The following is a 133,705-nucleotide window of genomic DNA, read 5'->3' as shown; positions in this document are numbered from 1 at the left end:
CCTGATTTTTTTTTTTCTTTCTTGAAAAAGAATTGGTTGTATGTGGGTTGGTTGGGGGTTTTTTTGCAATCAGTCTCCTGAATCTTTTCTTCAGATTCCCAGTGCTCATAAAATGGATCAATCTAAACTGATTTTTAGTCATTCAGTACACAGGCAGTATTTTTTTTGTTCCAGGATTCCGCTAGTAGGCCCATAAAAATACAGCAGATCGGTTCATCATTTGTCCGTTTCCTGCTTCAGTAATGTTTAAGAAGAGTAAAGCAAATTACTCCGTTATACTTAGGAACAAATGTGACGGGAAGGTGTACTGTCTATGCACTCTTCATTTTAAATCAGGTAACCAGACCATTTTAAGAAAAAATGGTGTAAAATCTTGCTCTGTTGACGTGAACACGGAGTTCTCTGTCTTAGATCCTTAGCTGCTGTCTGGCAGATCTGCACAGCTCTTCCCCTTAAGGGATTATGTGAGATGCCCAGGCTTGAAAGATTAAACATTTTAACAACATGGGTGTTGTGGAGTGTTTTGTAAGATACAAAATTCCACCCGGCCTTAATATCATAAAGCATGTTGAGTAAGTAAACGCTAAAATCACATTTACATGCCACTTTGTGCAGAAACGGGGTTTTGCAGACGTCGGTCATGATGGTCTTTTTCTAAGGATTTCAACCCAGCTTTTACTGTCAGGGTTGTGCTAATCTCTGGGGATTTGAGGCCAGCTCGACGCTGAGTTTCAGCTATATTGAATCCGAATCCTTGTATTTCCTATTGTGTTTGTTCACACGCAAAAATCACCAGCCAATCAAAAAATCCTCTTCAAAAAACTAAGAAATAAATTATTTGGGGTTAAGGTTTAATGTTTTGGCATTTCAGATGTCACCTATAAACTGAATTGTATCCCAGTCGAGAGGCATTTTCTGCTCACTCCCAATGCTTTTCTTTTAAGGGCTTATGAAATTTGCAACTCAGCCCATGTTTGTGAATGGGAATTCATGCAGTTTGGTTATCCAAGATTTAATTTTTAAAAAACCTAAAGAGATTGGCTCCTGATTTATACATCTGTGTTTAGTGCTCTAGACATAGAGCATAGCCACTGTATTCCATTCATTAACTATTAGCACATGTACTAGTTTAAGCGAAAGTTTACCTCTGTCGCCGGGCTAATAATCTTCCTTCATTGTCTCAGCTGAAACGAAAAGGCAGAAAAGAAAATGATTGAGTTGCCCAAAGAGTTTGCAACAGACTCATAGATGGGACTGCACGCCTGCAATAAAGGCCAGAATTTTTCTTACTGTTCCAAAAGATGCCGGCATCTTCCACTCTGCAGTGGCCACGGTTCTCCTCTGTGCTTGAGCACTTCTGCATCGGCACCCAACAGAGGGCAGTGGTAGACCACATACTTTTTAAACTCTTAGTTTGTCTGTTGCCAGAGCTGTTGCCAGAAGCTGTTGTTCCAGATTTGCACTCCCTGTCATGGGTTTGTGGTGGATAATCAACAGTAAGAAGGGGAAAGAAAAAAAAAAAAAAAAAAAATTGGTCGTGATGTCAGTACCTATGGGCAAAAGTCAAATTTGAAACCACCCTTAAATTTCACTTTTTTTCTACAAACGGTGGATTGCAAAATATTGTGTGTCCATAGAATATTTCACTCGAGCATGTCTGTTTTTAGTGGGAGTGTGTAGTTTTCATTATGTCCTAAGCACTGCGGCAGGGTTGTTGATGCAGAGGCTGCTGTATTAGACCTCAGGGAGAGCTCCAGTTGTACAGCAAACTGAAATGATGTCTGGACTTAAGAACTGAGAGATGTAACAATTTTTTTTACTTAAGCTTCAAATATGAACAAGTCGTATTTTTTCTAGAAGTAGGAAAATTATAAGAGATTTTAGAAAAAAAAATGCCAGTCTGAAATCATGGAGAAACTACCAAACAAAAATATTTTCAGTTTGCTGAGGGGTGTTAAAATTTTAATTTCATGGTAGTTTCATTTCAGATGTCCAATATTTTCCATGATTACCTCAGGCTTCAATCACAATAATGGGATCTTTCATAGAAAAAGTGTTCGCATGTCCCACCTGTGACCACATCAGAACTTTCTGAGTTAGTGAAGTTTATCAAGCCGTGTCCTTTTCTTTGAATTATTTTGATTTTGGTGCCATGAAATGCTTCAAGGAAAAACGGCTTGCTTCCAAAAAAAAAAAAGAAGCAATAATTGATCTGTTTTGTTTTAATCTCTTATACTCACTCATGCTTTTATCTAATCTGAGCTCACATCTTACAAATGCTTGAAGGTTTTGCAGAACAGAAGGAACTCTTTATTATAAATTATTATTATACTTCAAGATTTAAAGCACTGCATAAGTACAAGGTGTTATTAGAATGCTGAATTAGCCTACATGTATTTCACCTAATAAATTCCCCATGGCAACTCATGCAGCATAATACATACCTAGTTTTATACCCTTTGACCTGAAAACAATTACCTTTTTTTCCTCCGCTACACCCTTTAGTCTTCCTTTACATTTACACTGGAATTCCTGCTACGTTTAGAAATGTAAGGCACATGTGAACCTGGAGACTGTAATAAAGGCCCCAGAATGCTGAAGAGATTCCAGAGCTTGTATTTACACCTCTGTCATTCTCTCTAATGTTCCCCAACCCCAAAGTATTTCATGCATAAGTGTGTTGTCATTAACATTCCATTCATCTCTCTGGTATGTTATTCTCAACACTAATGATAGCGTAGAATGAGACTTCTCTCTCAGAGTAGTTTCTTTCTTTCCACTTGTTTTCCAACATGCAAATGAATCATACTATAGAATTTCCTCTTTCTGTAAAGTATTTTGGTGTACTGCTGTCATGTCTTGAAGGAGTATTTTAAACCTGAGCTTGGGAAGTCACTAGAAGTTCCAAATTTACGGTCTTAAATCATTAAGTGCATGATGCAGTAATTAAATACATACTGCTAAATTAACTTGGAAGGTGATTAACTCCAGGACAGAGACAAGTGAGGGAGTTCACTATCTCATAAAGGTTCGAGTTGTTTTTTAATTTGATATGGGCCCCTCAGCAGGATCACGTGGCTGGTTACAGGACATGAAAACATCTATACGTCCTCGTGAACACAGAACTTTTGCATTATTCTTTAAAAATATGTAGCTGTCTGACTTCTGCGCTGCAGAAAACTTTAATTCTAAAAAAAGCATTGCACGTTTTTAGGGCAGGTACAAATAACAGGAATCAGAACTTGTTTTATTTGTTCTATTTGTGTGTGCCTTTGAGTAAGTCCTTGGCTTCAGTTTCTCCACTTCATGCACTACTGCACGCATGCAGTCATATGAGTATTTTGAGGCTGACCTTGGTGGATGAAGAAATAATTTGAGAAAGAAAATGCACCCTGAGGAATGTAGTGAGGGTTAATTAGTGTTCACATGTACTCAAATGTAATCTTGTCCAGTAAATGTGGCAATGCTGTGGCTGCTGAGCATCTCTGTTTAGATTGTCCAGAAAGACAGAGAACGCTTGGAAGGACAGCCATGCCTCAAGGCTGCTCAGAACTGAGGATGCTGATGAAATGCAAAGTTCTTGTATCCCAGAAAGACATCTGATATATCCTTGGGGAAGCGATTTCCGCGAGTCCCGTTACTAACAGCCACTTTGGAGTGGGATCAAGAGAGCACCTAACTGCATAACTCATACGTACTCAATGGGCAGGTTTTTTCTTTGGTTATCTCATGGGTTGACCATGGAACCTTTACTTCTGCCCTGAATACAGAGAACTACCCCCTAGGCCCTTTACTACTTTTTCAGTCTCTATAGCCCGTGGAATTGGAAAATCAGTCAGTTATAATGTGCTCTCTTACTTTACACATCCATTTAATAGTGAGAATACTGATCTATTCATTTTGTTTGCTGTCTAAAGCCGCTGCTAAACTGGCACCATGTAAATATTTGGGATGTCCAAAGGCAGAATTTGCTAACGGTGAAGAGTTTACCGCCTACAAGCCCAAGATGCATTGAAGAAGTCATTGCACAGTGAATAAAATGCAGGAGTGTTTTGTGATGTCTCATGCCTGACTCCCTCTTAGAACAGGGGGATTAAGGGAACTGTAAGTGCCGGACAAATCCTGCCTAACAGCTTGCTCCGTTACCAAAGATACAACCAAGATTCAGAGCAAGCAAAAGCCACAGGGATCAGTAAAGAAGGAGGCTTGGGTGTGTTACACCCAAGTAAGAGAGATCTGGGTGGAGATTACCAAGCACAGTAAAAGTGAGGGTGGAGTTGGACAGAGGGACAAGAAGCTTGGATGGAACGCAGAAGGAGAGAAACAAATGGGGAGAAAATACTCAAAGGCCTCAGAACAATTGGGACTGTGGCAATCTTGATCTGAATGGGCTGGAAGAAGGAAAGAATGAATCTAGGATGTTGTTAAGGAAGAAGTAGCAGCTGAACAGTCACCTTGAAGAATTCATCCCGTGAGTAACAGGTGATTGAGCTCAGAAAGCCACAGAGACATCTTCTCTCGTTGAGCAAAGGAGCACCATTTGTTAGTGTGCCTGTTGGCAGTGTCTGCCAAACATGAGGCACAGTTACGAGGAGATCAGGGATGCTGGTGGAGTCATTTTTTTATGCTAGGTAAAATCTGTGTTCCAGACACTTATCTGAAAAGTTTTAGGCTTTTGGTTTTGTGCTGTGTTTAAGCATTAAGAATTTTTGCTGAACCGTCTTTACTCTTAAACTCTTTTTACTTTTTAAAGTGTGTTTCTTCATTTTGGAGGAATGCAAAACTTTTAGGAGGTTTTTTGTTTGGGTTTTTTTTTTCTTTTTTGAGAGGGGCTTTCAACAAAAACCATTTGGAATTCTGAACCTTATTAAAAGCAGAAGGATATTTGCTGTTCAACCTATAGTAAATCTCCATCACTGATATCAGAATGTTCTGCAGCTGTAACTACCTGTGTGCAGATGACATCAGTGACACTGAGAAACTAAGTCACTGTCCCAGGGTCATGTAACAAAGCACTTACTGATCACATGTTTACCACTGTGTGAGCTTGCATTCAAATCAAGAGGTGTCCTTGACCAATAATCCTTCAGAGATCTTTTTATAAGAGTACAGGACATTAATGCTAATGTCTTGACCAGATTTAGTTCAAGTAATTATATCCTGCCTACCTGAATTCCCTTCCAACTTCAAGTGCATATGAGATGCATCACTTCCAGGTCAAAACTATGAGCAATGTTATTTGCATTAAAACATCTTGCTGCTTTCCCATCTAAAAGTAATTCCATTTCATCGATGGATGAAACAATGTAGGGGGTTTTGTTTTGGCTTTCCCATAAAGTGCTGCCAAGCTGGCTCTCTTTGAAATCTTTGGCCACAAATTTAGAGGTAATTGTGTATTTATTTGTTTTTCTTAATTTTAGTTCTTTGTCCTTCGGCGGGGTTTTATTGCTTTAACTACCATACTGGCTTTTACTGAGTAGCTTTCCTTCGGTGAATGTTTTGCCACTCTAGTGCATGTTTGGTTCATAGTATTACAGAAGTATAGTATATTATCACCTAGTGGAACTATAATATTTTGTAGAATTCCCCAAACCCTTTTGATTTCATAGGAAACTGATCGTCATCATTTCTTCAAAATGGAAACTGATAACTTGTTGATAAATAGTTTCAACATGGATGATTACCTTGAGTTTCAAAGAAGGGCTATGGTGTTTCCTGAGTCTCACTGATTCATTGTTCATTGATCACGAGGAAATCATTCAATCCTTTTGAAGCTCCATTTTTCTTCTTGTATAAAGAAAGGCTAATATTATATATCTAGCTTTACTGGAAGCGTGCACGCTTAATCATTTGGTGAGTGGCACATATTTTGAGCTCTCTGGACTAAAGGTTCCACATTGGCGAGTGCCAAACATGAATCATAATCTTTGTTTTCCGTAATCACTGCTGTTGTGATAATGATAAATGTTGTTCATTTATAGACCAGATTAATATTTCCAGGCGTCATGATTTTTGTGATTTACTTCACTTTCTACTGTCTGAATTGGAGGAGCAGCAGGCAATCAGATAGCCTTAGGTGACCCAAATAAAACAACAGGCAATTTAACCTAAGCATGGATAAAACCCTGATAAACTTGCTGAAACTGGAGCTTTTTCCCTTTGAGTTCCTCTCCTGCCTGCCTCAAGTCAGGTGTGACCTCCTTTGTGAGGACTGACAAGGAGACAGTATTACTTAGAAAATAATTCTGGCATGTTTCCGAGTCAGAAAGAGGAAAGGTCAGTCCTCCTCGATACTTATTCCACGGGAACTAGGTAAGGAGCTCCATCACCAGGATCCCGTTCCCATTTACCTCTCCATGCTATGTTTCCCAAACAATAATTGGTACACAGCCATCAGTGGCCATAAGTGGCCTTCAAATGACATCACCATAAGATGCAAAGACAAATAGTATGACATACCAGTTTCTCCTTACTGTTCATCACTTTCACTCGCAGCCTTTCACTACTTCCACATGCTCTTCTTTGGTATTTGACATTTCTGTGATTACATTGCTCTTTATATCCAAAGTACAGCATGCCTAGTGTCAGAACGTTATTAAGCTATTACCTTGCAAGATGGATGCACGCCTTCAAAAGCCATTATAATGGCTGTGGTTTCGTTACTGCTGTACTTCCTTTAAAGCCAGGTAATCTCTACACAGATATAATCACTCTTCACAGAGGTCATTTGCAATTTCATAGCAAGTGTCTATGACAAAATATTTTTTCTTACTTGTTTAAAACATTAATTTAGTCCTAGAGGAAGATCCTGGCTGAGCTGACCAGCAACTTGTTTTCCTCTGGTTAGTCATAAAACAAGCCTCATTCGATGGGCTGCTTTGCTAAATTTCTGTGACAAATAAGCCTCTGCCTTGACCTAGAGGAATTGTCTCCAGTGCTGACAGGAGGAACTGAGACTTTCAGTGATAACACATTTCCTTTATAGATTTTACTAAGCAACAGAGTATCTGCTAAACTTAGCCTGAGCTGTAAATCCTTGCTCTCCCACTCCACCTTCTGATCTCTTTTTTCCTTTTCGTCTATGAGGAGGAGTGGGCACACACTGAATGCCACCAGAAGGGTTGGAGCAGAGTGTAGGAGCACATGAAGTCATGTACAGCCAGATTGTGACTGGTTCAGGTGTAGATAAACAGTTCACTGGTTGCTGCAAGCTTTTGGATTTGCTGCAGCCTTGCAGGAAGACACATCTTTGAAGAACAGGAGGAGAACATTTTGGAACTATTGGTACACATAATGTTTAGAATTTATGTTTGCCAGCATAGTCTCTAGGCAACTTAATAATAAATATATGCCAGACAGAATATCAGAAATAAGAGCAAGGCAGCGTGATTTCCTATGGCACCCAGAATAGCAGAATGATTTTCCATCTCACAATTTACATTGAATATTCATGACGATGTGTCCTAGAGAGTCTTCTCCAGAGGGGTGCTCAGGGCATATTCTGAAGTCTGTGACAGATCAAAGGTAATCTGCTTTTGTTCATCCCAACAGCAAAACACTCCCTGATTTTACCCTCTTTGTAGCGTCACTGTTGTGTTTAATGTTTAGTACACAGGTATGTGTAGTTTACAGTATTCTCTGACAAACAACTAACCTACCTACAGTGGCAAAGCAGGGCATGGGTGAGTAGGGAATGTCTTAAATAGAGTTTCACAGATAATTGCTGCTGATCTATCGAGTCAAAGTCAATGTTGAGGTTTTTAATGGAATAGGATATGAAGCTGATGTTTGTTGCCAAAACCTGCTGGAAGATTTCAGTCAAATGTGCCAGGGATAATGAGGAAAAAACAGGGTGTTTTATGCTAAGACACTTTTGAAAATTAAGTAATACAAAATGCATTTACTTGTCTTGTAGGCCTAACTGTCAGTCCTTGTGTGACGAGTGAATGCATTCCCTCAAAGAGCAGAGAGAATTTCAGAAGTATCAGGTAAAAGATATAAGCCCTCATGATGCACATTGACTTCTGGAGGCATATTAAATGGCCTACGTGGCAAATACAAGTTACAAGTGTTCTTTATCTATAGACCTCTCGGTGACAAATAGGTCTAGAAGTGAAAATAATCTCAAGATCTTATCCTCTCATGCTGATGAAGCGAGAAGAAAGTATTATGTTAAGCAACGGATATTGCAAGGAGCTCATTTGATGAGGCTGAAGGCTAAAGGCCAAAATATATGGGATCTGATGGAGGCAGCACGCCTTGCACATTGTTGCAAAGTATCTGCAGGATCGCTGAATGCACAAAGAATTGTCACCTATATGTCTAATACAGGAGTAAGTACTGATCATCTTAAAATATCAGATGAGATCTAGGAATATCTCTTAAAAACATATTTTTAAATACTGTAGCATGACTACAACCCATCCTGTTGCAATTACAAGCAGTATCAAAGCAATAGTCATCATCATGCTTACATGGCAGCTTACATCACCAAAGCTTTATACAAACACCAATTAACCCTCTCAACAATGCTGCAGAGTGTCATTATGTCTGTTTCAGAGATGAAGCAACAGAGAGGCAGAAAGATTTGCCCAAGATTGCACAGCAAGAGAAGAGAAAAGTTCAAGAGTTTAAGGCTTTCAAGTTGGTGTTTCTTTGTCCATGTTGTGGCAGACTCTACCCTTGCCTGGGTGGAGTTCTGTATTTACTGCCATTGCTTTTGTGGTTCTGGTGGATAGGGAAGATTGAATATCTTCTTGTTGCATTTGTTTTTCGTTTTGGTTGGGGTTTTTGTTTGGTTGTTTCTTTCAAATGTGCTAGAGACTGGACAAAATCTCCTCGGCAAGCACGGACCCTCCAACAAACAGGACTCAGACTTTGAACAAACGGTTGTGAAGAGTTTGTAACCTCTGCCTTTATTTTGGGTTTTATATAGTGCTGATAGGGTAAATTCAGTGAGAAAACACCACTAGGCCAGTTTAGCTCCTTTCGGTTACAAACCATTCCTGATCTAACTTCTGGGGGGTTGCTCAGGGACTTCTGTGGAGGGTTTCTGTTAGTGCCAAACAGACAAGTCAGACCAGGAATATTTGTGCTGTCCAGGTGGACTATTCACTCCACGTTACTCATGGTGAGGTACAGGTCATAAGAATCACGTGGCAGAATGTCTACTCTTTGATTGGCTAGTAAAGCTTTCCCGGGCATGAAAAAAATGAAAAACAAGTGATTAATAGCAAATCTTAGGGCTTACTGGCTACGTACGGTGCTTTCCCTGTGAATAAGCACACCCCAAACATCAGAGCAAACAGACCCAGAGCACAGGGACGTTCACGGATCTTCCAGATAATCTTCTGCAAGTTTGAATGAATCAAAAATAAGTCATCTATGCCATCCTTACCTCAGCCTAGCATTTTGGATCACCTTTGGCATCACTTAAAGGTTACAAAATGATCTCCTTTTTTAAAGCCAGGTCTTCTCTTCAGCCACAATGCTTCCCTGAGGGTTTACCTGCATTTAGAGGATTATTACCGTGCTTTTTAAAGTTTTCGGCACTGGTAGCCTGTATAGAGCTGTTTGTGTGTTTGCCATTGGGGCTATGACTTTGCAATTACCGATTTGGGCACGGGTAGAGTTGTTCTATGAGAAAGTGAAGGAATCCTTCAGAGACTGCTGATGGAAAATATAGTATTGCACCGGAATTTAACCCAAAAAGCATCCATCTAAAGAGGTATGACAGCTGACACAGCCACTTATGTAATAGCTAGTTTCAGTTACTGATTTGCTAATGACTGTTTTGCCCTTGCGCAGTTTGTTCCCGGTTTCTTCATTCCCCTCCTTCCTAGTTGCCATACTGTAGTACCTCTTCCTCTTGTTGACATCTGTTCTAGTTCCCAATAGGAAAGCCCGAAGTTACTGGATTGATTAACCCCAGTGAATCGCTACCAAACATTGCATTGCAATATCTGTCCTGGTTACCAGGAGGAGTAGGGATCGCCAGGGGAGATCTGCTTGCCTACTGCCAGAAGACAGGAGCCACAAGTGCTATCTACCACTTTCTCCAGGAGCTTGGACAACTGCTTGGGGAGATTTAAGCTTCATCTGTGCTGGAGTTATGGTATCTGTGATTCCAGGATGGTTGCATCTTGCATGTCCACAGAACAAGAAGCTTTTACTGATCTTCTCCAACCTCTGCCAGTCCTAATTGCATCAGAACTCCTACAGATCCTGCGTCTGAGCTGGAGTAGGATAAAAAAAAAAAAATCCCCTAGCAAGCAGGATTCCACCAGCCTGCGAATCTTCAAAATTGGCTGAGGGCTTGACAGGTCTGAACTGGTGGAACAACATCTATGAAGGCCCGTGACTAAAGAACCAAGAACAGAGAACAGGAAGAGAAACAAAAAAGCAGGTGTTATCCCAAAGGGATGACAGGAGCAGCTACAGACGTCTTACTCAGAAAGGTGAGTGAGTGGCAATGAATGCTTGGTCATACTGAAAGCAAGCAGGATTTTGCTACTGAGGCTGCATTTTTAACCCTCTGCGCCTCTGGTGGAGGCTTAATGAAAAGCAGGGGTTACGTGGGGCCTCTTCGTAACAAGGGGTGTAATTAGGGAATATTTAAATGGCTGGTGACTAGCAGAATATGCATGTGCTCATTGCTGTGATTTCTGGGGTTTGAAAGGATGTGCCAGCTAGCTTTAGCCTTGCTAACTCAGGCACTGCTGTGATAAAACCAGAGCACTAGGGAGCTCAGCAGAAGTTAAGGAGTGTTTACCTAATTCCTTGAGCAGGTTTGGCAACCTTTGCAGCATTTGAAGCTGCCTTGGCTAGATGCACACCAGTGCAAAAGGGACACCAAGGTACGCCAGTGCTACCTTATTTCTGCAGGCATAACTCGCTGTGGTTTCATGATATAGATCCCCTCACTCAAAGCATCGCACAAGCAAAGCAGTGAATGTTGGGATTCCCAGAAGAAATTTTGGTGAGCAGAGCTTCAACACAGAGATTGCAGGAGATGAGGAAAACACCTGAAAAAAATCAGTCAGTTTAGGAACATTTTGGGGCAGGATCCAAAGGAGACATTAAGCAATGTTTGGAAGCTCTCCAGGGACTGCCTTTGTTCTGCTTCTTGCATAGGACTGAACAAGCTGCCAGCACTTCCATAATACCTTGGAGTACTGCTCCTTTCTCCAGTAGGACAGCAGAGAAACAATTTTGTGTTCTGCTTTGAAAAGACGACAAAGTGGTTCTTCTGGCTAGTAAAAACTAGGCAAAAATACAGGAGGCAGAGCCTGATGCGTGCCAGTTCAAGACCATACACAGCACAACCAACCAACAAATGCAAAAAGGAAACACTGGGAGTTTCCTTTTTCTATGGTTGCCCACAGGAGTTTGTCTGCCTTGGAGTGGGAGGAGGAATAGACTGGCTCATCCAGTGGCCATGAAGAAAGCACTGTGAGGGAGTTTCCACAAAACCAGAGGAGACAAGTCACACTGATTTCAGTGAGAGGAGAACTGGGTTGGCATGCTGTGTTCTGTGTAATGAGAGAAAATGTGGGAAGATGGTTTGACAGAGTAACCTGGAGCATTCCAGGAGAATAAACGCCATTCATGCAGGAACAAGTGACGTGAGTAAAGCAAGATTTGCTAAAAATCAAGATTAAACTGTAGATCTGCGAAGCCTGCTGAAGGCAGGAGGGTACAGGGTCTGCTCCATACCCCTTCCGCTGCTAGAGGCGGTGCATGCCAAAGGCTGCTTTTCTCTTTGCTCACAGACTGAAGAACAATATAGAGAAAAAAGTGGGGACTCTCCAAAAGACACAGGCGAGTTGAGGAATAACAGAATGTAATGAAACAAGTGTGAGAGAGAGTGATAATATGAAACAAATGCGACAAGGGAGAAAGTTAATAACAGAAAGACAGTTTGTGTGGTTAGTGGACAGCAAATTACAGTGAAGTTTCCAGTGTGGTATGGCAGCAGGGAAAGCTGCTACAAGTGGGGGGATTTTGATGTGTCATTTCAGGTTGCTGGTTTGTTTTAGGCCTCTCGGTGCAAGCAATTTGCAACCAGCTGGGAAAGTCTTCATGAATGTGTAGCTAAAGTCTCCTCTCTTGTTCCTGTGTAAGCCAAAAAGTGGTATTTGTGTGATTAGGAAAAGCATTTTTATCTGTCTGGTCAGACCACCTCACTGCAATTCAATGTTCTCATGAGAAGTCCAGACACTCTGGCACCTTTTGTTTTGGACATTTAAAATTATGTTGGACAAAATATTAATATCTGAGCTCTAGAGGACTAGCCAGCCACAGCAAGGACTAGCTAGAAATGATCACTAAGCTTCTCCAGTTTAATCTCTGACTCTTTCACTCAAGCCTGTAACAGCAGCAAATGCAATGAGGGGCAGGCACACTGAATGTGCTACACGCTGGTCATCTGCTTAGTGTCTAACAATAGCCAAAGTCAGTGTTATGGGAGAGATTTGCTTTATAGAGAGCAAAACTTTTTTCACGTGCACCAACTGTAAGGAAATATTCAAGGATAAACCCCACGATTGTGTGGCAGTAGATTTCCCCAAGTGCCTGAGTCCGTTCCACAAGGAACATTAATTCATCGAGTAACTCTTTTGCCCATGTTAAGTGGCTAAAGTCTCCTCTCTCTGCCTGCAAGATCCTCTTGGTACCTCTCTTCTGTTACTCTGAGCTGGTGCTGATACAAAGACAGGCACACATTCAAAGGCATGTTTGTACAGTCCGATTTTCATTTCTCTTTCAGCAATCTAACAAATAGGTGAGAATTGTATTATCGTCCACGCTGAGCGTGCACAATCGTCAAGGCTGATGTGGAGCCAAGGGTCAAGAGTGAAGGTTGGACAGTTCCCTTAATATGTGACAGCAGTGTGATAGCTTAAAAGCAAAACGACAAAATTCCTTTATTTTGTTTACCTGTATTGTCTTCGTCAGCTAAATGGGGCATGATTCCATTCCTCTCCTCTCAGCTGGGGAAGGAACTGCAATTCGGGGAAAGGGCTTTGAAAACTTACAGTGTGGGAGGCATCCTTCTGTGTAAAGCATATCAGGTCCAGAGGGTGTATTCAACCACCAACATCTGCTGCTGCTATACGGGGCGTGCAGGACACTTACTCCTTCCCTCCATTACACTACTATGAGAACTAATAATAATTTTCTGCCAAACTGAAAATAATTCCACCACAGCCTTTTTACAACCCTAAAAGACATTCTCATGAAAGTTATCTCCATAATCTGTTTCTGTATTTTGAAAGAAACATCAACTTCTTAACCAGCAAAAGAGTTCTCTTCCCCTCTCCTCCCAGTTCAGGATACAGGATGACAAATGAGCAAGTGCAGACAGAAATGGTATCTTGCTTGAGGGACAGCGTTGTCTGCATATCCAGTTCGTCTCCATTTCCTGCAGGAAAAATTCATGGCAGGCTCACAAGGTATTGTTCTGATGTGTTGCCAGAGAATCTCTACACTGAGGCCTGCAGCCATAATGAAGCAACAGAATTTGTCTTGTGTATGTTCATTGTGCAATAATTTCATTGTCAAGGATTTATTGTTGCCATTTTCTATTGCACAATATAAAATGAAGAGAGAAAGAAGGGTGGGGGACAAATAAATGTACATGACAGAATTAGGTTTTCAGTGTTCTGAGTTTTCTAATGAGAATTTAACTACTTACATCTTTGTCAGTCAGTGACAAGTGGCTCTGCTCCAGCTGTTCATTCAAGAGCCAACTGGATTATTTTTTTTTAATCAAAAGTTTAATTTTTACACCCCAAAATACAGGATTTTTTTTTTTAATTTAAAACATTTTCCAAATATTTTTTTGTGGCATTTCCTTTTAATACCAAAGAGGGGCAAAACACCTTGATAGCAACTGGTTAATAGGATTCACATCTTTTAGAAAAATTGTTTTAAAATTTGAGATGAACGTTCTACGAGGTGTGGGGTTTTTTTTCTAAAACTAAATCCAGCACAAAGCAGTTGTTAAAGTTGTAAACAGGATTGAAATCAGTCGAACTCAGAAGGCTGTGTTTCCCCTCATCTCTGTCCTTCCTTTCTTCTTTTTGAAATCAATTTCGTAAGAAATTTCAATTGTTTTCACAAATGACAGTTTTTCAGAGCTTCCAGTGTAATAGAAAATGTGGTTCCAGCCAATTTTAAAAGGCAGGCAGGAGCTCTGCTGCTCTGATTTGGAACTCTAAACATTATCCATATCCAGAGTATTAATATTTTCATATAGCAAGCATCTTGCAAAATCATTGCAGAGCTGTTTTCCAACTGGGCACATGTCAGTACTAATTATGCAAGCAATCTGAGGTGCTTTGTTTTAGCAGTCCCAGGATTCCAAATCTCCTTCTGCATTACTTATGCAGACTTTTGCAAGTCTTAACTAAGCAGTCTTACAAAACCAGGGTGTTCTGATTGAAACTGAGCATCGTGGTTGATTTAGTCTATTCAAGTCTCAACATCTGAAGATTTAAATTGTTAATTGGGTATGGGATAGCCCACTACAGATGAGCAATATTCTTGGAGAAGCAGGAAGAAATCCACTGCCACGTGTGCCTTAGACTGAGTAGCTGATCATTTCAGATTACACTGAGGTATGTAATTCCTCAAGCACACCTGTGGAAACCTTAATGGCTTCAATTACTAGTGATCATGCAAGTCTCCGGAAGCCATGGGAAGAAGGCAGAAAGGTAGTTCCTTGATGGGAAAGTTCAGAGCGGAAAGAACCTCACAGGATCCATGGTTACTTCCCTAGGTGTTTGTAGAAATTATGGCTAAAACGCTATTCGAGCCATCTTAAAAAAAAAAAAAAATAATTAACACACCACCATTCAAACCGACTTTAACTCAAGCGTAACCTTAATGTTAACTTGTTTGTCCAGTTCATTCACTTCCTATTATTCCCTGGATCATGCTTTGAATAATTTCCATGATCTGTTTCTTAAGTCCTGCCCCTTTTGATGTCATCGATTCGATCCATATAGGCTGGACAGCTCCCAATGTATCTCCAGTTAGAAAAGGAAATCTGAAACCTTTGGACCAAGACTTGTCTTCTGCTCAGGATAAAGCCGAAGGCTGAGTTTAGTGGCTACTCTAAACACTCAAAGATAGAGTTTCTGCCAAGGTACTGTGGGATGTTTTGCAATTTGGTCTTAGTTGTTTTACTGTGTGTTTCTGTATATATGTGTGATTGATGTATAACCTGTACGCACGGTTAAATATCTGACTACATGACATTCATCTGTCAGTGTTTAGTGTGTGTTGAACATTGAGTTGCTGTGATAATACCTGAACATATACTTGTTTGCCATGCTGTGTAACTTCCACTGACTTTCTTATAACCTGCAACCTCTCTCCAGGCACTTACCACAGACAAAACAGGCACCTGGTCAATGTTTTGTTAAGTCCCTGACTGCAATTGCTACGTTAAATAACTTAGTGGTAAGTTGATCTGGGAAACCAGTGGCGAGAGGATGTTCTGTTGCCTGTACACACGTGTGTTTTGAAAGATTCCCTCTGGGGTTTTTTGCATTATCATATGCTTTTTCATTTGTTATTTTAAGAATGCAGATTCAACTGGTATGAACTAATTAGCCACAGCGTTAAAAGCCCAGTCGGAAAACTCTATAGATTGTCTCTGAAAGCCGTGGCTGGAATGTTTACAGGTGGTTTTTTTTAGATTCGAAACTATACATAGAAAAAGTGTGTGTTGATAGATTTGATTTAGCATTCACTTTTGGTAACTATTGCCTTTTATTCTGCTCTGTCTCATTAGAGCAAGCCTGACTAGTGAGACTAATACAACAGTAATAAATTAAATTTTCCTCTTTTAGTCTCACGCAATTTTCATTTCTATCTTAAACCACCATAAATATTTAAGGACTTATTCAATATATTTCTTAAGGTACACTGCAGGCTTATTTTCATTTTTTCTTATCTAAATAAAATGAGAAAGAAAGAATAAGACAGAGGTTGAACATGCAATTTAGCGTAAGAGTTTAATCTGTACAGTGTGTAACAGTTGGGGGTAGAAGACTACTATGGATTTGTTTCTGGAATTTGCCAGAGACAGTCCTTTTTGACTGAAGAAGCATTCAGATGTAAGCCTTCAGCTGTAAGCTTGGCTGATGAGATTTGTCACCAGGGGTTCACAGTACTGTGGCTCTGCGTAGTCTGTGCGGGAATAACGGTTTACCTATGTGTGCACTGCAGAAAAACAGCATTTCCTTGTAGCAAAAGTAGAATTGCTCATTTCCCACCTCAATCCTTTATCACACATGTTTTCTTTTTAATTGTTCGTGCCTTTTTAAAATATTTTACTTTGCTTGGGCTTCCTGTACTTGTTCAATGGCAAGTATATGTAAGAAATTTGAAAAAAATAATTATAAAAGTATAAAGGACGTGCACAGGCCTTTGAGTTATTTTTGTATTATTGTTCAACAATATCTTAGAAAATACATAGTATGGGGTGACGGTCTTTGGGGAAAAGGACTTGTGATAAACTGGGTTTCCTTGTCAGGGAATACACTTTTGTGGGCTATTTTAAAACTAATCTGGCTTTTGGCAGGCTCTTCACTCCTAAAGGATTATTCCTAATCTTTCTGACGTGAATAGGTACACTGAAGAGACTGCTTTAGCGGCTTGTAATTCTAAGATATCATTTCATATGATGAAGTGGCCTATTCCAAGGACCTTTGAAATAAAGCCATGTTTTAAAATGGAGAGGTCTGGTTGAGGATGAAGGCATTGCAGGTCAGGGGACTAGCGTGTATCAGCTGAGGTGTGGTAACCCTCCCTGGCACCTCAGGCTCAGCCGCCACCACACACTTCCACTCAGCAAAGGGCCTGAGCTTTCATTTCATTATCACGTAGCTCGCTTGCAACAATTCTTTCATTATTTGTGCGCTTCTTGTCTTCAAACTCTGTGACTGTATTTCTAAGATTTTTACTTGGAGTTGAGGTTGAACCAAAGTCTTGTACTCAGTAAACTTCTCTTAATAGCATAATAGGCAGGGTGATTCACAGAGTGCTGTAATGTTGGGAACTCACATATTACAGGACTTGATGTCATGTTCAGTACGTGGAAGTATGTCAACATTAGCCCAATGTCCCAAACTGGTACTAAAACCTAGGAGGATGTCCTCAGTCCGTGCTGGCTAAAACATGAGCATAAATAATGTTCACACTTCCATCAGCATAAAGTCTGAAATTATCTAGAGTAGCAGAGTGGATGTTTTACTTACTGTGACAAAGGAGATAGGGATTTTGATTTCTGGTTATGCCACTCTTTCGGGGTGATTTCCAGTCTCTGTGCTGCCTTTTCACTTCTGTAAAATAGAAGGAGAAGATTTTTAGATTCCTGGAAGAAACTATTTACGTAAGAGATAGGTGGCAAAATTTCTGTTAATAGCAGAAATTAATATTTGTGGTCTTCAGAAGGAACCCAAGAGCATTTTATTATAAGTAACATCTGCAGTGCTTTATCCACATCCTAATTTGGTTCATCCCCTCTGTGGTTTCAACTGAGGTGATGTTTTTCTTCACTTCCTTTCCTAAATACCCAATTCTGCTTATCTGAACTATGAAATACCTCCTGTATTTCATCTTGAAAGTGGCTCTATTTCAGGGATGGCAGAAATTAATCCTGTTTACCTCCATTCTGCAGAATGAGAGATCATAACAGCAAAAATTAGAAGCAGACTTGTCCCTTTCATTCACTTGGAAGTTGGATTTATCCCGATTCCTTGGCATAAGGATGAAGCCATATAGCTAGTTCTGAGACAGCCTTGTTCCAGACCTATAGGCCAACATGTTTCCCTAGCAATATACTCACAATAATAAATTAGTTACAGATCTGCATTAATGCCCAGTGAGACCGTGTTTCAGAATTCAATGCTGGTCCTTAGCGTTCTTCGAAAGAAGAAAACTACACACCCCTTTGGCTGCAGAGTTCTCTGCAGCTTGTGTATTAGTCACTTTAACTTTGCATATCCGTACAAACAGAGAAGTCGTAGTGTAAGTGGGGTAGAACGCCCCGAGTTCATTCTGCAGTGTGCAGAAAATTTGACCTCTCTGCTACTTCCTGGTGTCCAAACTCTGGAAAGAGTCTCAGCTCACAGTTATTTCCAGCTTTTGCTAATAACAAACTCATTGGCACCCTGTTGGAAAGAATCCATAGACTGGCCATGGTCTTTCTCACAAGCTAATAAGATATTTTTTTTTTTCGTTTTTCTTGAGCAGAAACATACTTAGAGAATGGTGCAGGAAGTGGCAAGAGAAGAAGAAGAGAGGAAAGAAGGTTTGATTGAGTTTTATGATTCCTTCAAGGATATGTTTGAGTTCTTCTGTAAGAACACGACAATCCATGGCACCATCCGCCTTGTATGCTCAGACAGCAATCGGATGAAAACAGCTTTTTGGACTCTGCTTTTACTTGCCAGCTTTGGCATGTTATACTGGCAATTTGCACTTATGTTCAGCCAGTACTGGGCCTACCCTGTTGTCCTGACCATGTCAATGCATTCAGAGCCCAAGATGTTTCCAGCAATTACCATCTGCAATCTGGACCCCTACAGGTAACCTGTGCTTTCCCCTTGGCTCTAGTCACGTCTTCAGAGTCACAAGGGTTCAGGAAGGGTCAGCAGCCTTAGGACTGCAGCCTGGAGGAGGCTGAAGGTAGGGGAAGGCCAGCAGAGAGACGTATCTCTGCCTCACAGAAGTGGAAAGGGACTGTTGTTATTTCCAAACTGCTTTTAAGATAAGATCTTGTTGAAATTGTGCAACAGCATGTAGCAGTTCATTTCATGCACTGAGTCAGGATAGAGGGAACTCTACCTTGTGACTGGGTTCAAGCTGCTAACTGATTTTGTGCTCTGATAAAAAGAGTCTTTCCCTGAAAAACGTGGCTACTGTGTGTATTCATTCCTAACCACGCCACTGATCTCTAGAATGAGGCATGCTACAGCTGATTCTCCTTGGTTTTTCATACCACAGAATGGTTTTAAGGAAACAGTATAACTTCTGTGGCAGTCTGCGTGGCTCTGCTTGTCCAACAAGGCTCACACAGTAGGGGCGAGTTACTGAGAAGTTTCAAATTGCATAGTAAATGAATTATGTCACTTCCGCAAAATAATTATTTAATTGGCTGAGTAGAAGGCCAGTTTGTACAGCTGATGCTGCACAGCTACAAGTTCTGAGGTTTTCAGTGAAGGATCCAACAACTGGAAATTCAGCTACTTGAGCTCCTAATAAATTAATTTACTGAAGTTAGGTTTGCTAAACATAGGCACGATAACTGCTGGCTTTTCTCACACAGGCATCAAGGTCTGCAGAGACCGGGAGAGTAACCTTCCATAGATACTGTAAGAGTGCATAAAATAAAGTGCTTTAGAAATAGAAATGTGGATGTTCACAAATAGCTAATATTTCTGCTCCTTGCAGGTTTGAACTGGTTAGTGAACATTTGGTTCAGTTGGATCACATGGCAGAGGAATCGATCGCTTTTTTATATGGCATCAACACATCAGCCAGCTTATTCCACCTGAATGAGAAAAACATCCACATAAAAGACTTGACCAGCGTAGGCAATCTCAGCAGATCTAGCTTCAAGCTTAGCCAAAACTTCTCACTCTTGAGAATGTCTGACCACAATAACAGGTCGGGGAAGAAGCATTCCAGCGTGGGCTTCAGGCTGGTAAGTGTGTGTCCTCTTGGAGATTTTAACCTGGCTACAGACATGAGCAGCGAGGACTGGCTGCTCCCTGAAGGGCTGGGGGCAGAGGGGTAGTCCATCAGCAGGGGAGGGCGAGGACCCATCCCACAGTACCTGAGCAAACGAGCAGGGAAAGCTCACAGAAAGTGGCGAGGTCCAGCCAAGAGTCCAAAGATCTCCCAAAGTGCATTCAGAAAAGTAAGTGAAAAAATAGAATTTTGGTGCTGTGCAATGATAGCTTGGAGGATCTTTCAGGACAGTCCATCCCTGCCTCTAACAGTTTATGCTGATTGCTAGGAATCTTGTGAAGTGAAGCAATAACAACGTCAATGATCTTACACAGCCCACCCACTTGTAACATCCTTCTGACAGTGACAAATCAGTAAAGAATGGTAGCAGCAGGCTATGGGAATCGTTGTACCCCTTTCTAAAAATATACAAAACATCTAGACTTGGCAGGTGAGCCTAGAAATAACAGAGGAACAACATGCAAGGATTCCCTCAGTGTCTAAATGCTGTGGTACAGGGGTCACTAGAAATGTGGCAGATAAAGCAAAAGATGACGAGAACAAATCAGGAGGGTGAATACAATAAATGTGTGTCTGTGACTTTGGAGAAGAATGCAAATGCTTCAGATTCTTCATATCAAAACCAGGGTTAACGGAGATCTAAGAGCAGAGAGAGAGGTTGCTGTGGTTTGAAAGACCAGCAATTTTTTCCTGATTGTTATCATCCTGCCCTATCCTCGAGTCCTTTACCAGGCACACTTTCACCAGAATCTGTGGGTGTTCACCTGTCTAAGGCCTGAGTAAGAACAAAGAAAGTGTCTCAGGACTTGGTTCATGATTCATGGGTTGTAGAGAATTCCCACCAGCCCTGTCCTTCCTTCTCCCAAGGTTTGCTTGTCTGCTCTCTTCTCCTGCCTCTCTTCCCCTGCACTCATTCCCCTGAGGTGAGGTAAAACACCTCATTCAGCTTCAAGGAGAAAAGTGCTTAGAACATAACAAGATGAACTCCAGAGGTCCCTTCCAACCTCAGCCATTCTGCAATTCTGTGATAACTAAAGTGATCAGAGGCTTCACTTTCTGAAAAAAAACAGAGTTTCCTCTTGTCCCTGTATCCCTTATTGCCTTTACCCCCTGATCTCTGTTACCCTTAGGCTGTCATGTCCTGGCTGTGCTGAATGGGTCCCTCTCTTCTTCCAGTGCAATGCCACAGGTGGGAATTGCTTCTACAAGACCTATTCATCTGGGATGGATGCAATTCTTGAATGGTACAGGTTTCACTACATGAATATCATGTCCCAGCTACCAGTTATAATCAACATTTCTGATCATGAGGAGCAAATAGAAGATATGGTCTACTCCTGTCAGTATGATGGGGAGCCCTGCAGACCCAGGTGTGTTACTTCTGATGACACCGAGCTGCGTGGGGTGGGGACACGCTGAGGGAAGGGATGGCATCCAGAGGGACCTGGGCAGGCTGGAGAGTGGGGACGTGCAAACCTCATGGAGTTCAACAAGGCCAAGGGCAAGGTCCTGCCCGTGGGTCGGGGGGATCCCCAGCACAAACCCCGGCTGGGCGAGGAGTGGCTGGAGAGCAGCCCTGAGGAGAAGGGCTTGGGGGTGTCAGGGGGTGGAAAACTGACTGTGAGCCAGCAACCTGCCCTCGCAGCCCAGAAAGGCCCCGTGTGCGGGGCTGCACCCAGAGCAGGGTGGGCAGCAGGGCGAGGGGGGGATTCTCTCCCTTTGGGGCCCCTAACATCAGGACAAGGACCTGCTCAACTGGGGCCAGAGGAGGCCACAAAGGTGCTCGGGGGGCTGGAGCACCCCCTGTGAGGACGGGCTGAGAGTTGGGGGGTTCAGCTGGAGAAGAGAAGGCTCCGGGGAGACCTTAGAGTGGCCCCCCAGGGCTGAAAGGGGCTGCAGGAAAGGGGGGAGGGACTCTTGATCAGGGGGGTAGGGAGAGGATGAGGCATAACAGTTTTAAACTGAAAGAGGGAGATTTAGATTAGCTATGAGGAAGAAATTCTTCCCTGTGAGGGGGGTGAGGCCCTGGCACAGGCTGCCCAGAGAAGCTGTGGCTGCCCCCTCCCTGGAAGGGTCAAGGCCAGGTTGGACGGGGCTTTGGGCAACCTGGGCTGGTGGAAGGTGGCCCTGCCCGGGGCAGGGGGTTGGGACTAGATGGTCGTTAAGGTGCCTTCCAACCCAAGCCAGTCTATTATTCTATAATATGATTTTCGAGGCATTAATTGTGATTTCAGCAGAACTCAGGGACTTGGGAAATTGAAACTGAGCCTACACTTGCAGGCAGTGCAGGCACTGCACCTCATGGCTTACTGCCAGGCTTAGCCCTTGTTGACTGAAAGTAAGAACAGTCTTTCATGATCAGAGTATGAGGCTAGGAAACCAGAAACCAACATTCTGCCATGACTGGCCTCTATGACTGCGAGTTGGTGTCTTAGGGTGTTCAAGGAAGCCTAAATTAAACCTTTATTGGTACAAAGATGCATTGACTGAATTGAATGGCAAATGATGAATGTCCACCTGCATGGGAGGAAAGGAGCAGCAATCCCCAGATATCCAATGGATAAAAGTGGGATCTCTTTTTGCTGTAACAATGAAAAGGAGGGAGAGAAGTGGAAGAAAGCTCTCATGACGCTACCGTAGCACTGGCCCCTGAGCACTGTTCTCAACTATTACACCATGAGAACTCAGTTAATACCAAAAGGGTCAGATGGTCTTTTTACATCCTTTTGTCCCTAGAGGCTGCACATACCAAATCAAAGGTGTACCTTCTTTTTCCTGCGTGCCTGCGGTCTTCCCTGTTGGAATCTCTTCCAAATACAACTGACATACACCACCCAAAGCAATGCTGTGCCTCAGGCACACATGAGCCATTCGCTGGCCTACTTGTTTCAGCTGATGACTTGAACAAATTTAACAGCAATGCACCCATCTATGACACGGAACAAGCAGAAGGCAAATTTAGATATTTTTCTGAGCACTTCCAGCAAAGAGGAGAGGGGTCCACAAAGCCTGTTGTAGATCATTTTGCAAGACAAGGTCCTGGTTTATCTTTCCTGGACACAACTGACTCTTACACTCTTCTGTACTTAGTGTTTCTGATGCTTTCATGCAATATATGTCCCTCTGTGCACTTGATGGTGAGCACTGTCACTTCGGTACGTGTGTTCACCCAACTCTCCTTAACTCCCGGAATAGCTGGTGGAATGTGGAGGCTGACTTTGGCCAGGGAAATTCAGCGTGAGCAGAAGTGGTACAATTTTTAAGAAAGCGAGGAAAGAGAATCTATTTGTCCTGTTGATTAGAGCACAGAACTTCAACCTGCCTGGTTCTTACAAAAGGAGGGAAAAATTTAGTCTACTTGGTGGGAGGAAAAGCAAGTCAGAACTCTGGGTTTGACTCCTGTGGTTGCTGCTCTGACTGTAACCTTGGGTGAGCAATGAATCCCTGTGCACCTGACTTTTTTCCTTGTCTCCAGTGAGTTAATAACTCTCCCACAGGCACTCCTGTGCATACACAGACACACACACAAAACACATCCTACATAGAGGCAAAGGTGTTGCTACGCTCATAATTAAATCCCATCAAAATCTCTCTTGATTTCAGTGACTATGTTCACTTTCACCACCCAGTCTTTGGAAGCTGCTATACTTTTAACAGCAAGGGAACAGACTCTTTCTGGACAGCTACAAAACCAGGAATTCCTTACGGTATGTTACAGTATTTGGCAAAGGGTGGGAAGAAGAGCTAAAGTTAATATAATTTGGCTATGGATTAAAGATGTCTTCTATACGTGACTTACTGACATATATCCCTCTCTTCTAGCGTGGTGGCACAAATTATTTTCTTGCTTCGCTAGCCACATGTATATGATAGCCATATCAGCCATATCTTAGAGCAAGTAGAATATATTTTAGTTGTCAAGCAGAATATTATTCCAGCTTTGGAATAGGCTGGTGCAGTTGCTACCTGAGCACTCACCAAGTCTCTAAGGAAAAAGAATGGCTCTTCTGTGAGCTAACACAGCAATTTGGTCAGTGCTGAGAATCCAAGAGGTAGTGGTGTTCCTATTTGGGCCCAAATAGGTTGTTATGTGCTTCCCTTTTCCTTGATTTACAGGACTTTCCCTTATCCTGAGAGCAGAGCAGAAGGATCACATCCCACTCTTGTCTACAGTAGCAGGTGTGAAAGTGATGATACACAACCACAACCAGACACCATTCCTTGAGCACGAAGGCTTTGACATCAGACCAGGCATTGCAACTACCATAGGCATTCAGCAGGTCAGCCCCTGGCTCGAAGGGTGTTTCTTTTCCTTCTGATTGCAGGAGGTTGTGAGGAGCTGAACGCTCTGACTGACTCCTCCAACGGACCTGTGGGACCTTCGTGCTCGTTCCTTGACTGTGCGTGTATATTTACGCAGCCCCTTTTCTCTCTTCACTGTGCTCAGCTTCCCATGGGTTAAACAAAATCCTTCCAAATGTACAAGTGGCCTTTTGGTCCTCAATACACTGATTTGTTTTACGCTGAGGCTCTTACACTTCCTTCGTATCATTCCAGCCCTACACAGGGGGATGCATGTGTATATTAGGATGAGAACAATTCAGAATTGATTTAGTTATTTTGAATGATGAGTTACTGCTCGTCAGCTGAACCATGGTGACTGACCACGTGCACTCTCCTACCTTTGCCCTGTTACTCTATATGTTTTATTTAGCAAGGTATAGCTGGGCTGCTAACATTACTACACTTCCTGTCCTTTATATGATGCTCCATCCAGTTAAGTTCAGAGGGTGATGGCTAGGTCCAATTAAAACTCCTAATCACTCAGGCCTCTTTTCTGTGTCCACAGGATGAGGTGAATCGCCTGGGTGGCAATTATGGGAAATGCACAACTAATGGCGATGATGTGAATGTTAAACTCCTGTACAACAACTCCTACACCCTGCAGGTACTGTCAGAGTGGCTGGCTGAGGCCCCAGCTCATTCAGAGTGGATGAACAGCAAACAAGTCATACCTTACTCTCCAGAGAGCTTTTATGGATCAGCAGGTTCATTGCTGGAGATAACAGATTCATGCCCCTCTGAAAAGAAGCTCACAAACAGGGTGTTATACTGAGTGAGAGTTACTCAGTCCCAGACCCTGGGGCTCTTCCCACCTTCCAACACAAGAGAGATCAGACAGGGAACCAGTCGAGGCAGCTGGACTGTTCTAGTAGGATATTCTCGAGCCATCAGATCTTTATTTGTGTAAATAGTTGCTCCTGGCTCTAGACATTTGGGCTGTTTAACTGAGATGTTACTGGGCATAATGAAAAAGGGAGCTGGGGGAAATTCTATCTCACTGACTTCAATACTGTTTTCAAATGTAAAGACAAGGAATGAAAAGCAAAAAACCTTTTTGCACCATCATGCTCTAGTAATGGCTGGTGTCTCTTTGCAGCCACAAAAATCTGCACGTTGTCTCCTAGCAGCTGCATGATACAGACTGAAAATTTGAGCGCTTGAGAATTTCTGTTTCACCCAGCCTTTTATGTCTTCTTTACTCGCCAGGCTTGTTTGCATTCCTGCTTTCAGCACATAATGGTTCGAAAATGTGGCTGTGGATATTACTATTACCCGCTGCCTCCCGGTGCTGAATACTGTGACTACAACAAGCAGCCTGCATGGGGTAAGAGGAAAAAACTGCTCTGTCCTTGTTGGAAGGGAACACCTGCCTACAATAGTCACTGCCTACTGACTCCTTAGGCTGCTTCCCTTGTCCTTTGTGCCTATTTCCTGCTTAAACTATTTCCTCACCTCATGTCTGAATCCAAGCAGGTGGCAGACACCTTTCTGTGTATTTGCGTGGATGTCAAGTTAATGCATAAAAAAAAAAATCTTGATGCTATCAAGCATCCCTTTATAAGGATGTTAATATAGGGTCAAGCTCTTTCTTGTTACCAATATTGGGGGCTGTACCGGTGTGAGACAAAGCTTTGAAGAACTTCTCTTGGTTTTCTGGTTGACCTGTCCTCAGCAGAGCCTTACAGAGAAGGCACCTGCACTGCACACAGGGATTAGCTCAGCCATCTGGAACCATTCCAAAGTGAGCGTGAGGCAGGACCGGGGCGCTCTGAGAGAGTGCTGGATGCTTGGGAAGCGAGGGCAGAGGTTTTGGTAGCCTTCCATTTCCTGAGGAAGCACCTGAGTGTGTTCCTCTCATTTCTTTCACCAGGTCACTGCTTTTACCAGCTGTACAACAGGCTCAGAAATCATCACCTGAATTGTTTTGACCAGTGCCCTAAGCCTTGCCGGTAGGTCACCAAAGCAGAGCACAATAAATGCCAAATTACACCAGTGGAACTGCAGGCAACCTAGTGGGAAATTTATGGACCAGTTGGCCATCTGAATTTTGGCATTCTCTGAACAAGAGGTTTCAGTTTGATGTTTGAACCGCAGCGCTGAGGAAGGAAAAAGATAACAGCGCCGGGCAAATTAAATGAAATTAAATAAAAAAAGAACTCTGTGTGTGCATGAGAGCAGAGAAGGGAAATTCTTTTAATCCCGCTGAAATGCTTTATTAAGGTCATCAAAATTGTTTGTGTCATTTTTTCAGTCTGTGTTACTTTTCTTAGTTCTGCTTTTTTATAATAGGTCGATTTCAAAATGGAAAGACATCATTTTAAAGCAAAATATCAAATATTTTGGTTGGCGATGCATCAGAGAAAACCTGTCAGGATCTTTAAGCCACTCTAGTTTTTCCTCCTGACCTGAACAGTTTTCAGGCAACCTCTGCTTTTATTTTCTAAGCTGAATTACAAACCTTTTTCCAAGGTTTTCAAGAGCTGCCCCCAGACTGTCTGCTTTGGGCATTGTTAAACTCCTTTGTGTATTCACTTTTAAACACCAAGAGTCATCGTGATCATAATCTCTGTTTTTATTTTACCAGGGAATCCCTGTACAAGGTGTCTGCTGGGACAGCTAAATGGCCATCAGCAAAGTCTCAGGTAGTCCATGCAGAAACTGCTCTGTTTAGAGAGGATACTCTATTTACTGTAGCTGTTGGAGCATTAAAGTTAAGGGTGAAAACACTGACTCAGGCAGCAGCAATGGAAATGGCAAATAAAGCAAACTAGTCCAAAACCAGAGCCCAAGGGAATGACCCTGTAGTTAAGGTGCCAGACTAAGATGGGAGAGAGGTACATCCAATTCCAGTTGTAACCCAGACTTCCTTGTGACCTTAAGCCATTCACCTCACTGCCTTAGTTCCCACCTACAAAATGGTGTTAATGACTTTCTGCTTCCAGTGGGTGTTGTGGTGTAACGACTCACTTATTACTGTTTGTGAGGTGCTGCAGGGCTGCGATGGAAACTCTGTGAGTCAGTAGGTGACCTCTTGCCATTTCTCATCTTCTCAGGTCAAATGGGCATTCAGGCTGTATGCCCAGTGAGTTAATTCATGTGAAATAAGTGATGATGTAGATGTAAATGCAACCAATACATTTTAAAAGAGGAAATTATTTGGTGGGATTGCCATTAAAGGCAGAATTTAAGAACCAGAATACTATACACACCTAAAATACCAGTGTGCATTTCCTTTCTATTCTGGCAAATACAGCTACTACTCGATAGCTTTCACTATATGTTATAAACCAATCAATTACATCCTTTTTTATTACTCGCAATAGCCGTTTTATTGCTCATGAAATCTACATTTGCAAAATATTAAACATACAAAAACTCAGCAGACAGGATTGCCGATAACATACTTATACTCTGCTGCAGGACTGGATCCGCCAGGCTCTAAGGCATCAGAATGGGTACAACTCTACCAGCAACAGGTCAGTCACTGCGAGGAGGTACCCCTCTTAAAACTATGGCTTAACTCTTCATCCTTGCAGAGTTTGTAAATGTTAGGCTGGAAAGGGAGGACAAGAGAAAAACGTAGCGTCACCCAATAAATTTCCCCTCTTTCTTCACAACACTGTAAAACATTCACTTGTGAACCCTTTTCCCAAGCTCGTGTTAAACCCCCTCAGGAAGAAAGCTTGAGTGAGTGGTGAAACCTCTTGCCTAGCAATCAGCATGTAAAACCAAGACCAGAATGCCAGCAGTACCTTCCACCAGGTGAATGACATGTGGGCATCCCACCGTTGCTAACGGCTCCCTTTCTCCACTGCAGGAAGGATATTGCCAAGGTGACTATCTTCTACCAGCAACTCAACTACCAGTCTGTGAACGAGTCGCCTTTACTCTCAGTAGGTTGCACTACATCAGCTCAAAACATTGCTGCAGGTCATTAGTTAAGGGGTGCTGCGTAGGGGTGGAGGGAGGGTTATTTACAGCCCCCAAGATGGGGCGGGATTATTCTTCTTAAAGGAGACACCTGAAAAATTTCACATTTTACACAGTCACGCGAAATTAATCCCCAAGTGGCAAACAGCTCACTGACCTGCTGGCCATAGGCAATAACTTCATGTTCCCAGAGCTCTGCTGTGTTTGATAAACACAACCCTCTGATTCTTTCCGCAGGAGAATCTGCTTCTGTCCAGCATGGGAAGCCAGTGGAGTCTCTGGTTTGGATCCTCAGTGCTGTCTGTAGTTGAAATGTTTGAGCTGCTTGTAGATACACTGGTCCTGTCTCTCCTCTTCTGCTACCAAAGGTTCAGGTCAAAGAAGACATTGAAAGTAGCTCACACTCCTACCATCCCCAGCGTGAGCTTGACCCTGGAAAACTACCGAGTTGTGCAAGAAGAAGCTGGAAAAGGTGATGATTCTGCTCATACTCACCCTTCTGGAGTGACTGTTGCCGTGGACAACAACAGTGACCTGCATCTTCACCCGCTCTCCAGCAAGGTGGAAATGCCAGAGCTTTGCCCAGATGTGGTGCTCAATGGGTTTCGGTACACGCAGGACAGCTCTGTGGAAGGGGAACGGAAAGGGTAGGACGTGTCTGAGTGCACAGAGAAACGGGGCTCTTGAAACTCCCTGAATGCCCAGAAAGGTTGCAGGCAGAAGCGTTCTGGATCCACCGTCTGTGAGCACCACACTGCTGAGCTCAGCAATCCTCCTCCAGCTATTACAAGTTCATTATTAAACCATCCACGTGTCCTGGATTCGGGCATCATGCAATGTTCTTTTTGTTCCTAACGAGTATCTGGGGAGGCGAGAACTCTACTCCTGCTCTCTGGGACAGTGGTCAAGTCCTCATAAAAGCCTGTTCGTAGCTTTTAACTTTTAAACCCCTGTGAGGAAATCAGCCTGTGGCTTCAGACGGGCCCGTCTACATTTCACAGACGTACTGGAGAGAAAAGTCAGCCTGGTGGTGGTGGGAGGATCTGCAGCGGGGGCTGAGCGTGTGGCCCTGCCGGGCAGTGCTGCCTTGAGGGTGACAGAGCTGGGGGTGACAGGCGGTGGCTCTGGTCACAGCTTTGCTTCCCAGGCCCCTCTGTCCTTCACCCGGGACTGGTGCGTTGTGAGGACAACGCACAGAATGCTGCTGCTGAGATGCTGAGACTTAACCCAGATGATTTCAAATGAGATTTACCATCTTAGAGGAAAGAGAAGATAATACGGTGGATAATTTTTTTTTATGTCACAGACGAAGCATCTGAGTTATTTAGAAGATTAAAACAATGCTGCGTTTTTGTTGCAGTCCGTTTATAAATAGAAAGGTTTTAATGTTAATATTTGACAGTAACTTATGTGTACATAAAAATAACACTTTTATTTTTGATGATGACGTTTGCACAGGAGCATTTTACTCTGTTATAATCTTGTTTATGACTCTGTAGAAAACAAGAGTTAACAAGAAACCAGTGAGCTTTGTTTTGTAACTTTTTTAAATAATAAAATGCTCTGAAGACAGACTGTGACCGGGGGTTTAGTTTTTGCCTTCAACTGATACTTGGGTTTGTTACTGCCTAATTGTTACTGCTAAGTGTTGGCTCTGGAAAGGTCTTTTTCAGTTCCAGACCTCACTTGCAGAAGCCCAAATGCATAGGGACAAACCATGAAAAGAGTTTTGGTTCCAGACGTGGAGGTGGGATCCCCATAGCCTTCAGTTCGCTGCTGACACCATTGGAAGCCAAGCACCGAGGTGCATTCGAAAAACCTCACTTTTTTGCTTGATGTACTTGATTTTTAAATTTTTTTTTTTTTTTTAATTCACAAGAAAAATCTACAGAGATGTAGACTAAACCCAAATGAATTGTTCTGTAATACACCAGCCAAGTCACGGTGAATAGGACCACGGGGGCTCCATTGCAGTGGGCGATTCGGCCTTTTCTCTGCATCTTCTGCCCTGGGAAATACAGCTTCTTTGCTCTGACAAGAGAGATTTTACACAATGCCGTAATCCAAGTGACTGTTGAGAAAGGATACCATGAAGAAAAAAAAACTCTAGGGACGAGAAAGAGAGAAAAGGAATCCAACTCCGAAGCAGAACACCTGGGCATGCCCTGGGAATGCAAAACTCAAGTGGATGCTACACTAAGTCATTCCTGAAAGATTACAATGCCTTAGGTACACACACAGCTCTGTGTGTGCATACCCACACACTTCCCTTCAAAAGAAAGCCCCTCTCAGAACGCCCAGACTGGTTACCACTGGGACTAACTGGGAAGGTTAAATGTTGGCTACCAGGGAATTGTTGAAAGAAACTTTACGCTGGTCCCATTGCACCAAAAAAAAAAAAAAAAAAAAAAAAAAAAAAAAAAAAAATCGCTGCAGAACTCTACATCATATAATATAACTTCAGGAGGAGGCAGTTTTGGGACCGAGGAGTGCAGGACCAAGCATCGAGTGGGAATGTCTTGTCTCGTGGTCACATTTGGAACAGGAGGGATGTGGCAATACAGGACAGGGATATGTTAGCAGGGGTGTGTGCTTCAGTTTACACACGTGCAGACCCAGAAGAGCAAGGGGTGTTGCAAGGCAGGAGGGAGATGCCTTGGCAGCACAGCCTGCGAGTGGGCAGGGAGTGTCTGTTGGGAGTACGGAGACGTAAGACTGGAAGAGGAAAAGGGGGTGGGATTCACTGTGGGAGAGGGACATGGGGAAAATTTGCTTCACACCTGCTTGTGCCACCTTTAGCAGAAAAAAAAAAATAATGGTTTCTAAGCTAGTGGAAGCGTAAGTGATAGCTATCCAGCTTGAAGGTAGCTCAGAGCAGTCTTCTCTGGGGGTGTGGACTAATTTTTAGCTTCGTAGTTATCTCTGTATTACAGAACATTCCCATAGCCTGCTCTAGTTGAGAAATCAGCCATTAAAATTCTTCATTGGGGTTATACCTTAGCGCTTGTGATAGCATCACGGAAATACCTGTCCTAGTTGGAGGTCCTAAGCTGTGCATTTCCAGTGTGGGGCAAAAAAACTGAGGTGAAAATGGGAGATACTCAGAATCACACAGCAATGCCATAGAGGAGTATAAACCCAGTGTGCCAGCTCCCTGCTCTGGCTGCCAGGCTATTGTTCTTCCCCGATGGAAAGCTTCTGTGATAGCTGTCTCTCTCTCACAGAAATTAAAGCTAAGCAGTAGGAAATCATAAAAAAATCACAGGCTGGTTTGGGTTGGAAGGGACCTTAAAGATCATCTAGTCCCAACCCCCTGCCCTGGGCAGGAGCAGGTTGTTTCAGGTGCCTTTCCTGCTGGAGGCCGCATGGCAAGCTCTTCTGCAAACGTGGCCAGTGGCTTCCAGTGGTCCAAGAGGCAGCTGCTTTCCTGCAAGCCCATCATCTGACCCACTGCCCCGCCAGGGCAGGGGAGCCCAGCTCCTGCACCGAGTGCGCGGCCCACCGAGCAGCTCCACGACCACCTACTGGCATCTCTCCCCGCGTCCCTGCTCAGGGGGGTGTTTGGAGGCTTTGTCTCACAGGAGAAGCATCTTGTCAGAAGGGCTGAGATGTCTATTAAGCTGCCACGTTGCTAGCGTGATTAATTAATAGCATAAATGAAATTAGAGCGCGTCTTAATCAGATAAACCAGAAGGGCTACCAAGAGAGTTAGAATCTTGTGTCTCTTTGGAGAAAAATTCATTTAGCTTCCTCTTTTCAAGCCATAAACCTGTGCCAGATAAATTTCATATTTTAAACCTTCTCATAGTGAAGTGCTTCACTGACTTGTAAAGATCTAGAATCAAAAAGAATGAGTAAATGTGTGTGAATTTAAAAAAAAAAAAAAAAAAATTCCTGTCTTTATTCTCAGTTCATAGATAATGTTTGCACGTGAGATTTTTTTTTTCCACTCCCACCTTTAAAAAAAAACCAAACCAAAACATTTCTTCTGCCATCAGATATATTACATTTCAGCATGTCATATATAGATCATTCTGACAATGCACTTTATTATGTCATGGTGCCTATACCTGTATAGTCCACACATAACCCTTTATTATTTTTTGTTAACTATGACAATACAATCATAAAAACTTACAAAAATAATACTGAAAGCTGTGCCTTACAGAAGAGTACAACTCTCCTAACAGTGAGATGCACAACTAGTAGGAGATGGAGAGCCCCTGAGGGAAAGAGCGAGGTTCTGGGTTTGGTGCTGCTTGTAAAGTCTCCGTGGAATTGGTATTATATCTCCTGCTCCGTGTTAAACCCAACAGCCCAAAGCACTCAGTGGCAGAGGTATCCGAAGAGGTGAGTTACACCACAAAATGAAGTATTTTGCCCAGGGCTTTGTGGTGGACTGGTTGGGACTGGGAGCCCCGTGTCTTTAGTCAGGTGCTGTGTCCTGGGCAGCCTTTCTGCTCCGGGAGGAGGGGAGGGCTGCGTGCGCAGGGCCTCCTGCCACTGGGAATTGCATCCCGGTGCCCTTGTGGGAAGCTGGGAATTCCTCGGGGCACGGCTGGTGGCCAGTGCTGGCTCTTATCCAGCTGAGCAGTCTGGTTCCAGTGACACTGCCACGAAGCAGCGTAACTCAATTCTGCAACATTTCCCTTTTCCTCAGTTTTTGGAGCCCTTCAGACTTGGTCTCCTCCTGGCACAATGGTTGCCACCACTCACCTGTATTTCATTTTAGGGGCAGGCACTGCTGCAGTATCACAAATGCTGGTGTCTGCATACACCCAGAAAGGGGAGATTTCCCCAGAAACAGCGATGTAGAAATGGCTTTGAGAGCTAAAAGATTGGCTTAACTCATTTTAAACTGCATGCAGCTACCTGAGCCTACAGTCTGAGTGCGTACCAATTCCAGAATTACCCCTGGGAGGTCTGTCACTGTCCTGGTCCGGGCTCAAAAGCAGACACCAGGGGAAAAAAAACCCCACAGGTTTCTAGTAGAAGCAATGTGAACAGAGAACGTCTTTCCTCGGTAGCTGAGCTCAGCTTGCCTCTTACACCTGCTCAGACGTTTCTGCCCTCCTGGGGAGCTCAGGCAGCTCCGGGCTCGACCTTCCAGCAGAAGGTCTTGGCAGAGGGAGGGAGGGAGGGGGCTATCTGCAGGAGTGGCTGAAATGCAGGCTCCTCCTTTTGAGTTTCTCAGGGTTGTTCGAAGCCATGTGAGAGAACTCCCGGAAGATGTCCAGGTAGGTGGCATCTCCTGCAAAAATACACAGGAAGAGGCATTAGTCCCCATATTTTTCCTTTGCTTTGCTTTGATACTTCCCCCCCATGGAGATGATGGTCCATCAGGCCATTTTCACTTGGAACTCATGACTTTCCATCTGGATGTAAGAAACAGCTCTAGATACAGAGACAGAGCCCAGATCATTTGCCTTTGCACTGTCTCAGAGGGTTCTGGTTTGGCTTTCCATCCTTTTTGTTAATAAGAACAGGATTATTCACGAGCTTGCATACGCAAACATGCTCTCAGAACTCTTGCTTCACAATCAGATTTAGGATAATTCCTCCCTTTCAATATTATCGGTACTTTTTTTTTTTTCCAAAGCCCAAGAGACAGTAGAGAGACATTTTAAGACTTCAAGGAGAGCACTATTCTGGAAGCTGAGTGCTCTGAAGTGCAAAGGTCTTTCGTTGTGCCACTTGTGCAAGAGCAGAGCTTCATGCAGGCGGGAACACAGGGCTTGAGATTAGTTTGCTGGCGACAGCGTTCAGCCAGGAACAGAGATAAAGTCATTTACTAGTTGTCTGGCTTCTCTTCTGGCCGCCAGACTTTTCAGAGCTTGTTGTGGCAGGTAGAACATGACTGGAACAAACCAACAACGTGTTGAAGGGCGCTATCAGATCACAACAATTCTCCATGACAACTGACTCAAGGTCCCGTTCAAACCACAGGTGAAGGCAAAGAGTTCAGCTGCCCCAGCAGTGGCTCTATGATAGACGCAGGAATGGTTTCAGTTTTATGCTGCAATTCCAGAGATAATTAGGCACCCGCATCCCATTAATGATATCTCTGCTTGTATGTTTGCTGCTTGATGTTCTAGGGCAATTTTTTTTTTTTGCCACGGACTGGGCTACTGAGCTCATTTTTACCTGATGATGAACCCATGTAGCCACAGGGTAAAAAGATAAGTGAAAGAGCCCAGGTATTCACCTACACAAGTACAGTTCTTTCATACAGAGCTCCTGTGCCCTTTGTTTGACAGGAGACGTGTCCTGGGGAGTCACTGAGAGGGTAGAGCCACAGCTACTGTGAGCTGCGTGGCTCCAAGGCACATCACCGTCAATACTGGTGCAGTGCTGAGAGAAGAGAAAGGGTAATAAAAAAAATTAGTTCCACAAAGCCAAGTCGATAGCAGGCTCCATTGTAACTTCCCATTGCTTCACAAACTGGGCTGGAGAGAAGGTCTGAGAGTGTCTGTCGGGCTGCGAGTGGACAGAGAGGGCTTGCAGCTTGTCCTCACCCTCCCGGCAGTGCTCCCTACCCTGCAGGCATCCTCCAAGACACATTCCTCCAGCTGCTCCTCTTGAGGCAAGCTGGCAGGACAGGTCCCTCTGTGAACGTGGTGTCCCCTTCCAGCCCAGCTCCTGGGTGAGTACGCTGGGATGTCAGAATACTCTCTTTTCAGTAGACCAAGAGCATCCAGCCCAAAAGGTCTTGAGGATAATAGTCTTCAGCATTATCCACATGCAGGTGGCAAAGGGTTATAACGTGAGCCTTATCGTCAGGCAGGCTTTGCTCAGGATCTGTTGATTTTCAGGCACAGCAATGCTCAGGAGATGGACGGTTCTGTGCCTGGTACAAAACCAACTCGACCCACCCGCTAGTTTCTGATTACAGACACTTGAGCCCTTCCTTAACGGGTGGGACTCAGCCTATTTCCACTGCCCCCACCAGTGCTGCTCTGTGCATACAAACATATCCCAGTGCTACAGTGACTTCTGCCTTGCAGCCTGTTAGACCACGGTCCCCTCCCACCCTCCTAGCATTCCCACCTGCTCCCCCACCACGTATTCCTCTCCACCTTCCCTAAATGCAATATAGTCCCTTTCCGGGAGAAGGAAAAAAAAAAAAAAATCATCCTCACACACTAGCTAGAAAACAGGCAGCTTTTCTATGAGCACAATAAAGACTCATCTCGGGGTGTTTCTAGAATGAGTCTGCTGTTGAATTGTTAACCTTACCTGGCAGCAACAGGTAAGTGCGTGCTGACCTAGCTGAGTCCTGGTGCAGAGACCAGGTAACAGCCACAGCTTCTCCTCTTTGATCCTGACTTGGCTTTTTGACACCAGTGGGATGGTGTCAAAGTGGCACTTTTAGACAGTGGGACAGAGAATTCCTCTTACCCCCTGCCAGTAGCCTGACCATGTTGGTAAAATCAGGAATTTTGTTCAGCAAGATGATTAATCCTCCTGCATACTGGTGAAATATCTTCTGGCAACACTCAGATATAACTACAATTACAAGAATCCTATTGTACTAAAGCATTAGTCCCACATTTTTGCAGATATTTAAGCCTTTAATCCTCATCAACTGAAGAAAAAGTCTTTTGGAAATCTGGTTTTCTGTAATTGCATTTCAGTCTTCAGTGCATTTATCCTTGTGAGGTTGGGTGAGACCACGGTCTCCATTTTAGACTGCAAATAGAAACGTAGTTAAATAAAGAGGTGGCAGCAGGAGTCAGGGTTGGGAGCAAGCCACGTGTCTCCCAAGCTCTGTGCTTCTAAATTTACTGTAAGCCCATGCAGCTCTCCTTTTGTAAATGCCTTCAATGCCTGTAACACTCCTGATTTCAACACAACCTTCCTATTGAGCTCCTTCACTGAATTCACAAGCCTACCCAGATTGATTAATTTGGATCTGTTTGTCCCACCAGGGCAAACCAGAGGTGATTCCACAATTTTGTTTTTCTGCATTTGCTTTCGATGCTAAGTATGATAGAAATCATGAGGCCAGGCCAGTCTTTCTTTTCTTCTTTTATTTTTCTGCCACAGACACACAGTATGAGAGAAACCAAGGGGGGGGGGAAGGATTGCACTGTGATATGTGGGAAAGGGTAGTCCATGTGCAGAAGACTGATATTTTAATCTAGTGCAAGGTCTCCTTTTACAGGACAGCCATCAGCAGAGCTCGTAACATACCAAGCATTAATTGATTCAGGTACTCTGAAGAAACATGAATGGGTGTGATCTGAGCCTGTCACCTTTACCCCAGCCTTCTTCCAAAGCACCCTGAAATCACATTATCACAAGACAGTGTCACAGAAACCCAAACGAAAACGCAGAGTATTTACGTGGCATTCCAGTCTATTCACTGCCATAAAATTCAAGCCGTGGGTTGCAGAGAAGGAAAACAGGTTAAAAGGGGATGGTTTTCCAGATCCAGTTAATACAGGCAACAAGGCAAGAAACCGTACATAAATAAATCAAGCCAAAGAAGGAGGAGGGAAGGAGTTTATCTAGATTTTTATTAACAGTGTTTCAAGAGACAATAGAAGAGAAGGGAGGGGGGAAAAAAAGGCAGACACCACAGCAACAGTTTTAAAATTGTACAAAGATAATAACATACAGAATATCTGGTTCCATAGTTACAGTCAGTACAGGCCGTGTAGGGAAAAGGGGGAATTAAAAAACGTGTTACAAAGTTGTACTGAAAGCAGGCAAGTGAGGGAGGTTAATAGGTTATAGCGTATTTACAGCAAGTGTCAGCCCCTGGTACAGCAGCCCAGCCCTTCCGTGTGGAGCGGAGCCGTGGCCATCAACCACGCTTAGCAGCTTGGATTTGGCTAAAGAACCTCTTTCTCTCTGTGCTGTTTGGATAGGAAGGTGCCGGAGCCTGAGCCACGGAGAGGCTGGCTGGGCTGTCTCACCCCAAAGGTTTTCACTCCAGGCTGCCAGCCCGGGTAACCCTACAGCACGAGAGGATTTGCTTTAATTCTGGGGTTCAGCAGTTGCAGGCCTGACGTAGGGGGCTCCCAGGATGGGGGATCCACGCTCCCATCGGCGTGTTGTCAGAGGGACGGGGATGGAAGCCACCTGAGACAGGGCTACAAAGCCACGGGCAACCTGACAGCGAGCACCCGGCCGCGGCACCCGTGGGAGCACCAGGACGTACGACGCGCTCCTTCAGGGCCCTCGCTGCCGGGAAGGGGCGAGGTGCTGAGATGCCTTCGTGGAGCAAATGCTCCTGCTTCAGCGAGCCTCTCTAACCATCCCAACTGCTGCACCAGAAACACACACCGTCCTCGTCGTGCCTTGGGAACTCTCTCTGCTCCTACCCCCACCTCTGTCCCCGATTCCCCCCGTAACTATTCAGCTGCCCTGTCGTCCCACTAACACAGCTCAGAAGGGATGGACACCCCAAATCCCCTACAAGGCTGAGGAACCAGCAGGCAGACTGATATGAGTCACATTCCTATGGAAACAGCACTCTATATTTCAGAATCTCAAAAAAAAAAAAAAAATCTTGTTTCTTCAGAACTCCCACTCTCCCTTCTCCTGCTGGGTTACTTCTTCCCCACGCCCCCTTCTCCATAAAACAGCAGCACCCACTCTCACACACACGCACGCTCACGCAGGCGTTTGTCATCAGTGGTTTAATATCACATTTAATCTGTTCATCCTGTTTTGTCTTTGGTTGAAAGCAATAATGCTCGGGCAGTGAGGAGAGAGAAGCGGGCTCAGGGGCAGCGGAGCAGCCCGGGAACACCGCAGTAGTTCAGCACTAGACAGCTGTGTTGCAGCCACTGGACAGTGAGTTAATCAGTGCATTTCTTTAGGAGGTCCTGGTTTTTTTCTTGCATAAATAATGGCCATTTTTCTGGTCTGAGATGTTACTGATCTATTTTATGCTGGTCACACTCTCAGCTTGTCAAATCCTTTTCTTTAGACACATAAAATTCTTCCGATCCCGTGTCTTTCCTCTAGACTGCTCAAAGAAATTTCAGGTTGCAGAGACCATCTCAGAGACAATATTAAAATAACCTGAGGCTTCCCTGGATGACACGTGTAGAGGGAACACTGAGGATATCATTTCAACTTGCCAGCAACCTGAACTCATCCCATTTGGAATCAGAAACATGTGGCAGACCCCAAAGATTCAAACCTAGACTACCCGTCCAGGCACTTGGTTACAGGGTTTGGGTTGAATCAAACAAAAAGCTAGGACAGGTATATAAATATTTACCCAGATCTCAACAACTCAAAAGATGGTAGAATCTGCGTGGCTGAGGCAATGGTTCGTGTCCATTTGTGTTTTGACAATGCCTGGCATGTTGCTTTCTAGACAAAGGCAAATCTCCTCATGTTAACTGTGGTTGCAACCAAGTTACTGTCACATAGATAACATACGCACTCTTTTAAAAGAAAGGAAGAATGAAAAGAGAGTAGTTTTGGCATTAGATATTTCAAACAAGATTGTACAACACAAATACAGCTGTATTTGAAGAAGGAAAAAAAAAAGAAATTGTTCAATATTGAGTCTTCCCTGTAGCCTGGCTGGCCATTTACTTTGCTGAAAACAAATTTTCTGTACAACTTCCCCACTCTCCCCTCCAAACTTCTAAGCACACACACACACACATACACCCCAATCAAAAAAAAAAAAGAAAAAAAAAAAATCAAATAAACACAGAAAACATTGAGAAGTGCCTCCTTAGCATTTTTTTTTTTTTTTCCTGGAGAACCTTTTTGTTTTAGAAACTGCAGGATGTACTAAACAGTTTGATTACATTTCAAACTAGAGGCATTTAATGCCTCATGATCTGTATAATGAGAATAGAAAAGGTGGGGTAGGGGGGTGGGGAGAGGCAGGGGAATAAAGGAAAACTGTAGGGGGGAAAAAAAGGCAGGTTTTGAAAAATATTCCCTAACAATGCTACAAAAAAAATCCTGACGTTAAATACAGACAAACTGTATTGAATAAAAATTGCACTAGTCCTCTGGGCACATCAATAATAAATTAAATACTTAACAATTTCACTGATTAAAAAAGACAGCACAAAAATCCATAACGAAAGAACATAAACCCCCCCAATACTGTATGTAGGAAAAGTGCACAAAGTTGCTTTTATACATTGAATCTAAATAAAGTACCAATACATGTTAAATAGATAAATTGTCTTGCAAGACACTGCTTTTTGCATCAGTATTTACATATGTTTTAACTTCATGTACTTCAGCAGTGAGTCTGAGCTTCAATGGACCTAAACTGTACAGGATTTTTGTGGTGTTCTCATGAGCCACTAATGCTGACTGTGAAATAAGGTGACCCAAAGTGGAAGCCACGTCTCCAGTTCTCACTGGCTTACAGAAAGGATCAGTCATATTTCTACGTTCTCATTTAAAAAAAAAAAAACAAAAAACAAACAACCCTGGGAAACCAATTGGGGTGTTTTAAGTTGCTGTACATGTCACAAAACATCGCTAGACAATGACCATGCTGAAATTCATTAAACAGAGTAGGACCATGGCAGGGGTGGAACATCTCTTTCACCTTCAAGATCTCTGAAGTACCCTGAAAGATGCCGGATTTGTTTCAGTGTGGCCTTTTTCTAGGCAAGGGCACAACTTGAGGGGACATCAGCACTGACAAATGTCTCAGCTGATGCCGATCAGTATAAAGTGGGATGGGATTATCAACGAGAATCCATTACAGAGAATCTCTTGGTTCCTAACCCAGGAAGAAGAGCGAGTTCTTGGCTGGATATTGGTTCCTGTACTGAGCACTTTAAGTGCTGATGCATTAAAACTAGATTTACTCCTGACCCTACTCAGACTGATAGTAACTCTACCACCAGTTGCAGAGTAAGTGAGCTCGGCTGACAAGAAAGGGGTGTCAGGTGGGCCAGTGACACACGAGTGAAGGCACCACCCTGCTCAGTGGGGGAGCCCATTTAATTTTAGGGTGACTTGGACCAGAAATAAGACAAAGCCCAATGCAAAGGACCGAAAGATGAAGCTCCATGAGACTGTGAAGTGGTACCCTTCCGTAATCCCGCACAAGAAATGCTGAGCGGTCAGCCTTGCTGGCTATACCCTCACATGGTATCAGGAAGAAAGATAATTTAATCCAGGGCGTATTAAATGCAACCTGGAGGAGACTGCGTAGCAGCACAACAGCGATGCACAGGGCACGTCTGCCTGCATTTGGCATCACTTACACGGGTGTAAAGCCTGGAGTCGGCCCTCATCACTCCAGAGTCACGTGTGGGAGCTGCAGCCAGAACACGGTCCCTACTCACAAAGAAACTGTCCTCTGAACTAAGGATTTATTTATACATCCTAGCGTTCCTCAGAAAGCGAATTCCAGCAACGATGCTGCTTTATGCCACTCTGCTCCATCCCACATGCAAGTCCTGAACCACTGAGGGTGCCGGAGCTGAGCAGGATACAAATACAGACCGAGCGATCTGCCCTCTGCCAACCGTTCAGGGCACATCCCACAGCTCCTACTCAGAGAAGGGTTCAGAGGGAGTTTTGCCTGATCAAAGACCACAGGATAGTTCCAGACCAGGCCCTGGAGAAGGCAGAATGCAAGTCTGCACGGTGCACTCCCCCTCCAAGGCACCGGCCTGCTGTGAATCGCCAGGTTCACTAAGTCAGGAGTTAGGCAGCAGCGTGCAGAGCACTGGCCCCCGGGCACAGAAAGAGCAGCGTGATGGAGAAAATGCCATGAAAGGCATTGCCAAGGATAGAAAGGCCGACAGGGCCAAGCTCACTGATTTAGGCCTGATTTTGCACCGCCGTTGCTCCGCAGCAGTTTCAGCGCCGTCACCAGGATCCCTTCAGATTAACAACAAACAACTGGGACTGAGATCAGAACTCAGCACCCCAAAGCTCCAAAGGGAACAAGAATGAGAAAAGATGGACTTCAAGACCCAGAAAACTGGTCTGGCTGCAGCAAAACTTGGGACAGCACTTTCCTAAGGAAGCAGGGACTCTCCCTTGAACCGAGAGGACACCCTACTAGAGACTAAGTGGAGTTTCTTTATTGTTCCACTTTTAGATGTGTGGGTGGACACCAAGTGCTGTTGGTTTAGTCTCTGAGGGCAGTATCTCGAGTGAAGAGCTGCATCACTGTTGCTTCAGGATCGGAGGACACAATTGTCGCTAGAAACAAACCTGCAAAGGTTTCATCCACTAAGGGCTGCAGCATGACAGCAGCCGGTATACAAAAAAAATAGTCTAACATGTATTGGGTGAAAAAGAGTATGATTGTGGATCACTGCTGATGTAATGCAGGAGGATGGGGAACTCTGCCTGGTATTCTTGCATTCCTTGTGAGATCCTGATCCCCTCAAGATCCCAGCACTATCCGTAAGGCACTATGGCCCAACCCCAGAGCCAGCAGCCTAGGTGCCCAGGCAGGCTATAAATACCACCCACGAGTCCTGAAAAATCCAGATGTCACTTGCAGTTAAGGGCATTTTGAAGAGGCTCTTACAGAAGCACAGCTCAGCTTGGCATCCAAACTGCCAGCAGCACGTGCAGTCTGTAAGCCCTCCCCAGGCAGGATTACACTGCTGCAGCATCTCAGCAGAGTACTGCAGCACGATCCCTAACACAGACCATAAATACAGCAACAAAGTGCTCTAAGTAAAAACAACATTCCCCCAGTCTAGCAAAGAATAATACCAAGGAAAGAAACAAAAAGAAGATTCTGCCAGTCATTGGAACTGGGGAACTCAAAAGGCCCTGGGCCAGCTGCTGAGGTGCCCTACTCACATGCTTTAGCATGTGTAGGAGAGCACATAGGGGTACACATGCGAGTAGAAGTCTCCTTCACACAGATGCCAAGTCAGAAATCTGAAGTGACCAGGAAACAAACTGAACCCAAGTCAAATTGCATCGTGCGGGCAGCCGTTTGGGCAGTGGGAGTTGGACGTGGCTTTTCTTCCCTGACACAAAGCCCATCGCCAGCGACAAGCTTCTCCCAGCCTCCAAAAAAAATTAGCACTGCTGCTTCTGTAACACCCTGCAGACTGATTGCATCTTGGCCCAGGAAGCAGGCGAGCTATGGCTTTGACCAGCTAACCACCACAGGCAAGAAAAGGGGAGCGTGGCTGGTACAGTCCTGAGAGCAATTAAGGTGAGTAGCCATCGCTCTCAATCCTACCCCTTCTCTTGTGCCTTCTGGAGCAGAAATCTCTCTGCGCCACAAAACAGCCTGCTCCTGACTCAGAGGTCATCTTTTAGGTTTCTAAACTGGCCCTGGCAGCTGCCAGATGCTGCAGCAGCCCCGTGAGAGAGCAGGCTGCTGGTCCTGCTGCCAGGACAGAGGCTCCACGTCAGAATCCCTTCCAAACAAACTGTTCAGACGAGAACTCAGTGCATGGTAACTACACTGAAGCACAGACAGGTTCATCTGATCATATCGTTGGTGGGTTTCTCCTGGTGATAGAGGGTTTCCTTTTCTTCTTTTTTCTTTTTTAAAATTTTTTTCTTTTTTTTTTTTTTTTAATGCTAAACTCTTCTCCCATACTTTTCACACACTCAAGTCCACGCGCCATGGTCTGTGGTTATGCCCTAGGAGTCTCCTACACAAAATCAACCATCCAGTAGTCAAGCATGAGAACTTAACACTAACAGGAAAGACCCCTTTTCCTTCCTGTGCACATCTCAACCTATATGTGCAGGCATCAAAAACAGACCAATCTGCAAGAAACACCAGTATACCAAGGATGGGGCTCTCAGGGCTTTTAGAAATTCAGCCCAACTTCAAGACAGCAAAGGGGAGGTGGGGGAGTTGTCACTAACACTCATCTATATTAAGGCTGATGAACTCCTGTATACACTTCCTGTACTGCAGCTCAGTAGGGCTGTTGCTGGGATATTGACCTGGTTGTCCAAAGGGACCCTCTGCTTCTCGCATCTCCTCGTTCATTCGAGCCAGACGCAGCCTAGAGTGAAACAGAGAAAGCACAAGGGAGAGAGGTTTGGTTATTCTTTCCCTGATGGCTATTTACAGGCAGTGTTCCTGTACACACACACATTGCAAAGTCCCGGCTGCACTTACAAGGTAACTATGTCTGCATTGGCTGCCTGGACAGCAATACTGAGCGGGTCCTGCCCATCGCCATCCACCGCGTGCTGATTTGCCCCTCGCTTGAGGAACAAGCAGACCTGACTGCAGGAGAGAAAGAAAAACCCATCAGAGCAGAAATTCCAGCTCCCCCAGCCCGCACTGAAGGGGGCAGAGGGCACTGTCCTTTCACAGGCAGGCACAGCTGGAGAACGGAATGGGGGTACAAGGGCCCAGTTACGCCCCATCTATCATCATGGGGGCAAATACCCTTAAGACAAATTGTTGATGTGATATAAAAAAGGCATGTTTTGCAAAATTCACCAAAACCCAGCTCCCTGGCCCACCTCACTCTGTGAATCTCAGTGTTCACGCTGATCCTCAACCCAAGGGTGAGGGAGCATCTCCCTGCAACGTGTCAAGAACTCACCCAGTATGCCCGAGGTACGTGGCGTGATGCAAGGGAGCGCGGCCTCGGCTATCTCTTTGGTTAACATCTGCCCCATTCTGCAGCAGGAATTCACAGGCTATCAAGGAGCCCTGGCAAGGTAAAGGGGAATTTCTAAATAAATTCAGCCAGCAGTACCAAGAGGAGGCATGAGCACGTGCCAGGCTGTAAGCTGCCCGCTGGCAGCGTGCTCTGAACCAGAGTCAGGGGCTCACAGCGGCCCCCCCGCCACCAGCACGACGTACCCCCATCACAGCTTGAATCAGAGGAGTTTTGTTTTCATCTTCATCATTCACCCAGTTGATCTCAGCACCATGTGCAAGTGCTTCTGCCATGAGAGGCAGGTTTCGGGCTTGTGCTGCCTTGTAGATCAACAAGCCAGGATGCAGCTCCCTCAGGTCCTCCAGATCTGATGCCTCCTGTTCAATCTCCGCTTCGCCGCTTGACTCCTCCGACACCTCACACTCTAAGAGGCAGAAAAGGATGGAGAGAGGTGACCCAAAAAGCTTTGCATTTCCAATTTCTGATGGTCCCTGTTGTTCTTGGCACCAGGCAGTCCTGCTCATCCATCCTGCCTCCACCAACAGCCTGTGACACCCACCTTCCTCCGTCACGCTGTCCACCACAGAGCCAAACACCAGGATGTCAGTGCTGCCATCTGTGCTTCCTCCAAGCCCGCTGTCGCTGCTCAGACCTGCAGGGCCAACAGAAGACAAACCAAGCCCATTTTAATACACAGGCATTCCAGAACCAGGCACAGCTGAGACCACGGGGGGGAAAAAGGGCTGAGCAGAATGTCACACACACATTGCACCGGGCACTGCTGACAAGGGAGAGGGGGACTGCTAGCCCATTTAGCCCCACTCAATAAAACTGCCCAAGGAAAAATTGCAAAGCCTTATGGTGTCCGTGTCCCCACGCTGCCCTTCATGCAGGGATGTTCCAACATTGCCATGGCACTTTGGGCTGCTGAGGACAGCCCTTGCTGCAATCCATGAGGGACGCCGTGACGGAGACTGGAGCAGAGCAGCAGCAGAGACAGCTTTGCAGCAGGTTATGCAGTGTCACAAGCAAATGAAGACACTGCTCTGCTTTTACCACTAATAATCTCAGTTTCCACTCTATCCGTGCTCTCCCCAGAGCTTTTCAGTTTTCACTGGGGCACTTGCCAATGCATTGCTCGTGAGAGATTATTGACCGTGACTAGGCCAAATTATATCAAAGTGCGTATCTCAAGCCAAATTCTTAAAAACCATTGTCTGTTGGCTCCTCCACCTTCACAGACATCCCTTCCCTTCTCCCACAGTGCTTCCCACCTTCCCTGCTTAGCTGGTGAATGTCACAAGACAGCTGACTACATACAAGAAACGGAGTCATGAAGAGATGAAGCAACTTATCCAAGAACACACAATGTGTCAGGGGCAGAGAAACTCTGTACCTTTTCCAGTTTGCACCCAAAAGCAGTCAAGAAAATGACAGAAGGAAGGAAGAAGCACATGCAGAAACTGCCCCTGCAGGAACAGGGATGGCACATCACCTTTGCCCTGAGGGATGCCCGGCCCCTTTGGGAACTCTGGCTGGATTCAGCTTCTTGCTGCTTTTAACTTCCCAATAACTGTAAGGGCTGGGGGTGTCTGTGCTCCCAGAACTCAGAAGGTTAAGTCCCCACGATCTACCCCAAGACCTACCCTCAAACAACTGTGATTAGGAAGAAAAACAATCCAGGTTGTAGCTAACAAAATGTTTCTAAAATATGAGCTGAGTAGTCTTTGCAAAGAGTAATAGCAGAAAAGCCTGCAAGAACTAAAGATCTGAGTCTTGAAAACCAGAGCAGAACAAAACACCTTGACCCTAAAGGCTTCCCGTTGAAATCTCCAGGGCAGATACAGCCAGGTCCTGGACAAAGAACAGCCTCTCAATCAGTGGTCCTGAGATCACAGCTCACAAGCAATCCTTCAGCACTGTTCAACAGCCAAAGGAGATAACGAAGCTACAACAACAGGAAAGGTTTAAAGTGGCACACATCGTGCAAATCTTTTTTTTTGGATTTGCTGTCAAAAAAAAAAAAAAGTAGTCTTTGCTGTTTTTTGTAGAAAGCAAACATACTGCTTGGTGAGGCTATGCTTTCTATTTTGTCAGTACAATGAAGAGTGAGTCCAGTAAGGCCACATGGCACTACTTCAGACTTGCATCAAAGCAAGAAAGGAGGAGTTGGCTCATAGCTCATGAATATTAATATGTCAAATTCCCAGTTCTGTTCCCGCTGAATCCATGACAAAATTCCTGTCTTCTTCTACAGGAGCCAGATAAGGCTGTTGAGCAACTCGGACGTTCTACATCTCCCAAGTATTGTTTCTGTTGACCAATAACGCTAAAGCCCTTGAAACTGGAATAGCCCTGGAGGCACCGATTCAGACAACCACTAAAGCACCTTCCTCACCGATTTCAAGCAGGAACACGTACTTTTAGAAAAGCCTGTGATTTTCTGCTGTGTTGAAGACTTTATTTCTCATAAGTTCACACAATTACAAGAACTGAGCTAATAAGTTTTAAAAAGTTACCACTCCTCAGCCAAGTATGGTAACGGACCACACGGCTAGTCTGTGACAGATGGGGGAGCATTTGAAGTAAATGCTTCTTATTTCCTATTTGCCATGAGATCCCACCTGTAGAGGATTGGATCCTTTCTCTCATCTGAGGGGCAGTTGTTCCTTTAAGATGTAGTAACCTGACTGTTGGGAACCTTTTAGCCTTTCGCCAAGTCTGCCAAGCCTGTCTTTCCCACAAGGGACTGGTAACGTATGGGTTCCAATCATTTGGCTGAAAGAAAATACAAAACTGCCTCTGAAGCTTGGTTTGGAACACGTAAAATTTGGATGTCTCTTTTGCTGCTAGCTGCCAGAGCGTCACCTTACCTCCGTCCAGGAGGAACGGCGTACCGCTCCCACCGGGACCAATGCCACTGCCACTCCATGGGCCACCTGTTAGCGGATGCTGCATAGAGATGTGGCTGGCACCTAGAGGAAGGTGGACGGAATATGAGGGGAGTTCATCGTCACAAACACAAAAAAGAAAAATTGTCCGCAGTAAGACTTGCTAAAAAAGGATAAAAAAAAAAATATTAAAAGCCAAAACTAAAACCAGAAAAAAAAAAAAAAAAGCCAATGGAATGCATAGCCTGGGAGTAAAAGATGTTGGGGAAAAAACCCCAGCCACCAGAATGCAAACACCAGCGACTGACTGGGTAGGATATTAAAATAGTAAGTGCAATAAAAGAGCAATGAGTTGGAGTTTGTGCAACTAACTCCTCATCACTCTTCTGAAACATTTACCCTCTCTCCAGTGAGGCCAATACCTTGCCTTAGGTCTGGTGCAACGCACATGCCCTAGAAGAGCTGGGAGGTAAAAACGTGCCAGGAGCAGAGACTCTTTCTTTGTACTTACTGCGTGGGCCAGAGCCAGCACCAGTGTCAAAGTAGGAGAAGAGAGAGTCCAGCTCATCAGGGCAGAAGAGAGAATCTCGACGGAACTTCCTCTCCAGCGTAGCTGCTATTTTATACAGAGATTTTGAAATACATAGTTAATAACATGCAAATGAGGGACAGTTCTACAGCTGTATTTACACAGGCTGAGCTTGCATGTCCAACGTGCCCCAGATGTGTCCAGGGCCATACTCAGGCCCACGTACACCATCAAAATATAAAAAAGCCCTGACCACAGGAGGTGATACGCTGCAGACTGAATCTTCCCAGAGCGTTCTGAGCAGCCAGAACCCTTCATAAGCATGGCCTCTCTTACACATCAGGTAAAAATAAAAGGATTTGAAACTTATTAAAAAGTAGGAAGCTGGAATACAAAAGAAAACGCACAAAGCTGCTGGATCGCCCTAGTGTAATGGTCTCCTTTAGCCACAAGAACCTCCTTAAACAGATGGAAAAGGTTAGAAAATGGCTCTGAAGACCTGCGTCACCACAGTCTGTGCAACAGCATTTTTTTGCCTCTACCTCTGGCAGGTCCTAGAGACAGACAGGGCCACGCGTGTTCCTAGGGCAGTCGTGTACACACCTAGGAAGAGCAGTGGGCAGGCCAAGACAGCTCTGTGAGGGGAGCGGGGCCCCTGAGGTGCCCACCTGATGACAGCATGGCTGGCGAGGCGCTGCCTGCTTCGTGGCGGTACTTTCTACGAGCCGTGGGTGCTTTCGTGGTGCTGTTGTGTCTCTGGCACTTCTTCACACACCAGCGTCGAGGTTTCCGCTCGTTCTCTGTTAGAGTCTCCCCATTTGGCAGCTTCTTCAGGAATTTCTTCTCTACGTATTTCACCTTGATCCAGGCTTCCTTGTCCTGCCTAAGAGAAGAGCAGCATAAAGCTGTGCACAGGGTCACAGAATCATTCTGGTTGGAAAAGCCCCTCGGGATCATCGAGTCCAACCATCAGCCCGACTTTACAAGTTCTCCCCTACCCCACATCCCCCAACAGCTCATCTAAACGACCCTTAAACGCCCCCAGGGATGGAGACTCCCCCCCTCCCTGGGCAGCCTATTCCACTCTCTGACCCATTTGCCTAAAACAAACAGCCAGGAGGAGATGGAGCTGCTCTGGGTCATTGTGTCAGCCTGGCTTTTGAGTCCTAAAAATCATTGAGGCCTATATTAAGAAGGTGGAGTTTCTCAAACCTAAAAAGATCTCCCAATTTCAAAGCAAAACTAAGGAGTGCAGGGTGTAGCTGAGAGTGGAATGAGATGTTCAGCCCTAGGCAACACTATGTGCTCCAGTTACACGTATCTGAAAAGCATCAGAGCAGGTGTAAATGCAGCAAGCCCTGGTTCCCAAGCATCTTTCACCAGGTTTCTGGCTGGTAATGCCCCACTGACCTTTCTGAGAGTCCAGCTCAGGCTAGCTACGGAGGGAGTGGGTCGAGATAGGTGTAACCTGAGGTAGTTTTGGCTCTCAGTAAAGGGCCAGTCACACTTTTTAATCTGACTTTCCGGAGAGCTTAGGTACTGGTTTGCTGTGTGGATGGATAACTTTCCACAGGACTGAGAGGAGCAGTGTGTGCACTCAGACTCACCTGGAGCTCCCGGCTGTTGGTTTCTTAAGTCCCAACTCCTCACATTGTGCCTCATAAATCTGATTCATGGTACTGTTCCCCAGCTCGCACATCAGCTGCAATACAACAGGGAATGAGTGAAATCCTCAGGTGAGGAGCTACCTTCTCTCTAGTCTAGCCTGCCACCAAGTAAGACTTCCCTCACGTCCACCACTTGCCTAGTTCTTGCCGTTAAAAGCCAACACTCACTTTCAGTAACTCTGGCTCCCAGGAGTCCAGTGTGAGAGATCGGACCTTGGAGCAGTGAACACCCAGACTCCTATTTATCCAAAAAGAAGAAAACTGAAATGGTTACGTGTCTCAAAACAGAACTTCTCAAGCATCATAAGATGAACAAGATCAACCCAGCTCTTACGTATTTATCTGTAGCTGTAGCTAGAGCAGAGATTTTCATGTATATGCATACGCAGCTGTACCTGCACACACAGGTACCACAGCAGGCAATTATTTTTGAATCTATCTATATAAACGCTACAGTCAGTTGTAATTCAGGCTCCACTGTTTTTTCTAGGAGCTTGCAACCCATCGCTGGCTGGCAACACAGTACCTGTGGATACCGGAGCACTCGATGCACAGCAGAATGCCCAGGTTGATACTGGCCCAGCGAGGATCGGGCTGACCACAGTCACAGCACTGGTCATTCCCAGGGATGCTCTGCACTCTCTGCAGGATGGTTTCACCTTTCACACTACGCTCCCGGGAGTCGGTAGCAGAATCAATGCTGCTAGTTGATGGGGAAGCAGTCCGGTCCAGTCTCTGCGAGGAAAAAAAGGGTTCTGGGATTCTGTAAAGCACTGTGGAACGATCCAGAGCTTGGCATAGCAGAGGCACTGACAGGAAGCACTACCTTGAAGGATAACCTAGGGCCAGTCCAAGAAGGGAACAGGTAAAGCCTCGTTAATCTCTATTATTGCCACAAGACAGTGCTGCACCCTGGCCCTGCTCTGGGAGAGCAGGCAGCACGCAGACTCGCTGTCGCGGTGCCTTGCTTGCACTTGTCCCAGCTAGGGAGCAAGCTCTCCCCAGGGAACATAATTCCTAGGGGAATATCAATCCAGCGTGATGGCAAGAAAATGAAGATGTTAGGACAACACTGATCAAAGCCTTGCCTTTCCCCCAGTGCTGCTTTATAAGTGTGACTTTGGTTGGTGAACAGTTGTTGCCTTTGAGTTAGCACTGACATCAGCTCCCTTCCTTGAGGGCGGAAGAGTATTTCCAAATGGCCCACGCACCCACCCTGGACCTGCCACAGCCCAAAAGCCCACTGTCAGGGCTCCGAGACACAAATATGGATCTTTCACGACCCCTTCACTCACTTCAATGTAATAGCTGTCAGGACTCTCCCGGTAGGCAGAAGCAATGCTAGCTTGGACAGCCTGAATCCAGGCCTGGCGCAGCTTCTCCGAGTCAGCCTGCAGCATACAGCTCCTGTGAAGGAAGGAAATGAGTTGGAAAGAGCAAAAGGACGGAGTGCACGTTTTGGTGAAAAATGTTCCATTTCATCCTCAGCACGGACATTCCAATGGGGGCAGCATCTTGATTTGACAGGCAACGGGGCAAAAATTAATCCTACAGGCTTGCACCGTCAGAGGTGGTTCCCCCTTCAAAAACTCCAGGCAGGTCTGCTAACTGTTTTGAAAAGCTGACCGCTGCCATTTTCACTGTCAATATGTATATTAGGTATGTGTAGCCTAGCTCTGACTTATGCTGATGTCTGATGAACCTCACAGGCACTCTGGAGCACAGGTAATGGTATCTCCCAGTCAACATTTAATAGCCCAGGGCAGCATCTGCTCAAATCTAATCTCTTGCAGTTCCACGCACAGTCCAGCTACCATGAGGATGGCCTAGGGAAGCCACCAAACTTACTTGGTAGGTGAGACGACCTCAAAGCAAAACCTCCTCTCTATGTCTTCACACGGCTTGACAGTACAGAGCCGCAGGTCTTCCACCACTACCGTGAGGACATCCTGCAAGGGTGAGAAGAGGTGGCTTTGTTGGCTCCCCCAATCTGTGTCATAATCAGGCCTCTCTCAGAAAATTTCTTCCCCAACCCTGCTGGTCAGCACATGCTGAGTCCAGAAGGAGCAGAGCCAGCCCACCACCAGGTAACTCTAGGGCAATAGGAAGGGGTCGTACGGAATCAAAAGCGTGGGGCAACACGCACGTGAAGTGGCAGGTATACTGGGGACTTCGCCGGCTTCCTCTGCTCAACAGGAATATTTCGATCACCACAGACACCATCTGCTGCTACTTAGTTCTTAGTACAGTCTAACTCTGGAGCACAATAATGCCTGAATAGGCTTGCTGTCCCTCTGATCCAATTCCCCTCCTGACTCGTTCCACCCCGCTCCCCCGCCATGGTGCAGAAGTCCCCAGCAAAGCAGGATACCAGACAAACTGGCTAATCTACCAGTGTCATCTGGAGTAGCCTCACTGACCTTTAGCTTTTTCTGGTACACCAGCTGACTGTTCTGTATGGAGAACCACCTCCTGAGGGAAGACAGACAGACAGACATCAGAACAAGTGAACAGCAGAGCTACAGAGAGGCAGTCTGTTCTGTGGCAGAGCAGGATCTCTCTCCATTTAAAAAGAGTGTCATTTATTCCAAGAAGTTGGAAAGTAATGTCACAAGAAAAGCTCAGTGCCCTCCCTCAAAGAATAAACAAAAGATTTACAGGCTCAGGGAATGACTCCCGGCATTGAGATGCTACACTGGCAAGTGTTCTAGATGTGTCAATGTATAACAAGAAGGAAGGAAAGACAAGAAATAAAGGAGTAGGGAAGTCCCATATTACTGCCTACAATTTCTGTGCACACTGGCAGTAAATCCAGTGCCTGTGGGACACGTTACACTGGTTAGAGCACACTTGCACTGGCAGTGAACATACTTGACTGGTGAAGCTGGAGTATTTGCAGATGCCGTGCCAGATGCAGTGTGCCTGCTGCCTCTCCAAGCAGGCTTGTCATAAGGCAAGACAGAAATTTCTTGATAACACGAAGAAACTTCCAGGTGGGAAAAAAATAAAATCCATCTCAGAAAACCCTGCTAACTGGCAGCTCTGCAAATAGCGTTGGAGAAAATAATATGAATGAGTTGCACATTTTGCTCTTTATATAGGCTATGCTACCCACCAGGTGTCACAATCTTCAGTGCTAAATCTAACCCCCCAAGTCACTTCCTTATTCCAAGATACAGCCTAAAATTTAGCAATCTGTTCATCTTCATGGAGGGCAACGGAAGCCACGAGCATCACTGAGCTTCAGGAAGAAGGTACTGGAATACCCGAGCATGGAGTCAAAGAGGCTTGCAGTAAGATGTTATTTAGAGCATGTGTTACATACTCTGCTTGCAAAAGAACTAGGTTCCCTGGGAAAATGAGACGAGACAGGATTCTCTCTTTTGTCACAGCTGAAATATTAAACAGATAAGAGACAACAAAAGGACTTGACATGCCTGTGGAGAAATGGGAAAAATACAGGTAACTGGAGGCCATCCCATCTATGTGGGAGCTCGTTTTGATGAGCTGATATGATTCTGCATCATTCTGAGCTGCTGTGACAGCAGCAATCTCTGCTCAGGGAGCTCTGCTGGCACATGAAGCCGAGCGGAAAGTTGGTCTCTCGGGTTCTGGTCTCTGCTCCTGCTCCTTGCAGCTGTGCTCTCCTGCTCGCCAGCCCAGAGCACCCATCTCTGCCTGGTGCTGGCTCCTGGCCCGATATCCTGAAACTGGGGGTTTTGCTGTTCTGCCCGCTCCCTCCCGCTCACACGAGGGGGAGGCACTAACAGTGAATAGCTGAGTGACAGTGCGAAGGTGATGAGTAGGCTACAGGAGCTGTGAATAGCTAAGATGTGAGTAGATATGGCTCAGAGTGGGTGGGACTGGAGACAGAGCTGGCTGCGGGGAGGATACAGACTGTGTATGACTGGGATGTAGGAGGATACAGGGAGGAGAGCTGGGATTTGGGGGACAGGGAAAAATTGAAGCCCTTGACACTAACATTACTTCAGACATCAGGAAAAACAGAAAGTCCCAGAGGGTCATGTTTCCTCCAGGAGAAGTACCCTTTGGAATGACCCTTGAATTCCCAGCCAGGGGAGTTGCTAGGAGGGAGCTGCCTGAAATCATTCCCATCACAAGAGTCAAGCACAAATCTTGACCTTAACCTGCCACACTTTGGAACGACCTTTGGCTCTGCAAAAACACGTGGTGTCAGTGAAAGCAGCCGTGCCATGGACCAAGGCTGTACTTTGCTTAGGAAACACCAAGCAGGAAATCCTAAAAGGTTGATAAAAATTCAGCTAAGATACCTTCCGAGTGCAGCAGCTCGTGAGCACTGAAAGCAAACACCACGATGCACTGTGCTGTAGCTGCTGTTCTGGTTTCTGGTTCCTTCAAGTGCAAACTTAGTACTTAACTGTCAGGGGACCAGAGAGCCTGAGGGGGTAACAAAATTATACTAAATTTGACTGCAGTCTCCTTAGTACTAGGGGAAGCTTCAGAGAGAAACACTTATCTAACCAATTCAGAGATCTCTAATAATTTCAATCTTTTTTTCCAAGCAAAACCAGGCAGTCTCTGTGCATACCACAAACTGTTCACTGAACCTTTTAGTGCTTATTTATTCCAAAGTCTAACAACAGCACGTTTCAGCCTTGCTGTGGTGTATACTTTGAATGTATGTAGTGATAGGACAAGGGGTAAAGGTTTTAAACTGACAGAGGGGAGATTTAGATTAGATAGAAGGAATAAATTCTTCCCTGTGAGGGGGGTGAGGCCCTGGCACAGGCTGCCCAGAGAAGCTGTGGCTGCCCCCTCCCTGGAAGGGTCAAGGCCAGGTTGGACGGAGCTTTGGGCAACCTGGGCTGGTGGAAGGTGGCCCTGCCCGGGGCAGGGGGGTTAGAACCAGATGAGTTTTAAGGTCCCTTTCAACCCAACCACTCTAGGATTCTATGACAGTGTATCCCATAGCCAAGTAAAAGATCTCTTAATATGTTATGTGAGAGGAGGAAACGTGGCACAAAAGGCATCGATCTCGCGCATTAGAAATTCACTGGAAGGGTTTGAACCCTTTTGCACAACCATGTATGAAACCCATTGACTATCTCAAGGGAAACTAAACACACAAATATCGAGCAAGGCTAGAACATGAAACCTTTGCTTCCACTTCCCAAGGTCTCTGGCAGCTGCAGAGCCTCCTGACTAGTGCAGGAGCCTGGCATTCCCAGTGACCTATCAGATAAATATTTATAAATTATTAAGAGCGGGGTCAGTGCACAGAAAGCCATTTCTCAGCTCCCGGCAGCACAATTGATATTTCTCACTTATCTCCCCATCCCAAAACAGACAGGTCTGATACTCATGGCATGCCCTGCTATGTTAGGGTATTTATCTTAATTATTATAAATTTACAGCTTTCCTATGGCAAGACTGGAGCTGCATTGTGCCCTGTCTTCTCTGTATGGAATCTGGTCATTCTTCTACTGTTTTGGGTTTTTTTTCTCGGCATTTACTAAGATGCAGCAAAACACCAGCTGGCTCATTCCATGATGTAGCCAAAGAGGAATATACAGCTTCACAGAAAGTATACCTGGTTCTGAACAGGGAAATCATAATCACTTACATAAACCACACAGCATCTAGCTCTCTTATTGATTAATGTACATGTCTCCAACACACCAGTATCAAAGCCCTGCAAAGCAAGTGGCTTTACAAACTCAGCACATGAGTTATAATGAGCTGGTAGAAAATTTATGTGGTCTTAAAACATCATTGCAATGAAGCAGATGCTTATTCCTCTCTTGCTCTGAGCTAACTTGGTGCCATATAACCAGGTTAGGGTGTTGCGAAGTCTACATTAATCTCTCTTGAGATACTGTTTCTCTCAGGAGGACTTACTCACATGCAGTTACGCTAACACGGCTTCAAGTTCTGATCTTATGTGCAGGCGACAGGTTCTCAGCAGAATCACAAAGTCACTTTGGTTGAAAGGAACCTCTTCAGATCATCCAGTCCAACCCTCCTGCCCAGGCAGGGCCAGCTAAAGCAGGTTGCCCAGGACTGTGCCCAGGTGGTTTTTGAATATCTCCACAGATGGAGACTTTACAACCTCTCTGGGCAACCTACTCTACTGCCTCACTCTCCTCACAGTAAAAAAGCGGTTCCTTGTGTTCAGATGAAATTTCATGTTTTTAAGATGTGCCCGTTGCCTCTTGTCCTGTCACTAGGCACTGTTGAGAAGTCTGTCTCCCTCTTCTTCATCCCCTCCCACCAGGAATTTGTACACAATGATAAGATCCCCCCCAAGCCTTCTCTTCTCCAGGCTGAAGAGTTCCAGCTCGCTCTGCCTTTCCTCACATGAGAGCTGTTCCAGCCCCTTAATCACCTTCGTGGCCCTTCACTGGACCCCCTCCAGTAAGTCCATATCTTTCTTGTGCTGGGGAACCCAGAACTGGACACAGTACTCCAGATGTGGTCTCACCACTGCTGAATAAGGATCACCTCCCTCAACCCACATGCAAAATGCTCCTAAAAGAAAAGGCTCTGTATGCAGAAACTTCAAACCAACCTCACTGACTGTTGCTAAAATATCACTAAAAGTGATGCATATTCCTGTGCAGGCAGTATTTGTCATGTTCAGAGTCTTAGCCCAAATATCAAGTGGAATATGAGTTATTACTCACCGATTCCATGTTTTGAAAGCATTGCTAGCTCTCTTGAAGAGGTAGCCTTCCATCACCACGCCATTCGGGGCATCAACATTAAACTCCACCTTTGAGTCATCATAGGAGAAGTCCTGCAAATAGAGAGAGACTGAGACTCTAACATGAGTGTGCTCTCTAGGACCAAGATGGAGATGAACCTAATCAAAACATCAAGAGAAAAACATCCATGTCAAAATCCTAAGGTTCAGGCAGAGCTGTTGCAGCATATCCCTATGCCTTAGTGGGCTGCAGCCATGAATTATTCTCATTCCAGTAAGCTTATCTTCCCTATCGTTTGCAGGAAAGTACTACACATGTGCAGTGTTTCCTGCCTCTGGTAGCTGGGAAAGAGAAAGGCAGGTAGTTTATCATGATGAGGGCTAATATTTGGGGCAGTCTGCAATGGGAAATAAAATAATAGAGGTGCGTTTCACTGGACAAGTGAGTTAGCGATGCTGCCACCACCTCTCCATGCTGCAGTGGGCCAGGAACAGAAGAAACCCCAACCTTTTCATACAAGGAAAACAGGTAGGATGATTCCTAGAGGGGAAGACATCAATTCCATTTTCATTAGCTATCATCATATGCCATCTCCAATCTGGGCTTGCTCAATTCTCTATGCTACGCTACCAGTCAGGGCTGATTTGTCAGGTTTGGCACTGATTTGTCAGATAGATCTCATGGATTCTGACAGCTGGTGAGCAAGACACAGAGCAGAGAGAATAGCAGCTGCTCTCACAGAACATGGGAGCCTTCTCCCCGGGCAGGGGTCTGCCTCCTTCCCAAGAGAAACTAGGTCATGCAACCCAACCGTCCCCTCTAACCTGGGGAACTAAGGCACATTGTCTCTTTGCACAGATTCCACTCTAATGATGCATTCTACCCGCACCTCCCTCTCTCTCCAGCACAAATATTTCCCCCTGTACAACTTGGTTCAAAGACACAACAGTGCAGTGAAAACAGCCCCATTAAGTTAAGTGCCTTGCCTAGCTCAGCATATGAAGACCCTTGTGATGCTGTGTTGCTAGGCAACATGCACTTCAGTCTCATTAAGATGAGTTATTTTCATGTTCAGAGATGCAAGCTTGCCTGGGAGGTGTCATAATAAGAATAATACTGATACAGAAGGAGGAGATATAATGGGACGGGACTGAGTCATTCCCTGGAAAGACAGCATGATGCCCAATTAGACACTAGAAACTGCTGCAAGGCACCCAATTAAGAGAGGGCTGCTCAGCCCCAAATTTTCTTGCCGTAAGAGGGTGAATCCCATGGGGGTCCTCTTCTGCAGATGTCTTTCATGTACATATTGCAAACAAAGGCTCGAGGCAATTTTCCTCTAACTCGTAGATACTCAAAGGTGTGAGTTTTGTAGAGCTGCTCCAAAGTGACAGTTCTATATATTTGATGGGAATCTGCACTGTTTTATAAAAAAAATAGTGCAAACATCTAAAAATCGGGACGTTGCTGAAAAGTGCACACAGCAAGAGTAGGGCAAAACCCTCCCAAGCACCGTCTTAAAAATGACCACGGAGCTGTGCCTCACTTTGTGGAAGAGGTAAAATTAAGAGGGAGGGTCTAAATATGATCACCTGACTTCTTCAGCTCTCCTTATATAATCAAGCAGCGTGATGGTAAGGAGGATATATTGCTGATGAGTGCAGGAGGAACAGATGGGCCATATGCGTCACTACAGTAAATCCACTAAAAACCAGTGGAGTCAAGCCAGGTGTGAATTTAACCTCATTGAGTCTGTATTGTGTTACACCTCCCTACAAACTGACCAGCTAAAGCAGAACAGCTGAAGGCACTTCCCTGCCTTTGAAAGAACTCTAACCTGCACTAAGCCCAGCTTTAGAACAAGAAAATTATACACAAAACCACCAAGCACATATAGAGCTAAACCAGAGAGCTCTCTGGATGATGTCCAAACATAGGAACACATTGCTGGAAAAATGGCTTGTGTTTGCATTTCTTTGAAGATATTTCTCTTCCTTGTTCTCTCATTGGTTAGGAAACATCCCCAGGCCAAATTCTGCTCATGTTTCTGCTGGTGCAATTCCTGAGCAACTCCACTGCTATCAACAGAACTACCGCAGAGCACTTGAGGGCAGAATCCACTGATGAGAGCTGTAAGCTAGATTTGTAAAGTAGGTACAAATCAAGGGAGAGATCTGAGGGATAAGGACAAGTCTCTTATCCCCAGGGCACGCAGCAGGCTGATCCCCAAGGGCGCTTTGTTCCCTTCCTTTGCGCTCTGCTTGGAAGCATCTGAAGTCTTTGCTATGAAGTTATTGAGTGTTGAGAGATTAATAAAGTAAGGGAAAGGGAAGGGTGAAAAAAAAAATTCTGAAATTATCCCCTTGATCAGTGTAATTTCTCCTTTCACTACCAGGCAAAAAGGAAACGTATAGAAATGGCTCAGGCAGCTGAACGGCAAAATCATGGCAAGTGCAATTATGAAACTTCCAACACACTAGAGCAAGCTTAAACTGTGGGCTGAAACAATTCCTGGGCACATCTTCTTGCTGTAGCCCATACAGGGACCTTTCTTACCATGGCCATTGAAAAGAAAGGACAAGTCTCTGGAAAAAAAAGTTACAAGAACATCTTTTGCAACCTGATTCCAGGTCAAAGCTACTTAGAAACTGTCTGAGGAGATCATCTTGCCAATCATGTTGAAAGATCATGGTAGTGTGTGACCACAGCTGGATACACACAGATGTGTGACAGCGAATCCCCTTAACTGGCAGCTCTGCCCTTAATGTGTCCCTGTATCTGTTCTATTCACCAACATAAAAAAAATTTTGATCCTGTTGATTCTACAAAATAAGTCGAAGGGTCTTGGCTGATGGACATGGCTCGTGCCAAGCACATCATCAGCTGTGCCACCAGCGAATCTCTCCGTGACTCTTACAAGGGATGCAGCACATCTGTGGACTGTCTGTCTCCACACAGAATTAGGAAATAAAAACCTTCCAGCCTCATAAACCAGGCTGCGATGTCTGGGAGGTGCTGGTGGAAAAGGAATGTGTCGCCCGTTCTACAACATTCAAAGTAACTGTCTTGATTCAAACCTTACCCTTGACAAAGCAGGGTAAGAGAGTGCACACGTCTGCTTTCTCTTGTCCCCTCTTTTTCCATTTCCTGATATACATGAGATTTTAATGCATGATTTTAATAAACCACCTTTTACGGAATTCTTCCTATCATTACAACATACACAGAGTAGGCAAGTCTGCTTTAGATGAGTCTGGACTGATTTATTAAGTCTGCATTTAGCACCTCATTGTCTGTAATGTGAAAAAGTGTTTGACATGGAAAAGTCTTCCTAGGCCTGGACCTGAATGGCCTTGGCTCCAACTGTGTATGCAGGCATGATCAGCAACAGCAGTGACACGCTGGATCACACGTTGGTAAAATAAATCGGACGTCTTCCAAAATAAGAAACCAGATTTCCGCCATCATCTGCTTCTCTTCCCTTCCCCGACTTTCAGTAAATCACACCAATCTTGTCTGACTGTCCCCTCCCCTTCTCGGTCCTGTCACTCCGAGTTTACACACTAGGCTGCCTGGGAACTGATATTCTTTTAGAAATGACATCACAATGGTTTCCATGGGAGCACACTGAATGCTGCTGAAGCAACAATGAAGTAACACATTCCATGAGACACATCCATAGGGATGTAAAAAAAAAAAAAAAAAGGACGTTAATGAGGACACTTTCAAACCATCAAATGGAAAGCAAAAACCCAGCACAGACACAGACCAACCTATGAAAGAAAAAAAAAAGAATAAAAAAAAGAAAAATTCCTATTTTAAGGTTGCCTCATGGCCCACCCAGTTAAGGACTCCCTTGTCCATCTCCACACAGCACACAGACTGCTTGCATTGCAGAGGCCAGACAAGCTCTCCCAATGGCTCCTGTGAAGCCAGCTTTTCGTGCAGAGAAAATGCCTGATGAAATGAAATCAATCCCCAGCTTCAGTACACAGACTTCATATGAAGAGTGAAGATGCCCCTCATCAGCCCGGAATACTTGTGGGAGGGGGAGTAAGGAGCCCTGCCTAAGAGCATACTCACTGAAGTAGGAAAGTCTTGTTTCTAGGTTCATTCCTATCCCAAAGAGCACAACACCTGGCTGAGATAGAACCTTTCTCCAAAATTCCAAGCCCTCCCTGAAAAGCCACAGCATTACTCATTATTACTCATTACACAGATGACAGTGTATCATTTCAATGTGAAAATAATGTCCTTTCTGTACACTGTTTTGATTTCCACTGAGAGAAAACACCATCAAAACTAGGCAATCATCACCAGTGAATCATTTCAGTCCAAGTGGGTTTAGATATTCAGAGAAACATAGCTTACTACCAACCCTCCCGTGTTATTCTATTTTCAATCGGTACCATTTTGGGTCAGCAACAACACATGCAATACATGCTTCCCCTCACAGAAGACAAAGGCTTTATCCAAAAGTGCCCTCCTAAGTAACCTCTGATGTCCAGTATATAACACTACTATTACGTGCACTCTAACAATTATTATAAATATAAATTTATAAATATTATAAATACATCCATGCATTGAAAAGAACTCCTCCAGGAGGTGAATTAAAAGCTGTGACTAGTTTGGCTATTCAGTTTTAAAGAGAACATAATTCAGAGGAATATTCCCATTCCCTAAAGATGCACACACACCCCTTCCACACAAACACTGGTGCATGCACATTCTGTTCTCTCTGATGCCTGAATATTATTTCAATCTTTTCTCTATCTGGCTATTTTTACCTCTGCATATATACTGTGCACAATCCAAGACGCTCAGAAGCAGATGGAATTTGGAGGAGGACTCCCCCACCTACATTCCCGTTCTGCGCAGACAGATTTCGTTCATTCCAGCCAAATCCCATTTACAGACCTTTTGTTTCTTGAATTTCCTAATGCCAAATGATCTCCCTGCTCCGCAGTTTGCCAGCAGGTGATGCACAGAGATCAGTGCCCTGCCCCAGAGCTTTTCCATCCCAGAAACAGAACCAAAGACCTTTGCTCTCCTGCAGCAATAAAGCTGTACTTGCTTTTGGGTCACATCAGCAAACAAGGTCCTAGAGGCACAGTCCTTGCTCCCCCAGGGAAAAGTGCCCTCTAAACTTTCTCCCCAAGTCACACCAACCCTGCAGGAGTCTCCTTACCAGGAGGTATTCAAGCCTGCTGAAAATCTTCATGATGCCAGCTGCAAGGGAGGTTTTGCTGCTCTTGCCTAGAGAGCAGCTCTGTGTGTCCTCTCTCTCTCTGCTCGCTCTCTAGAGTAGCATCTCTGCTAAGCACCGTGGGCTGGCAGGGAAGGAGGGATTTCTTTTTCAGCCCCTTCTCTTTTACCCCTCCTACTCCTTTTTGGGAAGCTTTAAGCTCTGCCGTTGGCTCCTGTCAAGGCAAGGGGCACTAGCCGCGGGAAGCCTGCTGGCCTCTGGGGACCACCTGCTTACCCCCTCCTCCTGCCTCCTATTCACAGTCAATCAGCTTAGAGCAAGGGCTAATTATCATACAGCTGTCGTGGAGGCACAGAAGGCAGTGGGAGAAGCCAGGCAACACAGAGCAAAGTTGATAGGAAGATGCTCACCAAATGCCTCCCTGACCTTAACAGAGCCAGGCGTGTCGTGCCCTTCGCAGGATCTGCTTCCCCAGCCTCCTGGAGCAGAGCCACGCTTCGGTCAGTAATTCCACCCCTGCTCCACTGCAGCCACAGAAACCAGGGTGTTGGCAGTGCCATATGGCCCCTGGTTTGTTATCTACCAGCTGGACTAAATGAGGCAGAGAGCTCTGCCTTGGCACCCCATCCTCCCTTCCCATGCCAACGGGCAAGAGGAGCACAATTGCTTCCCCCACTACTCCGGAATAGGTACGAGGCTGCAAAGGAGCTTTCCTATAGCTCTGATTTCTTCCACTTTCAGACACTGGCCTGCTTCAGTGCAGTGGAAGGATTCAGGAAGGCCAGGATCTGCAAGGGAGGGTTGGTTTAAACGTTATTACCATTACCCATTAGAAAGAATTCCTAGGCCTGCGTGTTCCAGCAGTAAGTTCTCCGAAATTTTTCTCCTAAGTGCTCCAACCTACACCAGGCCCTGTGCGTCTTTGTGCATCCATCTGAAGCAAATGAGCCCACATAAAAAAAAAAAAAACCACCATACAAACTCATTATGTGTGTGGTTTAAGACAGTTTAGTTCAACACACAAGAGAAATGTGGGAAGCTACAAGACTATTTCCTCAGCCTCTGCAGAAATGTATTCCCTACTGCAGTCCTTGCACGCGTGCATCCCACACACACTCAGAAGAAAGGCAGCCCCAGCCTTCATGCTGGGAGCTTTCTCCTCTCTCTTTGCACAACAAGAGGATAACTCAAATATTTATTGAGCCTCTTCCTTTTCCTCTTGCTGATTTTACTGGAATCCTTTTTGGATAAGTGAGCATTATTTTCATATGAAGGGTGAAGCTGCAATGGAGATCTTTAAGGTTTTGGAGCTGGGAAGGCAGAGAGGGCAGCAGTTAAAATGACAGCTTGAAATGATAGCTGTCCTAGGAATCTGCCCCAAAGGGAAGATGGGAAAAGGGCGGCAGAGGAAAAAGGCACCTAAATTACAGTATCAAACAGTCAAGATTTGTGCTGAGTTCTTCTCTCCTACCAAATTTATTTTAATTAAAACGATAACGAAACAAAATGCCACAGACCACTTCCTTACAAACTCAGCTCTCAGAAGGCTGCCCTCCATACCTCACAAAGCTGCCCAAAGACAATTCAATTCCCTGCCTCCGGAATCTGCACAGAACACTTCAAAATGCGTTATTTAAACTGGATTCCCTCTCTTTCTGCCATGCCTTAGCAGGCTGTTTGGGAAGACACTGTGTTGAGGAAAAAAAGGATACTTCTGCCACCACTCTCTCTAATTAAGCACATTTTTCAAGAGACCAGAGGGTATTCTGGGCTCAGCATAAAGACATATATCCAAATACGTGCTGTGCTCCCTTTGGAGATGCTCACCAGATGCAGAGTGCGATGCTCCATTGCAAAGGGGGGAGCAACATTGACTCGGAGCAGCTGAAAAGCAGAAGCTTTAAATCCTAAATTGCAGTAGGGATGTTCAGCTCTCTTACAAGCTCATGCACACAGAGAGCACCACTCTATGCATACGTATCCTGATGAAGAGTAATTGCTCGTGTTTCCTCTTGGAACCTGACCTCTGCTTCATTCCCTGCTAGTCCAGTTAGCAAAGCCACGTAAAGAGATTTAACTGAAATGCACTGCACTAGAGAGATTTTCCATGTTCCCTTGAATGAAGTCATCGCTCCAGCAGAGTCCCAGGGGAACTGAGAGTTCACAAATGGATTTACCCCTCCCTCAGAACACTTAACCGAAGGGAGCATATGCACATACTCACGGGGAATGTCTATCATTAGCTTTCAAATCTGGTTATGTTTCCATTTTATGGCTTATGACATTTTTGAGAGAGAGCATTAGAGAGAAAACAAAAGCCACTTAGACTCCTCCTGTTGAGAAATATTGATCTACACAAGTGCCTGCCAGATATGGACTCCTTAGCGATTCCTACTCAGGGCTTGGGTCATGAACAGTTATTTCTCAGGGCTCTCTGAAATCCCCTCTTACTGTGCCCACAGAGCGTGAGCACGTGTACGTGTAGATGTTTAAAGTCCACCAACACCCTCTGTTATGAGCCTGTAAAGCCAATTCACCTCCCCCCAGATCCATGCTCCTCAAAAGCTCCCAGGAGGCACCCGACATGCATTAAGCACCAGCCAAGTGCTGCTGCCACTGCAATACTGAACTCCGAGCCAAGACTGACCGTTATTCAGAGTGGGGGGGGAACTGAAATCTTATTTTAGCACAGGACTGAAAACAACTTTGATGAGGATGAAACCAAACTCACTTGAAATTGGGCTTTAAAATTACATCTCCAGTATTCAGGTTACAACACTAAGGCTATGGCAAGGTTTCTTTGTTTTCCTTTCAAAGGCAGAACTTAGTAAATATCCAGAGCAGCAAAGTGCTAATTCTGAGAAGCAAAGATGTCAGACGAAGGAAATACATGTGGGTACTCACCTGCAGGAGGGTCTGCAGGGGCAGGTCAGCAATCCATGAAGAAGAGAAGGAAAAGAAAAAAAAAAAAAAAAAAATTTGACTTTCTGCAAACCTTGGATTTGGAATCATTCCAAGATGAATGGTCTGGAAAATCAGAGCCCACTCACTAGAGACGCCTCCTTCCCGAAGGCTCTGACTTGTTTGATAATAAACCCTATTATCTTGCCAGCTCATGGTGGTTACACATAGTGGGTTACCATAGCTCGGCTGTAAACAACAGCTCTCTCAATCATGGCAGCTCTACTGCCTGCGTCCCCACAGACCTTCCCAAAGTTATGCTGCTCAAGGCTGTAGCCATGCCATGTCACAGGAGCTACGCAAGAATCATCTGGACTAAAGTTTGGACCAGACTTGCATGAAAGATGTTCACTGCAGCACACTCCTCTCTCCATAGCAGTAGAGAGTCCCACTCACTCTCTGCCACAATCCATCACTTCAGAGCAGTGTGAGCTCCCTATGAAGGCAGAAAAAGCTCTGCAGCAAGTCCTGCCTATGGGTAGCAAAGGAGTGCATCCACTCATTTGTCTGCTGGATGATTTAGCAGGGATTCTGGCCATCTGGCTGGGTTGGGCACGCAGACATGTTGCCATGCTGCTGCCTCACCATGGGGCAAGGCAGTGAGAGGCAGGGAGAGTGTCAGGAGGGACACACTAATACTGCAGAGCTGGAGATCACAGGGCTTGCCAGATAAAAGCCAGCTTGCTCAGCCAGAGGAAGGATGTGAGACTGGGGGAGAGAAAAGAAAGGGTGGGAGAGAAGTGCTCTAATCTCTCCCCAAAAGCAGTTCTGCTACACCGTCAAGTTGTTTTCACAGGCAATTGCGAACAACTACATCCACTCCTCTATCTCAGAGCCATTTACAGAACATGAACCTTTAAATCCTTCCACATCCTCAGGAGCAAAGAGGGAGACAAAGCGTAGATGGAAGGCTTGCTCTGAGGTAGGGCAGTGGCAGAGCTGGGTTGTTTTCAACCTCAGGGTGCCCCGACACATGGGGTCCTGTTTGTGTCCCTCTCCCTTGTGTACTCGGATGTGTCAGTAGCTGAATACTCGGCATTTGCTCAGCCCTACCTACTAGCCAGATCTCCCAGCATCCACAGGGTTATTACTCTCATCTCAGCAACTTGTGCTCCTACTGCTCCAGGCTCTGAAGGACTAACCCAGCAAGGCCCCTCACCAGATGCCAACTGCCAGCGTGATCCAGACACTCACACTGATGGAGAGAAGTGCTGCTTGCACCAAGCTGCACCCCAGGACTCACCCTTTGCTGTATCAGTGCATGCTTGTGCTCCATCTCCCTCTTCTCCACTGCAGAATCAATCACCAGCTGGTCCAGCTAAAGGCAGGGAGGAGAACACCAGGTATAAAAGTCAGTGAGGAAGTTTATGAGCCACTGCCCATCTCTGCTTCCCTGCTCTGGAATTACACCAGCCCCACCTAACACCGTAAGCCCCCCCTAAGAGGGGAGGAGGGCTGTGTTTGGATGTGCACCAAAAGTAACCACAGCTCTTGGCTGTCACCACGTAGTGCAGCATCGCTCCCCGACATCCAACAAGCACAATGCTCTGGCCACTCCCTGATGACCGAGTATGGTAGGAAAGAGGATGTCCCTTCAGGGTGAAGGGGTGCAAACAGGCAGATTGAGTCAACCCTGTTCCCTGCCCTCTCACCTCTGTGGCTAGTTTCTTCATGTAGGGATCCAGTTCATGGAGAAGACTGTAACCCTGCTGGAAAAAGGTGTACTGGGCATGCATGAAGGACAGCATCTGGGGAGGGAAACAACAGCAAGGTCAGAACAGGTTCTGGGACAGTGTGAAAAGTCCTTTTCCCTTATTACACACAAGCAAGTCTCTTCAAGGGCTAACCCTTTCCCTTCCCAAAGCAACCTATCCATCAGATGCCTTTCCCTCTTCTCCTTTCTTCCTCTCACAAATCCTTCCACACTGTCAGGTAACCCCTGTTGTGAGCACAACGCAGTAAAAACAGTGTCCTTCACCCCTGAAAGTCCCCTCCAGCTCTAGCCTGTGGAGTATCTTGCAGTATCTTGCTGGTCCTTCATTCTCCCCTCTGGTTGGCATACCTGCAGCCCCCAGAGAAGTCCCAGACAGTATCTCCAGGGCAGACCGAGGAGTCGGTATGTCGACCCATGCAACCTGAAATGGAGAGGGCTGCCTTTCATTGAGTCACTGAGAGCAGCCACAGAAAACACAGAGAGCCCTTACCGCATCCAGTATTTCAAACTTCTTCTTGGCCTGCAGGACGTTGATCTGTGAAGGAATCAAGATAAGACTCAGCATCAGCAGCATTAAGCAGTCCAGCACGGAGATCCAAGTGTGAACAACCCGCTGCAATACTGCTAGCAGCAAACCACAAACTATTCAAGGATGGTACCAGAACATTGGATTCTGAAAAGGCAGTTTCAGGTGGAATAAAAAGGAAAACAGCACAGATGCATTTTCTGACCTGGGCTGCTACTGATTAAGGTCACTGCTCGATGTACATCTGTACGTAGGCTGACAACAAACAGTGACCCCAGAGTGCGATTTGGTATCACACAAAGGAGATGTTTAATCTGTTGGGTCAAAGCTTTGATTCCTCTTAGCAGGCTGAGAGGTACCAGAGTAGTGTTACTTTTTTTTCCAGTAATCATAGTGAAGCCAGCCAGGATTGTGGTACCTGGGGGGGGCCTATGTTCTCAGTGTACACATCCTTTGCACCCCCATTTTTCTTGGAGAAAAGTGCATGGCTGACTGCTCCAGAGACCATCACATCCCTTCCACACAAAAGCAGTGGTAGATCAGGTTTTCCTGTGCCAGCCCTGATGTGCTTGGGCTCCTGGGGTGGAAGAAAAAGCCTTCCAGCACATTCAGGCTTACACCTCCTCCCTGGACAGGGAGAACCACAGTACCTCTTGCAGCAGCAAGACAGCACTGCTTTGGAAATGCACCCTGCCACTGCAGAAGGACCAGTCTGGAGCATTTACTGTGAGGATTTGAGAGCCTGGCCATTCCTCGAGTCCTCCAGCAGGTGCTTAGCAGAGTGGTTGCAGAAGCTCATCTTTGACACCTCATAGTTCACTGCCTACATCTTTGACCAGGAAAGTCCCACTTATAATCCCTACCATAAAACCCTGAGTATAATACAGCAAGGTGCTATGTCCTGATTCTTCCTCCCTCTGCCACTAGGAGAATGACTGCTAACCCCTACCCCATGCAATCGCACAGCTTTGCTTTGGTGTGAACAGTAATCTTTACCCTGAAAGGAAGAACAGGAAGACTGGAATAACCCAGAACTATGAGGTATGTAGGAGCAACAAAAAAGGTAGTAGCTGTTTCTGATGTTCATCATCCTACCAGTGAGACTACAACCGTCAGCATCTCTTGGAAATGAAGATGAAACTATTGCAAATCTCTTAACTGGGGACAAAGGCAAACTCTGAGACCTATTATGTTTCTCTGATACTCAGCCATGGATCTGGAAGTGAAAAATAGCCTTGAGATTTAAAAATAATTGTAAAAACAGATGGAAGAGGCTAAAAACGGACACAGGAGAATACAATTTCAGAAATCAAAAATGGAGAGCACACAGTTACATAAGAGCTTGTCCACAGAGTCCATGGGCTACACTGGGAAGTCTTACAAGTGCTGCAATTAGCACTGAAGAAACTGTCAAACGTAGCAGAAGGTTTCGCTGGGCTTCAGCTGTCAGTGTCACAAATAATGTGTTACCAGGACACAAAATTGGTTCCAGTGTGTTAATAACTCAGTCGTAAATGCAGCATCGGTTTGTACAGAAGCACTACACCTGCAGTAGCTGAACATAAAACTAGAAGTTACCAAGGAGCAGCTTGCTGGTGCCTGTCCCAGTTTGGCTTGGAACAGAGGAGTGACACGATCAGCCTCCCACTTCTGTACTGGGCAAACTGGTCAGCAGCTCCAGCAACATGGGAGGGGAGACAGTAGTTCAGTGGTATGGACATTCAGGGTCAGGAAAAGATCTCCTTTCAGATATAAAACAATAAAATGGTAACTCTCTTCACTAAATCATTAAATACCAAAGGATGCCTGGACAAGTTCACAACTATGCATTTCATAACTGACGGATTTGGCCTGGTACCTTGCAGTGGACCGACGGGGAAACCTCCCCCAGTACTGGGTCAGCACCTTAAAGGAACTCTTCGTCCGTGGGAGAGATGCAGGGAGCTTACTATAGTGTGACCTTGCCAGCAAATACAGTTGCATTCATGTCTAAATCCTAGATGCAAAAACCCGCAATCCTAAAGGAGGATCAATGACATGCATGATTTATACTTTAAGGGGAAAGCATTGCCTTTCCATCCACAGCTGCCAGAGCATGTGACATCACAAACTACTTCGGGATCAGACAGAACGTGTTGGCAGATGGTCTTAGTTCAGTGCTGCAGGGGTGACAGCTAGTGGAGACACACACAAATCAATATTAACACTGAATTTGTCTGCTTGCTATACCCACTGCCTGAAAGGGCAGACCTGACATGAAGCCTATGAATGATTCAAAGAAAAATCCATGACCATTCTCGGTGCAGTGAGTGTTTCTGCAGGAAATCTCCCACTGGGAAGAGAAATTCAGTGTATTTAATTTCTCTTACTGAAAAAAATAAAAATTAAGATTTCCCTCCTCAGGTACACTGCAGCATTTTAAGGAAGGAGAACGCACCACAGACATGAAGAGTCATGTCAATGCCATGCAAAGGCATAAGCACAGGTAAGTACACACTTCCACACAGACTCAGAGCATAATACAGGTTGGAGGGGACCTGCAGTTATCTGTCCAATTGCCTGGCCAAAGGAAGACTGACTTCAAAATTAGATGCAGCTGCTCAGAGCCTGGTCCTGTTGACTGTGAATCTCTTTGGGTCCCTGTTCCAGTGCTGCATAACTCTGAAAACTTTCTTGCCTTATATTCAACTGGAATTTCCACTGTTGCAACAGATGTAGGTACGTACCATGCACATGCATGAATGTACACACATCCATCCACCCAGATGCACATTTGCACACACACACACACATCCACCTGGAGTGTGAAGCACAAACACATGTGCACACGGATCCAGACATTTCCCTTAAGGACATGTCCTACATGTAGGAGCAGTTAGTGATCTGCAGAGAACACTTGACAGTGTTGTGTTTGGTCCCTCACTTTCAGCAGTTTCATGACACTGTTTCACCAGACTCTCTGGAGAGTTATAAAGATCAAACCAGCTAAGGACTGAGGAAAGAGCCTCCCCTCTCTTACACCACTTAAACCGACATCCTGTGACCATTTCAAGCAGACGTGATCAGCTACAGAACTCAGCCCCACCAGTGAAGGTCCTCTCATCCCAGCACAGCCTGCTCTTTCAGATAGACGGGCTGGATCATGCCAAAAGGCAGCTCAAAGAACCCTGGGACCCCCTGCAGTACCGGGCTTTGCTAAGCCAGACACAGGTTCACAGTGGTACAGCTACACCAGTGCCTGGACCAGAGCAAACCTCAGTGGTTTCATGTGCCATCACACCACTCTTAAGGACTCCCTGCCTCAGGGGGCAGAGGGCAAAACGTACAATGGATTAGTGATCCAGTAGCCTTTTGAACTCAGCTGTAAGACCCTATTTGCCCTCTCTCATCCTTCAACTTCTTCATTCCCTACAGTAGATTATTTAGCAGTTTGCCTGTGATGTCTTGTTCTGTACTGGGAAATCCAGCCAGAGCTGGGGGCACGGACACCAACCTGCAACACATAGTCTAGGGCCAGATGCCGGAAACACTTTCTGGTTATGGTCAAGGTGCCTGTTGCCTCCTCCACCTCATGGGGCTTGTGCCGAGGTGCCTGGGCATTCTTCACCAGCGAGATCTCCATGTCCTCTCGCACCTTGTCAAACTGCTTCTTGGTTTCCTTGAACTTCCGGACATCACTGGAACCCAAAGAAGATGAGGTGGTTACAAAGCAGACAGAATATTGCTAATACCCTAAAGCCAGTCCACAACTGCCGTTCATGTGCATCTCTAGCTGACTCTGTTTTGTCCGATTGTAAAGTCTAGGCATTTGACTATTCTTTTCCCCTTCTATAATAGGCACACATATGAAAATTTGCATTTGGAAATACATGATCCACAATATGAACTTTCAAAGTTTTATTTACGCCTAGAGACCTCACATGGGATCAGGGGCCTGCTTTGCAGGGGCAGGGGGGGATGCTATAACGACATAGTGACAGGCAGATTTTTGAGTTTGTTGGTTGTTTTTTTAATTAAATAGCGGGTGTCATTCAGGCAGGATTTTATTTCAGTGGTGTGACCACAAAGACAACAGCAATTCCTGCAGATCAGCTCTTAAAAGTGTCCCTGGTTCCTTAGGAGCTGAAAGCAGCTGTAACACAAACACTTATTTTCTGTTTAGGGGAGCTGTTCACCTCGATTATAAATTGTTATAACTTCAAGTAGTTAAAAACTGTTAGTAAATAAGTAGCATCCACTTATTCTTTGCCTTAGGGTAGACGAAGAGCCTCAGTTGAACATGACAGCCAGACAGTAAATGCTGAACTCTGCTCTGCAGCAAACTGTTTGAAGTTGCAGATATTTATGTATGGATCAACCTCTGGCCAAGAAAATCTACCATGGGCAGGTACAGTAAGGATAAATGAACACAGAGGTGACTGGATTACTGTCCTGGTGGTTGTTGCTTCTTCACATTGCCCTCAATGCTCAGGGCTGCTGAGTTACATGGCCAGATAGCTCCATTCACAGGGAAATACCAGGGTCACTTTTTGCATTTTGGGGTCACTCACAGCAAAGGGCTGTGGGGATTTCACACAGCTTTTGATCCAGCTTTGGAGAGAACAGCTTCTGTCCCAGTGGAAAGGAGCAGGAGCTCGAGGGCATGCGATACTGCTGGAAATTCTCAGCTAGCTCTAAGTCAGGCTGCAGCAGCACGACTGCAGCCTCAAGAGTTAGCTAGTGAAACCCTCCTCCTCAGCAAGGTCTGTGGCTTGGTAACATGCCAAGGTGGTCACAGAGCATTTGGCTACTGACAGCATGGGCTGGGCAAGCTGACCTCTTCTGTGTGTACCATGTAAATAAACCTGGCAACAACCTTCAGGGCTTGAGGACAGGGAGAGCAGGTTAGAGGGTAGATATTGTGTATGAACCACCACGCAAAGGCGCAGTTCCCACTGTTTCTTTGTTCCCATCATCAGCCAGGAAGGTGCAGATTGGCCCTAGGTGGATTATTCAAAATGGTCCCAAGCACAAAATTTCTCTTCCAACCAAGGGCAGGAGCAACACAAATATCACAGCCCCAGGGCCTGCAAGTGCAGAGCTTAAGCAGTACAAGTGCAAAAAAGAGTAAGTTGCAAAGATGCTGAAGGGAGGACAGACCCAAAATGAAGGTGAAATTCCCCCTTCTGACTGCCAGCCTTAAGCAGATTAAATCTGAGCTCATCAGAGAAATGATTACAGAGAAAGTGGGGGTAGGGGCAGTGCTAGGCAAGAAGATGAGCATGAGGAATAGGGGGGTCAGCTAGGGACCCCCTCCCTCCATCACACCACACAGCTGCTGCGGGATTCACAGCCAATTACCAGTTCCCATGGCAACCAGTTCCTGCTTAGCTCAAGGCCCCAGTTGCCTCTCCGACCTATATTCAGCTGACTGGGGAGCCCAGGCTGTGCTGGGTACCTGCCCTGGGGAAAAGAGGCACTCAGAGGAAACATGCTCATGCAGCGATGGCAGGGCCGGCCTGCTGAAAGCCCTCATCAAAGGTGCAGCCCCTCCACACCCAATGAACTCCCTGGGCCCAGCTCCTCTGCACCTCAGGCCTGCCACATGCGAGTTAACATCCTTAACATGCCATATTCTGCATTGCTCACAGCAAGGCATCATCAGCTTGCTTTCCATTAGCAAATAACTCTGAACCGGTGGTCAAGGTCCAGGCTAAGGCACAGTGATGTGCTGCTCCCTCCACACGAAGAAGGGCCCTCCTGTCTCTCATCTCCCAGACAGATGCTCAGGTTATTCCAGAAGAGCAGGGCTGCTATAATTTTGAGTGACTAAGCATGATGCGTGGGGAGCTAAGAACGCAATGATTCTGCTGGACCCCGAAGTCACTTGGCTGCAAAGTTTTTTCCTTCTGCCAGCATACACTGGTTTAAGCCACTAAGGAAACTCTGCATCGAACGTAAGAGAACATATGATGGCCCTGCTCTACAAGGTTCTGAACTCTGGGATGTGTTTGACCTAGAGGATCAGCTCTGCAGATGAACCAGAGTTCAGAATGATGCTCTGATCTGGACATATGCCTCATGTCCAGCTTTAACTACAAGCTGGGAACAGGATGAAGACATCTGGTTGACAACAGAGCAACCAAATGATAGCGTAGCATGACGACAGCAACAGCCATCACACAAACCAGACCCTTTCCTCTGCCCTTCCGTGTCTCTTCTGCTCCAAGTTTCAGTAGTTGTGCAGAGGCTGCAGTTCTGTTTCCAGTGCACCCAAGGCAGGTGCAATGGAAGTTCAAGAAGCTGAAGCCCAAACCGATAAGAGAAGTACTCACTCTTTCACAAAATTGTGCAGCTGCTGCCGAACTGACCTCTGAGCCTGGTCAAACAGGATCTGAAAGAAAAGAGAGGGAAAAGAATATAAAATATTTTTGCAACGTGGAAACATTGAAGAGTCAGAAAAATCTACAAATGCTCTCTCGGAGCTTCAGTGTGAGGGACTCAGCAACACTCCAGGGCTTAGTGGTGTCCATTACCTGATGGCTGTCATAATGGACAATAACTTTTTTCTGTAGCTGTAGCACTCCCTTACAAGCGCAGAATTCCTGCACTGCGGGTTCACAGCCTGTGCCAGGGCTCTGGATATCACAGAGACCTACGCCACCAACATGCTTCCATAAGAGGACTGTTTATAGGAGCTGTTGCCTTCACAGTCCCGATTTTGAACTCTCCGGAGTCTCCAATTTCTCATTTTGCCAGAGGAGGGCACCGTCACCTCAACACTACACCACCGAGACAGCAACACTCGCAGAAGGTACATCACAGCCAGCCACACGCGGATGAACACGGGTGAGAGGTCCAAGCATACAGCATAAAGAGAGACTTAGTTCTTACAAGTCTTTTAAATTTTACCCTCCTGTTTGTCTCTCACCAAAAAAAACGGTCCCAAGCCCATCACCCTCCGCCCATCTCACCTCCAGCCCTCCCCATCTTCTTTTAAGAGATGTTCTCCCCCCACGCTCTGCTGGTACCCAACAGCAGTGTCTGCTCAGCTCCCTCCCATCCATCTCCGACGGGCATGACTACAAATAACTCCGTATTTCAGACATGCAGGGGGATGACACAGCATTTTGGCTAACTGGGACCAGATGGGCAGAGGCTCCCAGATGACACAGTGACTACAGCAGGAAGTATACATCATCCCAGGGTTACAGAGAAAAGCCACTGGCCACGCTGCAGTTTGCAAGAGTGGCCCACAAAGAATGGACAGGGACCACATTTCATTCCACCACCAGGAACACAAGGCCTGGGCACTGGCCCAAAACCTAATGATGCCCCAAAACATCATAGCATTGGGGTCTGGCTTCACTACAGCTGTTGGGCATGAGTAACCCTGGCTCATGTGCTCTGATTTAACACTGTGTCCCGAGCAGCCAACTTAACCTAGAGAGGTCCCGGAACACTCAGTGGTAACTGTGTCTGTCTTCCTGAGGACGGAGTCACCAGGAGCAGCATTTCCCAGTCCAGCACTGGGCTTTGCTCTTCTCTCCTGAAACAGCCAAAGCCCTTTCAGGGGAGGCTGCCTGGGCCCACAGCCCCCGAGGGACTGTTCTCAACCAGGGAGTGAGGCTGACACAGGACTTTCTGAAGTCACCTTCTCTCCACAAGCAGACTGTACAAAGCCCTTCGGATTAAACCAGCTTTTTCCAGTTTGCCTTTTTTCCTCCTCCTCTTTGTGGCAAGCTTGGATTTCCAGTGGGAGTTTTTTTGGGCAGCTTCCCTTGACACCCCACCCACCATCTCTTCTCTTCTTTCTTGGCCACCTTCTCTCTGCTTTGCTGCACAGTTCAGGTAAGATCCAGAAGTAGTGAGCACCTCTCCAAGTCTCCTGACTTCTTCCAGGAGGCAGGAACAGTCATCTCAAACCATTACAGTGCAGAAGAGCTGGCGCTGCCTAAAGCAGCAGCTTTTTGTGAGGAGGTGGTGGATTAACCTTGTCTGGCTGCCAGGTGCCCACCAAGCCACTCTGTCACTACACCTCCTCAGCAAGATGGGGGGAAAAACTAAGTTGAAAAAGCTCAAGGGTTGAGATTAAGTACAGGGAGATTACTCACCAGTTACCATCACAGGCAAAACAGACTTGGGGAAGACTGATTTAATTAGTTGCCAATTAAAAATAGAGGATAGTAAGATACAAGAACAAAACTAAAGCATCTCCCCGTACTGGAGCACGATCAGCACGCCCAGGCTGAGCAGTGCTCTGTCCAGGACACCGAGATCTTGGCAGACACTGCAGAGATCCGACACGTGACACACACTCCGAGGTGGTCACAAGCTTTAACCTTCTCATGCCCCGTAGTAATCTACTAGCAAAACCACTCTGGTTCCCTCCTGACCCTTCTTTCTAGCAGCACCACTCATACAGGCGCAGACATCCTCCCTACCCAACATCTCCCGTTAGGAGAGAAGTAAGTCATGCTGCTGACACTACACAGGTGTGCTGCTCCGAAGAGAACGCAAAGCATTCCGCGTAGAAGCAGCAGCACTGGCTGCAGAGCCTCAAACACAGTCATTATGTGTATTGCTGCAGCCAAGGACAAAGCAAGAAACATGCCAGGACTAGCTGAGTATAAACAGCCACGAATGGCCTCTAAATATGAACAGATGCAAATCAAGGATGAAAGAAAGAAAGAAAATCCCAAGACCACCCAGTTTTGTGTTTTTACCAATGTAAATTATTTACTGCTCTTGGCATCCACTCGCTCTCTCCAATGGCACTCCACGAGGCATTGGCCTGTAACTCTCCCCACGTGATGTCTGGGCATGGACAACGCTTCCCTCCCCTCACGATGCCATGCAGGGATGGGCAAGCAGCAAGAAAACCACCTGGTTCCCACCTGCACCTACAGCTGGGAAATCTGCTGAGCACTTGCTACACAGGACAAACTGAGCCACATCCCAGGCCAGGCAGATCACCCCAGAAATAAGATACTGCCCCTGCCCTTCTGTGGTAGTCAGAAAAGCTCAGCACACCAGTGCCTGGCTGGGAAAAAGACCGATGCTTTGAACAGCACAAGTGAAGCGTTTACAGAAGGTCTCTGCCTGTAACAGGGAGGCAACATCCCAGCAGGTGCTTCCAGGCCTATGGGCAATTCTCCTGCCACAGCCTGGGCTTGTTCTCAAGCTGCCTAGGAAGAAGAATTAACTAAGGACTCAGGCCAGGTCTAAAAATCAGAGCTCATAAAACTGCTCCTTACTGAAACTGTTTACTGAGAGGGAACTGAACTCGTTGTAGTCACATAAGCAGTATTGCTATGCCTGTGGTGTGGGGACATTTCTATGTGGAATTTTAATTTGAATGTATCTGTACCAGAACAGGAAAACTGCACAAATGAGCAAGACAGGCCACATATATATATATATATCTATATATATCTCCACCTCCTGCTTTGTCAATACTCCTCTCCCCTGCCCTTGTTATTCATGCACTGAGCCCCACACCCCCGTGATGGTGCCCTTCCTTCCAGTCTGTACCAATTCATACAGCACAAGTCCGGGGCAGGGATTGCCAAGAGGTTTGGGAGGAAATAACAGGTAACAAATGTGCTTTTCCTGCCAGCAGCATCTCTGCTGAGAAGCATCCTATGACACCAGCATTACTTTTATTGCTTCCTCATTAATTTGGCCAGGCAAGATCACTGGGGGAATATCTTCAAGTGAATCCTCCATTCAATTTTCAATGCAAAACAAATAGAGTTTTAAGAGCTAGAGTTTCAAATATAAAATCATCCCTTGGCTTTTCCTCCTTTCCCAGACATACTTGGAACAAATCATTTGTTTTAAGATTTTCCAGACCAAATATCACCCCACCCTCTCTCTTAGCTTCCACCAAGACATGAGAAGTCCAGCCTATGACTCACACACATCTGTGCCCAAGGAGGGTCAGCATGAAAGAAGAGTTAACACAGCTCTCACCCAACACCAGCAAAAGGCTAGATCCTACATTTCACTTTCCCAGCATGGGCTTCTGAAGCAACAGGACAAATCCAAACCTGCGTTTGACATGGGGCTTAGGAATTTCATGCCCCCAAGAAATGAAAGCAAGTCCAGCAGCCCAGGATGTTATTCCTGGAACTGCAAGCCTAAAATCAAGACGCAAGACATCAGAGATCCAAAGGGATGCCATTGCTACAGCGCTCCCACACAACTCCCTGCAGAGCTTACAAGAAAAGCGGAGATCCCACCAGGCTCCAAAGCAAAGTAGAAGCTGAATAGAAGTGAGATTGCCTGGCTGGAACTGCTTCTCTCAGCACTTACATGCATGAAGTTCAGAAGCAGGACATCACAGCTGCACATGTGAATAGTGCTTGAGGTGAGATTAAAGGCAGACAACAGCATTTGCGGTGGGAATTTATCAGGGAGCAGCAGAGGCCATTGCACCAGGAGCTGAGGAGGGGTAATGCAGCTGGCAGAGGCAGGGGCCTCACCAGCCAACACTCCACTCCACCACAGCAAGAAAGCAGGGCAGGTTCAGAGAGTGTGGCTGGATTCAACCAAGAGCCAAAATCACCAGGTAAGTTCACAGCAATGAGGCAGGTCCAAGTCTAAGCTGGGTAGTCAGTCCACAAATCCAGGTCTGGCCTAGAGATTACCAAGCAGACCCATGGTGACAAGGCAAGGCTAGTATCAAGCCAGAAAAATCAGCCTGTAAGTTGGAATCACCAGGGTCTGTAACTGGGTATGGCTGAGCTGAAGGCCTGTGCTCACACAGCTCAAACTGAGACTCAAGGCCCCAGGCAGAGCTTAAATGGATGGAGGGTGTGGATGGAGGCCCCAGGTGAAGTTGGCCAAGGCCGTTAAGGTCTATTAGTGCACTGAGAGCCATAGCCCACGATGAGATCAAGATCAATAAGTGAATCAGCCACTCCCCTGCAACAACTGGCCCCAGCTGATGAGAGGGAGGGTGTGGAGCTTCCTCTGCAGCTGCCGGACATACGGACAAAGGCAGCTCTCCCTTCTCCAGCTGTGCCAAGTCACCACCCCAGCCACGGCGCTCATGAGCTGGATGAGTCACATCTCGGTGCTTATCTCCCTCACGGTCAGTCTGGAGGCCTCGTTCTCACCAACATCCCCCAGAAACAGTTTGGGGACTGGTTTATGTTGTATTTAAATGAGGGCTGGTTGTCTGGTGGCCTGGGAATCAGAGCGTGATCCTTTTATCTGGTCTTGGGAATCCTGTCCCCTCAGCAGTCTCCCAAAGCGAGGGCACAGCAGCGTGTCTCAGAGACGGGGGCCGCTCCAGCCAGGCTGGCCTGGCAGGGTCAGCCACAGGGCTCCCAGATGGGATTCCATCAGCTACCTCTGAGCATCTGCTGGGGAACAAAAGGGACACCCCCTCCCCAGCCTGCAGAAGGTGATCATCTATAATCTTTACATCAGGCACCCTGTTCCCCAAGGATGGCCCGTTCTGCCAATAAACCCCTCGTGCTGATCAAACACGGCCCTGTTAGGAGTGCAGTGGCTTTGGCAGACTGTCCTGGCCTCTCCACCTCTTCTCTTCAACCACCTGTCCTGCTGCAGAGCTGCAAAGAAGTTTTCCAAGACCTGGGTGCTTTCTTTATTCTATGCCACGTCTATCCAAGCTGAGGGTGTGCCTGACAAAGCTTTGGAAAGAGCGTGTAAATACCGCTGCAGCTGTTCAAATAACAAAATAAAACTCAATGATGACAGCATGCTGTACACTTTTCCCTGATTTCATGTTCCTGCAGTTTACTTCTCTTTCATTGCAGCTTCTAGCAGCTGAACATAGTAACCTAACGGGCAGGAGGGCTGGGCAGAATTCAAGCATCCTTTGTTTGGTAGGGGATGTTAAATGACTTTTATTCACGTCTGTCTATATGATTTGGTCCCGCATCTCTCGAGCGGTCACCCACCACAGAAATGCCACCCATGAACAGAATTCCACCTGCGATACCTTTATAATACAGCTCACTTAAGGATCTGTGCTCTGGAAAACAAGCCAACCACACTACTTCTGTTACACGTGTTGGATGTCAGCACAGTCTAAGCCTAACTTCTGAACCAAGCTCAAGTTGAGTCTCTCACAAAAAGCTCAGGAGCTCCAGTTTGTGCTTAAGTCAAAGGACATTTGTTCCTGTCCCTTACATATTGTTGAAGCCGCTTCTCTCCCCTAACCAGAAGGCAGGTGTGGCTTCCCTCCCACAAGCAGACATCCTAAAATATTCTAGAGACTGACAAAAACCTCATCCTTCTGAAACCTGGAATGCAGCACCGAGCTCAGATTAACTGCTAGGCTGCTATCGAACTTCAAGAGCAGCAGGTCACTGAAGTCTTTTGGACTAGTATAATGTCATTTCACTAGGACACAATGGCAAAACCTGTGAAGCCATGAGATGACAGAAAGCATCTCCCCTGTCAGATGGTAATTCTGCACCCAGAAATTATCTCCCTTACTGTGGTAGCTGGATGCACCTGGACCTGTCCCAAGTGCTGTCAGAAAATGCAGGTGGTCCACCCAACCCTGTGGGGAACAGGCAGCTTGGAAGCACTTTCCACTTTCACTTCCCTCTTCCCTGCCCCTGAACTCCACCACTACCCTCCACCCATGACATCTGCCATCTGCCTCCCTGACTCATCACAGCTTGGGTGGCTTTTCTTCTTGTCAGCAGGAAATGCTTCCTGGCTCGCTCAGCATAGCTAAATCTCCCCTGCAAGCTGCTCCTGCTCCTGCCGGAGGATTCCTGTGACACAGTTACAGCGATTAACGGCAGACAGGAAAGCTTAGGACTTAACGAAGCTCAACACAGCGCTGTCTGGAGTAGCACTGATGAGGGCAATGTTAATGTTACATCTGCTGAGCTGGAAAATACCTGGTGCTGCTGAAGATGCACTTAAGGGACTCGGCGCTTTCACTTGCATCCTTTCACTTTTCTCATCTTTCTGATCACACAGAAAGAGGGAACTGCATGGGAAAGAGCCTTGACGTGTAAATGTGACAAGGTTGTGCTGCAGATCCTGGTATTTCCTTCCAAGGCATGTGCAGAGCAACAGGCTGGTGGGAAAACTGCCTCCCATTCTTTGACAGAGCCAGGGATTATTGCAGCCACACACTCACTGCCTCTTGCCCTCGTATAAACTGGAGCCTCCCCTTCCCTAGTTGTTTGGAAGTGGATGCTGACAGCTTTGAACTACCTATAAATTGTACATCTCTCACTCTGGACAGCACCAAGAGGTTGGCATGGAGCACAGCCAGTTGTGTCTGCTTTAAAGGTCTATGGAGAGCATCACCCTGCCTTCCCCAGCGCTGACTAGGTATGTGACTGCACTAGAAAGAATTGCACCTAAAAGCAGCTCAGGGAACTCTGACTTAATCAGAATTTGGGGGGAATAAAATCCACTTCAAGTCTAGGGTTTAACAGTCTTTGGCAACAGGGGAAAAACCCGTCAGCTTCTGCACTGCTGTAATTCCAAACACCATTGCCTAGTGTCACAGTGCAAATCCAATAGCCCATAATTATCAGCTACCACTCTAGAACTGACGGCAACTTCATGCTCCTTTACCTGTGGGGAAACCTTGTTACACTCATGTACTCAGATTCATCAGAATCTGTAAAAAGAGGGAAAGGTTGTTTTCTCACATACAATCATCTGGCAGATTGCTCTGCCTTTCAATCTGTTTCATGTTTTAGGGAGGGTGATAAGGAGGAAGGAAGGAGGCAAACAAACACACAGGTTTTGGAGCTGACAGCACAGCATCTGTCTGCAGACAAGCAAGGAGTGTTTCCAGTACAGAAGAGCTTGGCAAGACACAGTCAAAATTTCTTTACTCCAGTGTGGTATGTAGTGAGGAGGAGGGGTCACCGGGGAGACTTCAGGCCCTCGAGCAAAATTCCAGTTCATGCCACTCAGGCTCCTGTGAAAGGAAATGGTTTGCTCTGGGGAGTTGAGCAGTAAGGTTGCTGCAAGGCTCTGGCATCCCTGTCTGCCACCCGCTGCTCAGAGGTCTTGGAGAGGGAGCTGGAAACTTGTTTCTGTCATGGATCATGCACCTCTAACCAGCAGATGGAAGCTCTCCCGGCGAGGCGATGTGATACAGCATCCTCCCCACAGTGCAGCTGCACCCCGTGCTGCAGGACGGGGCACAGAGCGGGCAGAATGTCAGCTCGCCCTGTGCTGAGGCAAAGGCTCCTGCCAGGTAGGGGAGCAATAGAACAGTCCAAATAATGGGACAGATCGTCACATTTACTGGAGGGAACTGCTCTGGGACACTGAAGTGCTTACACAGTGAGGGGGAAGACCCCTCGCTCCCTCAGGAACTCATGTACAAGGGATTTTTCAGATTTCATTTTCACTCAGGGGCAGGAAGGGCAAGCTAACACTTCACAGGTGCCCAAGTGTCTCCATTTCACTGAATCCACTGGTACTTGGAGAACTAAACACCACTGAGATCCTGCCCCCCTGCCCTGTCTGTGTTTGGTAAAGAGCCAGTTACCCTAAACACTGTACTTTTACAAGGACTGGAAGTAACAGCTGATGATTTTAAATTCGTAGCACAACTGACAACTGCAGGACTCCTAGAGTCAATAGGGAAAGGTATTTTGCTTCTGGAACATGGGGAGGAGTCACAGTCGTGTCTCCTCAGGTATTTTCCTCTTGGATGAACTGAAATTTTGGATCTCGGATGCCTGAGGCTGGGGATCCTCATCCTTTGGATATCTAATATAGCATTAGCACAACTGGGAATCAGACCACTGAATCGCTGTTAGAAAAGTTGCGAAAAGGAATTCAGCAGACAGGATTGTTAGGAGAGGGAAATGACAGGCCCCTAAAGCAAAACGCAATATTCATCCAGACACAGAAGAGCCACCAAGAGAAATCCATGCACAGCATCCTGCCTTGGATCTGACTCGGAGGCGACGTGGCAGCCAGCAGCACCTTCGGCTTTTCTGCTGATGCTACTACCGACATCTGCAGCGATGCCTCAAGAGGTCAGCACCGTATCATCAGCAGGAACCTCTTTTTCAAGCCACTAAGCATACATTTCTGAACAGAACATCCTAGGAAGCCAATTGCCCGAGACAAGACATTGGAAGGCCGTTTTCCCTAGAGCAGCAACCAAAATCCGCCTCTGAGCTAAGCAGTGGGCATGTCACAGAAACACATCCTCTGGGGCTGCTAGGGCAGTGCCATTCTTCAGCTCACTGCTCAAATCAAACACAACCAGCTAGAGACATTAGTTCCTTGACCTCCATCATCATTACCTACTTCAGTTTGTGTGAGGCATCTAACCTCTCCTGTCTCCCCTACACAGCCATCCCCAGTAAAGCAGCTACCCAAGCAAGCCATTTTAGCCAGTCAACACAACCAAAGCCAGGAGCCCAAACTTCTTAAATACTTAAGGGGGAGAGGCAGTCACCTCCAGAGTACCATTCAGGGAAGCCCTGGACCCAGCTTCATGAACCTTTTCAACCAGCACAAGGTAGCACTGCTCAAGAGTTCGCTTTGTTTATGTGGTTGCACTGTGAAAAGGTTTTAACTAGCTAAAAACCTGGCTGGTCTGGACCCAGACCAGTGCCCTCTGCAGCTGTGTGACCCCCTGAGCCAGCACTAGGGCAGGATGAAAAGGATGCTGGAAAGAGTTAGAAAAGGAGAGAAGGCAGGACTGGCCCTCTCTATGGTATGGCTCGTCTGTGCTGGTTGGAAGAGGTCATGAAACTGCTTAGGCTAAAGCAATTCCTGAGGGAAGCCAGTCTCCTAACTGGGAGCTAACCCAGAAGGTGCAAGTGCTTTCTCCTCCTTGGTTCTGCAAGGGCCAAGCAGCTTTATAATCTGGTTGGTTTGCTTTCTCTCCCCAAAGCAAAGCAAGAAGCACAGATCTGAATGGGGAAAGGACGACGCAGAATTGCTCCCCGCACTGTTTGCTAAGCAGCTTCTTGACCGTGGTTGAAATTCTCCACAGACATTGCTCCCCACGGAGCAGTGCTGCTCTCTCAAATTCAAACTCTCTTTACTCAAATTTCACTCTCAGAGAGGGGGCCAACACTGTTTCCAGTTATATCAGTGTAATCTCCTAGAAGTCTGTGTGGTTTAACAGAATTTGAATCCCAGCACCTTCAATCTCAGTATTAAACCTCTCCTTTTCTCATTCTGTCTGTCTATGCTTTCTTGGTTTCATCCCTTTCAGTTTGGGCAAAAATTCTATTATCTGAGGTGTTGATTCATCTTTCTGACAAACCCGGCACAAATTAGCAGAGTTTCTGTTAGTCGTTAGTCTGTATGTCCTTCCAACAGTCCCTCAGAGACAGAAAAGCACTTGAAATGCTTTTTGCAGATATGGATGCTGAAACATAAATATACAACAGTCCAGATCCATAAAGGTATTGAGGTTCTAACTTCTACGCATGCTTTGACGTGAGTAAGGCATTAGCCCAAATGCATGTGGCTAAGAGCAGAAAAAAAGGCAGAGGACACCGACTCCAGCTGTTCTGAACTTAACTCTCTCTTTTGTCATCTGTCCTCTAAGGCTGCTTTGACATTTTTCCTCCTTGTGCATTAAAAGGAAGGTGGGAATACTCTGGAGCTCAGTGTGTTCATCTTCTACGTTCAAGCGAGTTTCATGCTTGGATTTTGCTGAACTAGAATCAGGACATTTCCAGGCCCCGTGCTCTAGCAATAAAATCATAGACCAAGCTTTTCCAACCGATTTTTTGGGGATATTTTCCCTTCTTTTTAAGTTGTTCCAGTTGTACATACTGTCCTGGCCACATTCCTAGAGTATGCACTGACAACTGTTTCATAGTTAAGATCCTCAGACCCGGATGAGCCAAGATACACATACACACACACGCACAGGCACACACAAAGGAGACAGCAGAAGGCACTAAAAATAACTCAGCTAATTGAACAGCCGTCGGACTCAAGATGCAGCAGTCATTCCAAAGCCATTTCCTGGAGAGGGACTCACAACTGCTGTGCACCAAGGGAGGAGGGTGCTCTCCAAAGCAGGGGGGGGGGGAGGATTTAAGCACATTTCCCCTTGTGCACGCAGGCGGTGGTAGGGAAATACAACCCCTGAGTCACACGGAGAGGGGAGCTCGCCCCTGCTGAACAGGGTGGGGTGCATGGGAAGGGTTATACCACATCACTTGGGGATTTGACAGGTCTGGGAAGGGTCCTCCTGCTTATTAGTTGGCTGAGGCAAGAGCAATCCCAGAAGTGCCACTTTTGGCAGAGCCTGGGGATCCAGGGGAAGCTGCACAGCTGGCGTTGTGGAGCTTGTGGACAGCATTTTGCATCTAGAGGTTTCTGGCTGGGACTGCTTCCTCACGGCTGGGCTGCACGCACTCCTCAGCCCAGCTCCTATCAGTGCAGCTGCAACGTGATCCCTGGAATGAAGGAGTAGCTTCTCAGGGGTTCATATGCTCCTTGGCAGAAAGGCTTTACGTTTTCACAGGGAATGTGAGCAGCAACAGAAGATCAGGGTTTGACTTTCTCTGCTTTGACACAAACACAGCTTTTCTCTGATGCTCACACTGGTTTATTCACTCTCCCCCCACCAACACCATCGTACAGCTGTTTGACTGTTCCCAAACACTAACAGTCCTAGGAGAGCTGTATGTACACTGCCTCTTTTCCCTACCAGCTTTTACTAGGAAACAGTCTTCCCACCTGCTTCATGAAAAAATTAAATGGCCTTGATGCAGCTTCTTCTCCAGCTGCATGTGGTTAACTTACATCCCAAAAGCAAACATCGTGCCTAATGTACTTTGACAGGGGCATCGCGGTATAAAAATGGGTCAGTCCAGTGCTGACACCCTGAAGCCTCCTTCACTTCAGAGCACTTGTGCTTTAAGCTCCTACCGAGCTACAGACTTAAAATTGTGGGTCTGGCAAAGAGTCACCAAGCATGAACCACCTTCCTTGTCTACAAGGTTTAGAGATGCCATATTTAGGATGGAGAAAGGGCAGATTCTAACTCCTTGGGCTCGGGTAGTGAGATACAGCCAGCTCAGGACAATAGCCATTGTCTGGGCACTTCCCTCTTTTCATCTCAGTGTAGCATTAATCTGTCCTGTGTTATCCTTGGAGCTGCACACAACTCCCCGAACAACGCAGTCCTTTCGGTTTGATCTATTCACAGCCTTGCTAGGGTCCTAATGTCACAAATCTGAATGCCAAGCTTCAGAGTGCATTCCAAATCTGCAGCAACAAGGTTATACATGCAAACTGGTAACAGCCAGAGTCCTGAGTTGTCAGAGCTCCTCAGGACCCTGTCTGTCCCCACTACAAAATCCTCTGCTATCCAAAACAAAGAACAAGGCATCTGGAGTGCAGGACTTTTGTAAACTCTCCACTTCCTTTGATGAAGGGGTCTCTAACCTCACCCTTCTACATATTCGTTGTGCATCTCTGATCCGAGGTGAGCCACAAGGCACCTGTGCAACAGTACATACCCTTTTACCTAGTGGTACCTCCTCTGCAAGCCTGTGGAAATCCCATTTCCTGGCGTACATGATGTATCAGGAGTGATCACTGTGAGCACGCAGACTCACAGCTCAATACTGTTGCAAGAGGCAACAATAACTCCAAGCCCTTTCCTGCTCTCACAGTACACAAGGTGCAGGAACTGGAACCTGAAAGACTTCACGGACCCCACCTTTGTGTAGTGTCAACTCAGCCAAACACAGACCATTACTCAGTGTCTTGAGAAAGAGGTTGCCATCAGCATACAAAAAGACAAGAGGAAGCAGCATCTTACCATGTGATAGTTAATCATTTCCTGCAGACTATCTCCAAATTTGTCGAGGCACTCCTGAAAAATAAGGTAAAGAGAACTGGCAGTGAGTAGAAGCAGCTGCCCTTCATTCCCAGGGGTTCAACAGCTGAGAGACACTCTCATCAAGCAACTGAAGAGCTGCTCTGCCATTTGGCAAGAAGGCATTCCAAAAATGTCTGACACTGAAGCCATAGGCTCCCTGTGCTTTCCACTTTAGTGCCAAAATCAGCACGTCAGTTCTTGCTTGTGCAGGCTGGTTACCCGCGCTTCCTAAATAACTGATGCTTACTGACCTAGATTCCAACAACCTTGCCAGCACTGTGGCTTCTTAAAAGTCCAGCTCTCCCTGAAAACTATGAATCAATCGCAGTCTGACCTTCCCGCATTGCATTATCAAGCGGTCTCTACATTCCTCCAAAAATAAAATCTCATGCTAAGTGGCTACTTAAACAGTACAAGGATCTTGGGCATACGGTCCATTCACAGCATCAGGAAGCTGAACACTCCCCAAGCCCTCGCTGTGTCCCATGCTCCATCCCACAGGATGACTTACCGAAATCATTTCATCCTTCTTGCACTGCTGCGACAGGTCCCGGACTCCGCTGACAAAGTGCTTGTTGGTGGTGATGTAGGCTTTGCCTGCTTCAATCATCCCACTGCATAGCTTTACCAGCTGCACGAGGAGAGAGGTGTGAGCAGACAGGCAGCTGATCACATCAGAATGAATTGCAAACAGGCTGGTTTTAATCTGCACCAACACTACGGCCCGAGAGCTTTAGAACAGGATGGCATTCATGTTCTTGGTGTGGCTGCGTCCCTCACTGCACGTGGCAGGAGCAATGATGCAAATTGTACTTCTCAGGGTTTGTCATGCTGTCGGCATTTCCCTCGTTATCCCCTGAGGACAGATGAACCCGGGCAGCCCTTTTTTTTTCAGTGGGTTTCTAACTGTTCACTCTATGGTGAGGCTTCAGGACTGCAATAAAATGGACCTCATCACACAGATTGACTGGGGAGGGGTAAGGCTCCTTGGTGCTGGGTGGAAGGGATAAACTGTGTGGAATCTCCCTGCTGGGAGCACGCTGCTCTTTGGGACTGTCGATCCTCTGAGCCCAGCTAGCCGCTCTGTGCACTTGTAGAGACTTCTCTTGTTCTTACCTTGGGATGAAGGGGAGCCAGCATTCACCAGCCTGACATTTTTGTATCGTGTGTTCCTTAAACCAACTGAGCAGGACTGCTTAAGCCAAGTCTGCTGTGTGCAGGCAGTGAAAATCAATGTTCCCTCACACACAGGTTAAATCATTAAGACTACAGATAACTATGAATCAACTCCCCCAATTCTGCAGACCAAGGAAACTTTGCTGGTGCACTGTGAGGGATTACAGAACGTATCTCTGGACTGCCTGTGACTTAGCACAGCCTTTCTGATGGACCTGGAAAGAGCTTTGACTGGAGAAACGTTAACAACTTTAAGCAAGCTACACACACTGATTCTCATCAGCAGCCTTGTTATAGTGAAGTTACCAGTGAAGTTAACTGGAACTTGCAGTAAAATTGAGTAGTTTCCTCACTTAGGGATTAGTTTTCTGCAGCAAAAGGATACATCTCTACACAGGCTTTATTAACTTTTGATAATTAAACAGGGAACAGTCACAGACTTGCTAGCTACAGCAAAACTGCCTTAGCACGCCTGGAACTGGCTGTAAAGACCAGCATTAGCCAGAATTCCTGGCCATTAGCCTATCTCTTTTCAGCCAAAGCTCCTTGTAAAAGGTTATGTTAAGATAAATCCATAAACCAAAGACCCAAGAGATTCGCAACAGTAACGGCTGGCCACTAAGCAGAATTTTTTATTTTTTTGTTTTGTTTGGTTTTGTTTTAAATCATCACTGTTCTAGGCTGTTTAACCAAGTGAAAAACTTTACCTGCTGATAATGAACGACGCTTGGAACTGAAGTTTCCCATCCTTAAAATCCAGGAGCTTTTTAGGGATATTGATCTTACTAATGAAAATTAGAAATCTTTAGAAAGATTTAGAAATCTTTCCCTGTCAACCAGCCTCACCTGGCTGGGCATGAGTGCATCTCAAGTTTGACTTGAGGTCAGAACCCCATGGTGTGCTGGTTTGGGGCCTGGTGCTTGTTCTAATTATGCAGCCACAAGCCTTTGGGGTCTGATCCATACGCATGCATTGCAGGACAAGTTTACTTGCCTCTGTCTGCAGTTCTGTAAAAATATGAGTGTATTTGAATGTATAAATATATATATAGTCACATGTGGTATATCTGTGTATACACAGTTTATACAGTTTTCACTCTTTCACACTCACATTCTCTCCTGTCCACACAATTTGACAGAACAGCATTGGACGCTTGCAGACTTGTACTATCCCATCCAAGCCCAGAGAAGAAAAGCAAACAGATGCAGTTCCTGTCACATCTGGAGGCCAGACGTACACTAGGGCTTTGGACAGATCTTCTGGAAAGGAAATCCAGCCTGTTCTGCAACGTGGCGGTTTCTAGCATGCCTCTGTGCAAACCCTTGTGGCCAAGGCTGTGTTACAAGTAGCTGAAGGCCATTCAGCCCAAGCACACTCCCAAGGGGAGCAATGATGCCTCTGCAGATGGAGCACAGGGCAGAATGAAGGATATCTCTCTGAAACAGCAATCGAGCCCAAATATTTGGTGTTCCCTTGGATGAATCATTTACACTGCCCTTTACCTTCATTTTCAACAGGTATTAAAAACCTCATCATTTATAAACTAAGTGCTCAGGGGCACAGTAAAAGGCAGAGAAACAGCTAGTCCTTGCCAGCTTGCTGCTTTTTAAGAAGTACCCAGCTATTTGGGTACCACTGAACAACATTTACACCAAGCCGTAGGAAAGCTGCTGATTTACTAGAAATGAGGGTGATTCAATCTTTTCCAAAGTTACCCTCAGAGAAACTAATCCGAACTTCAGTGCTTTTCACATAGAAGCTCCAGCCTCGGTTGCCCTGCACCCAGGCCTGATAAGCCCGTTGCTGACAGTGACTGAGCCAGCATTTTGCACAACCAGTCGTCTCTGCAGCAGACAGGGGAGATGATGAATGCAAAGAGAATGAAATGTCCACCCACTTTGCACTACCAGAACATCACCCCATAACTGCTGCCAGGGGAAGACCCAAATTGCATGAGACTATTGTTTTAATGCAGTCCTCACCCAAAGGAGCTCAAATCAATTTGCAATAAAGCACTGAACAATAAAAAACTGAGAGTCCTGAACAGCTCTTGTGCTCCCAGCCCACCCTCCTCGCTCCAGGATTGTTCGTGGCACACCAAGTTGTCCAACTCCAAGGAACACTGACAGCAGTGGTGCTAGAATCAGAGCAAGTTTCACCCCAAGCTTTGTCTTTAGAGCCTCAGCTTAGAGAAAAACAGATGACCTAAATCCCTTTGCAGCTTTCACCAGTGAGACTAGTGAACTTGTGCACATAACCATTTCAAACAGCTTGATTAGTAAATAGGTTTTATAGGACACAGCTTTGCCTAGGGCTTGTGACTTCAACAAAGCCCATTTCTCCATCAAATGTAGGAGTTTTATCCCTTGCTAGCTTTGGGAAATCTCGCAGATAAAAAGCCAACAGCTCTTCTAGCTCTTCTTCATCATTTCTCTCTGTTCTCATTTAGAAACCTTGGCTGATGTCTCACACATTAAAAGGAGTAAGGGTGGAAAAGCCACCTTCCATCATAAAGCCCCTGACTTAGATCTAAACTACCAACAAGAATCACCAGCATAAATGCAAAATGGCAAAAATGGCCCCTGAGAGGATATTTCCAGTGTCAGATTATAGCTGTGGCACACAGCCTGGCCGAACATCAGACAGTGGCCACCATCATCAGTCTGAATCTGGCCCCTTGTTGATCTGCAAGTGTCTCCTTACACCCCTGAGCTGACACAGTGATGCCCACACTGCGTGGACATGTCATGGCTCCTACCCCACCAGCTTCATATCACAAGCCAGCTGGTGGAGAGGGGAAATAGCACCAAAATAACTTGCCACAGCAGGAGAACTGTCAGCCCCCTGAGATCCAGGACCAGAACAAGGAGGCCATCATTCAGCATTAGGAGCCTGTCTGGATCTCTTGTCCTAACAACTCTGGCAGTCACAAAGGAGCCTTGACAGGTACCTGTCAGTAGAGGGAGACATGGTCCTACTGACAGGCCCAGTGTCTTCTGCATTAGCTTCCAGACAGCCCGAGATGGGCTCACTTTTTAGAGGAGGCTGGTGGGGCCATGTTCCTAAGCAGGAACTAGTCAGTCCCTCTTCAAACCAATGCGCCAAGCTGCCCCATCTTACCTTGTCAAGCTTTGCCTCTATCTCCACCACATCCGTTTCCACTTCGTCAATGGTTGCCCTGCAATGACAACAGCAAAAAGAAATCATTCATTGATTGGTTTTGCTGATTGGGAAGGAAGCCAGGAAGTCCCGGGTGAGTAAAGATCAGAGGCACTAAGGTATGTGTGTTGGTGGTGGACAGGACGAGGGATCCACGCGTCCCGCTTTGGAGTTTCCTGCTGCTACGTAAGCTTGGGACTGACTTACTCAGCAGAAAGGTCACATTCCTCATCAGGAATGAACTCCACGGGGCTGGAAAAAGAGATGGAGATTATGCTACCTTCTGTCAGTGTCACAGAGAAATTCAGATGTGCTGTCGTAGTTGTACACAGCAAACTTAGTGACCTTGTTAACTGGTGGTAATGCTCAGTGACACAGAAATAACCATTGTTACACCTTAGCCATCCACTCGCATCAGGCACAGATTGCCTGCTTCAGTACCAACCAAACCCCATTTTCTAGGCTATAACTGTGCCTAAAGTACAGCCGCATGGTGAACTACATCCTTTGAACCTTAGGAGCCATCACTTAAGCAGAAACACATCTTGATCCTTTTGTCGTTGAATACCGTTAAGTCTCTTTCACACACGTGGGGTTTTGCTTGCATACGGATAAATCTGCTCCATGCTTATCGGATCTGTTTTCTTTCCACGTCACTGGACAGATGTGACAGTAAGAGGCTATTAGAATCCAGCTGCAAAGGTCACCAGGCCTCCCTCACAAAGTGAAACAGTAACATGACATCAGCCATTTGCAAGAGGCATTCCCAGACTGAGGCATGTGGTATGAAACGACTTTTTTGAGGCCAGAATCCAACAGTAAGCACTGTAAACCTGTGAGCGTTCCTTTGCAGAGCTGCTCACTGCTGTGTGATGTCTATACTTGGACAGTTGTTTCTTTAACCGCACACCTGGAAATGTGGTAAGCCTCACACCACCCTTACGCACCAAGGATATGCAATCCAAATTCCACTGCAAGGAGCTTCTTAAGTTTGTGGGCTTGTCGTTTAAAAGGTTGGTTCCTGAAATATTATACTCAGGCTTTAAAAAATCCAGCACTGAACATGTGCCAGCTGAAAGAACAGTAGGGGAGAGATGTGACTTAGAGCCCCACGAACCAACACTGCTATCTCAGCAAAAGGACAGGACGCCCACAAACCAAAGGGAACAGCAAAAGTGGTGAAGGAACCATTAGAGTATGTGGTAACTCTGTGCCTCTGAGGCTCTTGGTGTCTTCAGTGAATTAGTGAATGATGAAGACAGTGACTGTCTTCACCAAGGGACACGCTTCTAAGAGAAGGAAGGATAAATTTAACAAGAAAGCTCAAAAGGTCACAAAGCTGGGGGTTTAATCTAAATTTCTGCCATGCTGAGGAAGGGTTCTGGCCAACAGCATGGTACTTATATGTACATTACAAAGATTACACATAACTCAAGTAGCACAGCACACTCAGTGACATCTACCCTAAGCATTCTTCAATGGGAAAGATGTGTAATACCTCACACAGGTGAGGGCAGTCCCCATCTGTAAGCTATGAGACATCTGCTGTGGCCCCAAAGGCTGTGGGTCTAATAACTGTCTTGCTGAATCTAAATTGGTTGCATATTCAAGGACCGTGATGTAACAGCCTTAAATTTCCTTCAGAGAGACTCCTGTCCTCCCCTTTCACTGCTCTCCCGTTCCCAGATGATATTGCTTACAAGCAGAGGAGTGTCTCCTCCATCAATGTCCCTTTCCATTAAAAATTCCTTCTAGCCTGTGGTTTGACCATGCTGCTCCCAGCCAGGGAGGGCAGAAGGGGGATGCTGGCCATTGACAGGCCACTTGTGACTCCGCTGCTGCCCTTTCCTCATCTGGTTTCTTTTAAGAAGTGAGTCTGAAGGAGAAAAAGAGGTAGGTCTGCTGTTCATAAATGAGCTGTGATGTTCTTCAGCTCTGTGAGCAGCGAGAAGCACTGAAACTCTGCCAATGCTGTGTGAGGAAAGGATGTGTCTCTATTCCCTTCATCCAAGAGCTCTTGATGTCATCTCAGCAAACAATACTCCCTACATCTTAACATAAGCCGAACATCAAATCCAGAGGAAACAGGCTAGGCTATTAATCACCATTATATATCTCAGAAGACAGCCTGGAATCTGCTTTCATTCAAAAATACCGGATGCAAAAAAAAAAAAAAATACAACTACTGCCTACAATTGGCTCCTCCACTTCCTGCCAGGCAAGGAGAAATACGTACTTACAAAGAGTTTGCTACCTGCTGAGCACGTGAAGTGAAGCATATTTGTTACACTTTCCCTCACCTCACACATCACTTCTCTCTTGATAACTAGACAGCCTTGTCCCTGCCATGACACTTAACGTTGAAGATGGCGAGGCCAAAACTTCAGACAGGGATTTCACAGACACCCTCCATCTAAAGCCACCCCGAGCAAGCAAAACAGGAGGGCAGCCGAGCACTGTGCTTCTGCACCGAGCAAGCCCTGGGCTCTCTGTAGTTGCAGTAATATAGCATGGCTGCTCAGGAGTGTACTTGATCCCTGACCTTCTCCTTTATCTGTCAGGAACGTGGCAAGAAACCAGGACAGAGCAGGCAAGACAGGAAGAAACTATGCCTGTTCAGAATGGTCTTTTTCATCAGAAGTTCCTCAAAACTGCAGATAACCAGAGACTAAATCTGTACCCACCATGGTGGGAGCAAATCTTTGTGTATAGGTCATAGTTGTGTAGGAATTCATTGAAAACAACTCCCCACCAAGGAATACTTCTGTGCAGAGTCCCAAGGCCTGACTTTGCTGCGGTTGCAGGGCTCTCAGTTTCCTTTATGCAAAGGGAGGCAACCGGTCGCTGCAGGTTTACAAACAAGTAACATTTTCTATGATAAAAGCAGAAACACAAAGTATAGTGCATCTATTTCTTTTTTTGCACTTTTGTTGGTTTTTTTTTTTAAATAAGCCCTGTTTTGGGATGACACTGTAATGCCAGCCTTTGCCTTCCACAAATACCTCTCCATCCCACCACAGGCACTTGGAAAAGGAGGAAACACAATAAATAACGTTACAGAAAATGACTAACACAGGCCCATGTCCAGCCCAAAGCATTGCCACTACTGTCTTTCCAAGCTCTGGCCTGACTCGGAGACTCCTGTGACGTGAAGCTGCCATGATTCTGATAGATGGTGGCTTAGGTCCTACTAGACAAGCATCTACTAAAGACCCATCGCACTTCCTGGTCTCCTGCCTGCTCACTGAAGCCATACAGCCAAAAGGGACATTCCAAACTCTAACTGAAGGGTCGGACAACAGATTGATGCCATTAGAGAACAAGGGCCTCTGCTTCAGCTCAACAGAAATGTCATACTCTGTTCCCTTGCGGTGTCACAGTGCTCACCTGCCCTGACATCCCTCTCTTCCTCTTCCCGATTGTTCTGTGTACAACTGATGTCCATGACACTGACACTGACTTGCCCAAATCAAAAATAAAGAAACACACCTTACTGTAAAGCCCCTTTGACAGTTCAGAAAAGGTTATTCTAGAAGGTGTATTTAACAGCGTCCTCTTCATTGGCTTGCAAATCACATTTGCTTGGTTATTAGCGTTTAGGAATTTCTTTACTTTTCAGTCCTGCTGCAGTGCTCCTTTGAACAGAATCTCAGCCAACGGGGAGCTTTCATACAATTGACTGAAATCCAGAGAAAGATATATAACCAAATATCTGCTCCCTAATTAGGGAAAACTCAGATGTCAATGTGGCCATCTTCAGCACAAACAACACCCACAAGAATATTTCAAAGCTTTGCAATATGCTCAGTGTTGCCCATAAGAGGAAAGATATAAAGACTTAAGAGACCCCAGAAGGGAATGGGTGGCTTCTAGAAGACTGGGTGTTCTGTCAGTGTCCTGAAACGCAGATTCACTGGGCTGCTGGTGACTGCAGTGTCAGCACAGCTGAATGACTTTGCCTTTCTGTAGCAGCAGCAGAAAGAGCCATCATGAAGATTTCAGTCCTCTGTGCCATAGCAATAACAGCCAAGGAACTTTCTCCAGCAGACTGAACAAGTTAAGTGCTGGGTAGTCCTTTCTTTGCTTTCCTCCAACACTTCTTCCAACGTCTTCCTTGAGCAGCCCTCTGGAAGCAGCCTCTAGCATCTAAGCAGAAATCTAAACTCCTTCACCCTCACATCAGCCGGACTGAAAATGAAATCCTGGTGACTCATTATGAAAGTACAGACTCCCTTGTGCCCAGGGCTCTGGACACAATCGATCTGCTACCAGCTCTTTGAAAACACAGCCAAAAAAGCAGCTTCCTTCTCTCTAATACCACGGTGCTCAAGCTTTACTGCAACACACATGGCCACCCTATACAAATGGCAGCCTGGGTGTGCCCAGAGCAAAGCTTTTGAAAAAAATGGAATAATTAAAGAGCTTCTTTCAGGCAAATTTTTTCTCTTGCAGCTATTTTTGTTCTCTGGGTTTGGAAGTCGTGTGCCTTCATGCATTGCACTCTTACTGCCAGATTCAATTTTTCCACTTGGTTTCTTCATGCTTCTGATAGCTGGACATAATAACCAGCTTAAAAAAAAAAAAAAGAGCTGGGATTTCTGGAGATGCTTTTCTTTTCAGGAAAGCAACAGCAGCCATTGTTTAATCTGCAGAGATCAGCTAGAGGCTAGTGTAGCAAGGCAGTCTAGCAGCATATTTCCTGCCAGAAGGTGGAGAGAGCATCTATCATTTACTCCTCATTTTTATCATAACCTAAGAAAACGAGTTGATATATTTGGACTCTGTGTGGAGGAGGAAGACATTCTGGGTCTGGTATCCACTAAGGTATGAATACAACTATGGCTAAGAGAACATGAAACTTGAACTTTATATATGGTGTACAGTCTTGATATAAAAGGTTCCAAGTGTTTGATTTCAAGGACAGAGATCTCAGGGACTCATTCAGTTCCAGGACTGTAATGGAGTTACAGCTTCATTACAGGATGCAAGGATGAACATTTATCCATCCTTTCCAGTTACATGGTGCTTTTATATCCGAATGGAGTCCTTGGGGAGATGAATTCTGAGGCCAAGATGTGGTTAAGTGTAGTGCAGCAATGTATTCATCTTGGATAAGCTGTAAGTGGAAGACTGAAGGACCCCAGTCTTCAATCAGATGCCTCACTCCTACCCTGCAGTGTCTTTTCCCATATACCTGGTCTTGTTGGCCAGGGATTTTTCTTTCTGCAGCTCTGGCCCTTTGCTTCTGAAAAAGCAATGTAAGTTCTCTAAGGGCTGGGAGAAAGTTAGAGCAGAGCAGCAGTGTGAAAAACTAGAAGCAGTTCAAGTCCTCCCTCTTCCCTGCCTTCTCCTCCTCCCTGACCAAATGATGTCACTGCAGGGCCTGCGATGTCAAGGGAAAAACCAGGCAACAAAATCTAGAAGTAAGAGATGCTGACTCCCTTGCTTACAAACTCACCCCTGCCCCTCCCCAGAATGATGTGCATGAATGCCAACACACTTCATCGTGATCTGTGCTGCCCCAACACACTGCAAACAGGCTGGTAATGAGCTAAAACAGTATAAACCAAGATCTTTCTTGACAGGCCCTGCTTCATACAGCCAGGACATGCCCAGCACGTTTGCTCCAAAGAGGTAAAAAGCTTGGGGAAAGAGATTATACCAGATTCTTTAACACCCCATTTCCCATCCTTCAAGGGTCCAACATGTCTAAGTCCATCCCTGGGCTTTTGAGGTTCAAAATGTCCTTATCCTGCTTACTGATGATGCTGCCCTAGAGAAAGAATGGGTTTCAGTGCAACTGCTTACTGCAGAACACAAGCACTGGGCTGAATTCTCTGCCAATTTGATTCCCAAATTTAAATCCTCCCACTGTTCCACCAGCGTGTCACAGATAAAAGGCAAAACCCTTTCAGTTACACAAGCAAGCTGAGAGAACCTGGAATAACTCCACAGGGATGAGTAATGCCACCTCAGCACTGCTGAGCTCCACTGCTCCATCCTAAAGGAATGCTGAAGTGACATGAACAGGCATGGCAAGGGGCACACAGGATTCCAGCCAAACTGACCCACCTGCCATGTCCACAGCTCTTGTGGCTTCTGACACAAACAGAAAAGCCCGGGCACAGGCATCAGCTGTGGTGTGTACACAGGGATGCTCACGCTCACCCAGGTGGAGGCATCTGGCTAGGAAATCAAGTGATTCTTCACCCAAAAAAAGCAATGTCCCAATTGCTGGGCAGCTAAAAGCTGTATAGTCATGTCCTGGCTGGGTGCCCTTTGCATTTCCTGATGCTGTGCTCTTCCTGCTAATGCTTTTCCAGCATTATTTTCCAGCAGCTATTTCCGTCATGAGAGGAGAGAAAACAATCCACCATCTCATCTGCAAGTCGTTCAGTGCGAAGCGGAGCCCTTCCAACTAAAGAGAAGAGGCTTGAGTTTCCTTGCTGAGAGAAATCAGCAATTCACCACAGTCCAGGGGGTTTTGCATTGTGAATTTTTTTCTTTGTCCTTTAAAGAAGCCATTCGGATTTGTGTGTGACAAAAATCTTCCCAGGGCATTTTTATATCTTATGGAGGCAGGAATAATAAGCTATACTGCTATCAGAGAACAGGGTCTGTGGCAAGAACACATCTCCTTTTCCCCTCTTGTGACTTAGTTCTACACACTTTCATTAGACAGTCCTAACGAATCACCAAGAGAATAATCGCCCACATCCAAAAAGTGATCAAAGCAAGAAAGTCCCACTGGCAAACTGATGCAGAAATTAAGTCATTGGCATCACTACAACCTGAGGCTGAGTATAATTGTGTGGGTGCCCAGAACCGCATTTTATAAGCTGTGCTTGGGGTGCAATTAGAACAGAGCTGGTAGAGGAGGATGGACAAAACCAGAGGGAAAATGACATCCTGACAGAGGGGCACTGCCTGGGAGAGGGCAGCCACAAGGCCCCTTTTTTAGTTAGATTATCATTAGTCACCATTTTCTTCTGAGTAATAGCAGAATCACAGAATCATTTAGGTTGGAAAAGACTCTTAAGGCCATTGAGTCCAACCGTTAACCCAGCACTGCCAAGTCCACCACTAAACCGTGTCCCTAAGCGCCACGTCTACAGGTCTTTTAAATACCTCCAGGGATGGTGACTCAACCACTTCCCTGGGCAGCCTGCTCCAGTGCTTGACAACGCTTTAGGTGAAGGAATTTTGCCTAATGTCCAGTCTAAACCTCCCCTGGCACAACTTGAGGCCATTTCTTCTTGTCCTATCGCTTATTACTTGGGAGAAGAGACTGACACCCACCTTTCTACAACCTCCTTTCAGGGAGTTGCAGAGGGCCAGGAGGTCTCCCCTCAGCCTCCCTCTCTCCAGGCTAAACATCCCCAGTTTCCTCAGCTGCTCCTCATAGCACTTGTGCTCCGGACCCCTCACCGGCTTCTTTGGACGTGCTCCAGCACCTCAATGTCTTTCCTGTAGTGAGGGACCCAAAACTGAACCCAATATTCAAGGTGCAGCCTCACCAGTGCTGAGTACAGGGGGACAATCCCTTCTCTCGTCCTGCTGGCCACATTATTTCTGACACAAGCCAAGGTGCTGTTGGCCTTCTTGGCCACATGGGCATACTGCTGGCATATATTCGCCCGTCTGCTGACGACCACCCCCATGTCCTTTTCCACCAGGCAGCTTTCCAGACACTTTCCCAAGCCTGTAGCATTGCCTGGGGTTGTTGTGACCCAAGCACAGGACCCACCACTCACAAAAGACATGGTTTATGGTGACTGGAGCAATAAGCAGGCCTAACAAAGCTGTTATTAGCTGCCACATAAATCATCTCTTAGCCTTGACTTTCCCATTGCTAAATTGATAAACATTTGCTTCACGGTGACACTGTGAGTATTCAGTGATTAATCCATGTTTGGCAAGCTCTGGGGGATCCTCAGGTGACAAGCTGACTACAGCAAAGAAGAGTCATGTATTCGTTTAATAAACCTTAGCATTAAAAAAATATCATATTACTAACCAGCATAGGCACAAAGTGATCAACAGACATTTCTCAGAGAGGCCTGTCTGGATTTTTCACATTTCTTTTTCTTCATGGTGGAATAGTGGTCATGGTTTTCTTGACATTTTTCGTTAACTGAGTGCTTTTGACACAAACACACATGTGTTCTACATGAAGGCAAGTATGGCAGAAATCCAACACCAAACTAGGTATTAAAAAGCAATAAAATGACCTAAAAATGCTTGGTTACGTCTGGCAACTATATGAAGAAGAGAACCAAAAGAACATAAAATGTAATTCCGAATTATTGGCTGCTATAATAGCAACTACTTATACTTGCAGCTGTCAAAGGAACTCACAAAGCTGACAATTAAACATGCCCTCCTTCTTCCTTGGGAAGTGCATTTGGTTTTCTTCACTTTTCTGGCAGGGAAACTGAGGCACAAGAATACAAAGACTAAGATTTTTTTTTCAGCATTGAAGTTCAGAAAAACACAGGGCTATTTTCTACATGCAGTCACCAGATTACAGGTTGTTAAATTGGTCAAGTAAAGGGCTCATTTGTCCCTAAGGCACATTTATATACAAAGGCTACCTCATCCACCATCTACAAAAACGCTGCGTTTTCACAGCCAGCATGTAAAAAGCACCTCGGAGGTTCTTGCTTTCAGAAGTGCCCACCAAATGTAGGCACATCTCTTTTGGGGCCACACAGCTCTGCGGAGCGTGAGCTGATCCTGCTCCAAGTGCTATCAGCAGGACACGTGGGGTCCAAGCCAACTCCCACTGCAGTCAACGTGAAGACATCCCTTTAGCTCAGCAGGAGCAGGAATGTTTCCGGAGAGCTTGCCTCCCTCCCTCCACCTCCACTGGTGCCAATTCTAACTCAGGCTGATTTGTGACACTTACATATGTGATCTAACTGCTACATCGTGTTACCACTCCCTTACAAGCCGTCTGTATTGCCGTGCATAAAACTCTCCCCAAGTTGGAGAGAAGGAGAAGCTGTAGCCCCTGAACTCTGCCCCACCTGCGGGCCAGCTGTTTCCAGCTGCTGGCTCGCATGCACGCAGGCCTGCTCCCTTTCAAATCTCTCTTGCCTTGGACGAGTCACACATGAAACAGGAGCACCCCACTCAAAGTGCTTTTATACCTTGTGCTATACCTGATCAACATGTTGAGTGGGCTGGGTAATTTCCGAGAAACCCACCTTGCACCAGGAATAGCTGCATGCATATGGGCATAAAACCCACTTTGCTAGCAGGAAACAAAAAAAAAAGACTGTCAAATCCAGAAAAATAGCTAATTTATGTCTTGCAGTGATAACTCCTCCACAGAAACATCTTCTGTGGCCAGGAAAAGGACTGCCTCATGAGCCTAATGTGTTTGGAAGTGAGCCACTGGCATATTCAGATCAAAGACAATGTTATTTAACCACCCGGAGCATTCAGCTGTTTAATATAGCTCCAGATCAGGCTGCTATGGGCCCTACACTATATGTCACTGCAGTGATGTTCAGGGCTTCCCTTAGTTTAATGCTGTGGGACAGAATGAAACATGGGCTTTCCAAAGCGCAGACAAGAAACAGGAACTCCTGGATCCTACTCCTGATGGCCACAGCACCCACGGGAGACCACTTACCACAGTCTCTGTGCCCCGTTATTGCTACTAAAAGATTGAAGAAAAGGAATCCTTCCCCCTCTCGCAAGATTGTTCGGAGGATTTAATAAATAGTGGCAAAATGTTCACAGACTCAGGAGCTGTAGGTGGGCAAAGCAGAGTTATTATTATTTATTAAATCTGTCAGTGTTTTATTTGAAATGGAGTGAAACCAGCATTTCCCTTGGTGAGATTAGCTCTGCCCCTAACTAGACAAGGATGTTTGGCACAGACACAAGTCGTTTCTCATTCAACTCCTTCTTCCAGAACCATCAGCAGCCTGACAAGGTCACTGACAGCTGCCAAACTACCTTCCAAAAGGAGCACAGACCTCCTCTAGAAATTAAAATAAGGTGAGCGTGTTCCCTCAAGACAAAGAGGCCTGCAGGGGAAGATGGGATTTTAAGTTCCACCTCCATATCCTTGTCTTCTGCAAGATACTGTATTTCTGGAGGTTTAAACTGAGATGGGGTAAAAGCCATGCACTGGTTACTCGTAGTCACTCTTGGGATTTTTTTTTTTGCAAGAGAGAAAAGCGCTGCCTTCATTGCATGGTGAAATACTGCTGTGGATGACCCTACAGCAAGTACATTATTCTCACTTCCCTCTGTTGGCTGTTACTGTAAGATATAAATGGGAAAAATAAGGAATCTGACATAGGCAGCAGTCAGCAAAACTCTAAAACAAAGTAGCTACCAACCTCCCTAAATACCTATCTGAAAGCTTCTGTGCCCTCTAGTATCCACTGTTCTTTTTCCTCACTTTAAAAGAATAAGTATACTTTGCATCTCTCTGTCAATGTGAGCAGACAGCACCATGGCAACAGCTCCATGGTGACAATATCCATGGCAACCAGATCCTGCAATTGCTACGGCTTCCCCTTCCAAACAGAGCTTGATTTCCATGGCTTTTTGCATTTGCTTATGGAAATAGCACGGGACCGGCTGCGAGATAGTTAAGCATGGCCAAAGGTTTCTGAGGATAATGAGCAGAGCATACAGGATAGTGTTAGAGATCGAAGTTCTAATGTCATTAAAAACCCGACCAGCATCCCACCTCAGCTGGGGTGTGGACCGGAACGCAAAGAGAGTCTAGGTGGGATGTTTTCTCAAGGCTACAGCCACAGCAAGTCTGTCGCTCTCACACACGAGGCAGAAGAGCAGCTTTGCCAGTAAACTGCCACTTCAGGCACACACATCACTTGTTAAAACACCGGAGATTTGAATCACCTTGTTGGTGCTGGTTTTGCAAAGCTCAGCAAGCACAGTCCCACAGGACTGCCTCCCAGAAGGGTCTGAGAAGGGCCTGAAGAGCTGCCCTGGATGAGAACGTAGGCTCCCTCCACTAATGCCAGTCGTTCCTGAAACCAAAAGTTCTCTGAAAAAACGAATGGAGCCTTACATGCTCTCATGCTTCACATATGTCGTATAGCTTAGGTGGGAAAATTGAGGCACAAAAAAGGGGACTGAACCTTCTGAACTTCAAAAAGCAAATAAGCACCAAGTCCCCTGAGTCCTGGTCTTAAACTGGACTCCTGTTGGAAGAGTCAACCTAGAACTGGGAAGAGGGATGGTGGGGAGTGAAACCAGCCAGGAGCCAGGAAGAATATGCAGGAAACAGACTCCATCTACAGCAAACCTTCCCATCCCCAACCCACTAAATCCTGTTGCTCTGTCAGTTAAGTGCGGCTCTTATTATGCCCAGCACTAATTCATCCCTGCCATGCACACCAGACAAACTGCCCTCCCCAATTACACACGCAGCAGTGGGATGCCTAGAGCTAAAGAGTGTTAATTTGGGATTAAGTTGCACCTGAGGCTTTAGTGGCTCCCTGGCTGATGGTTGGGGTAGCAAGTGCTGCTGCCATCTGCTCCTCCTTTGCTGCTTCTCTATTACCTCCCCTCAGCAGGCCTTCACCCCCGCTACCCACACGTGGGCCAGGCACAGCTCTCTCACACTGTCCGTTTCAAAATCAGCAGCCAGCACTGCTTTCAAGCTCTGTTGCATAACAACTTCTAATCAAACCAGACTTTCCCATCACATTTCCACCAATTCTGTGCATGCTGACCCTTAGTCCTTGCTCTTCCACACCTCCACTGATCCTCTTCAGGAGGCTCTCCATGTGGTGGGGGGAGCACACCAAAAAGAAGCAGCCTGGGTAATTGAAAACTCTGCATACCACTGAGGAAAGTCAGATCCCATGTATTGCCACTATTCAACTGTTTGCTGAAAGGAGCTGGCTTTAGTCACAGCACATAAACAGCACTGTCCTCAGTTGTCTCTCACTGGTCCCTCTTTCTGTCCAGAGAGGAACCAGTTCAGCTGATGTTGACTCCCTCGGGCCTTAGAGTCTCTTGTTCTTTTGTCAACAGCAAATCAGGACAAACTAGATTAAAACTCAGTTGGGTAGAAGACCAATGACTTCAGCAATGCTTAAATTCTATCCCAGAGCAGCAAGTTCTCAAAGTGCAAGCTTCAGTTCTGTTGCTGTGGCTCAATGGCAAAACTGCGTTTAGCACCAGGAGGATGAAATCCCATCTGACTTCTCCTCGTGAGGGTTCCTGGTTTTACTGATGGGGGTCTGGATCAGGGGAAGGTGACACCAAGGAACATGCCCCTCCATCAGCCCCTGAGCCTATTGCTTCCTGCTCTCACCCATGCTTATCAAGCTTCTGAGCAGGTTCGTTTGCTTCCTTCAGACTCCTGGGAAATGCAGCTTGTTCCCTTGTCCCCGTGTGATTTTATTCCCCTTTATCCCTCACTGCAAGCTCCTGCCTTCTGCCTGTGTGCAGTGGGGGAGGGAGTTCCCGCAGTCCCTGCTGGCTGCAGCACTCTCACACAAAGGAAAAGTAAATGTTTATCTGGTTCTTTGGTATGTATATCACTGCTGTGCTTACAGCTCAGTAGAGAAGTCTTGCTGCAGCTGGAGTTAATGCCTTGGAACACCATATTCCAAGGGTGAGTCTAACTAGGCTGGGCAGAGTGCTGTATAACAACTTGGAGCGGGAGCCAGTGCTCCTGGGTTGTATCCTTACCTCTGGCAATGACTCGGTCGTGTCATCCAAAATAACTCATAATCACTCCCAGCCTTGGCCTCCCCATCTGTAAAATGGAGCTGTTCACAAAGCTGTACTGTGAATTCCACTTAATGACAACTGCACCACATTCAAAGACCTTCAGATCAAAGATACTGTGAACAGATTACTGTTAATATTGCCAGAGATATATTAACACATCCCCAGTGCTGACAAGTCAATAGCCTTCCCAATCATAAATGCTCCACACAGTGCAAACACTGACCTAGATTTTGAGTAATTATGCTGGTAACTGCCACATGTGATGCTTTTGCTCTCTGGCTTTCAAGTCAGTAGCGTTCACGTAAGTAGAGAATACAGAGCTACCTTTAGTTTCAGAGCTGCCCCTTTCCTACTGCCACTCAGCGTTTCAACATGCTAGCAAGAGCAGACCAAAGATTATTCTCTCTTTTTCCATCCCCAAACTGACGTCTCTGCTGCTTGAGTGGAAGCAGAACGTTTCTAGGTGCAAAACAAGGTTTGAAACACCCTGTGACACTTCAACTTCCATCCAGGAAAGGGCAGCGTTGCTTGCAAATCCTAGGGGACTTAGTGAGGTAGAGAGTGAACACGGGAATCACTACACAGGGTGGCAAAGACAGTCTTGTCATGCCAACAGTGACCTGTCTGCGAGTGAAGTGAAAGAAATTCCCATAACGCATCAGTTTAATTGTCACTGGAGAAGAGGAGAAAGCTCCTTCCTGGCCCTTACAGTGAGGAGCTCTGAACTATGGCACTGATCTCACCATGTCTGAGTGTAGGGACACTCACATATTACTAACCCTCTTCACAGTGAGAATTTTTACCTCATTAAATCAAGATTTTTTAATACATCCACCATTCCTACTAAATGCGTCAACTTCCAGTTTCTCATCTTTTTTTTTTTTTTTGGTACAATAACCCCAAATTAGCAGCGCCCAATGCAGCAAGAGGGAGCTTAGTCCTTCACATGAGTCAAAACATGGAGTCACAGCTCAATTCCAAATGGAGAGCACATGTGTGAACCATACAAGGGAGCAGGTTTCAGGATGGGATGCAGGCTGTGTTGCTCCATCGTGCTGACTGGGACAGGGCTGCTGGCTTGCAGACCACAGCCAGGCTGGAAAGGTGCCAAGGGCTGAGATCTAGGTTTTGTTATACACAGCCATCCAGTGCATGCCAAAGGAGCTCATCTGGCCAAGTCACCAGTGACACAGAACTGCTCTTGCTTAATCAGGTTAAGGAGAAAAGTCCAGTTTTACTAGAAAACACTGATTTCCTTCCTGATTTCTGTCTGTTTAATGAACTGGCTTCTGGTGCTGAAATCTCAGGAGATAGTGGTCTTCACAGAACTGGGACACTGCTTGTCTTGTCTGCACGGCTCGCTTAGAGCATCCATGAAGCTATTGTCCCAGACAGTACAGTTCTGGCAGCAGGCTGGCTCTGGCAGTGAGAAAAATCCCAAGGCACAGGCAAGTGACAGGATCCTTGGCACAGCACCATGATACCTGGAGGAGAGAGACCCTCTGAGGAAAAAGTTTGCTTCTGACACTTGAGGTCTCACCACATGGCTTCACGGCAGGTGAGTAAAGGCCTGACAGCCTCAAGCTCCACATGGAAAGAGTAAGGTGGGGAGAATAATAATCACACGTGCTTACACAGCAATTCAGTGATGGGTGTGAGAGTACTTACTCCCAGGGCACTGTTTTATGCTCTGGTAGGGATAGCTTGCCAGTGAGAAAGCTACCAAAGGTGGGTTAACATCAAGGCTTAGAGGAACAGTTCTGGAGCCAGCTAGGTTTTAAACAGCATACATATGCAAAGTCCTCAGGCAGATACTTGATTTTAAACCTGTCTCTCACTCCCACCAAATTCAATGGGATTTCACATATATGCCTAGTGCTAAGCACATGCTTCACCCAGCTTGCTGAGTTGGAACAGGAATCAGGGTGAAGAAATGTCTTTGTAAAACCAGTTGCACTGGTATCACTAGTAGGACAAAATAGATCCAGAGATATGCTCAGCAAGGAATAAACTAGGGAGTTAAAGCTACATCTGCTACACTTAAACCTCTGGGTTCCTCGCTGTCCCAAGGATGAGAGGTGGAAGACACGGAATGCCTCTTGCTAAGCTGGGTAGGTGAAGCACTAACAGTTTTTTGTAGGCTGGCTCCATCTGCATTACATAGCTTTAAAGGGCAGTTCGGTGCAGGGCACAAGAGGTGTGCACCCTAACCAACAGGAGTTCCACAAAAATGCCAGCCACAAATCAAGTGTTTTCATCACAGCTGAGTATCCCAGGCTAACCTAGACAAAGTGAGGAAAAGATTTGTTGCCCCAAGCCGCAGCAGCTCAAACTGCAGGTTGTTACATTTCTCTAAATATAAATATGCTCCCTCTGCTTTTATGCAAACAAACAAACAGTAAAGCCAGGCACAAAACCAAGGATAAGTTATTTTGGAGGTCTGCATGACCATCGTGTTTCTTTAATTTCTGGTACGGCCTAAAGCAAGGATGCCACAGACATCCTTGTCCATGGAACTCCATTGCTCTGTGACTCCAGAAGACATTCTTTCAAATACATATCTTAGAATAAAACCCACAAAATCCTTTTTATTTGCCTGTGGCTACTGAGCTTTTCTCTGGAACCATTAAATCTCTGATTTCTCTGGGTCCCATGTCACCAGAAGCCGTAATTTAAAAAAATTAAGTATCACAACCTGATTATCAACTCCTAATCCTCAGCAACCTAATAGAATGACTGCTACAGCATGAGAGGTGAATTTGTCCAGCAAACAAAAGCAGACAGGCTGGATCTTCTAGCATGAAACAGGGACACACACCCCCACCCTCCTGCCTCAAATATCATCCTTAATACCAAGCCAGAAGGACAGGACATATGCAGAATCGGCATGTACAGTGATAGTAGGTGGGTGATGAATTGCAGAATTGACCGTTAAATGTCTACCTATTAAATGGAGGCCTTAAATCAGGTACTAAATGCTTACCTGCACTAGTGATGAATTAAGACACTGAAAATGAGGGCTGCATACCTTGTCACCGATCTACATCGAAGTCATAACAACACAGAGGAAAATTTTCCGACAACAGTAGGGATTAAAGAGGGTGTTTGTTAGAAAACAAATCTGTTTTATGCAAAATAGTGCAGCCTTGCACCTTGCTGGTAACAGTGTGGAGTGGCAGGTAGACTCAGGGCCTATGACTCTCCAGAATTCCACAGAAAAGTTGTTTTGGAAAAAAAGCACCACTGGCAGATGTTAGGTGGACTCCGCTATGCTGCACAAGCCTTCTGCCTCCAACCAGAAATAGCTGGACTGCAGATGTGTGCAAGATTTTGTTTAGTCTATCAGGGTTATTGCTGTGGAGAAAACTTTGTTTTACTCCTAAATATTCATTCTCCCACACACATGCATAACCACAATGCACACACACACAGTTTGGCAGAAGATGCACAGCCTGCTTGTTTGAAACCCAGAGCTGGAATACAAAGATATTTCTGAGAAATTGGTGGGAGCCAGAGAGTGGTCAAGGCAAAAGACATGCTGACAATAACAGGAGATGCTGCAAGTCAGGGAGTGGGGCCAGGAAAACCATGCAGAGAGGCAAGAGCAGATTAGCAAAGGGAAGTGCAACAAAGCAGGAGAAAAGCGCTTTTGCTGTCTCTCAGGGGCAGAGTTTCAGTTCATACAAAGTGAACGTGAAGCCCTGCTGATTTACACCAGCTGGGAATTTAGCCTTCAGCACTGGTTCTGCATCCCTGCAGCCAAAGAGAGTTTTGCCATGAGGCTTCACCAGCTGATGCCTTTGCTTCCTACGCCTCTCAGTGTTTCAGAGCAGTGGGTGCTGGTCGCCCACCTGGCCCAGCTCTGAACCCTTCTCATCCCTTGACAGTCTCTGAAGTGCCAAAAGAGAGAGAAAGAGGGACTGTGGCGAGAAAGTCACAGACACAAATACAGAGCAAGGCAAACGTTCCAACTTGCCAGTGGCAGGTGTCCCTTTGCTGCAAGGGCAGTGATAAATGTCACCCTGACCTCCGAAGCACAAACACACACGCACACTCCATCTCTTGTTCCCATTAGCTCCACACAGGGCCTATTCTACGGGCACAGTATCATCTTGCACTGATTGCTACTTGTCCTCTGCCTTGATGGTGAATTTTGAACTCATTAGCTGCTAATGGCTCTGCACGTGGAGCCCAGGCACACTTGGGGCCTCAGACAATGCCCTCCCTTGTGGCCTCCGCCACAGGAACTCCATTGTGTGCCCCAACACTGGAGCTGTGTTCCCCTTGGCTGCCTCGCCACGATTCTCCTTGCTCTGTGAGATTTCCCGACCCTCTGCCAAAGCCAAGCCTCACTGGCCTTTTCAGCGCAGGGATTCTGCTTCACATTTCCCAGCACAGCACAGTTGTCAGTGCAGCTCCGTTGGCAGGGGTGACGTTCCCAGCTCTCCTCGGCACCTGAACCCACAGTTGCCCCATTCTGCTGGAAGTACAGGGCCCAGACCCACAGAACCCCCAGAATTATTCTTTGCGAACACCAAAAGGAGTCGGTTTGCAAGAGGTATTCGGCATTTGGCACTCCTTACTGTGACACTTGTGACCAGCTTTTTGAAAGTGTTTCCTGCCCATCATACTGAGTCATTTGGAAAATTCACCTCCCAGAGGTTCAAGTGCCTTTGGCCCCGCTGCTCAAACCCTCCCGTAAGTGGGGAAGTGCTGTGATACTAGTGAAACAGGGAAATCTGAAGAAACCTGCTAGGATAAACATAATCATCAAAAATCAATGGCAAAATGACATGGGAATTCACAGATTTGTGGTCCACAAGGAATAGGGACGGTTAGGACTGTCCAGTCATACTCCCATTACCCAAACCAGAAAGTACCAGTTGGTCACTCCAAGACTAGTTCTAGCTCACTGGGAACAAATGGCAGCCACGGGGAGATGGGGTGGCGGTCCCCAGTGCCTCAGAGCACGGGTAGGTCTAAAGCATTGTGCTGGTTTTGGCTGGGGTAGGGTGAATTTTCTTCATAGCAGCTAGTGTGGGGCTGTGTTTTGGATTTGTGCTGGAAACGATAATTCAGGGACGGTTTAGTTACTGCTGAGCAGTGCTTACACAGAGTCAAGACCTTTTCAGCTCTTCACCCCACCAGTGAGCAGGCTGGGGTACACAAAAAGTCGGGAGGGGACCCAGCCAGGACTGCTGACCCCAGCTGACCCAAGGGACATCCCATGCCATATGAGATCGTGCTCAGCAATAAACTCGAGGGAGATTGGCCCGGGGGGCTGCTGCTCAGGGACTGGCTGGGCATTAGTGGGTTGGTGGTGAGCAATTGTCTTCATTTGCATCACTTGCCTTTGTTGGGGTTTATTTCTTTCTCTTTGTTATTTTCCTTTTTGTTACTTTTTTTTTTTTTTTAATAATTTTAATTGCTAAACTGTTCTTATCTCATGAGTTTTCTGATCTTATGAGTTTTCTGACTTTTACCCTTCCAATTCTCTCTCCCCCCTCCTGCTGGGGGTGCAGTGAGTGAGCACTGTATGGAGGCCAGTGCCTTCTTCCAGCCTGCAGACAGGGATACACATGGGGATGAAAGTCATTGCCATCTCGGAAGGCCAGCAGCAGAGCAGAGCACCCTCCTCCTCAGCCTCAAGCCACAAATCCCATCCGTTGATTCTACCTTGCCAACATCTGCCAATGTCAAATGTTTCTCTGCAGGAGGAACTCTCTTGCCCTTGAGAGCAGTGATATTCAGATCTACACTCTCCTGCAAACAAACAGTGGTGCCTTTTTTAGTGCACCCTGCCTCACCACCCTTTCGACGTCGCCTCTGCAGCAAAACTAAACTTCAAGCTTGTCTCAGCACAACAGCTTTTACTGATAAAAGTGGACCCGTGGGCATGGAAGACAACAGTAAATCTGACATTAAAAAAACCCACAAACCACTGGGAAGTCCTGCACAGCAGATCCAAACTCCCCATGTTTCAACTCTGCATGACGCACCAGTCCCCTCGGCATACAGGGTTCCAGTTAAAACCACCAGTTTCAAAGCAAATTCCTGTCAGAGACACAGTCCTTGAATCTCTGTCCCAGCCACAGAAGGAGCAGTGTCCCATTAGCTAAGGCAGAGAGAGCATCTACCACTTTCCTTGGATAATCCCTTAATTACTGTGGCCTCCAAAATAATCCTATTGAACAGTTTACACACAGCACAGTTTAAAGCAAGCCATGGCACAGATCCCAGGGTAATGGACAGTATTTCACTCTTAGGTGTTTTTGAATTAGTTGGTTAGTTTCCTTTTATATCTCCTAAAGCAGGTTGTGCCCCAATCCTCCCAATCGTCCCACAGCACTAACGGGCCTTTGCTTAATACATTATAGTTTGCTGGATTTAAAGGCCAACTGACTAACCCCTAAGACCACAGAGGCCACTTAAAAAAACATGTTGCCTTAAAGCTTATTTTCCAAAGCAGTCCGTAGCCTTGACATGATGCTCTCACGACACACAACATCACTAGCTCCATGGGCACTGTGTTCTCACTGGCCCACACTTTGTTTTCAGTGTGAATCTGTCAGGGAACATGATGGGGCTGCACCATCTCAGCCCTCACCAAGCCCCACGCTGCATGCTCAGAACAATTGGATCAGCCAAGTTTCTCCCCAAGTGCTCTGTGCTCTATATGAACACTACACACAGGCTGGCTGGCTCAAGGTATTATTCCCTGGACACATTCCAAGCTGGCACCTGAGAACAGCTTGCAGGCAGCACCCTTTGCAAAAAAATCATTTCAGTGCCAGAAGCTCCGTCCCCCCTGGCAAGGCTGAAGAAGTAGGATGGGGATTAAGAATTAGCTTGGCCTCTCATAGTAGAGTGGGAAGAAATTTTGCTACCGATTCATGAAGACAGGTAAGAAAACAACTGCTTTTCTCACCCAATGTTTTTGGGACTCGGCAATACATGTGCAGCCCTAAAGTGTTACATCCTCATCACGTCCTCCATCACCGAGAAATCGGGGTCACTGCAGGAATTAACTGAAGGGGTCTGGTGCTTTAAGCAGGTAATGCCCTGCAGATCAAGAAGCGCTCCACAAAATCAAACTTTTGTATGTGACGCAGCATGAACTCTCAGGGCCAAAAAAATAAAACAACCTGTCCTTTGTGTTACAATAACAGTTATTCTTCTTTCTCTTTCTTAGTGCACGCATATTTTATATGTGCACTTCCCTTTTAACTGCAAATACTGAGCAGTTCTCAGAGGACAATGTCTGGAAAGGTTTCCTCCTATTGCCAGAAGAAACAAATGTCTTATATGAGAGATATTGGCTGGGGGGAGAGAAGGGGGTTGGTTTTGGATTGGGTTCTGAACATCTTTTCTCTCCCCTCCTCCCACTCCCTTTTTCTTCTCTGATTCACAAGGAAACCACAAAGCAAACTCAAGACTGAATGAGACTTGTTTTTGTGAATGTTCTGGCTTTCTTTTAGGACATTCACTTCCACCCCCACTAGTCTAAATCTCCTCCATTTATACCAGCCCAATAAATTCAGCAAACTTCCACAAGTGTAAACACAACCAGAATCTGGCCTGGTATTTAATTACCATCACAGAAGCCACTGGGAGTTACATTGATATAAGAAGGCAAATGTTAATGTTTTCGTTTGGTCCAGTGTTGTTTAATTTGATTTAACTAACTTTTCAAACTCTTCAGACACACTGACCTTTGTGTGAGAGCAGACTTAGATGACCAAAAGCCCAGTTACTCAGTGCTTTTAGTTGCACAGTACACGGAGTGCATCCCTCTGCCTCTCCAGATACCTGTTCTGAAAGGCAACAGCCAGACACCGATGCAAACCCTCCACCTCCCTATGCTGCCATCGCCACGTCATCAGAAGGTTCTACTGTCTTTCAGTGCAAAATCCAGCAGAACTAGCTGAAATTACCTTTGTCATTGTTTTTACGAGGTATTTTATATCCTTCTGCCTGTCTACTCAATATTGGGATTTAAGGGATTTTTTTAAATTTCACAAGCCACCCATGTATTTTCATAGGCACTTAAGCATCATTAAAATTCTAACCTCGGATCATGAGCTCTAAAATAAGATTAATTCCCTATCTAACAAAGAATTATAGGAAGAACTCTTATTAACGCTTATTTACAAGGCCTGGATAATACAGCGATGCACTAATCTTGACAGGAAAGGCTGAAGAAACTTCTGAAAAGCACTGGATATAACTGGTGTGTTTCAACAAATGCTTCCTTTCCCTGTGAAACAGGTTCTACAGCTCAAGGCTGAGTAGGAGTGATTAGACATCAAAGGCTTTGCTTATGCAATCGCTAGGGCCAAGAGTTAACTCACTGCACTGCAGCCTGGGATGGCACAGAATTTGTGAAGTGTTACATTAAATGTGGAGCTGCCTGGGAGTTTTCTGGAGAAAGAAGTATTTTCTGAAAGAATGCCTTGGCACTGGGAAGTGCTGATTTATCAAACACTTCATGGGACAGTGTTTGAGACTGGGAATATTCCATTCTGGAAGGAAAAGACGGGCCATATGTTCCGCTTCCACCACTTTGAAACTGAGCTCCTTTGACTTCTAAGTTTCACAATAAGATCTGAACCCAGCTGGAAATGGAATGAGAATTTTCAAATTAAAAATGACTTTGGAATTTCATATCACAGGAGTTTCTCTGAGTAATTCTTCAGCCCATTCCATTTCTGAAATAAAAATTGGAAAAAAAAGTTCCCGCAAACCTGCACTCCTAGCTCCTCACACAGCTCCAGAGAACGCCCAGCCCTGCCCTGTGAATTGGCTTTGCACTGCAGATTAACCTGTCGCACAAATGGGGCTAATGACTGATTTCTGTAATAAGAACTGGCAAGCATAAGAAAGATTTCACACCCTTCCTCCCATGAATGGGAAAGAAGCATTCAATTAGGAACACTGCCTGTTCCTTAATGATTTCCTTTGTGTGCACGGTTATTAATATCTTTACATGACTAGTCAAGCCATGGGCTATGTTTTTCTGTACTCATTTTGGCTACTACTTACTGCTTACAAAATACACACAGAAGCCACACCCATAGAAAAATAAGGAAAGAAAAGGACGCTATTGTTGGCATTACTTGTAGTAGCAACTGCATTCTCCAAGCGTACTGAAACTACTATATATTTGATTTTATACAGTGCCACAGAAAAAGACTGTTACACCTCCAGTGAGTTTAAGTAAATACTGCTGGTAAAAAGCAACAGAAGTAAAGAGAGGCATGAGAGAGTTGACGTGACCCAAGGAAGTCAAAACAGAAGGTCAACACCCAAACCAAGAATAGAATTGATCTGCCTGATCCCTCATCCAGTACTTCACACTGCCTGTCAGATAAATATAACTCAAAATCTCTGTTAAAAAAATGAAAGGTAATCATCAAAAGCAAGCTGGAAGTAATATGTCTTCCAACAAGACCGGAAGTTGGGAAGAAAGCCAGATGTTCTCAAGCCTGCGGCTGGTCAACGGACCCAAGAATAAGCACGCACACAGCGTGGTGAAACGGTTCGGGCAATGCTGGAAAGCCCATTCCCTCTCTACCTTACACCTAGCACATCTGGATTTTGGCCTTTAAGTAAGAATACAAGAGAAGAGGAGAAAAGCCAAAGGTGGGAGGAATTGTCAACCCCTCTGTAAAGTCAGATGATAGCACTGCATTGTCCTCGTTTTGGAAATGAGATAGCAATTAAGTACACACTTGCAAGTCCTTGCTGACCGCTGAGCTCTCTTCTCTGCCCATAGAGTAACAACTGGAGCCAAACCACTCCAGATGTTGGCACTAACCCTGCGGACACGGGCTCCCAGTTCACTGTGTGCCACTTCTACTCCAGTGAAAGGATGTCATCCCTGGCAGAGCAGCTGCCTCCTTTGGACAGGCATCCCCAAGCAGCAAGTTCAGAGCAGCTCTAAGATGCTCTGCACAGCCACTCAACTTCTCCCATCAGAGAGAACCTTGTAATGGAGAGGCAGTGGGCAGAGTAATGCTCTTTATATCAGCCATGATTGAAGTGAACATCTCCGTCCACTGGAATGGAGATTCAACTGCTTCTGATTGAATTAATGAAGGCCTCATTTGCTTTGGGATACAGGACTGCTGCCTCTCAGTACATTGTTTAAAAAGGCTTTTTCTTCCACACGTAAGCATTTCTGTTCCGAAAATTCCATGAGAGACTCACACAGCAGATCAACAAAGGAAATATTTTACCGTGTGCCTTGTTCAAAGAGAGAGAGTATAACTATGTACTGAGTTAAATAAAACCACACCTGTGTGCAGCTAATACAAGCTGCCGGAGAGATGTACCTCCAAGCCGGACACCCACCTGTAGTGCTGACCATGGTGGTCATCCAACAGCGATCCGCAGGCTAACCACACGCCAGGCCAAAGATGCTCTTCAAACAGACACAGCTACCTGCCACGCTTCTGGGCTGTACTTAGCATGGCAAATGGTGCCAAGGGCCTCTAAGTTTATGGCCTCTAATAGCAGGCAGGTTGTGTTTAGAGACTTCGATCCATGGACAGCTCATTGAGAAGTCTATGAAGACCCCTCTTTATAAGAATTCCCCACGCTTGCCCAAAAGGCAGGGAGCCCAACGGGTCTGACAGACGGAGGTATGCAACAGTGGAAATCTTGTCAGCGTCCTCCCCACAGCTGACATCCTCTCACTGCAAAGGGAAGATGAGAATTCAGAGCCCTGAATGAGATGTCCTGGAAAGAAGCAGGCCAAGGAGATAGAGTTCACATGGGGAGGAGTGCCTGGTTTTGATTTGAGGCTGAGTCAAGGCCAAGCCACAGCCCTGGATTCTCAATCATTGAGATCACACAAGCCTGACTTGGAAAACAACTGACAAAATCTCCTCAGAAATGGTGACTGTGACACACCAACCAACCCAAAAAGCCTTCCACCCAACCCAGAACCAAAGGGGCTTCGATCTGGCAGTTTGTATCCTGAACCATCTTATGGGCTAACGCTTGAACAGGACTTTGCCTCCATCCCAGACACAGGGATGATCCAACAGCACTACAAAGCCACCACATGTTCCTGGAGGATATGCAGGAATAACACACAGTATCCTGGTTTCTGTATTCTTTATCTTCACATTTCTAAGGCTCTCTTTGTGTGCAGTGACTAGTTTATTCTCAGATCTGCAGCAGGAAGGTTCACTCTGCTTGCTTGCCAAGCCTTAACCATGGCCTTTGCTCTATTTTGTGGAGAGTTTCTACATATTCAGATTATCTAAAATAAAAATCACCTGGAATAAGAAATAGATGGCTGCTCTTTGCATTTGATAGCACTATGCTTTTGCTAAATGGGAACAATGGCTGCAATGATTTCTGCCCAGTCTGTAGCTCACGGTGCTTTCAGCACTTCAGCAAGGCAGCCAATCTCTGGCCTGTCACCACAAGGTAGCTCTGATCCTTCCTAAAGCTCTGCTATCAGCCTGCAAACCTCCGCAGAAACCAAGACCTGTTGCTACTAATCTCTGTTTCCCTTTCTGCTCAGAAGTGACAAAGTGGAACGCAACTCCTGCCTCACATTCCTCCAAGCCCACAGGAAACCATTAATCAGAAGAAAAGCAAAACATCCAGATAGAACTTACAAAAAGGCCAAACACTAGGATGGGCCAAGGGGCTGGGGAAAGGGAACAGGGAACCAGTAAAACCAGCCATAAGGTGATCACTGACCCACACCTCCACCTTGGCTGGGAGAGGTCCTGCTCCAAAGAATGGAGGGAAATTGAGGGTCAGGGCAACAAGAAGTCTTCCTCTCTTTCAAGGCGATACATACATACATGTATATCTATATTCTTCATTTCCTTCCAAATTACCCCATTACCTCTTCTGTAATTAAATAATTTTTAAAAAATTATCAGGAGAGGGTTAAACCTCCCCAGGTGTCACCCTGGGCAGAGCTCTCAGCCAGCACCCGCTGTACCTAATGACCCTGCTAGGAGCCAGGCCATCAGCAGGAGGGAAGGCTGGCTGTGGGGTGGGAGAAGAAGCTGAGAAGAGTTTTTATTTGGAGGGAAGTGAGCAAGTAGTGCTCGGTCTGTGAGGTGCTACCTTTGTTTGGCTCTTGAAGCCTACGGTTTGGAGTACCCCGAAGAAACCGTGCAAAGGCAGTGTGACCTGCTTGGCCACGAGAGCATGGCTGCTGTTGGCCTCTAAAAAACCAAGCCTGATTGTTCAAACTCCTCCTGGGAGCTCGGGCAACACAGGGAACTGTGGTGTTGGTTCAGTTTTGTTTTGCAAAGAGTCTGTTACAGCTCTGCATCCTCAGCGTGACCAACCCCGTCTGCAGGCAGGTAGTGGGAGGCGAACTGCCTGGCTTTGTGACAGGACCTGCTCTAACCTTCCTCACACCAACCCCGAGGGCCTTTAGGCTGAAGCCAACCAGTTCTCTGTGGCTGAACGCAGCGAGGATCTGCTTCATTTAGAGGTGACTTGTCATTCCGGTCAAAATGGCTGAGATTTACTCTGGCCCAGATAAATCTATTTATAGTAAGTGTCATGCTAATTCCATACACCAGTCTGATCTACTTGTACTCGCTGGAGCGATAATGCTTTCTGCTACCTGTTCTTTTTAACTACTTTTGTGCAGCCAGCAGCCATTTTGTTGTCAGATCATTAGCTCTTACTATAAGGTAGATGTGTACTTCCCCTTGCTTCCCTTTTCAGCAAACCATATAGTACTCCATTTCCTGCTGCCCTGCTGATCTCCTCCCTCTGGAAATTGCTGGCTCAATCCGAGATCCACACTGTGTTTTGAATAAGTGGGAGAAACCTAGGTCAAAAGAGATTATGCAAGTAATTTTAAAGCCACTCATGTTTAAGTCACTTAAAAAAAAATAAATATTGAATTGCTTTTATTACCTTATCTGAGGATCGTGTTATGTTTTGTGAAGAGTAATTCATTTACTGACACTCTTGTGAACTAAGGAGTGTGGAAGGGATTTTATTCATCATTAAAATGCATCTATCTTTGGGATAAACTGTACCAATTGCTTAATGGAGAAATGGCAATAGAAGAGCTGTTTTTAGTGGTTTGCATCTCCTATTTTTATTCCAGGATAATGGAATAAGCTGTATTTCTAATCTTGACTAAAATCTCTCTACAGATGGCTATAAGCATGATGCAGATGTGGAAGGCTGTGCCAATGCTTTTTGATTCTGAGAGCACGAGAGAATTTTCTCCAGTGAAAAAACTGAGGTAGAACAGCAGGAGCTTGGATGATGTGAGTGACACTGAAATGATTCTGAGATGCAGGGTCCTCATCTCTGCCTTCGTTGTTTCATTCTCATTTGTTTTTTTGAAAGGCTCCACTGAAAAATTTCTTCTTTTTTATGTCCAATGATTGCTCAAACACTTGAACTTGTCACCAAATCTATCAGCTTCAGTTCCTTTCCTGCTACAGAACTACAAGTAATAAGCAGACTCAACTCTTTGCTCCTTCTGAAGTCCCAAGGGCAGTACAGTAAGAGATTGCTGGCTTGTCTGGCTGCAAGGTGGCGTTTGGATTACTAGTTAGCTAAAAGCAAGCTAGTACAGCCAGCAAGTGACATCAGCTTGCTGTTCTGCTATTAAGAGCAGTCAGAGGTGGTCTCAGCACAGCTTTTGAACGCCACAAGAACCTCCAAATAAATAAACAATTAAAATAGGGAAAGTACATCAAGACATGAAAAACAGATTGCCCAAACTGTTTTTTCACTAGTACATGAATACAGAGGTTTTCCTGGTATTTGGTGGTGTGTTCTCTCATGTTTTTCATGGAGGCTAGATGTAGGTATACAACCCCTAAAACACTTCCAATACGTTTTCTCATGGGTGAAGAGATTCTGTGCCTAAACTTAGCTTAGCTTTGGCAATAGTGTCCATAACGTTTTGCACGTTGTTTTGCACAGCTACAGAAATATCCAAGTCTTCGTCTGAAACATGCTGAATGTCAGTTTATGGCTCTCAACCTTCTACTGAGAGGCTGGAGGTGTATGTTTAGACAGAGTTTTGAAGCAAGATGAATAAGACTTCATGTTTTGGTTGCATGGTGTTCCACTGCCTTTAAATCGGTACATTAATATTTAGCAAAAACTGACACCTCTCTTCAGAAGACACACAATGACAGATATGGCTTTTATGCACTCTGCTATACATACACAAGTACAGTACTGCTTCTCTTAATAAATTGGGATTTATTAAAGTATTTGAGTTTACCAAGTACTCTTCTCATACACTGAATTCTCCATCACTACTTTCTGATAGCTAGTCTGAGCTTCTGTAAAATCAAGGCACTAAGCAACCTGGTCTAGTTGGACTTGCTTTGAGAAGGGCATTGGATTAGGTGACTTCCAGAGGTCTCTTTCAACCTAAATTACTCTAGGATTTAGTGGCTTAAAGATGAAATCTTTCCTTAGCTCTGTTAATGCACTCCTTATATAACGTATCTTACGATAACAGGTTTCCCCCAGCTTCTCTTTTGTCACCCACAGCCAAATGTTCAAGGAGACAACAGCAACTTGAGCTGGATCTCTCACCATCCAACCCTGACTGATCTGCAGATCGTAATGTGCCCAGAAAGCAGAGAGGAAATGCTATACAGAAGGCAGTTTACTTTCACCAGACATCATTATAGCCTAGGGGGGAAATTCTGACAGAAGGTGCAGCAAACTATTTCCTACTTCTGCTCATAGTACTTGAGAAGCTTCTCAAATCTTGAGAGAAAAGGGAAGCAACCCAACAATGTCATAGTACTGTTAATCTTCCAATATTGCTATTTCAGTGTGCGTGGAAAGGAAAATCCCATTAGAAAACTGACTTGGTGAGAATAGTTAGATGAGGTCAGGAAATAGTGTTGAACTAGACTGCTTCCCTAGGGTAGTGTCTCTTCTCTACACAGCCTTTTTGGTGGTTTGAGACCAGCAGTATGCAGATGTCTGTGCAAACTCTGGTAAAACCAGTAAGGAACATCAACCTCTCGGGGATTCTACAGTCTGATTGACAGTAAATCAGACAGCTGCCTTTAAAAAGGCACCATCCTAAGGGCCAGAGCAGTCAGGACTACCCATTTCTTATTCAAGGCCGTTCTTGTCCCCTTCAGTTCACTGAAAGTCATTTCTCAGCTAAAACGCTGAGCGGAGCACCTCAAAGTGATGGATTCTCCATGCAGACTGTTTCATAGGCCAACCATGCGCACTAATGCTGATGAACAGGCAAAGCACCTGACAAAGATCATCTGGTAACCACCCCACAGCAACTTCCATCTCCAGCTCATCAGAGCATAGCACTATTTCTGCTGATAGCTAGTAATTTGTCTGGTTATCAAACTGAATGGATCTCTACCTTCCTTTCTGTTCTGAATACTTGCTTTTCAGAAGGACACAGCTGCAGGATGCAAACTCTTTGGTTCCATGTGCAGTACATCTTAGCACCACATCTCTGAAATGCTTCGAGAAAAGTCCAGGAAGAGATACAGAGGTCTCTGTATCTGAAATCTGCACGGACAACTGCACTCCTGTAGTTCGGTATTCTCCAGGCCTCTCCTAGCATCACTCTGTGCAGTTCAGTTCCTGGAATGTCACTCAGAAGAAGGATGCAAGAGAGAGCTTTGAGTTCTGGAGAAGAAATATCATCCAGAGACTCATCATGAACAAACCAGATGAGGCAGCAGGCACCACAACACACCTGGCAGCCAGAAGATGACTTCTCCTGAACCTAACTTCTGGCTCTTGCTTTGTGCTGACCTGGGCCTGCTCTGTCTCCCACAGAGAGAGGTAACTTGCCTTGTTTGACCCTCTCGAGTTAATTCACCTATCTGACAAGTTCCACGAACAGGACTCCAGTGAGACACAAGCCCAGAAGCAGGCATGCTAATGACCAAACACTCTCCACCCTCAAGACTTCATCAGGTGGGTCATTTGCACTTTCCCATGGGTGATACTTTTTCTTTCCTACACACTTTGATCCAGCTTGCTAAGTGACTTTAGAGCACAGATTGTTTGTCTTCTCATCAGAAGGCATCTCCCTTCCTGGGTTGCAAGGACTGAGCTTTTGCAGTGGCAATAGGGAAACTGCACAGCAAAGACTGAATACAGGAATATTCTTTTCTGAGCTGAAGAAAGAAACATTATGTGGGCATGCGACTACTCAGATGACATTTGTTTACTTTCTTTTACAAGCAAAATGGATTTATCAAAAAACTTGTATCAAACAGTTCTGTCTTCTCCCTGAGTGAACTCCGCGGCATCCGTTTACCAACAGGGCTGGACAAGTTCCAGCAGGCTTTGTGGAGACTTCCCCTAGTCCATAGTTTAGCTCAATCCACCCTCCCCCAGCAGGGATCTCCTTCAGCACTAAATGCTCCTTGTTTCTTTTTTCTCTCCCTCCCCTGGGCCTTGGCTCAGAACTGGAGCTCCCCAACCTCTATGCTCCCTTTGTCTCTGTCTGAAAGGCTTTTCCTGTGTCGTGTCCTGCCAAACACAGCAAAGGTCTTGCCCTCTCTGGCAGCAGAAGTGCTGAAAAGTGCTGACAGACCCAGGGGCAATAAGGGAGGGTCCTTGCCCCTTCCTTTGCCCTGGGACAGTTGGGTGTTGCTTGCACCCTCCCAGAGGTGCCAGATATTTTTTGCTGTGTCTCAGTGCCACGAAATAAGTGTGGTTGTTTTTTTGTTTGTTTTTTTTTCCTGCAGAGTACCAATACCAGCAAGTAACACAACACTTTCCTAAAGGATGAGAGTTCATGGCTGTGCGACTTCAGATGGTGCTGCATGGAAGCTTGCTGAGGGACATATGAATAAGTGTCCTAGACACTACTCATCCCTTGCCTTTATTTATTACTCTCAAGGGTCGGGTATGGTGCCATTTTTCTAGCTCTGACTTCCTTTTACACCTCTCCAGAGGGAACAGAACTGTTGTGATGTGGCTGGGGTTGGGGAATTAATTCTCACATAAAAGATTAGTGGCTCAGTCATCAAGCTTTAGAAAAGGACATTCTTTTGAGTGCAGCTAGTAGGACTTTTACCAGCTACAGATTGCTTATCTGCTCTCTGTGGCCATATGACGGACTGTCACATCCCTTGATGTGACATCATCTACTGCCATGAGCTAGTAGATCATCCTTGCAGGATGAACCTTACTGTCCTGATGTTGTCTTGGACCCTGCTCTGGAGGTAGGATGGTTGGGCTCGCATACAAGGAGGAAATTCCCAAACTCAAACAGAAAGCCAGAATGTTGGGGGTAGGGGGAATCATTGGGCAGGAAATGGGGACCAGTGCTGCTTGGAGTAAAAATTAATACATCCTCTGTACTGAATAATGTGGCCCAGGCAAGGGAGAACAAAGTTGGCATTGTAGTAACTGGGCCTCAGCAGCAGAAAAAGAACTGTAGCACAGTCAAGGGTCAGAACAACAGGGTTCAGCCCCATAGGGTTCACCAATATTCACTCTCCATACTGAAAATTTGGCTAGAAACCTCCGTTTCTTCTCGATTTCTTGGCATCTCACACATCTCAACCCACACAGTTCAGAACTGCAGGTAAAAGAGAAGTATGGAGTATTAAACTATGAATAATTGTGGTGAACACAAAGATTAAAGTCCACAAGGCTAGATGGTACAGCATTTTGACTTCTGAGAGAAGCCTTTTCCCATCCCATCAACATCTACATCAGCTTGGAGTTTTCCAGTGTCTCAGTCCTGTTTACTAGTTTGGCATCATCCCATAGTTTTATGCGTTATCTCTGAATTCAGATGAGTCAGTGGTACATCAAGAGCTTGCGTTATTCCAAACTCCTAAACTCAAGCCGGCAGAACTGGTTTTATTACACTCTTTGAATACTTAGGGCAGGCGTCTTTCTACAAACATCAGCTTGCTGCCTTCCCTTCCTCCAACCTTCAGGTAGGCTGTTTGCAAATCTGAGAGCACCAGCTGAAGTGCCAGCCAGATGGGGCAAGCAAGAAAAGCTGGGAAGTGGGAAGTGTGGGGAGGGGAAGGGGAAGGGGAAGGGGAAGAGGGAAGGGAAGAGGGAAGGGAAGAGGGAAGGGAAGAGGGAAGGGAAGAGGGAAGGGAAGAGGGAAGGGAAGAGGGAAGGGAAGAGGGAAGGGAAGGGAAGGGAAGGGAAGGGAAGGGAAGGGAAGGGAAGGGAAGGGAAGGGAAGGGAAGGGAAGGGAAGGGAAGGGAAGGGAAGGGAAGGGAAGGGAAGGGAAGGGAAGGGAAGGGAAGGGAAGGGAAGGGAAGGGAAGGGAAGGGAAGGGAAGGGAAGGGAAGGGAAGGGAAGGGAAGGGAAGGGAAGGGGGCCTCCTGCTATGTCAGTGCTATCACAGTGGCTGTTTCCTACATCCTGGGGTGAGGTCACGGTGCGGGGACAAACCCATACTTCCTGCCAAAAACTGGGTTTATCAGAAAGAACAAAGGGGTGATATTCTGTAAAGAAACTGAGCTGTGGGAAACAGCATTGTTTCACTGAGCTAGAACGGAGCAGGAACAACGGACATGCTTAAATAGCTGTTCTTCAAAGTAGTCATGGAGATTTCTGCATTACCACAACACTGCAAATGTAGCAGGACCGTGCTGATGTTTAAGCTGCTATTCTTCTCAAGTGCATGGGCATAAAACGGCCTCAAAGCAAGCCACAAGTGTGTATACTTGCATAACCTAACTTTTCTTTGTCACAGGAGTACTGATAAATCTCCTTTAGCTGCTCCCTATGTCCATGGAGATATTTTACTGTAGCTATATATATGGACCATGTCAGTAAAATCTAAACACGTAGTATACTCTATTTTTAGCCCAATGGTCAGAGATTTAGCAGACAAAACCATATGTCAGTTTCCTCTATGCACTGTTAAATAAAGACTGGCACAGCTGCTTGGATGCTGAGGAAGGACTATAAGCTACATGTCTGTATCTCTGTGCATCTGAATGCATGTACATGAGGGCCATACAGCTGAATTTTATTCCCATAAAGTATTCTCTTACCTTATCAACAGGCAGACGTATCCAACCCTTGGAAACCCTGCACGTGCACATGTGCATTTACACGCATGTTCACACATGCTCTTTCTGTTAGCAGTAGCATTTAGTGAAGAGTATGGAGCCCTGTTGTAGTGTGATGAAGCAGACTGGGTATGCAGAGAACGGATTATCTCACTCTCTGATATTATATAATCTGTTTAGACTGTACCACTTTATGCTTATTTAAGGAATGAATGAGCACTTCACTCCGGGATGTGCCACCCATGAGTTCTGACATCATCCCTTTAATCCACTGTAATGAATATACTGCTTTGCTTTTTAGCCATTCCCTCGCTATATCCAGTAAAAGTTCTGTACTAGAATGATTACTCTCGGAGACCATGTACGTGTGTGTGTGCTATTCCACAGTGAATTAAGTGATGGCTAACTATATCACAGCAACAGAATGTTCTCCACCTCCCTCAAGAAGAGTCCTGGCACATAGGCAAAGTAAACCTCTGCAGATAAGGTGAAGCAAGGCAAGAGCATAACGTGTGTGTGGGCATACTCTGCTGTAAATGTACCACACTGCATGTGGTTAACCTTTTATTTGGTGGATTGATATGGGCTGTTGAGAACACACAACTTTTCCACTATTTTTTCCTGGTCCTTCCTTCCTTCCTGTAAATCAAAGACTCTGAACTGAATTCTCTTCTTTACAAAATGAGGGGAGACAGAGGAGACAGCAACACGCAAAAATAAAAAGATCTGTAGGTGTGCTGCTTTAAAACGAACCCTCTCCAGTAAGCCAAAACATGTACCCCACCAGGGGAAAAGAATGGAACATTCTACCAAGAGGTTTGTGTAGGGGCAATTATCTTACCTCGTTTTCATCTTTTGGGAGCAGTGGCTGTGAGGAGTAAAAAGCTCCTGCACCAACACGTGTGGCTTACTCAGTACTTCTCTGACCTGTGTGGGTATTGTCTCACCTAGTTTGTCAGGGCAGATACACGCATGCCCAGGCTCTGTTCACATGCACAGGACTGGTGGCAGAGCCAGTTTCCTCACCACCAAACACGTGCCAAAGAAACACATAAAGACTAAGAAACACGGAAAGACTAAGCTTTCTAGAGGAATGGAGTCTCCAGCATACCCTGTCCTCTTTTTATTTGTTGCAACAGAAGTAGAAACACTTCTCCCTTTCTTCCAGCAGGATGGGCAGAACATGAAGCATGTGATGCTTTTCCCTTGCTGGTGCATGGCCAGCCACGATGGCTGTCGTGACTGCAGTTGTGGGCAGCTGCTTCTGGGCTGAGGGCCAGCCTGGCTGCAGCTAGGCATGGATGCAGGGGAGTTGCAGGAAATCAGCCTCCACCCTCCTTGCAGTCCACAGGAGTCATTGTTCATTATCCCAGTTCTGCCCCCTATCCTATGGGGTCCTACAGAGGGGGACGCTGGCCACTTACATTGGAGCTGCTGTGGGCTGGGGAGCAGAGACACAGTTCACCATCACGCAGCCTGGAAGACAGACGCATCTCCCTGGGGCTGCAGTTAAACCACACAGTCCATCCCCCTGGCCTGGGCCCGAGGCGTACAGCTCCCTAGTGCTCCAACATCCTCCACGTAGGGAATTCTGCAGCTCAAATGCCTTGTCTCACCCATTCCAAGACCTTAACAAGGCAGGCTCTGCAATGCCTCGCTCTGCAGTGCCGCCACTTTATCTTGATCAAAGATAAAGTGTTGATTAGAAGCTACTGGCAGGTAAAAATCTCAACCTTCCATACTGGCCACGAAGCCTGCTTCCCCCTCTCCCTCCCCATCTGCAATTGCTGGTCAAAGAGGGAACTAATTCTGCACTTAGTTCCCCTTCCTTTACCCACCGGAAAAGTTATCATGGCATCATGTAAGCACAGAGCTGAATCTACTTATGGTTTTTTTTTCACTTCCTTGCCTCCACCCTCACTTTTAAAGCAAGCTTTACATTAGACTGGAACTGCATTAATTATGGGAAGAGCTAACAATCAGTGTAACAAACACTTGGGAAATAGCAGTCAGGAATGACTGTAAATGTTTGAAATCAGAATACAACCCTGATGTAAAGCAGAACTGCAAGCAAACAAGCAAGCAAGCACTGTTGGCTCCGGGGAAACATTCTGTCCTGTCCCCAAAACTCAACCAGACTTGATTTGCAAGTCTGTTTCTAGGGCTCTTTTCTTTATCCCAGATAACTGAACTTTCAAAGCTAGCAGTAGCCTGTTTTTTTAAGCAAAGCCAGTGCTTAGAAAGCCAGAAAAACTCATGTTTCCACTGGCCTTCCTGCTGCAAAAAAATTAATACTGTGGCTGAAATTTCATAGTGTTATGAAACCAGGTTTTAAATGGACCATCGCCATTTCAGAAAGCTTGAGATTCCAAAGCGCTTGTGCTTGATTTTCATTCATCCCACCCGTCCCTGCTCTTCCACTGCTCCTTGAGAACAGAGTATTTTAGGACGCTTAGACTTGAGGCTTTATGGAGTTGTTTCATGCAGCTTTTAGGTGCAGGAATTAACATAAATTTATTTTGCTATGGCTAGAGGAAACTACTATGTGGTGGGGAAACTGGCTCTCTCACCAGCCCCATGTATCTGAACCAGGGCTAGGCATGCGTGCTCCCTGACAAACTATGTCAGACAGGACAGACACAGCCTAGAGACAGCTGCATGCAGACCCAAAGTCGCTCTTGTAGCTCTGATTACAGGTCTCAGCCTTCATGCTGTTCCTAACCTCAAATAATCCAGCGCACACACTTTCCATCCTGAGTTCACCTGTTACCCTCTTAAGCCCTAATACCAAACTGAAAGCCTTCAGCCTCCTTATAGCCACTCCATGACTTGAACAGGGTGTCTCAACTCGCTGTACCTGTGTTAGTAACCCCAGGATATGTGCCCTACAAACCAGAAAACACTGGTTCACTGGAGAAAGGGACTTGCAAGATCCCCCAGCATGTATTTAACTAACTCAGGAGCTGTAGTGGAATTTACAATGCCCTGATCTGTGCATTAGCAAGTGAGACAGAGCTTATTCCTTATCCAGTGATTACAGGCCAAAGCTGAAACACCCTACTGACAGTGCGAAACTTTGCAAAAGCACCAAGATTAATAGAGGCTATGTCACCGATAACACTGATAACGTGCAACAAGCTCCCATCTCAGGATGTCTGGCACAGGGAAGGCCAGCCAGAGGAAGCTGCCAGACACCCAGTCCAAGCTCCTCCAGGCAAAGGATTCTCCAGCATGCTGTGGCATCCCTTCTCCCTCAGTAGACTGGAGAGCAGCCTCGATGATGCCACTGAGACCAACAAAACCCAGCCTGACTCCAGTTGCCTTCCTGTCTCTGGGAGGCATAACGAAGTGAAGGTAAATGGTAAATGAAGGCTTCTCTCACACGGGCTGGGAGAGGTCCCTGGTGTGTGGGGTAGCAGTATGGTTGCCCTCCCTTCTAGCCCCCCTCCTCTCAGAGCCCAGTGCTGGAATGCCATACTTTCCTACCTAAAGGAATCACCAGAAATGATTGACCAATCAGTGCTGATGGCATCATGTTAATGAAGGTGCTTTGTCATCAAAAACATTAATCATTTCACAGGCTCTTGACTCAGATACAGTGTGACCCTTCCATCCTGTCCCTCTTCTTAGCAAAGGAAAATGAAACAGGAGCTGTTGAAATGAATAAAATGGACTTTCCTCAGTCGCACAACCACTGAGTGCCAAAGCAAGCAGTGGCCCTCAGCCCCCGGACTGCTGATTCTCCACTCTAGCTAGCAGAGAGCCTGGGTTCCCTTCAGATGAAGGCTCAACACCATCATTTCCCATCACCACAAAACTGGCTTTGTGGCACCTTTCCAGCTTCCTGAGCTTCAGCAGTGTGAGTGACAATGGACTCTGACTTATCCCTAGAATGCAAAGCTCGCTGGCTTTGCAGTAACACACATTTCAACAGGAGCCTGTCTAGAGTCCACATGAATGAGGTTACGCCAAATAATGTTTCACTGAACTCTTATCCTACGTGCTTACTTGGCCATGCTGCAGTCCTTCGAGGACCGGGGTTGGAATCCAGAGGCACTGCATGGTGCCAAGACAACCAACGAAGCACAATTATCAAGACATGTGGCATTCTCTGAGGAGGAATGGATGACTCTCCCACAGATAATTTCAATAGCAGAGATAAGCTAGCATCAGCATCTCTCAGTCGCTTTACCTCTGGGCCTAATTACCCTCTTCCACCACAGGGTTATTGCTCTTTTGATTTTTTCCCTTTTAGCAAGCTTTGCCATCTAACTTGAACCCTCTTACATGCTTTATTACAGTCAGAAAACTAGCAACTAGCAAAATCCTAATCTTGGCTTTCTCAGTGGCTTTTGGCCATCCTAACAGGACAAAGTCTACAGTTCCTTGTGGTGTTGCCCTCTGGAAGGCTTTGTGGGAACACAGTCCAGACTTACACCCTCAGCATGTGACAGTCGGAGTTTTTGAGAAACTTCTCCTGCAAAAATCATTCAGGTTGAACAGCTTTCTCCTTACGCTTATCTCAGGGCGACCAGAAGGAGAGCCATGGAGAGAGAAAAATGTCAGAAGACTATCAGACAGATGATTTTCATCTCGGTGTAGCCACATCCCAGCCAGCAGAAAGACAACAGAGAGGAACAACTACTGAAAATGAAGGCAAGCAACTTCCAGCTCAGAAACTCATCTGCTAGACAACAAGAAACATTTCAAAGTTTGCAGATGTTCTCACAAGGTACATACTATTACGAAGCAAGGTGTGTTACGGGAGTGTTACTCTGGTAACAAAGTCAATCGTCAAATTACGAAATATCACGGTTTCCTTTGTCTGTGTGCTACACCATGAAACTTATGAGCTATAGCTCCCTTGAGCAACCTGAGAGATTGTATTTCAGAGTTTAATATCCACTGCAAACTCACAGCTTCTAAGTCTGGGCAGTTTTATCTTGGGGGAAAAAAAAATATACTAAAAAAATCTTTTCTGATTTGGAGAGTTGTGATGGATCAGGGTTTTAGCTTCTGAACCTTGGCCCTTTGGGATACCCTACTCATGCAGTTCACAATTCAAAGTTACTAAGGAAACTGCTTGCCAAAAATTTGGCATAAAATACCATTTATAAAGCCAAGCCAGAGATCTCAAGTCAGTTGTCACCCAGTCAGTTCTCTCATACCGAGGGATTTTCCCTGACTACACATTGAATAAATGCCTTCAGATCTTCCCAGAGTAATGCAGGCTGAAGGACTGCAGCTTTTTCCTGAGTACTTCAGGATTCACATGGTAGTTTTGATGACAGGGAAGCTCAGATTAAGGGAATTCTGCTTCCATATGCTTCCGTGATACCACCTATAGCAGAAAAAAAACCCCCACGTGAGGGTCCTGCTGTGACCTGCTGTGAATGGGATTCTCCCGAAACAAGAGCAGCTGAAATGTAATGCAGCCTGGATTGCAAAGGAGGGCCCTTGGGGTGGAGCTGTCACAGCTACAGTCCCCACAAACTGCCACAAATACCTATGTGGGGGGAGAAGCCATCCTGATAGATGAGGGATGGAGCCCACCATAAACCATGCCCCAGTACAACCCTGGGGAAAGGCCAGATTTGATTCTGTATTACTGACTTGGGGTCACTTTAAAGTGATGCTGAAAAAGGGAGGCTGGAAGCCAGGAGAGGAAACAAAGCCTCACTGCTACAGACAGCACCACACTGATGTACAGATACTTAGGGGCTGGATGGACAGGACGGACTGCTGTAACTGGGAGAGCATCTCATGGCTGGTACTGTGAGAGGAAGTAACTATATAGTGACATCTTTGCTCTGACTTCTTCCTCTACATACTTCAGACCCTTTGACTTTAGAACTGCAATGATAAAGAGAGAAGAAATAGAATAAACAGATAAAGACGGGTATTATGATTGATACAGATAATATCACGCTGCTTTTGTGATAATATCTTCTCTCTCGTGCAGCTAAACCGGCAGGTGATGGCAACTGTACTCAGTAGTCTCTTGATTCAGAAAGAAGCTCTCTGTGTAGGCGTATCTTCATGCAACTGCAATCGGTATCGGGGATCTTGCTTACATAAGAAGACTTGTGTAACAAAAAACAATTTCAAATCAATGCACGTGCTCTTTTTGTTAAACTGATTTAGTTAAACAGGTGAAAATTCTTTCTTTGGCCATTCTGGGTATTTTAGATTTGCTTTTAGGTAACTTAAGCTAATAAGTTTGGCTTATCTCAAACAGCACATCAATGGCGAGCAGTATCAATCAACACAGAAGCCGCTAAAGTTTTTTTCTGCAGAGACCTTCACAACACATATTCACACAGCATGTATGCATTAAAACTGGTTATGCTAGCTTTAAACTTGTCTAATTCAATCTGTTATCAGACTTAGACAGATCAGTTTGACTAAGAGTTTTAATACTTCCCATTCTGCTTGAAACACACGAGTAAAGAGTTAAAAAATATTTTCTAAATGTACTTGTTTTTCCACCTCCTCTTCCTCTGGCAAATGACAATTTATTTTTTTTCCTTGCATCTTTCCTGGAGCTAGAATCACACGCCTGCAATTTTCTCTGCCTAGTGAGAGCCACGCTAACGTGCAGACAGTGCTGCACACTGCTACAACAAACGTCTCTGCCCGTGTCCCTGGGTCACTGCTTGATGACAGTGCTGCTCCAGGGAGTCCTGCGAGGTTCTCACTGCTGCCTCACAGCCAGCCAAGAGGCTGCAAGGAATAGGGGAGGTGGAGAAAGACTGGCACCCCTCAGATCTGGGCAGCTACGTGGTCTTGTGTAGCCTCCGCCTCAACTGCAAGTCTGCCTTTCCTGCTAAGCAGCACAGAGGTCCCTCGGTGGCCAGGGGCTGGGATGTATCTGGAGGGGTGCTGTTAGCTGTCTGTCCCCTGAGGTCACGGTAGCTGTAAGGGCTCCTCCTGAGAAGATTCTGGCATCTGAGTCACTGTGCTACAGTCAGAGCACAGCACCTCCTGGCTCACCCCACTGACACGCAGCCCACGCTGCAGTGGGTAACCCTGACCTCACGACAAGTCTGATTAATAAAGTTAGTTAATAGCAACAACAACTACAATAGCAATGCTAGTTAAGGAAATAACCACTTATTTCCCTCCCTCCTGGGAATTACCACAGAGGCATCTGGGGTTTTCTGTGACCCGCGGAGCGCTACAGCCAGGTCCAACCTCTGCAATTTGTTTCTACTCTTCCCTTGTCCTCATGACTGTTCCTAGAGTGAATTTACACCCTGAATGAGTAACGATACCCCTACCCAATGGCCCTTAGCACCAAGCAAATCTTCCCGGAGCGAGGAGGGAATAAAGGTAGGGGGTAAGCCATGAGAGCTGGCAGTATGCCCCAGGACTTCCCATTTTGCAAGAATGAGCCAAATGTACTCATCTCATACTGTTGCCTAACAAATCTGCAAGGGGAAGGGCAGGAATGGGTTCTTCTTTGCATCACACCAGACCACTGCCTTCTGTGACCGAGTGGAACAAGTCAGAAACGTGTTCCTAGATTTCCCAGACTTCTGCTAGTTAAACAGAGGCTCTGCACGTCAGAGAGATGAAAGCTGCAATATCTATTGGGGTTGCAGTCAAATGTGCTAGAACTGGTCTTTCAAGGTAATTATACTTGTTTACTGGAATTGAATATACACGTCTCTACAAGATGCCTTACAGAAATAAGGCTTATCTACCAATCTAAAGATCTATACACATTTAAGTAACAAATCTTTTTTTAAAAAAAAAAAGTTTTCTCTGTAGCAACTGGTCCCTATAAAGTAGGAAGCAATGATGGATTGAGTGTATATTGAGTATTGATTTGGAGTGTTTTGACATGTAATTGGATTTGATTGCTAAAGTAGACTAGTTTGGTAGCCTTATGATGGGATGCTTAACCCAGTGTTTGTTTATGCCTGTGCAATGGGGTTTTTTTCTTCCTCTGTATAACAGAAAACAATTTGATAATCTCGAAGGCTCACTGTGAAGGAGAATAAGCCAATTGTAAAACATGGAACAACCCTTCGCTGGGAAGTGCAAAGGGGCTCTGTGCAGCAGTGGGTGTCAGCAGGAAAGAGAGGGTGATTCCTAGCCAAGGGACCGGTATGGGAAATCTGGATTAAATTTTTGCCTCTTCCACAGATGTTTCCTATGACAAATGACTTTATCTATTGCTGTCTCAGTCTATGTTGAGAAGGTGGATTATATTGTACCCTCTCTCACCACATTTTTATCCATCTTTTATTTTTGTATCTAGTTTAGCTTGTATGGCATTCTCCCTTTTTTATAGTTGTAAGATTTTAGGGACATGTTAGTAAGCATCTCTACCACACACTATGGAAGAAGTCCTGCCCCTCACAGGCAACTAAGGATTCTCTTGTATTATGGACAAGTAACAGAACTAAAGAGTTGGGATGAAGAAAGGTATACAAGGAGGCTAAAACCTGGTTGGATTTTGTACCCTTTGAGAAAGTCTGAAGAATTCTACTGGTTTGGGGTTTTTTTTGCCATAGGCTTGCTAATGTCAGTATTTTTTCAGTGTTTGAGGTGTTCATAGTTTACATATTCCCCTGCCACCTATATTTCAGTCCTCCTGAAACACACAGGCTTATTTCTCTAGTCTAATCTCTTGTTCTCCCTGTAACAGGCAGACTGTGTCTGGCCATTTGGGAAATAGTTCATAATTCCATGCTTAAATAACTGGCTTTTGATAAAGGTCCAACACAGTGCTCTAAGAGCTGTTTTGTTTGTATGGATGGAGCAGACAGAGCAGAATGATGTTGCCTGCATATTAAGAAACTTGGCCTGAAGCCCACACACACCAAAGGCAAAATAAATAAATAAACATATCAATCAATCTTGACGTCACCAGGAAAAGGGTCACTGCCATGTGGAACGAGACATCTGGACAGTGAAGTCACAGCTCTGGAAGGATGCCACTGAACAGTTCACATGCTCTGCAGCACAATAGGATAAAATGACAGTCAGAAGAGAAAAAAAAAAGGGGGGGGGGCCGGATAAATTCTAATTGATGCCAAGTGAGCAGAGGTTTAAAGAAGAAGCTTCATACCTTCTGCAAACCTGTCCGTACATCTAACTTTTTTCAGATTAAAAACTCCCATGATTCCAATGCCAACCAGGCACACAAATAGGACCAGCCTGTCATCTCACATGACATTGTCCATTACACTTTCTGAACCAGCTCTGGAACACGAAAGAGCAGGGTCTTAGCAGGCAACTAAAATTAAAACACGTGGAGAAGGACCCTTTCCACGGCCCTACATATTCCAGAGTGCCGGGATAAGGAAGATGCACGTGCCCAGGGGTCTGCCTTACCTGCAGCTGTACACAACCACACACCCATCCACAAAATGACAATTGTACAGAGCAGCCACAGCAACAGACCACTGCAGCCTTTCCTATCAACCCTGCCTTCCAAGAAATTCTTTTTAAATGCACTTAAAAGGAAAATACAAACCGTTCCACTTAATAAACAAAAAGGTTTTGAGATGGAGCAACAAGAAACGCCTCCAGGGAAGGAGAGACCCCCTTATAACTCCTTCCCCTGTTCACACAGTCAACCAACTTGCTTCTGCAGGCTATTGTCTTGCTTTCCCTCTGTCCCCATCCAGGCAGAGTGTTGAAAGCAGCAGGAGATTGTTTGCTATGGGAGCCCTGATCTTCCTTATTTTATAGCATAAGGACACCCTAGCCCATCCGGACACCTAGCCAAGGATGCTTCGGGCACAATGGAGCATCTGTACCCAGAAAGTGGAGGCTCCTCTCCAGCCCTGGGCATTTCTGCAACGGCCTGATTTAAATGCAGCACAGCCAAGACGGAGTCTTTGTTGTCATAGCCCGGATTCCTTCAAGACGGCTAAAAAAAAAAAAAAAAAAAAAAAAAAAAATCCACACTCCGAGATATGGGAATGTGCACGGAAAATGACTGTACTCCTTCGCGCTGGCTCTGGGGCGGTTTGAATCAGCACCGTCCAGCCGGTCCCCGTTTACCCCGTTACCGAAGGGATCCAGCGCTGGCTGCTGCCTGCTACAATTATTAATTTTTCATTTGCAAAGCGCCCGAACCGAGCGGGGCAACGGGGCGAGGATGCGGCGCACGGGGAAAGGAGCGGGAGCGGGGGGGTGGCTAACGCCTGCGGGCCAGGGCTCGCCGGGGCCGGCTCCCCGCGCCCCACAGCACCGGCGGCCGCCCCGGCCCCACCGCGGCCCGGCGGAGCGCTCAACCGGCGCCCCCCGCCCCCCCGCCGCCTTAAAGCGATTAACGCTCCCCCGAGCCGGGGGGTTTCGCTTACCGGAACCGGGGCGAATCCTTGATGCACTCCTCGAACTCCACCGTCATCCTGCCGGCTCGGCCCGCGGAGCGCGATCAGCGGAGGAAGCGCATCGCCCGCCGGCGGCCACGGACGCGCCGAGCGCCCGCCCCAACCACCCCCCCCCCCGCCCCGCCGCCGCCGCCCCGCCGCCGCGAAGGGCCCGGCTGGCCCCGGGGCGCGGAACCGCCCGCGGGATGGAGCGGAGCGAGGGGCCGCTGCGCTCGGGGTCCGCGGGGCCCCGTCCCCTTCCCGGGGCGGCGGTGAGGTCCGGACCCCCGCAGGCTGCCGGTGGGGCGGGGAGACGCGGGTCCCGGTGCCCGCCGGGGCTTTCTCCTCAGTGTTAGGTTGGCGGAAGACACGCGTGGCCCTGTGCGAGGCGTGGGTTTGGGGGCTGAGCCGGCTGGGACTGTGGCCACCAGCTCAAGGCAACGCCTGCGGGTGAGCCAAGAGCTGGGGGTGCAGCCGGTCACCGGGGGGTGGGATCGCCACCGGGGTGTGGGCACGGCAGGAGAAAATCAGACTGTCCAGGGCGCGCCGTGCGATTCCATGCCGGCGGTGTCAAAAGGATTGGCATCAATCCTGTTAGCTACGTAATCTAGTTTTTAATTTTCTGTCGGCAGTGGATTTGCGGCTGCCCATCAGCCATCAGTAAATCTGCAGGAACTCCTCTGAAGCCAGTGCAATCACGCGAGGGAGGAAGACATCTGGCCTTGCGGGTCCAGTTGAACAGATCACATCTGCTGCAGGACACAGCAGTGTAATGTGGCATGGATAAATGAGGCTAATTACAGCGGGCTTAGTTCTGATCCTCCGCCCATCGAGCACCACAAACGGAAGAACAGTATAAACCACCATTCACTGCAAGTTTTAATGAGTTAAAGACTCAGAGAAGAGCCCGAATGTAAATCTCCACATTTTAAGAAAATGCATCCTGGGTAATACGGACCTAAACTAAAACCAGGAGTCGGACAAACACTAGGGCCAGGGGCATCTGAATCCATGGCAAAATGTCACGGTGAGGCCTTACCTCAGCCGTGGACAGAACTGTGATGAAATGAGATGAAATAACATGTTCGGTGCCATTTCCATACACAAACTATGGATAAGGTTCAGCTCTAGGCCAGGCTCCTGTTTCCGTCTGAGTTCCCAGATTTGTCAGGCACCGTCAACAGTATCTGTGTGTGAGCAAAAAGTCTGACTTATTTAACACAATTATCAGACGCTGGGGGGTTCTGAAGAAGGCAGGAAAAGGAATTAGCCCCGCTGATCGCCTCAGCCCAGGAGAAGGGGCAAGGTGACCTCTTGTGGCCTCTGCTTTATGTGGTTTCATAAAGGTCAAATCAATACAATTTTTATTCTCTTTGGTTCTTCCAGCACAGATGAAAGTGCGTGGATGTTTCTGCCTGCGTGTGTATGTACAAGCTCAGGGATTAGAAATTACCATCCTCTTTAAAGCTGAGATTCATCACTTTCATTATAATACAGTCTGGATGCCATTGTGTGAGTTGAAAGCTGGTTGGATTTTTCCATTCAAAACAGATCTCAGATTTGTATGAGGCGGCCAGGGATTTTTCTGTTGCTCTCCCTGTTTTTGCTAATTAGTTGGGCAATCGTTTATACCCGTTTGAGGCTATCTATTGTACATACAGACATTGCCGTTCAGTATTTTAGCAAGACGGATAAAGGTTTTAAAATACATAGTTATGAAGAACATCTGCAGCCTTTGTTTAATATCATTATCTTCACCTATTTTTGTCCCTGTAGCTGTTATTTATCCTCAGCAAACAGCAGCCTGCACACATCTTTTCACAGCCAGGCTGAAATAGCCGAACAGAGGCTCCCCCGAAATGCCTGTGCTGTTTTTTTGCGGGGACTTTGACATGGCTATGGGCAGAGTCAGGAGCAGTTTCACGCTGGGTGGGTTGGGAACATCAGAGCCTCTGGGTCAACAGTCCCAAACTCACAAGTAACCCCAACGCAGGCCAAGGATAGTGTGGGGGGCCGCTCACTGTGGTAAATACTGTGCTCTGGTCTTCAGTCTCTAAACTTCTGGCCCCATAAACCTTTTTTTTTTTTTTTTTACATTCCTGCTTTGGCACTTTGATTCTTAACTTTTTGATGTGCCGATCAGACTTGGGAGCAACCAAAGCCCCAAGCACTGCGCTAGGAATAGCCCGAGGGATCATTTCACATTAGAAACTGAACAAAAACCCCAAAGTCCAGCTTGCGTGGTTTCTAGTATCAAATCATAAGGCAAAGCCACTCGGTGAGAGGCAGCTGCCTGCTGTAGAACTTTAGAGCTGAAGAACAGCCGAGGAGATAAAGCGCAGGATTCAAGATGGGTTTGTTCCCTCACAAGCACTGGCTGGGCACTTTCCCCCAGTCGCTCCATTTTCCTCTGGGCACCTTCTCTCCATCACTCCATTTTCCCTTGGGCACCTTCCCTCCATCACTCCATTTTCCTCTGGGCACATTCCCTCTATCACTCCATTTTCCCCTGGGCATCTTCTCTCCATCACTCCATTTTCCTCTGGGCACATTCCCTCTCTCTCTCCATTTTCCTCTGGGCACCTTCCCTCCATCACTCCATTTTCCTCCGGGCACCTTCCCTCCCTCTCTCCATTTCCCTCCGGGCACCTGCCCTCAGTCGCTCCGTTTCCCTCCGGGCAAAAGG

General features: G+C 46.0%; 2 protein-coding genes across 6 annotated transcripts; one reads left to right on the top strand and one right to left on the bottom strand.

Annotated features, from left to right (window-relative positions):
* Nucleotides 1-18,279: 18,279 nt before the first annotated feature.
* SCNN1D (sodium channel epithelial 1 subunit delta) lies at nt 18,280-28,689 on the top strand. Its single transcript, XM_074925125.1, has 12 exons — nt 18,280-18,599; nt 19,465-19,717; nt 20,941-21,134; nt 23,368-23,471; nt 23,881-24,044; nt 24,614-24,712; nt 25,315-25,432; nt 25,979-26,057; nt 26,693-26,750; nt 27,529-27,584; nt 27,926-28,001; nt 28,276-28,689. The coding sequence occupies exons 1-12, from the start codon at nt 18,280-18,282 to the stop codon at nt 28,687-28,689; spliced, it is 1,935 nt and encodes a 644-aa protein (XP_074781226.1).
* Nucleotides 28,690-32,034: 3,345 nt separating this feature from the next.
* Nucleotides 32,035-131,130, bottom strand: ACAP3 (ArfGAP with coiled-coil, ankyrin repeat and PH domains 3). 5 transcript variants are annotated; one of them, XM_074925113.1, is made up of 26 exons: nt 131,011-131,130; nt 88,899-88,956; nt 85,113-85,232; nt 84,542-84,595; nt 72,099-72,157; nt 69,278-69,461; nt 65,749-65,793; nt 65,197-65,292; nt 64,788-64,862; nt 63,488-63,499; nt 55,354-55,466; nt 51,109-51,160; nt 50,537-50,637; nt 49,984-50,095; nt 49,215-49,423; nt 48,857-48,926; nt 48,629-48,723; nt 47,690-47,904; nt 47,004-47,108; nt 46,475-46,576; nt 44,161-44,253; nt 43,805-44,025; nt 43,542-43,651; nt 43,106-43,216; nt 42,928-42,989; nt 32,035-33,289 (listed from the first exon to the last, which is right to left on the bottom strand). In XM_074925113.1, the coding sequence occupies exons 1-26, from the start codon at nt 131,055-131,057 to the stop codon at nt 33,183-33,185; spliced, it is 2,628 nt and encodes an 875-aa protein (XP_074781214.1). In that variant the 5' UTR covers nt 131,058-131,130; the 3' UTR covers nt 32,035-33,182. The 5 variants fall into 5 exon arrangements, with proteins under 5 accessions (XP_074781214.1, XP_074781216.1, XP_074781215.1 ...); XM_074925115.1 differs by lacking the exon at nt 46,475-46,576; XM_074925114.1 differs by lacking the exon at nt 63,488-63,499.
* Nucleotides 131,131-133,705: the final 2,575 nt, after the last annotated feature.

The sequence above is a fragment of the Athene noctua genome, chromosome 22, assembly GCF_965140245.1.
Source record: "Athene noctua chromosome 22, bAthNoc1.hap1.1, whole genome shotgun sequence".
In the NCBI taxonomy this organism is placed as follows: domain Eukaryota; kingdom Metazoa; phylum Chordata; class Aves; order Strigiformes; family Strigidae; genus Athene; species Athene noctua.
This window is presented reverse-complemented; position numbering and strand designations above follow the sequence as displayed.

What these genes read in the sequence shown, in the direction of transcription:
- SCNN1D (XM_074925125.1), top strand. Translation starts at nt 18,280, where the DNA reads ATGGTGCAGGAAGTGGCAAGAGAAGAAGAAGAGAGGAAAGAAGGTTTG. An exon ending in CCAGCGTGGGCTTCAGGCTG is followed by an intron (nt 19,718 to 20,940) that starts GTAAGTGTGTGT and finishes CTCTTCTTCCAG; the next exon opens with TGCAATGCCACAGGTGGGAA. An exon ending in TACAACTCTACCAGCAACAG is followed by an intron (nt 27,585 to 27,925) that starts GTCAGTCACTGC and finishes TCTCCACTGCAG; the next exon opens with GAAGGATATTGCCAAGGTGA.
- ACAP3 (XM_074925113.1), bottom strand. Translation starts at nt 131,057, where the DNA reads ATGACGGTGGAGTTCGAGGAGTGCATCAAGGATTCGCCCCGGTTCCG. An exon ending in AAGGATTCGCCCCGGTTCCG is followed by an intron (nt 88,957 to 131,010) that starts GTAAGCGAAACC and finishes TTGTCATTGCAG; the next exon opens with GGCAACCATTGACGAAGTGG. An exon ending in GAGGTCGTCTCACCTACCAA is followed by an intron (nt 50,096 to 50,536) that starts GTAAGTTTGGTG and finishes CTTCCTTCACAG; the next exon opens with GAGCTGTATGCTGCAGGCTG.